This window comes from Neodiprion lecontei, chromosome 4 (genome assembly GCF_021901455.1).
Source record: "Neodiprion lecontei isolate iyNeoLeco1 chromosome 4, iyNeoLeco1.1, whole genome shotgun sequence".
NCBI lineage: Eukaryota > Metazoa > Arthropoda > Insecta > Hymenoptera > Diprionidae > Neodiprion > Neodiprion lecontei.
In genome coordinates, this window is record NC_060263.1 from 31,099,742 (window position 1) to 31,220,272 (window position 120,531).

The window sequence follows — 120,531 nt, forward strand, 5'->3', positions numbered from 1 at the left end:
ATGCAACGAGTCGATGCACCGTAAGAATTGTGCTAGGTACAGAGTGAGGTTGGCATAATTGCTGGAGCTTCATAAGGGCCACAAATAAAAAATACGTCCTTAATTATATTCCCTAATAGTTTGGGACAGCAAATTGCCAATTCGCCAATTGCAGGAGTGAAGTTATTCCTTATTCAAAGATAGTTTCAACGCAAGGAGCGTGACTCGTGAATTATGCTTCTATTCTAATCCCACGAAATTGCAACGTTCTTGCAGTAGAAATTACCGCACGTGGTGAATGTCTTGCGCTATGCTAGAAGGTTTATTAAACGTGATATTGTTTTTTTTCTCCTCATATTCTCTTTAGTTCAATATTCGCGTATCTGTATGGTATTTGATAACAGTATAGAAAATATCCACGAATACTGTGAGTTGCCAGTGCAAGTATGAAATCGTTCAGAACACAGATTTGATGTTTTTAATCCTAATTTAACCGTCGATTCAAATATGCCGCAGTAAATGGAGCAGAGTTTGCACGTCTTTCGTGGCCGGGTGTTCATTGCTCGTTACTCTAACAGCTCTTGGGGAATATATACGGCGATAAAATATTTGTATCATTCGCGTCAGGCAGAGCGTGAGAATGCGCGAATTCTTGACTTGATTTATTGAAATTCCTTTATGGCAGTGCAGCGGACGATGCTGGAAGCAGCTCGTTCGTAAATGCGATTGTATCTTTCTCGAGTACGTAGATGCCTCATACGTAGGCGAAATCGATTCGTATTCGACCCGGCCGTGACATCTTGATATCTATGCATTATGATTTCGAAGCTGCGAAGATTCTCAAAGCCGGTGGCAAGGCTATGGAAAAGTTTTCAACGTCGCGTCGTGCCAAAGTCGTGAAATCCGATATCCCGATGGCCGATCCTCCGCTGATTGAATTCTAAAAGACTTAAACGACGCCTTAATCACCCTAAGCAGGTATTATTATCGTGAGTGATCCGACATCCAACTCTCTCTAATCCGTCACTCGAACCGGATTGAAGTAACGCGCCGTGTTTGGAAAAGGAAGGAGAGAGTCGTGGTTAATCGCGGCAATTTGACCGTTGTCCGGTAGGTAAGGACCACAAGCTCGAGGTACGTTTAGCTACGCGAAAAGGTCGGGTGCTCGTCTCCGGCGCCCTTTTGACGAGGGAAGATCACACGAAACGGTGCAGCCCTCACGGAACAAAGGAGGAGGACAAAGGTAGCCGCCGGGAAAAGGGAAGCGAAAACCAAGGCCGAGAGTTCGGGGGGTTCGGGAGAGATGTTGTAACATTTCTCAGTGAAAGAATATGATAGCTGTAATCCGCGATAGGTGCTGTACAATCTCTTTCGATAAATCGGCATCTCGTTTATCAGCCTGTTTCAGAGCGCTCAAACCACAGTTTTAATAAGAAAAGTTTTATTCCCGTAATTATAAAAATCGAAAAACTTATCTCATTTCCATGAGAAACTGGAGCGGTTAATTGAAAGTATCTACGATGGCGTTTAAACAAACCTCTGTTAGTTGGAAGTGATAAATCTTTCCAACAAAAATCCCTCCCTTCAGCGGATACGATCGGTACGCCAGGGATTTAATGGATTAATTAGCAAACCAAGTTCGGCGAGAACTTCGCTCAAGTATAAGCTTGAAGCTGTCAAGTTGCGCGGCATTTTTTCGCATAATTTACCCCAAAGGTCGCGAGGCGGCTGTAGCAATTCTTCGCGAATGCTGATCAATGATTGATTCTCGGTAACGCGTCGTCGGGCGCTAATTCAAGAGACACCGTGTACAATGCGCGAAATTCTCGAGTGCCTCCGGAACTGCGTACGGAAAGCGCTTGCGCCCTGAGCGTCGCGCCGCCGGGCACCCAACACGCCGGTAGTCTAACCCCCGCCTGGTTGTTGAACGTCCCGCAACCCTGCAACCCCCGAGCCAGCATAAACTCATGGCGTGATCCGCGCGGTTCAGTTGTTCCGGAATTGTCGCGGGGACGAGGTGTCGAAGCACCTCGCGCAACCTGGTCCTCGACCTCGACCCGAGTGTATTTCACACTTCCGGAAGGCTAGCGCTGCAACGCTCGCGTCATGTCGTGTGTCTTGTTTGGTGTACCGACTCCGAGGTGTTGTGGTAGATATTAGTGGCCGTGGCCCTCACAGCGTACAGCAGCTGCGGCGGTAGTTTTGTTTACCTTCCGATGTAACGGCACACGAGTACATGCTTGTAACTGCCCGATTATCGCGTCAGCCTCAACGAATTTATCCAACTTTAACGTAGCCGAATTCCATTTGCGTCCAACGTTACATCCTCCCTGAGGAAACATGCAGCTCCGAACGCCGAGACACGTCTGAAGCAAAAGGTACGTATCTACTTTACGGTAAACAGTAAACGCACGTGAGGATGCCGGGAGTGATTAGCGGTGAATTTTCGTTTCATCTCTTTTTCTTATCACGCAGCTCGGAGTTCCTCTAATTACGTACACGCGGGAACGCGATATGCGGAACATTCTGCGGCGTCAACGTGCCACTTTCATGCGATTCCCCGTTTGAAAACCTGCAGAGCTCTCTGAACTTTTACTCGAAATCTCTCGCCGCTTCGCGTATTCACAAGCCTTTATCCCCCTCCCATGTTTTCTTATCAAAGGTGGAAAATAGCTGTGCTCGCCAACTTGCTCCGCAGCGCGTATTAGCTCGTGTAATAACTGTACCCGGGGGGCTTTTCCCGCGTTCCGAGCCTTTATAACCCGTGGCTATGACGCATCTAAGAATACACAAAGAGCAACGGTAAAATTTGAATATTATTCGTCTAGACTAAAAATTTTACCTACCTTCCTACTTCGCTGTAGTTCGTACAAAGTTTTATTCTGTGCCGTAATTTTGCCGAAATCTACTTATCATAGGTCTCTCATGATCTACGATTTCTCAAAAGTAGGCTAATGTATTTGCGCGAGATACGCAAATTGATATTATATATTTATGGACTGCATATTATACTCCTTAACTTATACACCTTTTTTCCCATATTGATCGATGCAACTTCACAATTAAGCCTCGTACGTCTGAATCGTGAAAAACGGATAACATTCTATTTACTCACCTTGCATTGGCAAATTTTTTCATTCCACCGGTTGAAAATGACTTCAACTTAGGGAAAAATTAGGTCACAGAGGTCGCCGAAAACAAAGCGAATCAGTATTGCAGAACAGTCGGAGGCAGAGCTTTGCGGGATTTGACTGGGTTCATGCGAAATCCATTGTAGGAATGGGTATCAGGATGGATTGCGGCCCGCATGCGTAACTTGTCTGTGTCAATCGGCAAACGAACCGCTAGACGGATCTGAATCATTAATGAATATCATTGTCTAGTCTGCGGTGTAACGGACGCCTGTCGACAGGTCGAAATTGTTCTGTCTACGACATATACACGAGATATCCGATCACCGTTTCACCTAATCCTCACATTTCACGGGAATCCACTCTGAATTAAGATCCCATTCTTGTATAGAGATGTATATATATGTAGGTACCAGCGCTTTTGCGACGCCCTTTTCGCCGTACGCGTTAAGCATCGTTAACGTCCTCGGATGAAGGGGGAGAGTTACTTTATATTAATCGATTCCAGACCTGCTTGGATACCAGGGGATCATATTCTACTAATCTCAACTTGGGCATTTCTGGGAAGCGTTGGTTTTTCATCCATAAAGTCAATCATGCCCACCAACGCCTTCTAATTTATTATTTAAAACAACTTCAACTTTCTATATTATTATCGACTCTTTCTAATGTATAGCTCAATGCGAGCGATACGACGAAGAAGTTGATCCTCAACATTACGCTAGGCAAGCTTCACGAAATATCGAGTCAAGTTGAAATTTTCTCAAACTATAAGTATACATAGATCGTTTCAATAATTCGACACTATACCCGCTACACCCAGACCATGTTCTTTATAAACTTCATTTTTAAATATTTTACGCTCATTGCAGCTATGTACAAATCCGAGGAAAATTTTTCTTCCTTTCTTTCAAATTTTTCTGCACCGTAACTTTGATGTTTTATTGGTTTTACGTTGGAACTGATTTCAAGAGTCGTACAAGGTACCGGCTAATTTTTCTTCTGGTTTATTGACCGCTTGCAATTACGACGACCGAGCGAGCGTATTTTTGCAGATTAAGCAGGCGATTCGTTTGATCAGAAAATTAACCGAAGTCAAGATACTTGACATAAACTTCGATCAAGCCTGTCACTCTAGAAGCTGATTACAATACATTTTCAACTGGGATTCATTACAAGATCTAGATTTGTGTAACCTATATGAAATCGTACAACATGCGAAAAAGGAATCACCGAACACTTGGACAAGATATGCGAAATAAAATGAAATTGTAACTTTCAAAATTCAAACCGGTAACTAGCTTTATTTATCTCAAGTTACTGTAGCTTTGAATTATTGTCGTAAAATATTTCGCAATCTTTATTTCCTTCAAAAGCGAACCAAGTCCATCCATATCGGTGTTTCGACGCGAAACACAAGATCGGATTTTTTTTTTCAACTTCAGTCATTGTCTCTGCATCTTGTGGACAGTCTTAGTATTCATGAACAGACGGTCCACTATTTTCGGACCGACGAGTGATAAGGATGTGTAGAAAATAGGTTTGTTTGTTGCTTGATCAGCCGTCGGTCGTTATGGATTGAATGCGAAGTCAAATAGTAATGTAAAATATCGGAAAGTTTAGTAGAAGTTCCCTTGGCCTGGTTTATCTAGATCTAGTTCGTCGAAGAGCAAAGTCCGTAATTTACCTACATGCTACTCCTAAGTGGAAAAAAAAAAAAATAAAACAAAATGAACAAGTTGCCGTAGAGTGTTTTTGTCGCTGTCGACAACGGAGTCTATAAATTTAGATTATGTTTTATTTCATTATTCCGTTCTTACATAATTGGGATAAATCTCAGGGAAAGGCGACGGTGTTGCAAAAGGGCTTAATCACTCGTGAAAAAGTTTTTCTAAGCATCCACTCACGAGGCAATGTAGTTAAAAGGCTGAATCGGAAACCTTGTTGGACGAACTCCTTCCGGTTGATCGATTAGAGCATCGAATGAAACACGCTTCTCGTGTACGCGATCAATCTTCTCTCCAAGAGATTGTCATCGGTGAAAATTTCTCTTTATCGTTGAATCCTGATCGAGTTAATGGCTTACGTTGTATAAAACGCCGCGGTATTTATGCGCGAGATAATTTGCAATTTCGAAGGCGGGACGTCGTCGCGACGCGACGCAACGTAGGCACTTTCTTCTCGCCGGCTTTCATCAATCCGGAGTCACTTACACTTTGTTTTTAAGCTAGAGACTATATCAGTCTCGGTTCACCCTTTAACGAAAACGAGCTTAAAGTTAATTTTGCAAAGTTTTCGTCGACCCTGAAGTAGATACAACTTACAGATCTACCAGCTACATCACGTGGTGCATGTTAATATTTTCGATTGAATATGGTTTCTGATTTTCTACATCAACTGATATGTGGTGTCGAAAATTCTAATCGAAAATACGATTGAACGTACGAGTTCGATGAAAAAGAAGAATTTTGCGAGTGGGGCGTGTCGTTAATCCCAGCCCGGATTCTACGTATAATACGTAAGTTGAATTTTATTATTCGATGACGTCACCAGCTCTTGTGCTTTCAATCCATTTTCGGTCGTGTACATGCAGATAACGATTTTCCCAGCAGCAGCTGCCATATGAAATTATAGTCAGGATCGTGAATTTTTTATTTTTCATTTTTTATTTTTTCACAGTGTACGTGTGCCCGGGAATAGAATTAGTGCGATACCGGAGTGCGTGCTCTCGCATCCATTATACGTTCGAATTTGGCCACCGAACTAAATCCGGCACTAATATTTAATACCTATGTACCTCTATTTACGGGAAATCCACTCGATTCGACCGACAGCGTAGATTATCCTGCACCCTGCAGAAATACGAGTACCTATCTACCTTTCGGATTACGTTAAATATCCCAATAGTAGGAACAGAAAGTGTAGAGAATGAAATTGAAAACGTTAGGGATAACGATGTTCAAGCCAGAGCCGGAAGTATTTCGATCACGTCATGTACTTTTAGCTGCCACCGATATTTCGCTCGTTGTCTAGAGTTTCACATATACCACTGATTTCGAAACTTGCAAAGAACGAGAGTGAGATTTTTTTCGAAAGATTATAAACGTATTCCAATTGAAAAGAAAATTATTAACGCAGAGACATTGATATTTTTCCAATCCTTCAGTCATGAATTTGTAGATCTAGCCAGAAGATTTCATATACCACACTTAAAATCTGGTTGCAAAGTTAGCAAAGTCTTTTGCTGGACTTGGAACATATTTTCTAATTAATGCAGCAACGGAATTTTGTCGTTCATATACGTATACAATTATAGGTATAGCAATTTCAATTTTTATATTTTGTGAAAAACCGTCATGTATGTTGGTAAAAAGTATTGGAAAATTTGTATTTATTGAATAAATAAACGGCCAGCCAAAAGGCACAGTCAGCGGAGAGTAAAATAATAACTGTACAGCGTGCAGTGAACGAAGTTCAATTCTTTGATAGGATTCGTGACCCATCACAAACACTGCAGATAGTGCAAAAGTACAAATAACTCGCGTTTTAATTGAACGCCCGCAATTACATGTTTTTCAATACTTTTATTTTTGCCAGTTTCAGTGATATGTACATTTTTGTTTTTCGACACTGCGTGGGGTTGTTTTTTTTATTGTCACTCCTTTTTCGGACGATTTTATCCCGCGACGGCCACGTATAAAAGCCAATCGAGTGCCGTTGCCGACGAATACGCGGATGCGTCGTGTATTACGAATGCAAAAATAAAAATGAAATGAAATCGAATTTCACCCCGGAATTGAATTATGTATCGGTGAAGTGTTTCGGGTGATAACGAATGCACCTATAATAAGAATATTATCACCAGCTTCTTCCGCAGAATTTCACGTTTATATAGCAAAGCGTCTGTTTTTCAGTCGTAATAATTTTCGAACAATTTTAGTTACAATCTGCACCTACGAAAGCCGCTGTGTACGTTATATTTACTCTTGTAAACTGAGAATCTCTCGGGAGGTTATATTGCAGAGAAATCAGCGGCGTTGTTTTCTTTATCGGCAGAGAGGTACGGAAAGTAAAGGAAGGAAAGAAAGAAAAAAAATAAATAAATAAACAAAGACACCAACTGTTGCCGCGTTTCAAGTAGCTGAAAAAACAATCCATATCCGAGGCATCGGTTCCATGTTTGTTTTTCATTTCCGATACTCCATTCTCGCTATTCTTCAAGCTTCTATTCGCCGCGGTTTGTGAGACGGGGCTACCGTTGATCCTTACTACTTGACGATTCTCAGGCAGTGACTGCAGCTGTGGGCGAGTCCAGTCACTTTGTTTACCTCGCCGACTGCTAACAACTCGGAAACTTCGATATTACAGAACAATTCAAGTTCTTGGCATTAATGCATGTATACACGTTTACAGTTATAATGTGTATACGTATTCATGACGCGACGCGCGAGGTGTGAACTAATTAATGCTTGAGAAAGTTTAAATTATCTCGACGAGAAGAGTTACTTGGAATCTCGAGTTACCTATGCGGGATGTATTTCCTCTTCGTTTTCAGTTTTTAATGCATTAATCATAGACTGCAGTCCGGCGAATAATAATTCGAATTATTACATTGAAACTTAAAATCATTTCTGTGCAAATTCTACCCGATCGGGTATAAGCAGTACAAAAATATACGTATGCAAGGCATGTTTAAATATCAACTCATTATACGCGAGCGGATTTTTCTCGCATACTATCCTCGCCTTCACTATCGTATGGTAAAAAAATTATTACGATACAATTTACAGGCAGGTATAATGTATTATAGCTGCATCGATCTGTACATTTGTATACATATACATATCTATATACGTTAAGCTTTAATCCGGGTGAACGCTGTAACATGATGTATATATGTTATATATTTCACATACAATCTTTTACGTATCGCCGGGCCGTTCCTGCTGCAAGCGCTGATCTATCCTACACGGATTTTATAGGTTGCTTTCCGTTGAAATTGGCTGACTTATGAACAGAATTTGCATAACGCGAATCTTCGCGATATTCTAAAGACGGCGCATATATACTACACACATACACATCGGGCTCCTCGAGAGGTGAGAGGCGATGTTTTGTTCACGAGCACCGAGCAACACGACCGGTGATTGCTGCTGAGTCGGTCGTTATTTATTTAAATTACATGCAGAAAAGCACGCCGCAGGGTCAAGTCCCGGGATTCTTTTATTCTGTTCGCTAAACGCCGAGGAACGTCCCGCTCTTAACAAACGTCGCAAATGCATGCTAAAACGTTGTGTTTATATTCGCAATTTTATATACTTCTAAGGGGGTGAAAATCCCAATTCAGGCGTGATGAAAAAAAAGTCAAACTCGAACAGGCAACGTCGTGCTCAATAAGGGGTTTCCAGTTCTACCGACGTCTGAATAGGCACTTGGAAATTCTCGATTCAGCTTCCATGAACGCGTAATATGTATATAATGAATACCCAACCGATCCTCAAACGATCGTTAAGCTGATTTGTCGCCATTTCAACTCGACCGCGAGTCAACGACGTCCAATAATTTTTCGTCTAATTCGAACCATGCAATAAATAAATTTCGTATAATCATTAAACGTAGATATAGGTAGGTGCACACGTTGATCCTGCAATTGCGAGCGCGTGAGACTTTAGAAGTATAGAAGCCGCCTCACAACGTCAGATCCGAAGCGAGGTCCACGATTACGTGTCGCGTAACCATGGGACGATCAGCGTGCGAGTGCATGTGTAGGGGGCAGCTTCGGGTATGGTGGTTATGGGGTATAAATGAAATCTGCTTAAATAGCTAGTTAAGCTGGAAGCGAAATCGACTGTTATATAAGCACCACTGGTAACTAATGCAAGCAATAACGTCGGTTTAAGCATAACCTAATGACTGTAACTATAACTGGGATTAGCCGTTAACTTGGCAGTAAACGTTTCCCCAGGGTCTCCTCGTTGACTGTACCCTTTTCCCCCTGCCCCGCCACCACCCCCTCAGCCACCCGTTATACTCGTATCGAGCACCATGTGCACACCCAAGTGTACGTGTAGTAAGGTATCCGTCCGGTATAGATGGCACGGTCGTTTGTGTGGGTGTCGCATACTCGTCTCACACTTACGTAACATGCATGTTATTACACCTAGTTATATAATCCCTATACGTACGTAATAGGTATGGATTGTACGTATCTTATATGCATATGTAATATGTATGCATATGTATAGGTATTGTCTAACATTCAGTGCAATGAGCAGGTGTAAGTACGCAATAATTCCAAGGAGGAAGATTTCAAATTGCTCGCTAAATGTAGCGGTGATGATATTTTAGAAATTATTTTCTGTTTAACGGTACTCGGTTATCATCTCTCCGGCACTCTTGTCGACTTTTCGAATCTGACTGGACTTCTCGGTTTAAATCATGGAACTCATAATTTAACCCCCGAAGAAAAAACACCCCACGAGAATTTATATTTCCCGCCGCGAGAGAATTTACGTTTTCGACTCGACACACATCAATTTTTCACCACTTCTTTGGAACTTACGCAAAAAGTTTTTTAGTCCAGGTGATTGTTAATTAAAAAACGAAGAAAATGCGACCCTGTAGGCTTACGATAAATTCGTCGCAAGAAACCGTCGACCGTCTATCCGCGTCTCCCGAATCACGTTGCATCATTTGCAACGAATACATCGAAGAGAAGAAACGGACGTATTATTCGACATGTCATTCAAGGGAAGTGCGCAATATGACGTGTATATTCAAATTTAAATCGTGATAAAAAGAAATCGTGGAAAAAGGTAAACTACGGCTACATACGAAATGAAGCACGTCGAATCCAAATCCCGCACAGCAGGATCTTTTTCCATTAAACGAGCACTCTTCTCTATCTATCGTACAAGGATATTCGCATATTACAACGACAAGAGATACGTTACGCAAGCTAAGACTATGAGGTATACGTACCGTCGGTTATCGTAATACCTTCGCGTTGTAAAAAGATCGGAAAATGCATCGTATAATACATTTATACACCTATATATAAATATCCGTGCAAACGGCAGTAGAAAGTATCAATCTACTCTTCCGCACGTGTCTCGAGCGTTGCTGCAGTTCACCGTAACAAGTTTCCGTTGTTGCGTTTATTCTACAACCGAAGTATACGTATACTTATGACTTCAGGCATGTGTATACAATTTATGCACCTAATACGATTCCACGGTTAAGTAATTTTCCGCGTTTCATCTGCGAGGAGAATTATTTTTCTTTTCTTATCTGCTGCACCGACGCGTCGAGGGCGACTATCTCGCATTAATCCAACCCGATCTTCATACTGCCGTTGCTGCATGGTCCTGACGAAGGAATTGTACTTATAATTAGCAAACTAATTAGGTACGCCGACGCCGTCGCCGCAGGGAATTGGCATAACCCACTTCCAAGGACAGTCACCACTAGACTACTGATCCCGCGGCAACGTCGTCGTCAGTCCCGAGGATCGGCGCATCCCCTTCGCCGCCCCCGAATCCTCTCCCCCGCCATCGCCCACTCGACAGTAATATAGCCACGTTCATAGGTTATATATTATGCATGTAGGTGAGGCGACGCGCTTCGTATTCATATCTCGACGTCAGGCTATATGACGTCATAAACTAGGTAATCCACTCCCATCTCCCTTCCCATCATCCCAACCTTCGGTTCCCTTTCACTATTCCTGACCCTACTTTTGTCTAGATACGTTTTCTCTGCCGAGTTGCGTAATTGTGTTTTATTCGTCTCATACAACATCTATAGTTTCGTCCTCCGATTAATACAATGCAAAGTCGATTTGTCTGTAAAGTCCCTGTAGGGTTCTGAACAATAGAAAAGGAAATATGTCGCAACCTGTATCTAAATGTTATTCAAGCTGTATATATATAACTGTAGATATTTTTTTGTTAGTCGGACGAAACCTTATTGCAGCTATTATAAGCTATTTTTCCTATATTCAACGCACATTAATATGTGCACATCGTGTGACGTTCTTCGTGTGATCTATCCTGCCTTGTGTGTGCAATAAGATTGTTCATTTTATATAAATTCACATTCAAGTGGAGGATTTTTATCGACAAGCCAACGTGCTGAAATACGGAGTGATTGCAGTCTCTCTCATACATGTACATAAATTGCTCCGGTTCTTAGATAAGAATAGCTTGAACCGAATGCCAGTACTACAGGCGCTATAGTCATTCGGGGTAATGTTCTTTCATTAGCGAAAAAAAGAGAGTGAAAAAATTACGCTACCTACAATAAATGAGTAACTGAAATATCGTGAGGCTAAAATCACGCGTGGTAGAAACACATATTGAAAAAAGCTGCCCTCATCACGTTCGCGTACTCCTTCATTTTAATGGAGCAATTTATCACTAATAAATACTCGTACGCTTCTGAATAAAGTGCTCGTGTCCTCGGAGCCTCGTCAACTTGTAGGGCATTCACACGTATATAATGTAAGTGCGTGTGTGTGCGTATGCACGAATTCAAATTGAAAGGGTTCATATCTCGGCTCTGTGAGGAGGAATGGCAGAAATTTGCATTGACCGCAACAGCTGGTGCCGTTTAACCTAGCTCGTATATGTAGCTCGTTCCTTTTTATCAGTCAAAAAAAGCCCCGTATCAAAAGGCAGGCCCTTGTGTAAGTCGACACATTGAAAACATCGCCGCAACACTTCGCCCGACCGATTAAGCTCCATAAAATCGCATACTGTCCGACCCGCAATATTCCGCAAACGTTGCATGGTGCTAAATCATGGCCGTGACGAAATCTCACCCCGTAGATTTACTTCTATTTCTTACTTACGTATGAGTCAAACTAAAATTCATTTAATCACGTCCAATATTATATATGTCACGTTTCATTGACATTACCAATATCTTTGTGAAAGATTAGTGACCAGGAGGTAGTTTGAAGAATGAAGAAGGTCTAGTCGAAATCCGGTCAGGTATATAAATATATTTAATTGTTGGGCAAACGAACATGTTCGCGTTTGCGACGTCACTTCCGTCCAAAATGCCGAACTAACAACACCTAAGCAGACACAGGTCGTCAAATTTTTCTGATGATGGTCGGCGGGGCCCGGGTGAAACGTCGCAAACGCGAACATGTTCGTTCGCCCAACAATTAAACATATTTATATACCTGACCGGATTTCGACTAAACCTTCTTCATTCTTCATTACCAATATCGTAATGCATGTACAGGATCACTCCTGACATGATACACCTTAAATTTATGTTCTTTATTCTCACCTTGTGTAATTCATTTTGGTTATTTCTCCTGAAAACCAAGTAAAAAGAAAAGAATATATGAACGAATGAACGGAGTTGAAACAGTAAAAGAAAATACGCGCAGTCAGTCGCATAATGCTTCGTCGGTAGCAGGTAAACGCGGAGCGAAAATGATTATAGGACTTTTATTTCTACCCCTCGTACCGTCTGCCGGAAGGAGTTCTAGACGTAAAACGCGCGACACGATAATCGGCTCATTTTGTCTCGTAAGAGTTTTGAGCTGTTCAATCGTATAAACGGTAGCAAAAGTTCGCCCGAGGATAAAGTTGTGAAAAAACGTTTCATCTCCAATTATTGTAGAATTCACCAATGCTACATCGCTTCGATACTTTGAATGGCTGCAGCGATCAGTTTTATTCTCCTTGCGTGACAGCCGCTACGAATCTCGATCTTTGTGCTTTCTCTACACCTTCTACCGCCTGCATGTACAAGTGCGGACGGAGCTGCGAGCTGACTGAAGAAAACTGGCAAAGGTGCATAAAATCGCGTTCCGTTCGCGTCTACACCTGCTATACGCACTCTTTTGCGTCAAGACGCGGAAACCCTTTCTCTCCTCGGGAAGAGGCAGAGGGTGTAGAAGCCCCTCGAACGAGCGAGACCGAGTGAAAACGCTTTGGCAGGTCGTACATCATCAAGTGAAGGCTGCTTTCGGTGCGCACACAGGTGTGCAGCCGTCTCCTTCTACCGCGAGTGTCTTTTCCTCGCACGCTGCAGCTGCGCCGCGGCGCCCGTCGCTGTTGTACAGTAGTATAGGTAGGTAAGCTACGTGGGTATGCCGTCGAAAGAGAAGTGCTGATTCTGCCGATAGGACGAGAGGAGGGTAGGTCCAGGTTGTCCTTTGCGTCTCGACGCCCGATTTACATCCCCCTTTGCCGTAACCGCCTACCTCACCTCCCAGCCTCCCCCGTAGGGCGTTGATCCACACTTCACTCACCCACGCAGACGGCGGAATACACAGGGTGAAATCTTGGTGCAACGGGGACGTCGAGCAAACGGTTTACCGTCTAAGCGCCGACCCCTGCACGACTCGGCACGGCACAAAGCCCGGGGTTCAAGCTCTGCGGAGAGATTATTAGCAACGGTGGTGGTGAAATTTTTGAGCCGCGGTAACGATGACGCAGCCACTTAGTTACAGGTAACGGCTGGGTTTAATCTCCGACGACGGGATGCGGCTCATTAGACGCGATTAGTCTGCCTACCACCCCCCCCCCCCCCCCTCTCTTCCTCCCTTCTCAATATACCTCTCACTCTCCTCCCGGCGTCCACACTTACGCGCCATCAGGATTCAAGTGCCTTCCTCTGCCACACTCTGGTGTACGGCGTCGGCAACTTTTTCACAATGAATGACGCTTTTGATAAATGTACAAACCACTCTCTCATCCCCTTCTGGGATCGGCAGAGATTTTTGCCAATTTTTATGAGCTCCGGTCGTAGACTGTACGCTGTACCAATACAGACTACAGCGATTTCGAGATTATCACTCTTTCATTATGCACGTTCTGCACCCCGGCCGTAACTCGGAGGCATTGTACATAGGTACCTACGTACGTACATACATACAAAGCTCTGTTACATAACTCGTCTACAATACAGCAACTTGATGTATATATACATATATATATATATATAGTACGCGAAGATTGCACGGAGAATCTGCGCACCCCGTGAGCTTTCAGAGCGCGGGCTAAATCTCTCAGGGCAGAAAATATTCCAAAAGGTGGAGAGTAAAAAGATGAAAAACGTCTTGTCGAATTTGCTGAGAAGATAACACGATCCAGTCTCACGGAGGACGAGGGTACATTTTAACGATTTTTCCGGGGGAATTAATGATTACTCGGCCCCACGGCCACGGCGTATTTCAGCCTCCTGCAGAGGCGCGAGAAACGCAAACTGCCTCGAGGCACGTCAGCTGCAGTTTGTGGTCATACAAACTTTGTAAACCGAACTCCGAGCTGTTTCGTAATTTATGCTGAAATATTTCTGTTCATAGAAAAAGTGAACGTGTAAGATATTCCTAAAAGTTATTGAACTATCGAGGGACCATCCATCCGTTGAAGTGAGTTTTACTTGAAAAATAAAAACAAGTAAATCAACTTACATTTGTTTTATCGACACTATTTTTATCGAAACTTCAACCTCCGATTTGAAGGGTTACGCTATTATTGACGAGTTTGGAATACGGGACGTTTCTCGGAATCTAAATCAACAAAGTTTTACCAGTCCTTCAAGATACCGGGTGACAATCGAAAGGGTCGGAAATATACTGTGTGAAAATGGTACCTCTTATTGCACGCCCAACGTCGGAAGAGATATTTTGCACAAACTGTTATAGTGTGCCGTAAACATTTGTGTACAACGAAAACATTGGATGGCGGAAAGTTTATGGTGAAAATGAGTCGGGGTACTTCCGTGAACAACTCGTAGTCGTCGGTAAATTAGTCAAAGTGGCTATGAGGAAGTAGCAAATGCTGGGCGAAGACAAAGGGGTTAAAGGTCGAGTCGACAGACTCACTATCTCCGCGTGTAACTTACGACAGTTTATACTCTCAGCAAATTTGCGCGAACCGACTTTTCTGCGAAAAGTCTACGCACGAAGCAGCACTTTTTCTAGGGGGAAACTCGAGCTCGGGAACGCTTCATCATTCATATCCGGGATCGAGCTTTTGGCGTTTCCGATTTCAGCCCGCGACGTTAGCTTCGTCACTAGATTCAGGGGACGCTGTTTGAGTTTCGAGCTTGGCGAAGGCTGCTCACGGCTTCGCGCGCTGGGCGAGTATGCGAAATTCCCGTCGCTTGTTCCTTGTCGTTCACCGTTTGTCGCCTGTCGCTCTCCCTCCCCCGTACGTACGTGGCGAACTCGAGAGTGCATCTGCCAGACATATTTGCTGTCGTTGGAGCGTGTCGCGAGGGGCTCCCTCCAAAAAGATATGTGGAACGAAATTTTTTCCTAGGTAAACCGTGCGCTGGTAGCTTATACCATTTGCTGAACTACCCATGGCGGATAGCATTGACGGGAGCTCGTAACTTACGGTATTTTGATGGATAACGATTGTGTGCAAATCACCGTTACGTTACCATTAACGAACCGATTGTCGTAAAAGGAGCACAAATAAGCAGCAAGTACATTGCAACATACGAGTATGATACCACATTTTGACTGAGATTATTGCGGAGTATAACGACACAAATTAGGAGCATGTTGAGTGCAAGACGTGAGATCGTATATACACTGTTGAAATTGCATAACTTACTGCGTCATTGTTGTTAATTTGTGCCTTATTACTGCCAATCATCTTATTATCACAAAACTAACTACATTTGTGGAGGTAAAATTAGCTCATTTGCACGCAATTCGTGATGTCTTGCTTGACATTTGCATACAATTCATTACTCAGATTTCAGTCACTCCGATCATTCCGAATATATCAGATGATTGAATCCCTCAGGGACAAAACTTGGCTTCGTCGAATGTGGGCTTGAAATTATTGATCTCTAAAGTTAAAAACGCAGCTGTTTAATGTGAGGTACGTTTGGATATTGGCGGAATCTTGAATCTTTCATGAATTTTTTTCTTCCTAGCATCATTTTGACGCACAATCCACCCCAAGATTCAAATGATATTGTTAAGGATTGAACCACCTCAGCACGAGGATTCGGTTCGTTCGCGATACCGAATGAGAAATTGAGATTGTCAGTGAATTAATTTGATTTGTGATTAATGGAATATTTGGTAGAAGATTAAAACACCCGCTTTACACAATGACTTCTCAATTGTTCACCTCAAATACGGATTCCGAGATCTTCTTTATTCTTCCTCCCACCCTTCCTTCTTGAGTTATCGTTATTTACTTATTTGGCTAATTTCCGCTATGATTTATTCGAATGAAAACCAGACGGGTCATAATCGCATTCAGTTTGTTTCATCGTATCTCTTTCCTTACGCTTTTATCGACTAAACGTATGATGGAAGCGTTGGCAACGCCTTCGACGTCGATGACGTTGATAGTCGAACTGTGAATTTATTGTTTCCGGTATAGAACAAAATCTTGGCTACGTCTGGTAAACCAGTCGTGGCTAATTCAAAGGTCAGAAACAAGCAAACATCTGCGGCCGGTAGTCCCTTTGTTACAATCTTTCCCGACCATCAGAGAGTCTCCATTATCTCGTGAAAGACGGCCAGTTAACGACCGCTAATGAAATTTTCGTAGTGATATTACGAAGAAAGTTTGGCCAACTATAATAGAAAAGATTTCGCCGCGGCGTTTTTCCTCTCCTTCCCCCGCTGAAAGCTGTATTTGAAACAGTCGAGTCACTGATAAAATTGGCTCTAATGTAAAATAAAACGAACGCATACAATGCCAAGGGAACGTAATTTCGATATCCCACTTTACTCGTTCACCTCCGGCACATTGATGGCTGATTCTTTTCGCCGGGTATTTTACTCGTTATTTCTATCGGTGGGAATACTTTTACTGTAAATTCAACCGTGTGCTTTAACGCGACGCATCGGTTTCGTCGTCGGACAAGTTTCCTGGGCCAGGTTGACCCGAGGCTAATTGAAAGGCTTTATCGGAATTTCGGATGGCCAGGAGACAATCCCCGCAAAAATCTTCGTTAATCCTGGAACAGAGGATGCCCGTGGCGTCGTTGGGGGTCAGAGATCCCGCAGCACCGGAGGACACGTTCTGACCTGGAATCGCGGTGACCAATCTTTTATTAAATCTCACCCCGCGGTAGCCCTTGCCACTGGCAACAAGCTCGTCGGCTCGTTGATCTTTCCTTTTCCACCCTTGCTTCGGCCCACCCCATTAAACCGATTTCTGGCTCCCGAGGGCTGGTTTCCACTTCCTTTATTGATGAACGCTTAACGGTGCGCTCACACGTCAGTTCCTGATCGCAGCTACCCTAGAGGTGCATTTATCAATGATCGCCAACTTGGACCACTGCAGGGTTACTTCCCATGGGATATTTGTACGGCCTGATATCGAGGCGAGAGCGTCGGGGATCTTCGCGTTTTGGATCCATCGAGGATCCCGCGTAGGGGAACAAATTGTCGGAGCTGAAAACGAGCCGGTAATTGAGAGTCGTTGAATTAAATCGTTCTAATTAATGCGTCGTTGAGCTCAAGTCGCTGTTGGGCTTTGAACTGGTTCAAGTTTCCTCCGTGACGACGAGAGAATACTATTATTCCATAGTAGATGTTATATAGGTTTCGAAAAACGCGATAATCCCGGCCCGTTTACTGTCCGCTCCACTTTAGACTCGCAATTTTACGACCAATCACATTTTACAGTTCCCGGTGCACCATCCGAGAAATCGTGGAATCTCTCCGGGTTTAGGTTTTTTTCCCTCTCTATTTCCTTCTTTTTTCATTCCACTTTAGCTTTCTTTCCTCATTTCATTTACTTCTCTTCTTTCGCTCTTACTGTATACATATACATGTATACATGCCCATGTACAGGTATACAGATCGATATACTTATTTTCTATTACCTATGCATAAAATACTCCGATTCTTGGGTATCCCCGGGTACCTTAGAATCGTATAAAATGTAGACACCTCGTTTCGTCATCGTTTCCCACATCACCAATTTCATCATATCGAAACGGTGTATCGACCTACACTGCGGTTTTTATAGACTCATTGACCTCATTCGCAGAGTTATTCGCGCTTATGATGCGAGTTGAAGAATTAAGGTTCGATGAGCCCTGTACTATCTTTCCAATATTAACTCGGTTACATTGGTATTCGAGATGGAAAGCAAAGTGAATTTCGCTTCAAGTCTATATATCTTGCATTCACCCGAGGGAACCGCTTCCCAGGGTACATAATATCAACTATATTCCGTGTTTCACTTTGCCCATACGCAATGAAGAGCGCGCAGAGCCGCTCCTCGATATTCGGTTGACATTTCGAGGGCCTTTGTTTCATCCATTATTCGATGCGGCACGTAGGTGGGAAAAGGATCACCCGCCACATACTTTTCTAAAATCGAACTCGACCAACCGAACCTCGACGTAGACGACTAAAGCTTTTCGTTCAGCACCCAGGGATAGGTACACGGTCCACCTGATCTGCCTCGTGGGAGGGAAATCCGAGTCTTCAATTCTTTCCGACTGAAGAAAGAAAGTCACAAAGTTGAGATGGGTTGAAAGGATGAGAGGGTTGCTGGGTTGTTTTCGGGCTCTCCGTACCGAACAGAAGTAAGACTGACCAAGTATCAAGCCTCGGATCACAAAATTAGACAGGCACGGACGATAATTGACAGCAACGTTTCGGCGTTTTGTTTACCTTATTGTCAGTTACCTCCGCTGTGCCTTATTGATTTTTGTTTCTTTTGAATGATACCGGCTGACAGTTAAGCCCAGTCATTTTTAATTGAAATTATGCTCTACGTAACTGTGTTGCTGTGCTCGTTGCAGGAAAAAAACTCCGCTTGAAAGAGTCAGAGCGGAGTTCTTTTCGTGAATATAAAAGCAGATACTTGATCCGTTTTTAATAATAAACCATCGCGAAGGGAGAGAGGAATTAACTGTTTCACCGTACGTATAGGTATACCAGTAAAAGTTACCAGCTTACGAAGGTGGAGCCGATCGATAGGAATAACAAAAGCGGAATTATGAAATCTGTAGATTGATCTCTACCTGCCAGCCAAAGAAAAATAAATTGACTTTTTTCACATCCTAATAATAACAGGCGTGGAATTCAGGGTGGTTAGAATTCTCAAAAGCAAGCAAGACTTCACAGGCATTTTTTAGGATTGTATAAATTACCAGGATTTTACAGACCGAAAGGTTTCGTACCACCGCTTCTAATACTAGGTACAAATATTTCAGAAGCGGCACTCATCTGTACAGAAACTCTCCGCACTTCAGGAACAGTACATTATGTAACAAGGGAATAAAGTCGAAGATTATTTCTCTGTTACATGTAGGACTTTATTTTTGACTCAATTCTGGCCACATTATTGACTTGAAAAGATAAGAAGAGAAAATCCAAATAACGCGTATAAGTAGTGCATGGATGTAGGTCGGCGGAAGTCAAAGTGTGGGAACGGCTCCAAGGCTGCATGTCGTGATGTTTCTAGGAAGAGTAAAAAAATTTCACGTAATAAATATACTTTTTAATAATAAAATAAAACTCGAAAAAATCTTGCAAACACAATAAAAATAATTGTCTGGCATTTATTTTATATTAGCAGCATCAACAGTTCAAATGATAATAATCAATTATAATGTAGAGAGATATATTTCAAAATGGAAGAGAGAAAACCAGAAGAATTCGGTGCAAGATTTTCGTGAAAATATTAGAGTCGTACACGGCAATGCGTCGTGCTGTTCCAAACTCAGAACGAACGGTTGACAGCTGTTTCTTCGTTCTCTTTCTCACTCTTCTCAAACGTTATGAAAATGTTAGTCTGTGCCATGCTCGCTAGCACCGAAGAATCATATTGCAGTAAATTGAATACATTGAATAGAGCGCGCTTCTCTCTACTTCCTGTTACACATTTCCGTTGCGTTCATAAAATTAGTCCCACCAAATGCCACATACTAATAGCTAAGATGTTACACATCAATTTGCGGAAGATATGATCTCATATTTCCCGCAAATGCGGGAGAAGAGTGCTACTTTTTTCCCGCAGATGCGGGAAAAGAGTTAAGAGAGATTATTATGTCAAAGAAAGGTTACATTATGGTTGAGTCGGGAATGAACTAATTTTTTCGACTTTATCACCTGAGAGTGAGTTCGTAATAATTCGTCAGTCGAAACTCTGTGTACCTACGTCCAAAACAATACGAATTGACCAACCATGACGCAACTACAAAAAGGCTTTTAAAAAAAATGTTTTTATCAATTAGCGCGTAGCACACGCAAAGAGCAATTTCTCGATTAAACATCGCTCCAATAAAATAATTCATTCAACAAGTCCAGCCCTTGTTACCCACAAACAAATTTTACAGCTGGTAACTTGACGTGTGCAAATTTTCTCATACTAAATTGCCAGGAGGCAATTTCGTCTCTGCATCACGGTGAGCAAGTTTTTCTGTGTAATTCGACCAGCGTATTGTTCTACAACAAACATTTTTTCATCCGAGGTCCACACGGTTTTTCGCGAAATCTGTCAGTGAATTCACCGCGAATTTTGCCAGCGAAATCAATCTTTTGCGTGTGTAAATAGAGGGTGAATTTATACAGATTTTTATTTTTTTCATATTGAATTTTAGACAAAATTTCTAAAGATTCAACCTGCGGTAAAACAATTACGGGTTTCCGAGTAGAAATCAAATAAGGTGTACGGAATTGAGATTTTTTTTTCCGCAGTAAAATTAGTTACATGGCTACTTTGTTAAAGAATTACAAGCCCTCGTGGTTGTATTTAAAAAAATGTACGTTTTAGTTGCGAGTATTGTGTTCGAAAAGCTTGAGATAAAAATAATAGAGAATCTCGATTATCATGGACCTTATTCGATTTCGGCTCCAGCTGTTGATGATGACGAACCTTGAGATTAATCAAGGGAAGATCCTCCGCAGCCGAGTCTCACGCAAGCCGTACAGCGCGTGGGTTAAGTGCGTCGGCGAGGATCTCAGTCTAATTATGACGACGTAATGAACCATGGTTCGTAGGATGTAACGCGCGTGATGTACGCAGGGAAGCCACTTTGCAATGGTGGGTTGGGCGAGAATATATTAGATAAGTTCTGCTCTGTGGTGTGGTGTGGTGTGGTACCGACTAGCGACTAGCGACTACCATCACTCGACGACCAAGGACGAGTTCAGACAAGACGAAGGGGTTCCCACCCTTGTCACGGGTTTTCTTCGCCCAAACCTTGGCTGGCACCCATGGCGAAACGCCGTCTTCCTTCGCGTGTAAAAGGCCTCCGCCGCCGTCACTTTGTTCAACCGGTGACAGAGTAAATTGAAGAGGTTGTTCCGATGAAAGTGTGCCTAAGTACGCGTTGCCTTATTTACATACTGCTCTCTTTTGATCCAGGAAACAAGTTTCTCTTCACCTATTTATGCGCTTCGTTGAATCATTCATTTTTCGCTCTGTACGCGGAAGTAGAGACTAACTCTTGGCCAGGCGATAAGACTCAAATGAAAATAGACAATTTCAAGGATATTCACTTGTTTCCATCTGGCTCGGGGGATAGTAAAGTAAATTTTTCACCGACATTGTGTATCCGGATTCTACTCGTTGAGAAAATTAATTAAAAATAAACCAAGACTTTTTTGCTCTCTATAATAACCTCTGAGCCGCAGTAACTTGTGCGTGAAACGCAAAGTCCATTACCTCAATGTATAACCTGTCGAATTAAATTTAATCTGCATTTTCCTGGTTCCAGAGAGTTCTGTGTATAACGCGCTAAAGGCCATTACAGTAACAGATAATAATCCTCATATCTATATATGTGTACCTACAGAAGTTTCAAAGTCTGCCTAACCGAGTGGCGGTGGTTTGGCCGGCTTTTCAGCAAGCATCGCGAAAGGTGTTTGTAAAGCCTCTTTGAACCTCGAATTTCACCGCTCTGCGCAGAGATGTAGATAGCGTCTCGAAATAAACGGGAATTTTCAAAATTGGACTGAATATCAAGAAGCAAAAACTCTTGCGAGTAACGCTGCTCAATTGGCGATAAAGGAAGGGGAACTTTCGAAGAACATGCACAACGATAGCCTGCAATGCGTATATCGGTTTCCAAAATTACCACCATGCACATCCACACGTCTTTGCTCAAACGTCCGAGACTAATAGCCGCTCGGAGATGGACCGTCGTGTCGTCCATTAGCAAATGTGTTCCCCGGCAAACGAGACGTAGATGCACGGATTTCTGTATACCTTGGGTTCGCCGTGCAGCCCATTACTGTAGCCGTATGCCTCGGTGTATACCTGGAAGGCTGGTACATACCCGAAGTAGCAGATATGGTGATGGAACGTTGAATGTGTCGAAATTTGTAACCATCCTTGGTAGCCGCACTCTTATACATATACATGAATAACAAATGTGCTGCAGTATCTTTGGATGAGACTTGAATTCTTGAATCGGAGGATGCAGTTTTCTATACCCACCGCCATACACGTGCATATTTCAAGACGCATGTAATGTGTCCGCGCAAGTGTGTAAATACGTCTGCGGTTGTGTGTGTTTGAGGCGGGGTCGAAGTGCTTGATGCAGGTTGGTATATTATGCGTCGTGGCAGAACCTCGTCGCGTTCGAGTGCATACCAAAGTAGCCTATTAAAAGTGAGCCGTGCCAAGGTGCCAGAGGCGTAAAAGTACCTGCGGAATATACGACGGAGCGCCGAACCAGGTTCGTCGAGGAAGCTGAAAGGTGGAGGAGAAGTTTGAAGGTTGGTAGACTAGCTGGGGGCGAGTGGAAGGGACGGGATGGAGTCGGTGGGGCACAATTTAGAGCACTCCTGTGCGCCTTGTTAAGTCACCGTGGGGTTACGAGGAGCTGAAGCCACTTTTGAGTGTACCAGTTAGTTTGTTACCGAGTTTAGTTTACCCGCTGAATAAGGTTAAGAGTTTTTTAAAACCTCCCACACTGGGGCCATTTTCAAGTGCATTGATCTCCCGGGCGATGCTTCTTACGTGTCGGGCACCCCTTTCACCGAACTTATTTCTCCCATGCTTGTACTTTCCCGCTTCATTTCGACGGCACGTCGTTCCTTTACGAGGTGGTGGATAATTATTTCTGCAGACGAACCAACTGATGTAACTAACCCAAGATTCGACGCCCCTGCTCGATTAAGCTTTCGCCGAAAGGTCCCGGTGGCGATAAGCTCGCTCTGGGTTTCGTACGATTCGCGCAATATATCCCGCGCTTTGACCCTCTGTTCCTCTTTCGCTCGAGGATAATTCGTGTAAAACAAACCAGAAGCGACCCGCGGGTGCGTGGATTACCTTAATCGGCTCAACGCCATCGATTGCACGCGACCATTTCACCCCTGACATAATTACATACCCTCGGCAATTAAAGTTTGACGTCGATGAGGAGCTTTCGCCTGAACCTGGTCTCGTTTTCGAACCAACTCGTGTATTCCGTATTCAAGACGTTTTTCGCTCTTATGTTTCACACTTTCTGCCTCGATACGTCTTTGTCGAAGGATATTAGTCCGTAACGTCACTCAGGCTCTTCTCGTCGAGGAGTTATGGGGAGTCGACGTGAAGGACCTCCTATACCCACGTTAAATACATCTGAAATCAGACGGAGGTCGATCTTCTGTAAAAAAGTACATACCCCGCGTCCGTGTACCCTGTATAACATACGTATAAAACGTGAGGTCTATGCTACGAAGCTCGTGACAGAGGGACAATATTATCGCGCAAAGGTAATATTTAACGGTCTTGAGGATACGGCTGTGGGTTATTTGGAAAGGAGGAAACCCATTCTCTCGGCAATGTTGAATATCAGAGGGATCCGAAGGCAATTAGCGGTCAAGCGATCAGACCTTGCCAGAGCAAACACATTGCCGAAAAGAATGAGGACGGAGCTGTACGGGGGAAAAATTGATAAGGCACAACTCTGCGAGGGTTTCGCTTTTTATCTGTCAGAGTGAGTCGCAATGTCTAACTGTTTTCTCAATATTTTCGCCTGGTTTTTGTATGTCATAAAAACAGCGACAGTCACGTACTCCTGAAAGTTTTAACACGTATTGAGTAATAGAATATCCCTACTCGAGATCAATTTCGTCTGGAGGCGAAGAATTTTACCCTGCGTGGTTCAATACGATTTTGATTCTTCTTCTTTGATACTTCGTACTCGTGGCCGACATTTCAGTCATAGAAGTAGTCTTGTTTCTTTGGATCGCAGAAGTCAAGTGAAAAAGGAAAATTGAGATGGAAAATAGGAGAAATCAGAACGACCACGTTGGTTCCAATGCACTGATTCACGACAGTGAATCGGATCGTAGGCGCACTTCGAATTTAGATTAACATCGGGGGCTGATGTGTTCCAAACTGTTTTTCAAACTTTCCTCTCTCATTCAGCTACCGACGAAAGTTTCGGACTCCAGAGGATCGGTACCACTCAGTGGTGCAACTTTATTCACCCATGACGATCAAGATTGAGAGATAAAGTTTGGGAAGAGTAAATACATTTTCTGACCAAGTTCTGATCTCAGACATCAATTCTTAAACGTGAAACAGACAAATTTTCAATACATCCCCTTTTCCCATGAGGTTACGAGAATCGAAGACCAGGCAGCCTGTTGAGAAGAGGGCGTTGTCCTAAAGTTCACGGGCTTGAAACAATATTTACTTTGGATATTCCAAGAACGACGGACTGGTCCATTCCTTGCGACGAGGTCTTTGTCATCTGCCGCAGAACTCGAAGTTTGCTTCAGTGATAGCCTTGAGTGGTACATGAGTTTAGTTGGAACCGTTACATGATTATACCTGTTTCCGAAGGTCAGGCGTAACAACAAACTTTGCGCCCTTAGTCGGAATTCGCCGCTTCAGCTAGGCCCTGGTAAATGTACGTGTGCATCAAGCACGTTGGGCAGAGTCGAATATCACTTTGACATGCGAAATCGCAGTAAGCCGAGGGGGAAACTGGGACATCGCTCAGCCGGAGGACAGAGTGCATCATTATTAGCACTCGAGCCTAAAGTACACCGTTGTGGATTTAGCCCTTCAGCAGAGAGATGCTTTTGCGCACTTACTGTATCATCGCGCACGCATCTCTCTCACGCGTTCATTCGGAAGTCCCGGGTAAGCCCCAGAGTCCCATCAGCGAGGGGTTTTATAGGGTGTGACTTCGCTCATTAAAAGCGATTAGCATCCAGTGCAGCCGGCAACCAGGCTCGGTGGGCCGCTCTGTTTCCCTGCAACCGCTTTTCACTTTGCAGTCGGCCAACTCTGTTTCCCGGTACACTTTCTCTGGAGTTTCTCATTCCCGGCTATATATCTAGCCGAAGGTTCGGCTACGTGACGGGGCTATTCGAAAAATCCGAAGATTTCACTCGTGATTTCACGATCACTGTGATCCTCGTTCCGCCGGGTTACGTGCCAGTCTTTTCTCCCTTCTACACAGACCTGCGATTTTATTTTTTTACATTCAACGAGAGGTGGCGTGAAGGTAAAGGCTCTTATCTACGTCACCGAAAGGTGAATAAAGAAATTCACTCCGCCGTAATCCTCACTGGCTGTGCTTTCGCTTATCTGTACATTTACAATAGCTGTAAGCTGAAACGCGTATCATGGCTGTACCAACACCTCGTAAAAGTAAAATTCCAAATGTGGTATTATTGCGAAACAGTCAGTCTGCCGGTATTACAAGGGAACGGGATTTATAAGCTTTGACATATCTGCATAAGTAAGAGCGTAAATGGTATTTCGTGAATTTTCTAACAATTAGAACTGAAGGTGAATTGATAAGCGCATTGACAGATTAACCGTGGTCCTATCTGCTCAACTTGCGATTCATGCCTTTGTAGTGGCTGCCTAGTTCGGGCTTCATTTCTATCCTTAGAAAAGGCGATTACACTTGTGTTTGATCAATGAATTTCGCGATAAGCGTCGAGGCGAGTGACGAAGCCACTATTTGCCAATTATACCAAACATGTCTTTGCCTTTTCCCTCATTATCTCTCTCTACGGTATTCACTGGGGAGCTCTAAATGACGACAAGAAAAAAGCCTGTGGTTTCTTTAGTCAGGCCTCTGATGCCTTTCAACGGTAAATGAGAAAAGAGTGTCGGGCGCGGAGCGCTACTCGTTTCGCACCCCTCTTGTCGGTTTCCCGCTTTCGCGACTTAACAGTTTACCCAAGGCAATGGCGGATTATGAAAGAACTGAATAAAGTTTGTTACGCATAATTGCCGGCGTCAAACTTTAATCGGAGGTAATCAAAGGATTTGTCGCAATTAAAAATCTTATTCGCTGAAAACAAAGGAGCCTCCGAGGTCTCGCAATTAGTCAATTTAAGGCGGTCGTTTGGGTTTGACCCAGTTTTCATTCTTACACCGGGGGAAATACCATTGGACTGTAAATATGGCTGAATGAATCGGTTTATTCACCGGTGTTGACTAACGACGATGAAACGGAATAAAATATACCAACTCGGGCTTTAAACTTTGTCAGATATTTATACACTTTTTTTTTTTTTACCTAAATACTCGTATAAATGGATTTGTTCGTCTAATGGTTTGAAAGCCTAACGATTCACTTGAAATTTCTGTCCCGAGCCATTGTTGGAGTAAAAAATGTTTCCAAGCAAGAACCGGGAACAGATGTTAGCCGTTAACGTCCCGGCGCGTTGCTGCAGCAACGAGCTAATTCCACTTTTCATAACTTGAGAAAAATAAAAAGAAGCATACTGGCGGCGAAGGATTAAAGTAGGGTACATATGACGATACATGTGACGATCGTTTTCTTTCCTCGAACTTTCACTCAATCCTCATGCTTCGCAAATTTCGACAGAGTAACGGTGGTCATCGATGCTGCAGCAATCGAGCGTGATTATCGTTACTGTAATCGAGGTTAAATTCGTGGTCTAAGGCAGCGGTCAGGCCGCGAGGGAACGGAATGGCTGAGATGTTAGTCTTCGGGCGGGAAGCCGGGAAGCCGGGAAGCTGGGAAGCAGACAGCGACCGACGTACTAACCCCCGTTCTAATTAAGCTCAGCTAACTTGCGAGTTAGGATTATTACTTGGGGCTCGTAGTGGAAGAAAACCCGCGTATCTATCTGCAGGTCGCTCTCAGGTCTATCTGTCGCCTGGCCGCCAGCCAAGCAAGGCTCTTTCCTGTTCTGCGAATCAACCGGGTTGGACGACCTGTTTTTCGCGGAAGACACTTTATAGTATATCTCGCATTCACCACCCTCAAAACGTTCCCAACTCCTGACTTATCATCTGTAGTCGTATACGCTTTGGAATGTAATCCAAAGCTCGAGTTCGAGTCGCGATGAAACTTATTTAAAAGCGAATTGAAATTTCCGAACGAATAATCACGAATGACGATCAACTGCTTGCTACATTCGTAACGTTGCGCGTCTTACTTTATTGCTAGGAAAACCTTTGCTGAAAAATATTCCACTGGTTGTCTGGGATGTATCTTGTTACGTACGTTAATCCCTAATTTGATACCAATTTTTGGCGAAACCACGATTCGTTTCAGTCGCCGCAGGATGAGTACCACTGCATAGAGCAGATTAGTTAGACGTCGCCGATTAAACCAAGAATAGTCGAAAGGAGGTTGAATTCCTATAAATTTATTCGATTATTATACGTGTGCCTGTGAGTGAAACCGCGAGTGCAGTGGCGAAGAAGTTATGAAACAGTGGGATCGAGCGAAGGGTTTCTTACCCTCCTCAATTTAGCACCATGAAGTACACTTCTCACGTATATCAATTAAGTAACAATATAAGTAACGGGACCATAACATTTCGCACGGGTACGATGTGAAGTGGCGAAGTGATACATCTTTCTCGTCACGTAGTGCTCCGTAGCATTATGATAATGTCGAGGATAAGAAGGGCTCTAGAAGGGGGAAACGTGGACATTGAGCGAGGCGTTGTGACGGATGGCAACGCAGAGTTGCGGCGTCCGGGGTCTCGGCTCCTCGCCGTGCTAAATTTCGCCAAATCGCTGCGCTGTTGTCCCTCGGAAAACAAACAACGAATGAGAATCAGTCGCGTACCAGGTCGGGTCGATTTTTTTATTTTTTATTTTTTTTTTATCCCCTTTCAGCAACTAAATTGTTCACGTTTATTCTTGTATGTTTCTTCGCGTTTGCAGGTAAATGAAAGAGAGCGAAAAGCTGCGAGGAAACCGAATTTGCGGTTCCTGTGACCGGACCTCTCAAACCAATCTTACTCTGGGCTGGTAAATGTCAGTTTAACCTTCCTTTTGGGCTGGCCACGCTGCGCACGGCTCTCAAGGTAGTCGCAAGGTACCCTTATGTGGGCTGAGTGTCTGCGCATATTACGCCAAGGGAGTGTAGGTTGCGACCTGAATGCCGTGAGATGGAAACCGAGATCTCTATTGACCATTAGCGCAAAGATAGAGAGCGTGTGGTAAGAGTCGTGATGCGACTCTCGAGAATCACATCTCGGATCTTCCATCCGTTTTTACTTTCTTGGCAGCATCTGAAAGCTCTCGCACTGATACGTACGTTATAGCGCAGTCTCGCAGCGCCAAAGATCCAATAAACATCTACTCTCGATTGAGTTGTGGTCCTTTGTGTATTGTATATACCTAACAGCCTGCACCGGCAGGGTTGCGTCTTTCTCCGCATTCCCATCATTCGCAACCCAAACTCGGCACCAAACCATGCTCGTTTTTAGCCTTGAATCTACGGACAGGGATAAGGTACTAAAAATGCCTGATCCCGAGCTCTGCGTAAACCGAAACAGCTTCACGCGTCAGTCGGCAGTCGTTTGACCCTCGCTTTGTTTGACCCCTCGATCTCGAATAAATCGTAGTTAAAAAGTTAATGAAAAGTCAAGACCCCGTCGAAGGGGTAAAGTTTCATTAGCCCTAGGGATCTTTGCTGCCCCTCGCAAAGCACCAGCCACCGTTCCGAACTCTCCTCCAAATTCCACCGTGTCCATATCGAGCGGTGTTCTCTCCGCCCCATCTCTTCCCCTCTCCGCCCCAATCCCGATCCCTGCTTCACCCTTCCGCGCCCTCTTCCTATTCCTCTTCTTTTTCCACTTCTACTTTCTCTTTCTCTTCCTCTTCCTCTTCCTATTCCTCTTCCATGCTGCGGTCTCCCGAAGGACGGGATTGAGTCAAGTGACGTTAGTGTTTCCGTACGAGCAAGCAGAGTTCGTCGATATCCTTAAGGATGTCGTTGACCCGGTTGTCTCCTCGCATCCACCCGCTGTACTACTGACATCCGACAGTTTTTGAACGGTGTAGAATTCTCCTGATCCCCATTACCGCGTACAGTGCCCAGCGTGTTCTTCGCCTTAACCGTTTTGCCGAGCTTTTTAACGTTGCCTCAAATATACGTACTAAGCTTTTTCCACCGATTCTAGAACATCTCTTCCACATCGACATCTGGTGTCACTTGTCATCGAATCCACATTCTATGTTGAGAAAAGGATTTGAAGATATTCCTGAATTCCCAATCCCAAAAGTGACCAATCCATTATATATGCTGTTTAAAATTTGATGATTAGGATTCTGTTTCTAGTATTACGAAATTAATTTCACGTGGTTTTCATAAATGTATCTCTTTGTACGTGACCTTTAAAATCCAGAGGATTTTTATTTTTACCGGTGGGCGATACTCATATAATTGATAGCGAATGCTTCTAATTTTGTGAATTTCTTGAAACTGCGGACCTTGACGCAATGAAATACAAGAAAACCAAACGCGCTTCGAGGCTCGTTCGAGGCGATCGTGACTTGGCTTAGGCCTCCGACGATAGCGTGCTTCCTGGTGCACATAAATATCTGAGTTAATTGTCCGCCCTGGAATAAATCCCATCGCGGAAATGTTGAACCGAAGGCGAGGCATACGGTACGCATGCAACGGCCTCTCTCTCCGGGTGTTCGCTGCAGGCTCAGGTTGAACTTCGAGTCTTATAAACCACGCTCAACAAAAAATAAGAAAATGAGAACATGAGTAAATATGCACACGGATTTTGTCGAGACACCCTGTACTTTTCCGTGCAGCTGCAGGATCGGGTTATTAGCTGAAAGAACCTTTCGCCAGGCTGAGCGTTCCAACGAAGCTGACTGTGCGAAAGGTCGTTGGGTATAGCTGGCTGTACTGTCCTGCTAATTAGCTTATCTTGAAACGTATTCAACTACGGGAACTGCGATAAATGGTACGGCTTCGTTGCGTCGGTATCGGAATTTTGCTAGGCAAGCCTCGGTGCGCAATGAAAGCAAGAGAGAGGCCAAGGAACTGCATGTTTAATTAGCGTAAATATCATTCCGACACGTAAGTAATTAAATCGCGGTCCTTTACACGCTCCGTATCCAGAGTTGCGAGACCGGGAGAATCCCCATGCTTGTTGTTTTTCACAGTGACGCACTTTGCCGGACAGTTCTTGATCCGCCTCATTGTCTGCAGTGCCTTGTTAAACTTTTGTCTATCCCGCAATATTTATCAAATTTTTGTTTTCTTTCCTCTAAACTTTCCCCCGAGGTTTTATCTTCTCCTTACTTTTATTTTTCACTCTATTCACGCAAAGAGTTTAACGCTACAGCCTGGGCTATGGCCTTAAGTAAATTTTGATGAAACTTGAGAAATATAAGGTACCTACTTTGCCTTAACGTGATGGTATATAAGACTCGCTAGTCACTATGAACTGGAGTAGAGTGCTTGTATTAAACCGACCCAGGCTCGCGCTCTTATATCCCCGTATCTTTTCCATCCCAACATAATCGGACCTTAAATATCTTTCCCCAATCTTGTTGCTTTGCAAATACATTCACGTTGATGAAGAATAAAAGAAAGTACCCGGTCAATCAGCGGCGTGGTTACTGATAATAAGGTGCTGCACCGATAACGTTGAGATAAAATGGAATAGAAAAAACTTATACTCACACACATCTGCATCTGTATATTAGGCATCAGCCTTAAGTTCGCTAAAATATATCGCAATAATATGTGACGTGAAAGAAGAAATAGGAAGAGTGAGAAATGAGAAAGGCGAAAAAGCGTCACCGCGGGTTATCGGTCGACCTGCAACTTAAACGCGTATACCTACGGCCTTCCGGAGAAGTTGAGGACGCCCCGCTGTTCTTCGATATCTACAAGACGTATATACCACATACCCCACATAGGGCTGTGCCTTCCGGTTGTGTTCATGGGCTTCCTCCAGTTCTGGGATATCCGCCGGGGGTTGCAATCTAGGGCTCTCACGTCCTGTATTATCCCTTCGTGAGCCCTCCTCGAGGGCTTACAAAAAGCTATTGTACCTTGACTTTAAGATTTCACGCTACTTCCGTTCGTTTTTTCTATGGCCTGTGCCGCGTTATGAATAGCACCCTTTTGTGTAAAGTTTGACGGATCAATCGGTGAACCGTTTAGTTCCCTTTCGGTGACGAGAATCGTGGATACCAGTTCCATTTCAAAAGAACAACGTGGATCGATCCTTTCTCGTCGAGAAGCCTCAATTTTTTAATCTCATTGTAAATCATCCGTGGATAACCATCGTTCGTCATCGTATTTATCAGCCAGTCTCATGCGGTAGAATTTCTGTCAGCCAGTCAAAGATCAAGACTTCAGATTGACCTGTCTTGGGTATAATTGTTTATTCCAACAACAAATCAAAGAACAAAACAATCGTTGATACGAGATTACTTTTGATTGTAATCACTAACTGTCGAACCAAACACACAGACATTGGCTAAACCGAACCCGTACCGTATCGATCAGGGAGGTGTGATCGGTTTCCGGTGAGCACCGATAACCGGAAGTCGACACTCCGGAGTTTCGTTCTCCTCTAAGCCGCTATATTTCCGTACGCTGATAATGTGCCATCGAGTTAGCCCAACTTGCAGGCCTTCCGCGCTTGCCCGCGTTATTCAAATTTATGTGTGTACGAGAAAGCTCGCCCAGTACGGCGAAAAAGTCGGCAAAGTAAAGAAGAGCTAACCCCGTACCCGCGAAAGGAGTTCGCTTTCCATAAATTCATCCCTCGTTAAATAGGCAGCAATCTTGACGTACGTGCGCGATGTTGCGGTACATTATCAGAGCTTAGAGAGCCTCGTTTACAGTGCAAGAGAAGTGCGTTCTCCTAAGGACTTTTCGGTGTAGTACCAGATCGTAAACAGGTAGTCGGCTGCATAACGTTGTTCTCACATCTTGATACACGGTATCCTGGATAGGATGATTCGGTTTCAAAGCTCGAAGTAGAGTGTGCTTATAAACGTGAGAGATACTCCAGTTCTCACAGTCTGTGTTTCGAACGGTTATAGATGCAGACAAAGCTTTTCCATTCCTTTCGAAACAATTTCGTGTCGACGATTCACCCCCAGAGAGCAGATATCTGACTGATATTATTTTCATGAGTTTCACGATTCTGAATTTGTATACTTCCGACTCAATTTCACAGTCAATCGTTTTATTCGGCTATCTCGTCCTAGCCATTCACGAAATTGTTACGATTCTCTGTATAACTGTGACCTCGTGATCAATGCTTCATTTTATAATAAGAATCTGCGTCATGATACTAGAGGTTGGATTTAGTTACATATATATTGGTGCATGGTGGAGAGAGAAACAAATAGTAAAAGTTTTCATGCGGTCCATTTGGTTCTGCATACATATCTTCAGTTTTGTCGAATATGATTTTACAGGATTCAGACCGAGAGCGCTGAAACTTTTTCAAAATTCATCAGTCGAACGGACTTATTTTCAACGGAGTACCGAACAGTCCATTTGTTTTTATAGTACCCGAAGTGCTTTCGCTCAAAATATGACGAAGTCGCTGGATCTACCGTTGATTTTTACCAGCTTCGCCGAATAACTCCAGTTTTATCGATTGACCTTATACTTTCTTTATCCATCCAACTTTTTCTTTCTTTCATTTTTTTCTCATCCTGTTTTCGTGCATGCCAGGATTCCGCGTATCTGCAATGTTTATTGTTCACGTTGTCTCTTTGCATAATATAAAGTCAATGTCTCATCGTTGCTCAATTCACAAAGTACGTTAGCTCAAAATCCTTTATACTCATTACTGTACTGATCCTCGTACAATTGTAGAAGAATACGTTGTTCACACAGGTAAGCATTGAAATGAATCGCTACTCTCACAATCGCGTCATCACTCATGTCTGGCATCACATAATTCAATCCGAGAGAGAAAATCTGTACGACTGGGTGATATAATTCTTATTCCATGAGGCATATGACTCGGATATTTTGGTTTACGAATGATTTTTTACACACGTCGGGGAAATTTCGAAGATGTAATTTTGGAGGGAATTTTTTCATCGACAAGAATTTTTATTTCAAAGAGTAAAAGAAAAGTAAAATCAATCCGGTGAGTAGATTCTCAGCGTTAATATTCTGTCCAGGGTATGTAAAAGTTACTCCCTGCCTATTATTCTAAACGAAGAATCTTGGTATGCCATGTTTCACCCGTTACGCGGTATTAGCCGAACGAGGAGCAATCGATTTGTCATTTGTCTCGCTTGCAGAGCGCAGCATTTATTCGCGCTTTCCTGCTGCTGAGGTGGCTCTGGCTCACCCCCTTCACCCCTTCATCCCCATCATCCCCTTCATCCCTCTCAGCCCTTACTCGACCAGCTATGCTAGTATTTACCGGGTGTTTAGGTGCCATCGCCGCCGTTTCTCTTTCTGTTGTTACCTACCACTCCTCGCAGGACTGATGTATTTCCAATATTCTTGCTGACTGAACGAACCGAGCACGCCAAGTATTCTTCGCTCGAACGTGAACATGCCGGGCTGTACTCTATGTTCGGCACGCTACCTTGTCGGTACCTACTGTATACTTACTACTTGAACGTGGCCGCATCTTTTGAGATCCTCGTTTTGCCCTTTTACTGCCGGAAGAAGCATAGAGGAGCGAATAAATGGGCGCTTCAACCAGATGCTGGCTAGCCTTGAGAGACGTGCTTCAGGTATTCAGAACCGAAGAACCGTTCTACAAAACTTTTCTTACAATTAGTGGAAACATCTGCTTCTGACGATGAGACTTCTTTGACTGGTGAAAACTCTACGGTTAATGAGTCTTCGACCTCACGCTCTTCTACTACCGTCTCGTTGAACTTTTAGTGCGATAATTGCTCTCGCTGCTCTCCATTGAAAGATCTATGATTGAACTGGTGACTTCAAAAAAAGGTGTAGATATTGTAATTTAAACGAAGTAACGAAATTACTGTTCTACAAAGGGAACCCGCTTGTTGGTTAAAGGCTTTAATCATGTGCCTTTCCAAGTATTCCAAAAGCAATCGGTGAATGTGAATAACGGGGATGTAGATTTTTTGATACTCACGAGTGTTGCATGGCTCCGGAAGCCTTGCACACTTGACATGTTCTGCAGAGTTGACAGTTTTTTTTCACAATGTCTTGCTCTGTAAAGTAAACTGGTATAGACGCTTAGACAGCGCAGTGTCACGAAAAGCTCAAGGGAGCGTGATCCTCGGTGCCGTTAGACTGAAACCTTCCCCCCCTTGAATTTCGCTCACTTTTTTCAGGCGTGTTCTTTTACTTCCTATTCTCAACGTGCCACTGACACTTTGAATTGACAATTCGCTTACGATTTGTGCCTCCAGTACCAGAGTGCCTTTGAGAAAATGAAATATTCCGTTCTAGAAGTTCAGGCGTAAAAAGGGAGACGCAGGCCATCTGCCTGGCTGATGGCTGCCGTAAGAAAAATATCGAAAAAGAAACGTCTAGTGTGGATAAAGAAAACTCCACTTATACACTTATATCCCAAAAAGGTGTTCAAATATTGGTGAACGTCCTACCATCATACCGAGGTTCACTAGTGAGTATTCTCGGATCCCCAGTGCTATTTATCTTTCCCAATTTTGCAGCCAAAAGACTTTGATCATTAGTCTGCGTTCGTTAAAAATAAATCTTCTCGAGCGTGAAACTGGCCTAGGGGTTTAATTGAGATCTTTAATATCACTTAAAGAACCGACACACACCAATTAATCGGATTTCATTGTAGTTTCGCGAACACGTATCCTCGATTGAAACGAATTTGTATCATTAGTGACGATCGGTTAATTTATCCTCAATTGCCAAATAGCCGGAGATTTCGTTCCGCTGACTAAATTCACCCTTGAGTCGAGTGCAATCATTCTAATTCAAGTGAGAGCAGCTGCCTGTGTCGTCCCGGGGAAACTGTGATATATGTATATGTATATGTGTATATATTGCGAGAATAGAGATGAAAGGAACACACTTGAGTTGGAGCAGTTGGTATCTTTGAAGAACTTTTATTTGCAGGCACGGAGTGCTTTATCTATCTGCTCTGCATGTAAAGGTACTTCAGTGTTAAAGCTCGGAATTACTCAAGTGTGATAATACGTGTCAGGATCCGTGCTATTGACAATATTATCCATTGACGGTATTGCTGAAACTCCGGCTAACGATAAGTACAATATCCGACAAGCGGTTCGAAAGTTGTGTTTGTGAAAAGCGTTGGGTTAACTGGTGGCAAATTCCCGCGGGAATTAATGGCCGACGTTGGTTCACACAAGACGGAAGTTACTTGACGTAACGAGTCGTTAGCGTAGTTATTTCCATGATCAGGGAAAGTTACGTTTTCCATTGACCTGCTATTCCTCAAACCAATTACTGTGCTACCGAATGAAAACGACGGAATGCGACAGACAGAAGGAAACAGGGTATGAAGTGGGCTGGATACCAAACTTCGTCGTGTTTCAATTGGATTTTCGAATCGGTAGTTTTGGGTTTTGACTGCCTTTTGTCGATTGTACGATACTTGCCCTGTTCCGTTGTTTAGTGAGTACGGTTTATACACGTGCGCATTGATTGAAAATTGCACACTTGTGTCCACTTTGCGGTTGCAGTAGTGCAGAAGGGGAGCTAGAGCGAGAGAGAGAGAGAGAGAGAAAGAGAGAGAGAGAGAGAGAGAGAGAGAGAAGAGAGAGAGAGAGAGAGAGAGAGAGAGAGAGAGAGAGAGAGAGAGAGAGAGAGAGAGAGAGAGAGAGAGAGAGAGAGAGAGAGAGAGAGAGAGAGAGAGAGAGAGAGAGAGAGAGAGAGAGAGAGAGAGAGAGAGAGAGAGAGACCAGAAAAAGGTGAAATTTGATTTGAATAAGAAGCCCATAAGTCACCTGGACACGAAAAAGGACGTGGTTAGTCTTTTACTTCCAGTTGAAAACTTTTCATTTAAAAAAGCTGCGAGCGGTTCGTGAAGTTTAATTGATTCAAGTCAGTAGAAAGAACTACTAGATGGGTGGTAGAGTTTTTCTTCCACCACTGAAAAGTTGTCCACTTGGTTCAGTAGCTTCTGCCACTTTAGCAAACAAAACGTGACCGTACTTCTGAACAAGGTTGATAAGGTTAATTAATAAACTTAGATACGTCATATTCTACACGTGCTTTTGGCATTTATTACAATATATAAGTTACGATCGCTGCTGCTTATCGTGGTTTGAAACCACTTGTATAAATCACTTTCTAGCGGTCTGCAGCCTACTTGCGCACTGAGATTTGCGTGACATCAAATCGCCGGACTAACGCCAGATGACTTTCTCGAGACCACAAGGCCTTCCCTCGTCCTTACGTGGTTACCTATAAAGCCAACCTAGCCAAGATAGTGTTGCCACGGCAACGTTCCAAGAGCCCTCGATTTGGGATTCGGACTAATTCCTTGGGGCTATTGAATGGCGACAGCAAACGAAAATCCAAACTCAAGCGATGAGCCATGGGCTCCAACTTACTACACGACCCCTCCTCAAGTCTCTGCCGGTTTATTTCGAATCTCATAACGGAAGAGGAAAAGGGTCAACTTTGTTGTTAGATAGGACCGATGTGTACCGTCCTCAAACTTAGTTTCATGGTTTAATACGAGAATTGTCGCACAAACCACGGTGTCCTAATGGTACCCACCCAATTCCTGGCTTTACCTATTTGTAAAAAACTTTAACTGTGAAAAACGGTAATGCATTTGAAGAAAATCGAACTTTTAGGTTCGTTGATCTGACCGGAGATTTCCCTTCTTTCGAAATTCACAACCTGTTTATAAAGATAAGCACGCGTTCCACATTACGCTGAAGTAAAACTCGCAGCCAAAAAGTAACTGATCATGTAAGATAAAGGCTAATTTCATAATCTTTTGTTAAACTCGGTTTTTTAAAAAATTTAGTCCCACTTTCGCAAAGCAGGGTTGAATAGGTCGGCCGAGTACAGAGGTGAACGCGTCCGACACACGTAAGGTCTCGTGCGTTTATTTGGTTTTAAAAATACCACATAGACCGACTCTCGCTGGAAAAGTGTGGACGGTGAAATATACGCTCAGCGAAGACACATCGTACACAGTGGACCTTTATAACGCGAGAGAAGTGTTATCACCGTGAAACATGGGAAAGCGGAAAAATTGAAGATTATTCACATAAATTCTCGCGGTGGATTTTTCCATACACACCACCCTGCAGGTGCTAGGTCACACATTTTGTAGGTACGGCGATGCGCAGGCATGTTGCAAGCCACCGTGCCACCGTTTCCGATAATAATGGATATAACTGAAGTTGAATTGCTGAATTACATCACTGCCATCCTCACCGCATGACGCGGCTATACGTCTTCAACGTTTTTGCTGCTGTGCAAAAAAGTTAACGGGGCAACCTTCCTGTTCAACGCACAGGCGGTGCAAAACATCCCGGGACGAAACTTTTAATTCTTTGCCGTTGCATATACATGTATATCGGTACATATACCTATACCCCGCTCACGATATGGTCGTCAAGAAAATATATTCTTTCGCTGAGTCGAGTTTACCGGAAAGGGATTAAAAAGAGAACGGAGGTGAGAGGAAAAAATTGAGGGCAAATGGGATGAAACATAAAATGAAGAATAAAAATCAACGATCGAAGTAACCGCAGTGATTTTAATACCAGTGGACTATTCCTTTTACAGCCGCGCCTCTTGTCGCGGATATTATTACTTAAGTTGACCGCCAATCCTTTTCAAAGCCTTTTCTTCCCCCCCTTAGCAGCCATATATTCCTGGTAAGATGTAGAAAGAATGTTCGATGGGGTCGAGAGAGTTTGGACTAGGTTAGGATCTACTTCCGGTTCTCCGGGGTTGTTCGCCGCGGTAGAAAACAGCGAACAACAGCCAAGCCTTAGCTCACCAAGACGTATAGTAACCGAGGAACCTTTGTATCATAGGTCGGAGTAAGTGGGTCAACGGTGAGGAGGTACGGAAGTATGAGGTGCTCGAGAATCTTGGATACTTGATTTCCTCGCCACATAGTACTCGTACATGTGGAGTTATACGTGTAAGCAAGTCTGCGTGCCTGCATGCTTTCGGTCTGAAAATTCATCGGGCGAAGAATGGAAGTGAAGTACCAATAAGATTTAAGATTTATCAAGCCGAAGAGTCAAAAAGTTATTCGTTTGCATCAGGTATGCATAAGCTCCCAACAGCGGAGAGTTCATTGCGTCAAGCCTGTTTCCAACCGGTGCTAAAAGTAATTCGAACTTTCATGTAACTTGGAATAATTTCAGTCTAATTAACTTTCTACAAGTTCCTCTAAATCGGGTGAGCATCGTTAGAATTTTGATTCCTTTTCATGGATTTCGTTATCGTGTTCATGTTTCCTCCCAACGCCTCAAACTGCGGATATTCGAATAATTTTGCCAATACCAAATAAGCGTGTCAAGAAAGAAAATAATATTCATGATAATGATAATAATAATAATAATAATAAAATAATACTGATAACAATATGCAAAGCAGCTTACAATAACGACACGTTTCGAAATCCCAGATGATATTCGAGTCGTATTATTCAAGTCCCGGTGATGGAAGCTTTTCAAGTACTGACCTAGTTCAAATGAAAATATTCGCACGTGTACGAGGTGTTGATCATAGCGAAGAGGGGAATGACCGTAGAACTTGTACCCGTTGGTACAGAAGTAGTTAGTTACGTCGCGCGATTTGCATTTTACGTAGAAAACTAGCAGAGAAGTAGTCAACAACACGTACCATTCTTCGCATATACGTTGCAAGAAGCAGCAGAGTATTTACTGCGATATTGTTTTAAATACATACATAGAACATATTATGCACATGCGGTAGTTCACCGGTCGATTCAATTACGAATCTTTGATACATACAGAGCCAGTTATAATAAATCAAGGTGGAGAACGTCGAAGAGAACGTGACCTTGTACTCCCGGCAGCGGTGCAGTACTAAAGGGACATCGTTCGGCCGGAAACGGTGTTTGAGTGAAGAAAATTTGATGTTTCATTCTCATCTTCTCTTTACCAAATAAGAATCTTCTCAAAGCTGCTTGCATAGATTGTGAGGCAGTTCACCGACAGCCAAGATAATCTGTAACAGTAGGCAGTAGAACGATGAGGAAGACAATTAGCTTGGTTTTTAATTCATTCTAAAGATACAATGCGCAACATTGTATTACGGCGAGTTCACCGCCGTTACTCATGCAACGTGGACACGTGAATAACCGTGTACAAATGCAGAATGTGAACATAGCAGGGCATAGAGATGCATTTTCATTTCTTCCGTGTTAGTGCTCGACTAGAGGAGCGTAATGCCAGCGAACAATGGCTATTCCCAAGACACTTGCAGTCTGCGACTACTCCTTGCCTGTTATACTTTTCTTTAGTGTTTGCTTCATGTCCGCCCCCGCCCCCCGTGTCGCGCATCGCATCGGGCAGTAAACCACCGGTATCCTCCGTTACGACCCGAAAACAATTATCGTAATGTAATTGATAAAGGGATGAACGGGACATCCTCGCCCTTTCTGGCCCCGGACACCAAGGTCACTGAGAGAGGGCGAACGACGGCGATGAAGGCGGGGGTCGGATGGTGAAGTGAGTAAGCGGGAACCGGGAAACTCTGTTCCGAGGTTATTACTCGGTAATCCTTTCGAAACAACGCGGGGAGATTCGTTCGACGCGCAAAATCCTGGATCAGCCGTGTACCATCCGATTACTCCGAGCTTTTTCCGTGTTCGAATCAGTTCCGTCGAATGATCGCTTATAGCCGGGATGAATAATATTCCTGTTATGTACTGCCGAATTGAGTTGACACCATCCTCGAGCCAATGCTATCGGAATTCTGTTTATTGTTCAACGATCATAATTCTCGGGTAATGCCAATTATCCTCCGTCGACGATATTCGCAACCCTCTGCCGCGTGAATAAATTGCGGACGCAGTGAATGCGGGATTGTATAAATTCTCGATAACGGAATCTAAAATCATATAATACGATGTTGGCCGTATTCTAGTCGAAACTGGAAGAGGATCGCGGACTGAAAAAATTTAGAAAACGCAGAGAAGAGGTTACATTATCTCCGACCACGCGATCGATCATCGACGAACTACAGCAAAAAGCCGTTACTCTGTCTGCCTGACTGATCAGAATAATTGATAACGTCCCGTGCTCTCGAAAGGGGAAAAGGTAGAAAGAAAATATACATTCTACCGAACAACCGTATCGGGCGGAGAAAAATGGCATGTTTTTTGTAGGAGCTGTTTCCTCGAGTTTTTATACCGGTCTAATTGTTTGATCTGAAATTTGGGAACAGAGAAATGGGTAATAACCAAACTGTCCTGACGTGATATACCTACGTGTTTCAATAAATTGCTGGACCGGAGAGCCTTACCTTGTATACAAATCCGCGCTCACCTACATTCCGGTTGACTGGCCGCGCCACGTGGTCGAGATGGCTCCGTGGCTTCCATCCATTATGCAGCGTATTTTAAGGAGAAAAATCCCCCATAACCAGAAAATATTCACACAAAACACTCTAATCCGAAGGAGCCCAGCCCTTCCCCCTGCCTCGGTCCGTTCAAAAACAAAGATTAAAAGCCTGGCTGCTCGAGGAGCCGGCAAGCCGGGTAGCATAACGGTGTTAGCCGGGCATTACAAGATAAACAGAGATTATCCCTTTCCCGGGCAGTTCACGCTTCTTTGCTTCGTTCCTCTGCCCTTCTCGCGACGACCCCCGTTACTCGTTCCCGGTTACCCGCCTCTTTACCAACACCCGCGCCAAAACCTTGAATCCCGTCCAACCCCCTCGCCGAGGCCATGCAAATGAAGCGGAGCTTCGTACCTGCCAAGGTAAAATTCTCTTAATGAATATCTATCGCCGAGAGGAGAGGTCGACGTAATTGTCAAGGTGCACGTACGTCGCGTGGAAGTATGGGTACCCTGGTAGCGACGCGAAGCGACGATGCGGTATACGTATAACACGTGTATCGGGGGGACGAGGGAAATTGATTTCTGCAGGGTGCAGTCTCCGTCGTTGTGTTCTTGCCTCCTGACAAATCACCCAAACTTCGCGATTCGCGAATGGTGCAAAACGCCGCAGAGCTGTTTGTTTCAGCTGCAGGTATAGGTGCGTACGCGAATTTCTCCCTCCGCGTTTATCACAGTTCGTGTTTACTGGCCGTCCACCAAGGGTAGACTGCTTGTTTGTACAACGACAGATTTCAGATCAACGGATTGAGTTTAACATAATTTACTGGAGTTATACTCAACCCCATCGCTCAGCAACGTACGTTTCGACCCTAGTTTATTTCCGACAAGTTTTGTCAGTGGTTCTTTTGCGGGCCTTTTGATTTTATCGGCCAGTCGCAGATTTTACGTTACACACCTGCCACCGCGGCGGGAAAGATCATGGACATAAAGTATAACTCGGTACTCGGGGAAGATTTAACTTGGCGAGGAATTTCGCGGGACGTTTTCCGAACCTGAGTCCACCTCGTCGTTCAATGATTTACGTCATTACTAATGCTCTATTAAAGCGGGGCATAAATTCTCGACGTATTAAATCGCCACTATGATATCGTGCTGGCTTATAAAAAGCCTCGTAAAATATAGCGTTGATGGCGTGCTCCTTTTTAGACGCCTCTGAAACCGCGCCCCTAGATTCCCCGATAACGCCGCGAAATTACACCTTGCCAATTATCATAACGTCATCGGTTTTAGACCGCAATTTTAATGACCAACGCTCGCAACGCGGTCAAACAACCAGCGAATTCAATCGGATTTTATTATACGCCTGTGGCAAGCGGCAAACTTTTATATCAAGACAGAAGTTTCCGGAGCTCGTAGCCAGCTGTTCGACATGGCAAATAATTGGATACGCTTATGGGAAAACGATTTCATTCGGAAAATTGCTCTACGTTCAAATTCAGCCGATGTGTAACAAAGCCTGCGATGGAAATTGGCATTGATCGAGTTCGAGCTCTCACATGCAATGCCACTGCGGAGATTAGAAGTTGAAAAAATGGTGGCGCCAGGTTGTGGCGCCTCGGTGGCGTCTGGGAAATCTCTCGGCACACCCGGCGACAAACAGCGGCTCACGTCCTTCCGGAAACTCACTCTTTATCCCCTTTCTGGCCTTATAGCGTTCAACTTTCTCCTTCACTTTTTCTCTTTTTCTACCATTTCCCCACCCTCTTCTCCTTTCCATTGGTCAAAGTTTCCGGTGGACTCTGCGGTCTCGCTTTGTTCTTTTGTTTAGAAAAAACGATTCGTGTGGTAAACCCGAACCTGCCAGCGAGAATGTAAATGTATACCTATAATGCATGTACAGTGAAAGAGACCAGTTAGCACACGAGCGTGTGTAGGTGCGTATAACTCTAGAAAGAATCAACGACACAACTTTTTCAATTGCCGCGGAGCGATAAAACTTTATACCTGTTAAATTATTTCGTCATTTTAATGTACTTAACTTTACCTTTGCCAGTTTGGCGTGAATTCTGCTGAATGACGGGCATTCATTTATATCAATTAGACGGCTTGTACTGCACACACCTTTGTCTGTCCGTAATTTGTAGGTCTGCTTGAAAGGCCTGTTGGGAAGTAATGAAGCAGAGATGAAATGTGGTTGACGCATATTGTTCGTACCTGCCCCGTATTATGGTGCCGAGGAAACGTATTGGGAAAATTTATTAATCAAATATTAAGCCTATGTAAATGTAAACGCGTGTTACGACGATTAAGACTTGGGTGCGGTGCACTTTCAACCATGCTCGGTATACGACAGGTGTATACGTATCTGAAAAGTATGGAGTTTCACGTTAGCGAAAATGACTGAAAACACGAAGAAATTACGCGAATTGATCAACTTTGGTTATTTAAGTTACGTATCTTACAGCTGGCCAAAAATATTTCGGACCATTAATACATTTGAAAAACTGACTATATTTTAGCGAAAAATTCATTTTAGAACAATTGAGAAAGGATGTATCGAGACTCATGGTGATAATATTTGTTCAAAATTGTGCAAGGCGTTTGCTTCAAATTTCAGAGATGTCGAAGGAAGCTGAAAGCTGACGTCGAACGGCAAAACGAAGAAGAATAATCATGTACGTGAGTTTTGAACCCGCCATATAAGGAGCGTGACTTCGTGTTTCAATTAATCTTGGTTTCGGTTTGAAATGGCTGGTGCTCCTTATTGGTGAATAACCCGCAAGGTTCACCCTCGAGGACGAGAGGAAACGTGGGTGGCATGCGATGCCTTCCACCGTCGTGCGTTTCACGGCATCACGGTTCCATTACAGTTTGAAACTGATTTGCATGTGCGCGGGGAAGTTGGCATCTGCTTCCATCACAGACGCCCCGTTCCTCCGCAGAGCTCTCGGATCTCCGCAGATCTGTTGGCATGTTTCGTCAACCAATTAGAATTCGAATCCGATCGATCCCGTTCGAACTTGGGCCGATTATATTGTTAGCTCAATCTGCTCTGCGGGGCTTCTGAAATGCAATTCGCACCTTATCTGTTCCCAATTTGTAAGCAAAAATTAATACGGGGACATCTCTGGTGCTCTCCTCTGATTAATTACTCTCAGAGACGGAGCTCGCGTTCCTCGACAATTCACTCCGGCGGTAAACCGCACCGTCCGTACCGCAGAAGAAATTAACTGCGGCACTTACACGTGTCGTTCAGCAAAGTTCTGCGAACCTTCGCCATGCATGTGCACACTGCTCGACGATTGGGAACGGAACAGAGTTCACCCCGTGTTTCCAATCGACGCTACTTTTTCTGTCTCGCCACGTTCATTGCGGAGCCATTCGTCGATCACTCCGCCGACCGATTGCCACATTTGTTGCAGCAAATTGCATTGTTTCCTTCTATCTGCCGCGTGTATCCCGGTGAACCGACGGCACTTCGAACAGCGTCTCTCTTTCTCTCTTTCTCTCTCTCACTCCATTCGCCACTTCAATCCGACCACCGGACGCGATTCTGCCGACTTGCGATTTTTGGTTTGTCAACATTTTATCTCCTCTTTCGCAGGCTTTCGCGGGCTTGCGGAATAAATTCTTATTCTCTACCATAAGCAAATACAACCTTGCAGGTCTACAACCGCGCACGGATTTCCGACGCGAATGGTTGCGAAGCTTTCTATCGTAGTGGAAAAAAAGAATGGAAAATGAATGGAAAATTCATTGGCAGACAAGCGTTCGAATCCCTATTGATTTTTCGGACCTCGTGTAAATTTTATGGAAATGCATCGCAGCCGTGAGGTAAATAATTTTCGTCTATTAGCGATCGAAGTAGAACTCATATCATCATAACTCATCAATAAATGAAACAGTAAAGCTTTGGCGTTCGAAAAAAAAATTAAACGGTGATTTAGAAACACAGGAAAAAAACGTTTTATCCTCAAGATCATATCGGCTTTATCTTTAATGCCCGAACAATTTTTTTCCGATTCCGATATTATTCAGCGTTTGTATACCTGAAGTTACGCTGAAAAAAGCTATTCAATTATTTGGGTACTCGCATGTTAACCGATAAATTTACTGTACGACTTTTTCACTTTCACAACTACACCTTGTGCTGTTCCAGGTAGTAATTTTCAGGGCTTGCTATTTCGGGCCCCTTCATCCCTGCGTGCTTCTTGCCCCAATGTGTATATCGTTCTCTTTTCTCTCTTTCCATATATACCTCTGTATGTATGTGTATAAATGCTAGTGTTTTAAATTGAAAAGCACGATCCGACGAGCAAAACTGGCAATTTTTATTATCAATATTTGCGCATCAATAGTTTTCATTTCCAATATTGACGTACCAGCAGTTTCGATATTGGAATCTGATCGCACGAGCTTGTCGACAGTGGAAAATAATTTTAATAAGAGTGTACAGTGAATAAAGAGAAAACTCAACGAAGTGACTGCTTTCAGTGAAATACCGAGGAAATGATAAGTAAATCACGGAAAACTCGGCGAATTATGCTGCCTACAAGACTTTGACTTATACCGATGCTGCATTGCATCGGTTGAAAATAACCATTTATAACAATTAACCTTTTCTCGATTACTTCCTTTCTTTTCGACACTCTGTTCCGTCCGTTTTTATCGCAACAGAGATATTTATGGGGGCATTTAACCCTCGGCGGGGCAAAAAAATACCTTCTCTCTTTTTAGCGTCTGGGCAGCTGCGAATGAAAAATGTATGAAATTGGCGCTGCCGTGATTTAACGTTATACATTATACATTCCCATTTTAATCCGTATATCCTCAAGAAGGTGCAGAAATTCCTTTTCATTCGCTGTCCAGCGTACACACGCATGCATGACTCCCCTCATCCGTTACTCCCCATATTCTTACCTCATGCAACAGTAATCCGCGGAAATTGGTCGAGAGTGGTTGACGTTGTTCGCGGACCTGCTAAGGCTGGACACCCACTTAACACGGCTGACGTGCTTGTCTCGGCTCGAAATCAGTTTGCGGTAACGATGATCAGGTATTCTTAATCGCGAGAGGTCATGAACGACTCGTTCCAGCGGGGTGAACCGCTTGCAGGCGCTCGGAACATCTTCTCCATCAATTAGGTTATTATCACTCTCCTGTAGGCAAGTGATATCGGCGTGACCGAGCCGAGAAGACCCATCCACTCGCACTCCGGCCTGGCGGTGCTATTAAGACGCGGTGCTCTGCTTTCCCGGCCCTCGCCTTCCTGCACAGTGCTTTCCACCCTCGGACCCACACTTCCTTCCTTCCATCCTCAGTCAACGCTTCCATGCTCCGCCCGTCGGATCGATTCGCCCTCTCAAACTCTACAAGTCGACACGCCGGCACGCCGACCCAACAGCCTCTTCTCCTTCCTCCTCGGTACCCGCTTTCTTCTTCTTTCTCTTTCGCTTTCTCCTCCGTCTCCCTCTTCTTATTCTTCATCTTCTTTGCCTCACGTTTCTGTATATCGCGGGTAGAGGGGAGGGGGACGGCTGCGCTGTGTTTCTACCAAAAGCATCAGTGCAGCAAAGCTCTGTGCAGAAACCTGGCTGGTTACCTCGAGTCTGGCAGCCCTTAACACGGCGTACACCATCGCCTCTATACCTATATAACTCCTAAATGCTTGACGAGCTTACCGCCTTGGGCCACCAAGCTTTCCCGTAGCTTTTACACAGATGCTAGTTGTCTGCGTTTGTATTCGTACGTACGTGCACGCTGCAGAGGTGTATGTATTATATATCGGCGAAATGACGCTCCCGCTCGTGCCTCCGGAGCTGCAGGTACGGGTATTGCTATGACGCCGCTATGCTCTTGGCGGCATACGCGACATAGATGCAGGTCCATGCTATATATGTAGAAACTATTAACTCTATACCCGCGGTATATGCACGCTGTCGTATTCACCGAGGGAATATTAACAGCGGTTTGTATTATCATGCACGAGATTTTACGTGCTGTGGAAAAGTGATTTTCGAATTATGACAGACCTACCTATAAGTAGATCCCGGTTCTGAAAGCTACCGCGCCAAAGGTACCGTCGTCTGCGTTGTTGCACTGAAAGAAATTTTTAGTTCCGGCTACCGCTCAGTCGTTAACTATTTTCATACTATTCTTTCTCCTTAAGATCACTGTTACTATATTTTCTTGTAACTGTTGCGAAAAATTATTGCTTGTGCAACGATAAATTGAGGTTAAAGCCTTATTCAACAAAAAAGGTAGAGTAAACCGAACAAACTGATTTTGCGTTGCAATTACAAAAAAAGGATCGACGAGAGCGTAAAATGGTTACGCTTACCTCGTTTTTCGTAATTCCAACAATATTCAAACAGTGTTTTTAACGATATCTGTTTTCCTTCATTTTATTTAGTTACTATACGAATGAAATTTTTCTGAGAGTGTGTTATACCTACACTTGAACGAGGAAATTTTCGACGATCTCCGCACACCGAGTTTGGATCTCAATTTATTAGCCGCTAACTTGTCGTCACGTGGGAACTGAAAGGTCCCGCCCGCACCGAAACTTGGCTGATGTGAGATAAAGTTAGGCTAGGTTAGGTTAGGTTATATCAGTTTATATCGGGTTAAGTTGGGCCGGGCGAGGTCGCAGCCTTAGCGTTTGTCCGGAAACTCGGTTCTCCAACCGCGAGCCACGAAACGAACTCTCTTCAATCGATAACAGTGGGTACCTACTTCCTCCACCTCCGTCCCACCCCCGTAGAAACTACGAATGTATTTTACGACTTACGGCTAGCGGCGCCCCCGTCCCCGGAAAATTGCGTCGCGACCATCGGAGGGAAGGGCTCACCGTCGGAATTGAGAGTAAGGCCGGAGATTAACCCCTGGAACGCATATCTGCGCGCGGTGTGCTTCCTGTACCTTGCACACCTTATACTCTATTCAGACTCACCTTATCTTTTTCTCCGTCGTATTTTTCCCTCCCTTTGTTTTCTTTTTTTTTCTTTTTTCGTTTCTCCACACAACCTCTGAATAATGTAACTTTTGGTTTATAGCATTGCACAAGGTTGCTTCATAAGGGAGGGTTGGCTTTCGTTCCGGAACATGATAAACCTCCTCTCGAATTTTTCTTTCCACGCGGAGAACGGGAGCGGAGGTGGTATGGGCGGGGGGCAGAGATTTGAGGACCGGTTGTCGTCGGCCAACAACTTGAACTGCAAACAAGTGGCCGATTTCGCCACATACCAGCCTGAAGGCGACTCTCGTTCGGTTCCCTCGAAGTCTGAGCTCCGTATCACCTCCGTATCACCAGCCACTCATCCCTGCACCTTACATTCTCTCTGATTTGTCTCCACTTTTTTTAATATTCTTTTCTTTCGTTTTCCCCTCATTTTTTTTTTTTTTATTTCTTTTTCTTTCCGCCGCCTTATACCACCACACGAAAGTTACATGCCTCGAGGTCTCCGCTGCGTCGGGATGTCGGGCCTGCAGGAGAACCGAAGATATATCAGGGCGCACTAAACTTCTGTCCTTCCCATCAATTTCACCGGCTAAGAATCGTGGAAGCAGACAATTCTGTTGCCCTCTTACCCCCCCCTCCGACTTCTTTTACCATCTTCCTCCCCCCCCCCTTGCTCTCTCTCTCTCTCTTTCTCTCTCCCTCTTTCTCCGTTCTCGGCAAACGCCTCGAGGCTCATTTTTTGTCGACTTCTTTACTGCCTTGCCCTCGTTTAAGAAATCGTCCAACTATAGAGTCATCGCTCACTTTAAGGAGACGATCAGGCGGAAGGTCCCGTGGGTCCGCATCCACATCGTGTCGCACTGTAAAAAAAGGTGAAAATTCACCCCGCGGGAACATTATCCTACGTAAGTGGTTCTTCCTGCTAATTTCATAATTTTTTCCTTCGTTTTCGGGACCAGCTAATCGTAACTTCGATTTTCGTTTTGTAACGATCACACCTCGTGTACCCACCTTCGTTCTGTGGTTCTTCATCGATATGCCGGCAAAGAATTTTCACCGAATTTTTACACTCGTCGGCTTATAAATATAACTGAAGTAAGCCTCGTGGAAACTTTTCAAAGGGTGCGACGTAACGTATCCTTGGTTATGTGCGTTAATTTGTCTGTAAAGTGTCATCCTTAACGGTCCTGTTTACATCCCTTTGTACTTCACCTCTGCCGTGGTACCTATGCATGTATATGTATACGTACCATGCGTGGGTACGTTTAATAATTAGACGTCCGTTGATGCGCAGGTAGACGTACAGACTTTCACACCCGTGCTTGCTATTCCATAGCCGACTGCTCGGTTAGCGCGGTGCATTGCCGGTGACTCGTCATTCAAAAAGGGGCAGGATTGGAAATAAAAGAGAAGAAAACAACCGGGAAAAGAAGAAGTAAACTTTTGCTACCGAACCGTCCCCGCACTTTGTAAACTTCCTGGGTCGCTTGCGACTTGTTTTCAAGTTTCGTCCCGCAAACCATTCGATATACCCAGTTGGTGTCACGAAGGCTTGGCTAGTTAATCGATTAAGCTATAAAGACACGGTTGAAAGAGAGATTAGGGGAGGAGCGTGGAGTCGCTCGAAGAGTCGAAATTCTATCGTCACCTCGCAGTTGTGTATTTTCGGCTCCTTTTGCGGATAGCTCGAGGCTTCGGTGACATTGAGACGTGACCAAACAACGACCTTAGCTCGTCTTCGGTGGCTGCCTGCGTTGGGAGGAAAGGAGGGGCGGCAAAAACTTCGGTAAACCCCGCAAGTTCGGAGATTGTTTTAAATGTGACAACCACTCGTTTTCAAGAGCAATTAAAACTTTGTCTACGGTCTCGCTAGTAGCGCCTTCACTCCCTCTCCCTCTTATGCTTCGCTAAATTTTCTCATCTCTCTTCTCCTTCGCGCGATGTTTTTCACCTTACCAACACGAGAATAAGATCTGCACCCTACCGAAACGCGGCACAAGGAGGAAATGCCGAATGCGTCGTATAAAACGTTTCGTGAGAAAATGGTTTCTGATGAAGTTTACTCTACTCCTGGACAGGTACGCTTCTGCAAATACAATTAATCCCTCCTTTGTCTGCCGGCAAATTCAAAGTCATGACTTACGAAGGTGATGACACGTAATAGCACGTGATGCCTTATGTACCTTCTAATCTCTATTTAGCACTTCCATTCCTTTTTTACGACAGCCACTTGCACTCCATCTCGTTCCCAGAGTTATGTTTGCGCAAAGTTTACAATGCTCATGCAAATCCACGTATGCTTCGCACATAGGCATTTTTGCACTTTTCTGTGGAAAATTCACACGTCCATAACGAAGTGAGCTGAAGTGGAGGTGAAATTCGATGCATTAGTTAAAAAGTACTAAAGCACCGGATGCGAGGCTGCTTAGAAAAGCGAAATTATTCTGCACAACGAATGAAAGTAGTCTTATCATCTCGTATATCGTTAATTAAAATGGACATTTATTTCTCGGGAAAATTGCAGGACTTGACGTTAAAAAAAAGTAGTACGATATTTCACTTTCGAAATGAGTTATTAGACTTTTTAATGAACTTTTTTCGAAATAGATTTTCATGCAGTTGACTCTCTTTTGTGTTTAATGAACTTTGAAAAGGGTAAGGGTACACATTCGCGTTTGACTAGTCAAGGATGCGAACGTTTTCATTGAACCCTTGGTACCCCCCTACGTCTATACGCGTGAATATAGGGCTCCCAAGGAGCAGGTAGTCTCTGGATTTTAGTACTCGAAGAACCGTCGAGCTTGCGTGGAAGGGACTACGTGTTCGTTCACTGCGCGATAATAAAACCAGCCACACGTTAAGTAGGTAATATCTGGGTCGACGTCAAAGTGCCATTTTCGGCGCGAAGTAATATTGCCTAAGCTGTTCCTACGCCCTCCCCGAGCCTCAATGGAATTCAGATCAATGCCTCGCCCCGAGATATTAGAATCTTGTCTAATAACGAAAGGCTAGTCCGAGCGAACGCGGGTCAAAGAGACTGCGAGCTGAGGCGTTTGTTTCCAGTCCTCGAGGCTAGTTTCAAATATCTGCAAATAATTAGCATCGAAGTTGTTTCAAATACCAATTAATGAGTCGCGGAATGAGGAAAGAATAATTTCGTACCATCTCGCTCAAGAATCGGGTACGGAAAGTCAAGTCGAGACAAGTTAAATGCTGAATGTTGTCAGATGGTGGGTGTCAGCCTCAGGCTACCAAAATGGGTCCCATTCCTTTCCACCAGCTGACTCCGAATTAGACGCCCGGGAGGGTTCTTCGGATAGCTGACTGCGGGTTTTAAGGGACTCTGACGGGTGGCATAATATTGCTCTTCCTTGGACCATTTCTTGGCCCGTTTCGCATGCAACGTTTCGCCATCTCCCGCAAATTTCTCCCCCCTTTCCTAGCTTCTCTTTGAATATGCTTAGTTTCTGAGCAAATCAATTTCGTTGTTAAGTGAAACCTGTTAGCTGGAATATATTATTCTTGGCGCTGATAGCGTCGCCGACTATCTATGGAATATCTAAATGGTGCAGCAGTCGTGAGCGGGACTTCAGAGATAATTAAGTAGAAAAACTGACGTTAATGATAAATCGATCCCGGTGTGGGTATAAATATATCGACGCGATCCAAAGTAAGTCCTAAAAAGGACAATCGAGAGAATGGGAAAGAGAGTAAATGTCAACGGTGGATTACCAAGGAAGATTCCACTGATCAACTGGAGAATAATTGAGTATCGTTATCACCGATTCATTTCGATATGATTCTTTCACCTTGACGGAGATGATTCTCTAAAGTTCGAAGAAATGTTCATCTCCTGTAACTTTAACGGTTGGTTTTAGGATATGTGAGCGATAATTTCCAACTTCCCCGAGTCCCACATGGTAGGAAGTAGTTCCTAATGATATTAATTCTGTGACTACTTCACATGCGATCGGTATGCTATCATTAGCGTTCGGAAATTCGGAGTGAGCTCTGGTCGATGCGGTTGTTTGAGTAACGAAACTACGTTACGGACGATTGCCTAAACGCTTTGCGCACATGTCGGTAGTGATCAATGCGTGATCGGAGGATCGTTTGGTAGTAAAATAGCGAATTGAAAGTAAATATATGGACCTCGAGGCGCCAACATCCGAGGAACGCGCTGTACCATTTTGAAGGTAGACGCCCGTTGTGCGGTGATTTTGTGCCTTTAATATCCAGTTTAAATATTCATAAGGGGAAGTTCGGAAGCGAGGCCGCCGAGGGTGCGCAGGGGAAATGGCGGAAGGGGGCTTAACGGTATCCCTCACCCTCCTGCCCTACGTAGGATCCGTTCCAGATGGCTGGGGTATGTATTTCGCGAATATCTCCCCCTTGGGATGAGGAATCTTGCGCTACTCACATTTTTACAAATACATTACCAACGTACTTATACGCGGGGCAGATATTCGGGAGGATCTGCAGGCGACGAATTCGAATTACAAATACGCGAAAGTGTCTGCTGACACAGGTATAATAATGCGCGTCTAACGACTCACAGTGCTCTCGAAAGATTATTCGTCGAATCTCTCGGCACTTCGGAGACTCTTGTTAGAATGATTGCTGCTCAATGGTTTGAAATAATTCACCAGCCTCGGCCATGAGAGTCGAAAATAAACGTCGACTGAAATGGGAGGGAAATTGGCGGGAGGAAGAGGAGGGATGTGAACATTCTTATACATGTATTCGCAAATAAATGTCTGCACTGGCGGAGCAGGTACCCCTCGTAAGATAAGATCGCGATTGCAACGTCGACGCGTTAATCATTATTAATACTCGAAAGAGTTTGTTTCGAAGCTTGTCAAGTAATCTATCGGGATAGTTTATCTAATACATCGGTTGGGCGGGGGCTGCGTCCTGGGCGATGGTGCATGCGAACCCACCATCGATCCACCCAGACGGCGTTATACTGGATGTTCCGTGTTCGACGCCGTTCGACGCCGGTATACCAGCCTGTTCCCGTTAACGTACCACGCAGGCATTTACCTAACAACGCACCGCGTACTTGCAGAAACATACGCGGCACGGTCTATTAATTAACAACCCCTCCCCCTCCCGCCCTCCCCCTTCCCCGCCGCGCCGCATCACCGAAAGAACGGCTTACTGCGTTTCCACTTGACGTGCGGCCTACTTTTTCCTTTCTTTTCTCTTTCTTTATTCATGCCATTGATTATAAACGAAGGTAGGTAATTGCGGGAATTTCCGGTTACCGAAGAACTTTATCGATCATCATGAATTTCAATCAGACAAACCTATATTTACTTGAATATATATTACTTGTCTGTCTGTAGGAATAATTATATGCATATCATAATATCAACTTGGAGCTATCCATCGTGGCGTTCAGGATATTTGAAAAAATTTATTGGCTCGCTTGGTTTAGTATTCACACATTGCAGGCATTTTGTTTTCATTTTAGCTTTATACAGTGCAACGAACTTGTAAAGGAGAAAGTCGTAGAAAAAAACTTCATACGCTTTAGCGCACAGATGGAAATGAAGGAGGTAATTCGCGGAGCTAAAACTTTTCCCTCTGTTTTTATTGTTAATCAAGTGTAAACGTATAAATTTTTAGATTGCTGGAAAATGCCTAGATATAAACACATTATTATGTTCAGAATAGTCATTATCTCGGATCACTAGCACTCCGTTTTGTCATTTCATCGGAACAGTGGTCCGAGGGTGAAAGTCATTCAACGAAAAATCGGGCACCGTAAACAGGATCCAAATATCTTTGATAAACCGAAAGTCAGAAATTTACAGGACTTGAGCGATTCCAACCTTTATTTCTATTCTTTGCTTTAGCAAGCAATCTAAGCGAGTGGGCAGTTGAAAATGCACTACGGATGCGATACATGTTTGCCTTGCTATGATCACATTCTCAAACGTACCGAAACGTTCGTTTCCGTTAAGATCCATGTTTACTGTCGTGCGGTCAATCGGCTAGCGTCAAGTATTGAAGTCAATAATTCTGAGAGCTAGAAATGATTCGGAGCGTTAAGAAAAACATATACGGTTGATGAAATGCTGGGAAAATATCAGAGCAGAAAATCAGATCCACGAAAAGAAACCACTCAGCGTTCCTACTCGCGTATTTTACCACACTGGAATGTATTGACGTGCTGCTATTTCGAAAACGTATTACAGAACCTTTGAAGACACACTTTCGATAGACCGATCACTTGACAAAAGAAGAACAGAAAGAACAAAGGATAAAAACGTAGGACGTAGAATTCATTCACACGTCTTCGGCTCGTGCAGATGAGCGTTGCAAAGGTACCTAACTCTCAGATTGGAAGTTGTTTCTGTTCAAGGAGGGGTGAAAATTCGTAGACAGTTTTCTCACGACCACTTCCGATTCATTTATTCAGCAATTCGGGAGCATCGCGCGTGGTCGCTTAGCAGTTGCTAATCCGAAACACGACCGTTGATAATTGCCGATGAAGAAGGGGGTTTTAATGGATACATATTGATATGTCATTTGTAAGCATGCCGTACAATACACAAGCGGGGAGCCCAACACATTTGCGCACGCAAAGTGCCGGAATTAGGCCGCTGAGGAGTTTGTTACTGAGAGGATCTTGCGGCGGATCATCTATTACGATATTACCCTCGAAAGACACCTCATTACCCCTTCCAGATGCGGAGAAGTTGGCTCGTCAGAAGTGGCAGTGCTTTCGTGGAAGTGATGCGAAACCAATTGGCCTTTTTCTCGAGTTGGCCGTTCAGCAGGCTTATGGGTGTAACGATAATCCCATATCCCGGTTCTTAGGGAAGGTGGAGTGATGTTTTTTACCCCCTCGTTTTATTTCTTCCACGCCCACTGATGCAGCTGACCATGACGTTTAAGGTTGACCTTAATTTTTCATCAATCTTCCGGGAAACCTCTCAGGGTTTGTAAAAGTTGTGAAAAATAAGAAAGCCGATGGGCATTCCGGGTTTCCGTGAGGGGAATTGGATGATGTGGCCCACCTCGATGGTTAGACGTGCGTCGCGCCGGGTTACATCGTTAGGGTTACTAGAAATGAAACTGGGGCGGGAAATGGGTGGGGGAGAAGCTTCAGGAAAGGGTATAGGATACTGGAGAAAGGGGGGAAATCAAATTGGATCAACCGATCCCGGGTCGAGTTATGAACACGAGCCCATTTTCGTACTCTACCCTTACGCCTCGACATTGTGAGGGTATAAATGAAGTGAGGTTGGGACGAATACGCGACGTATTTTGCAAATTGCATATGGGATAGGCGAAGCCCTCCCACACACCAGTAGCTGTGAGAATCAGGGGATACCCTACCCAACAAATAGGTGCCCAAATGTACCGCAGTATCGTTGACTGGCTTTGTTATCAACGCCTAGTTGCGATTAACATTTTCATCCTCTCTACGGTTGATCATTATTTTAGCATCATCAAAATATGTGTGTAACAGCACGTTTATTCAAACTATTTTTGACTTATCCTTTCCTTGGTCGCCGATATTATTTAATTACTTAAACTTAATTTGATCTCTCGCTTTTGACGCTTTAATTTCATCAGGATGTTACCGGACGAATGACAAGTATGTTTACCCGTTCGTTCATCTTTAATCTGAATTGCAGAGCGAGCTTCGTCATTCGTTGAATTCGCAGAGCGTTTTTCCATCGCCGGAATCAATCAATCGACTTGGGAGTTGGGACTTCCGATTTGATTACTCGTTAAACTTGTTGCTTTTCCCATTGACCTAATACGCTCCTTCCCCTTCGTTGAATTACTTCTGCTTATCGAAATTCTTTCCGAAGTTGTAACTTAGTTTGTCACATCAGGAACGTTAATGGATGGACGGACGGACATTATTATCGAATAAATTATCAATCGACTTATTACAACGCGGCAGCGAATATAGCCGCTCGTAAATCACTCCACCGGCATCCCTTATCTCATGAACAATGCGCGACAGAACTATTACTTGTCGCAGCTGTAGCTCTGTTTGCAGTATGACGTCCAGATATATGTATAATACCATTTCGAGTTAGCTCTACCGTTGCCTCGTGTCTCGCCCCTACCGGAGGGTGCATTATTCGATATGCCCCGGAACAAGCAAGCGGCGCTCAAATCTTATCGTGCTGCAACTGGTGACGCGATATAATTCATTGCAATTGTTTCGAACATTGCTATTGTGCATAGCTGAACGTTACACCGGGATTAACGGTGGAAATGTACACAACGGTATCCAATTTCGATCACTCGTTCTCCGATAGTGAATCCATGATAAACTCATTACTTCCCCTTCACTACGAATCACTTACGAATGTTTTAGTTTCAGGAAATCTTCCATTTCAACAAAATTCGTACATATCATACTATTTCACTTCATACTACCGTGAGCAGACGTTTCTCTGTAAACTTCCTGATAACCACTGCTGCTATACGCTCAAGCCCGAATGAGTGTAGTTGGCAACTGCAGCGAGCGGTCTGCTGGAGGTGTGCTGAGCACGCGAGGATTGGTCCAGAGCTTGCGGTATTTATGTAATAATATGTACTCACCTTCAGTGAGGGTTCATAGATCGGTGGAATTTCGCACAAATATTACACCACGGTTGTAGGTTGCAGGAAGCCTGGAATTGCTCCGCGAATTATTTCAGTCATCGCATCACACGATGGGAGAAATCAAAGTGAACCTTCTCAGAAAGATCTCAGATCGCTTGTAATATCGTAAGTCTTAACTTGGCATACTCGAGACGGAGGAGACGGTGAGTCCTATTCTTGGAAAGCGGTTTGTCGAGGGTTAAAAACCTCTTTCTCCTCAGTCTCGACCAATTTGTGCCCATATGCACCACGTTGCCGAGAGAAATCTGTTCGCCCGCTTGCCCGTCGTTTCGGATACGGTATGGTACATTATACCCGTGCATAAAGGGGTGTGCGGGACACTGACGCCATTGTGCGAACAGGCGGTACTGGTCGCCTTCCTGAGCGGTCGTGGTTTCTGCAGTAGCTTCAACGAGCAATACCACCAAGTCGAGGCTATCAACCTCCCCAACCCCCGTCTCCGTTCCTGGTTTCCCGTCCGTGCAGGGCACCATCTTCTTCCTTTTGTCACCTCCGTGACCGCTAAGTACTGACCGCGGTGAAAAGGCAAAAGAACAAGAGAAAATGGAGATGAAAACTCGGGTCGGAATTTTTACAACTTCCAATCGTTGGACTGTGGTGGTTTTTTTCTTTTTGAACGTCAATTTTACTTATTTTTCTTTCGACTGTGGGTTTGGCGACGTCAATAGTAATTGTTATTACGATACCTGGACCACGGAGGCTGGAGGTTTGCGGCTCGTAGAATGGTCGTTACTTTTATTTCCGCGTTTCGATGCCGAAGAGAGTAATTAATGTTACGAGAATCGCCGAGCTAACGAATTCGGTGGGTACGCGTTCTGAACGCTAAGCGCCGCTATCTTGCTGACCAATTGTAACTATGTCTGTCGGGAACGAGGGGTGGAGATGAAACACATTGCGTTATCAAATCATGTCATTAGCCACGTGTTTCGCGTTAAATCAAACACGGGGCACCGGCCTTTCGGTTATCCGAGCTATTTAAGTATGCGCGTACACGTGACCCGGTAATTAATCCGGCAAAATAACGTTATTCCAGAAGCTCGATGAGAAGCTTAATTTTTTGAGCCGGCAAAGCAGGCAGAGCCTGAGGCTTGTTTTCCTAATTTACTTTGCAAAACTCACAATTACAGCCGCACCGAAGTCCTGTGGCTGAGTAAAGCGATGAGTTTATTTTTACCTCTACTCTCAGAATTAAAGAACCCCAATGACTCCCTAAAAGCTCCACATAATTCTACCCGGTATATTTTTCGTGATGTCGGTTGTCCGGATTTTCGACGACTCGGTGTGATTTGTCGCCCATGGCAACGGTCACGCGTGTATCCCTTCTCTCTACCACCTGAATTCGCTCCGTGGACGCAGTCGAATTTACCATTTTTTTGCCCCGAAAAGATGCACGCTTCTCTTCCTACGAATCCCCCGATCATAATCCACCACAATATGCCATCAGAGAAGTAAAAACCCGCCCTTTCTTTCCACCCCCACCCGTTCACTCCGTGCATCCACACAAGCCCGCCACCGCCGCTGTGCCGTTGAAGTGGAAGAAAACACAACGCGGGCTATTACGTACACCCGCAAATACCTGCAACTGCACACCGACAGCGAGGCTCATTTATATGTATGTACAGTGTACACCATACGCACATAGATATCGTATACACGTGACAGAGTAAGGGAACGGAATACAGCGGCTTCTGGTGCTGCTAGCGTCACATGGCCATTTAGGGGAACGGGCGAGGGTGGCTTCGAGCTTGCGATGGGACGGAGAGGGGCGGGGAGGGGGGGGGGGAAGGAAGGGGTGGCCTTCCTAAGCAAGAAGAGACGCTCGCGGCGATGTGCTTCTATCCGTTCGCGAGATGACAGAGGCCCGACTCCACCGCCGGCATCACCACCACGACCATCGCGTCTACCACCACCATTTTCATCATCTCTGAGAATTCTCTACGCTTCTGTGTGTCCGCGTCTGTTTGCGATGGTGTGAGCAAGAGCACCGCCACCTTCGCCTCCTCCAGATGCGCTGGCTGCGAAGAACCAGACCATTGACACCGAGCCCGGGCTATTGTTACATCCTCCGGCTAATAAAGAAAAATAAAACCCCTCTTGCAGATATTAGTTTGTCGGTCTCGTGCAGTCTGGTTCCGGGACTGCCTCTCTCTCTCTCTCTTTCACTCTGTGTTGTATTGCAGTGGCAACTACCAGCGGCTTCGAAAGGCGTAGCGTATACGGTGTTTCTTCGAGATTGTTCGTTTATTGCCTGCATTTTTATATTTCTCCTTTATTATTATTTTTGTCACTTTTTTCTTTAAAGCTATCCCTGTTTTACACACGAAGGATAATTATCGTGTCTTGAGATAAGAAGCGAGACAATATTTTTTTCATGAATATTCTCGCCTTTCTATGCTTTCAGCTCCAAGATGAAGTGGCCTTTCCTCCTATTGTGGCTCCTGTTGTCGCATTCTGGGATTCTTGAGGCACTGCAGCATGGTAAGTGTAAAAGTACATACTTCTCTCGGTTGATTACTTCCTGATACATGCTTTTCAATCGATATCGTATTTCATCAGTGAAACTTGTACTTAAAGTTGCTGGAAATTAATGTGTTAATTGAAATTCACATAGTCATCTATGTAAATGTAAGTTTTTCATATTCACAATCGCCAGTGAAACATATCTGTTTGTTCGCGAAGCGTCCCGCAGACTATGCTTTTACGTCCCTGAGACGTCTGTGAAAGAAAATTTCGTGCGTAACCCCTTTGAAATTGTAAGGATTGAACCAGCAGTTATAACAGAACTTCAATAATACCAATATTTCGATAAAATTCGGGCGAATTTTCGCTTGTGGCAGACAAAATGTCTATAACGGATAATTCATTCTTCGGAGATGAATCTTACTTTTCCCATCGCAGAGGCAAAAACAAGTCTAGTTAAGATGAAGAAGATTAATGTCAAAGCAACGTGAGTTGGAAACGGTCGATTATATTTGAATATTTCATTGCGAAAGGGGAACGACATGTGGATATGGATTTAGGGAAATTAAGCTGTAGTGCATCCATGGAAGATGAATCGCTCCTGGAACTCGGAAACCCAGTCGCCTTCTAGCTAGCGAAATATAACCAGATAATACTATATGCCCGCGGTGGTTGCGTCCCACGTCGTTCTCAGTCACCCCAGCGGACCTTTGCCGGGTCATTCCGAACCCTCGAATCCCCCACTGTCGGGTCCGTTTGCTCACACTCAAAGCCCCAAGCCTACTCATCCTGAACACGTGAAGTTGTCCAGTATTTAAGTTGTTTGAACATCTCTTGGTGCACTCACTCTTACCCTCAGCCTCTGCCACTACGAAGCGGTAACAAGACCTGAGTTGTTCAGCTTTCCTCTCGTAGAGTTCGGTTCCGATGATCATTGCGGCCGCTAAGGAATCCGCCAGACGGTCCTGAGGGATTTCGCGCACTCGACGAAGTCATGAAGAGATTCGAGGACGCGGAAACTCTGTAGAAGATCAGGAGAACGGCGCAGCCTCTTTCAGATTGATTGAGACCTAGTAAAACCTTCGTCTTGGATTTACTGCTAGCAACAGCTTTTCCTTGTCGTAATAAAAATCGGAAAAAAATACCTAGAAGCTCTGCAATTTCCAGTTGAAATGTTTTCCGTTAAAGCGTACCAACTTTTCAACACTTTTGAAAACTCTCGAAGTACAACGAAATTATATGAGTATTTCACCGAGTGATGGCCGACGGGCGATGTACGTTCTTAGACGATATGGAAAAGTGATATTCAATACCAAACCGAATATTACGCAAAGATTCGAGTTGAGTGAAATCGTGCGTTATCCAATATACTCACAATCAGATATGTACATCCATTGACGAATACACGCTGCAGACGCGTTCCGAGGAACTCACGCGCAACGTATACATTCGCTTGTACGTACTTGTGAAAATATTACCGTTTGTCATATATTATGTATATCGCCAGGGTGTGGGCGCGCGTGTATGGATATTTATATTTATATACCCTTCAAGATTTCGTGGCATTCAGCTCGAACTCCGTTCTTATCTTGGGGGAGTAAACGCGGCGTCCTTCGATATTTTTAGTGCCGGGGTAGTGTGCCCGTTATTTTTTATTATTATAGGTTAGTTAATATTGGAGGGCCATGATAGGCCTCTCCCGCCCAACAACTACACGGCTGGAGATATCGGGTTGTCACCGAACCATGTGCTCATCGGCTAAACCGCGATAGCAGCGCACACGTTTATTCTAATCAAGGCTTATCATTCTCACGGATTCCCAGCTTTGTTTTAATCCTGTCCCATTTCACAAATATGTAATTAAATGATCTGAACAAATTTTATTTGTCAATTGAAAGTGACAACGACTTCGGTACCAGGCTTGTAACCGCGTCGTAACTGATCACGTGGTTGACGGTCAACAATCTTCGTTATTCTCGTTCCTTTTACTGCAGCATACCTTATTTGCATTCGTACGCACGTACGTATGCGGTTTACTTCTATACTCGTGCAATCGTGAGTGCATAATTGCAAACGCGCAGAACGCAGCCGAGCGTTATTAGATCGATGGGTCTAGTCCTCTGCGACAGTACGCGTATCAAGGGGGAGCTCAATAAATAATAATCCGTCAGCGTGATGGTGGATAAAGTTGTGTCGAGCAGGAGATAGGTTGAAAATCGTCCGTTTTCGCAATGGGTAATGGAAATCTTTCCCACAGACGAACAAAGCGTGCATACTGCATGTGGAACAGGTTTCGTATACCACGTTACAGGAGGGAACGCGATATGGTAGTTCGTTACCGCTAACTATGCAGCGGGGGCGATAAGTGCGTGACGAACGTGCAACGAGGGCTCTTTTCACCCCAATGTGATGAAACATCGTTTCAGTCGGATGGTTGAATGAAATTTTTTTCGGTTGAAATAAATCATTATGCAAATGAAAGATCCGCGGTACCTATAACTCGCAAACGGGGAGGGAGTTTCATACACCGCGCGGTTACTCAGCCTCATCTGTATCTTACGACCCTTCGCTTCCACCCCGCGTCGGAAAGTGTGCCGGTATTAATTCACTTTATTTCGTTACGTGACGCGGAATCTCGCTCCTCAAAATCAAAAAGGATCAAGCGAAAATCTAAGCAGAATTATGACACTGAAGGATCTCCTCTTTACTCCTCAAGCTCTGTAATCTTCCACTCTCCAGCAGTATCCCGCCAACCGAGGCGTTATTGAACTTTTGGGCTTTGCTCAGTTGCACCCGAAGCGTTGACTTTACATCGCCACACCTACAGGAATACCGTATTAAGGGTACGTAATCGTACCACATAAATTATTGAGTTGCCTAAGCGCACGAGGAGGTGAAGCTGCGCTGATTCTCGAAAATTTTCCCACGGACGGGGAAAATTCGCGTCAGCATCAACGTCCTTCATCCCCCGACACCCCGGGCCAACGGCAACCTTCCCTCACCCCCATTCCTCCACCTATCAGCAGCGCGGCGGGGCGCAGGCGGGGGTGCATATCTGTGGGAGTTAGATAAGGTAGGTGGTGCCTATATCTACCCACATCCTACCGCAGGCCGGAAAGTTATGCGTGGCTCTGCAGAACCCCCGTTGAACCCCGCGTAACTCGGTGGGGAATCTACGGAAAGCTCGCCAGAGACTCTTCCACGGGTAGTCAAAGTCTTGGTTTTACACTCGGTAGAGCGAGTGAAGGGTCGCGCCGAGGGACGGATCCTCGGGATACAACGGGATCTGGCTAAATGGCCGGGAGAATGGAAGTGTTTTTTGCGCGGAACGTCTCTCCCGGCATTGGGTGGCTCTGACTCGGTTAGAACTATGCTTTCTCCTCGATTATGACGATTCTTTCATTCTATTCTTCTTCTTCATTGCCCGCTTCCTACGCCTCCCCCCATGAAAGTGGGAGAGAGGAGCTTTTTTCGTAGTTGGCCAAGCTTTCACCGCATATATTCCCGTCTTCCATCATCACGGGTTTTTTCACCGTCACCCGGATACATGCGACACCTTTTTCGCGACGGTGGATGGATGCGGTAGGAAGACGCAGCTTCTGGCGCTCGATCGTAAGCGGCTTGATTAGTCCGCGTTTTCCGCAACGCAGAACGCGGCAGCGGAAGCGGCGTGACAATAACCGGGAACGCGACGTCAACGTTGGAAATCCCCGCTTTCGCTCAAGGTATCAGATAGTTGGCGCTTTGTATTTGCCCATTAATAGTGAACTACCATCCCAAGTGGTTGCCGAGTAAAGTCGGCGGGTGCCTAGTCGACGCTGAGAAATTAACGGAGGCGCTAATTGTGTTACGTAACCTAGTTAGCGATGTGTGTTCTTGGAAATTGTACCAGCGGTCCTATACCATGTTCCCCTCTATCCCGGACTGTACATATACGCCAGCCGCACAGCATTCGTCGACTTGTCGAGAGACCCTTAATTGGCAATTTTCAACGGTCATTTGTTCGACGTTGTTTCCCACCCTCTCTGCAGCGAGGAGACGGTTTAACCGCAGGAAAAACACCTTGTCCTCGATCCTCCGCCATCGATCCGGGCATTTCTTTTTCCCAACGGTGCATCGGAACCTCGTTTACCAGTTTCTCTTCCCAAACAGCGCACTAACCTGCCACCCGTTTATTAAATTCTCTTCGTATAACTGCTCGTGTTGTTGACTAAAATTCTGCAATTTATGCCCGTATATAACGGAGCAGAAAAACACCGACTCTAGCTCGGCAACATTTGTGCATGAGAGTTGGGGGCGGGAGTTCCAAACTCTGCATCGTGCACGTAGACCGCCAAAGGAGTTGCTTCTGCTCCTGCAGCACTTTACATACCAGCTGCCATCATGTTTGGCTATTATATAGTCGGAAACCGGCGTGAATTTAGCCGTGCCCGCGTTATACATATTTATACCCTTTGCCGAGTATTGCTGAAAGCGTGTGTGGCTTGACCCGGTCTAGTTTGCATCTTGACTCCCAGCGGGATATCAAGGGGCTATTATTTTCTCGGTTCATTAACTTCAATGCGCGGATTCGAGTAAATATTTGCTAGCTATGAACCTGTTTACCGAGCGAGGCTGGTCCGTACAAATATCCTCGTTCCGCGATCCGCAATCGGCGATACGATACCGAGAAAACGGTCGGAAGTACCTAAAACTGAAGGGATCAAGTTTCACTTTTCAAATAAAATATAGGCCAGAACAACGTCGTCAAAAATGTCGTCGAAATACCGACTGCAGATGACGCCAGACTCCAGGGCGTGATATTTTCGTCACTGCAGGAGAAAGATGCGAGTGTACGGAGAGCACTCCTTGCCAAATTGGGACTTATACTCTCTGGCCTTAACGAGAACCATTTGTCACCGGGCGCCACTCCGTGGATAGCTTCAGACGAACTTGACTTGAGTATTTTAGCCGCCTCTCGCAGCGGTCGCATTCAATTTTAATAATATTGTCACTCACGATCGGTTCGGTTGACTGGGCGAGGGAAGGAATCAATGGGTTCACGCTACATGAGTGGCCAGAGTGAGTACTATAGAACGGGTCGAATGATCCAGACCAGCAGAGTGTTCATCAAGGAAAGTCAAGCATACTAGACTGCTGAGCGCTGTTTACCGAGAAGCTTGTGCACCGTGTAATCGATAAGTATCTCGTTTGCCGTTCGCCGATGCTAATCATTAGTCACCGGTCGCTTGGAACGAGTATTGTCTCCTCGGTAGCATGACGATTCGCGGTGTGCTTTTATTGGCGTCACTGTTTCCATATCAGCCAGACTTGGAGGAGGGACTCAGGTATGTCTGATTCTACTCTCTTTACCACACGCCCGTGTGTTTTCTCTACCGGCGTTATCTATGCGTTCTTGCCTGTCTGACAGGGACACGTGATACCTGCCATACCTGCCATCGCCCGGCACACCTGAGTGTCGATAAGTCGCGTCACTCGAAGACCATTTTTCTTCGTGAAAGATGTCGTCTCGTCCGCGACAAATGACACCTTAGAGAAGAAGTGCGCGGTTTGAGTCGCTTATTAAATAAAGGCGGCGGGGGAGGGACAAGGATTACAGGCAAGTTGGGGGTAGGCAAGAGTGCCCAGCGGGGGAGCTATTATGTGATTGCTCGTTATTGTTTTACGGCCAGACGCGCTGGAGTGGTGAGGAAGAGAGTCTGGGGTCGCGGGTGGGGAGATTGTAATAAAATCAAAATACCCGGAGGGTTGGAGGGGGGACGACGTAAGCAAGACTTAGAGCCGTCTCGCGGCATTACGTGATAGTAACGGGCAACCCGAGTCTGCCCCCCGCCCCTTGCCCCCTGTACCGTAAACTATTATCGTTATATTACGTACATTTTTCTCTTTCATTTTCATAATCAAACGCCTTCTGTTTCTTCTTATTCTAATTGTAAACCATCGATTTTCCACTGCATTATGCCTGCTCGGATAGTTGAATTTTCTCGGTACAACGAGAAAACCGTATGTCTGCACAGGTTTTGAATCCATGCGCTATCAATTATTCAGTTTCAGATGTACTCAAACCAAGAAACAACTAGACCAGATAAATTACGAACCATTCCGAGTCGAAATTCACCCCCTACTTTAAACCCTACGTGTGAACCTCGGTAGCGTCAAATATAGGCGATAAATTTCGACTCGGGTTACCTCAAAGTGCCTACGCAGTTTCGATACATAATTCTCCAAATATAAAACGTTAAATTGTTGTGTGTATACTTGATTCCTGAGAGTGTAAAATTTTTGAATGGCATACGTAGAATGTTCAACGTAGAATACAGCTGCTAGGAACCGCGTTGTCCGGAGTATGAATAGAAATTGTAAGAGGAGAACAAGGGAAAGTTGGTACTCGACATTGTGAAAACGTTGGACGGGGCAAACGAGGTAGAAAACACTCGTTTACGGAGGAATAAATATTCGAAAAGCAGCCCTTACAAACAGATAAACATCTCGATAACTCTGAAAAGGGGCGCGTCCAAGGGTTGTGTATCTCAATATGATACGCGCAGCCCGAATCCTCGCGCGTTATTATATGGGTATCACGTCAGTTTTATGTGAATAGATACGCATACATACATATCTTTTGATTCTCTCGAAACGCAAAGAAAGGCAGTGCCAGCGGGCATCCCGATGCTTTCCTCTGATCCACCGCCAATCTTTCTCTGATGCGGTGATATATTTACGAGGGAGCTGGTCGCTTGATAATAAGAATAAATGTGAAAGGTTCGTCGGTTGTCCCTCATCTTGCGTGTATTTTCGATCCGCCTACGTACGTATACGCGTATACGAAGCGCTCGCCATTACCGCCATCCGCGAAAAAGAGAGCAGCGGCCAAACATTTTGCAATTAAATTTTGCTGAAAGCTCACAGCTTGCGACCACCGTGCTTTATTCCGGCCTAAGAGAGCTCCGAAATACCGCGGAGGAAATAACTGACAAAACCCCCTCGGCTCAACATGACAAATGAACGTATATTTTATTCATTGTTTCTCGGCCACGATTTTCGTTCGCATTTTAATTCCGCTTCGATGAAGCAAATTTTATATTCAAATTGTTTATCTGCTCCGTTTATTACACTCGGGGAAAAATATGTATTTTATCTTAGGTGATGAAATATTCCACGGATATTCTTTATGAAATTCATATTGCCATTGGGTGCTCACTTGTATTTATAATTTATTGTGACGATAAACGCGTGCCCACGTCACGTGGGAAAGAAGCAGACCAGCACGAACTAACAATAAGTATACAATGCAGTTGTCGAAGGGTTGCGATACGAGGAGTCGATATTACTACCGTTCTATCGCGACACCTTCAGGATCACCCTAATCATTTTCGGACTTGTGAAGGAAACTTCGCGGTCGTTCTACATCGTTAAATATCATGGAGCTTGCTAGATTTCGCTTAACGATAGATTAACCTTCATCCAGCTTACAGGCGGGTAATTAGTTCGTCGTTCAATTAACTAAGTCATTTGAAATCGATTAAATTATCAAAGTGAATTCGACGTTCTCTATTCCCCAGACAATGGTGGTACCCGCGAATATACACCGCATATGTATCGACCTGTACATACCAGGAATTAACAAGCACTTAGAGCGAAGCAGGCTCTGCTGTGCCATTCGGAAAAAAATGCAATTTCCAACTTGAGATGAACCTGGTAAGAGGTTCTACCTTATCGAACTTGACGAGCTGAAAGCTATGGCGACATATCGAATTGAAACAATTTTGATATCTGGTTTTCTGGATATGAACTGCAGAAGGAATGAAAAAGTAGTTTTATTCGACAATCGAATAATTCTTACAGATCCTCGCTGCTTCGTCCTCGTCTTGTTTCTGAACCATTTAGATTTCTTTTTCTGTAGTTGTAGCCGTCTTTGTCTGAGTCCCAAAGGGGCGTGGATACCTTTTGTCCCCAGCTGCTGAGATAACATCCAATTTGCGCGCAAACCGCCGGATTTCGTCTCCCCCCTTCCAACCCCTCGGAGCTCCTTGCAAGCCCTCGCAAGCATCGCGGTGCCGTTTAAAAAACAAGGCGCGATTTGTATTACTTTGTCGTACAGGAATGAGCGCGGAGACGCGGGTCTGCAGACAGGGATTCAATTTTTCGTCAGAAGCCGTGTCGAATTAGGCGGTTGAGGCGTTATGAATAGCTAAGCGCTTTGCCTATTACTTTGCACTTTCGAGAAATTGCCTTTTTCGCCTTCGTTTTACCCGCAGACAGGGAAACGAGTTTCATTAAAGATCACGTCTATCTTATATGCTTTGGAATGATAAAAATTCATCCTTCTATTGCAGTTCCATGCGAAACTACTTTAATTATTTCCTTACTCTCGTCGAGCGATATTACAAACAATGCGACTCCGCCATGCACGGATTATTGCACAGTCACTGCGTAATCAACGCCGTAAATGAAAGCCCTGATAATATTTAAAAAAAAACGTGCCATATAAACGTCTGGCATATTTCACAGCGTCAAAATCGTTTCGTTGAGTATTTCACCTATATACGTGCATATACCGTGGTCAAAATAACAGTTAGCGAATTATATTTCACAGATGAAATCTCAAGTTATCTCCAACCGTCTTACCGTATCGCCTAACGCAGGAATTCGTCCGTGTCATGTGAAATTTCTTAAAAATTCTCCGTCAATATGCGGCTCACGTGCAGCCAAAATGCTATACCAGTAACGACGCTTGTAGTGTGCGCGTGAGTGAAGAGAAAAGTTTCATGAAAATATAGAAAACGAGGGGTTGAAGTTGATGTTACATCGTACAGTTCGCCATGCATTGTGCTGATCCACGAACATATTGGACAACTATTTGAATGGCCAGGCATCTGTTTGGACAATAATAATCAGACAGGAGGAAAGCTCATTCATCTTGAACCGTAGTGGGGTTGGTAAAGTCCACGAATCGTTATGTTTATATCACATATGTATTGGAAGATACGATTAAAAGTCCAAACTCCAGAGCATAACGAAAGACGGATGTGAAGCATCAGCGCATAGCTGACGATACTTCGATTCGGGAGCAATTCAGAAACGGCTGCATAACGTTCCCGTGCATAAGTTCGCTCTCATTAATAACGGACTAGTTATATTCCTGGCAGATTGTAAATATACTTAAGAGACTCGTTTACATACGCGACCGATAAGCAGCACCGCCAGATTCTTGCTTGCTGCCTCGTGCAAAACCGGGACGCAACGAAGTAGTACAAACAAGTTTCGGTCAGACGTACACAAACGAGGGATCGGCATGTGTGCGTGATAATTGGTACCTTGCCGGTTCGCCTCGCGTGAGCAGCTAGCCTCGATCGAGAACTATTGCCCCGCGAATTTACAGCGGCGTGGGTATAATGATAAAGGATTCTGACTGAGCGTTGAAACCTTTTAAACGATGAAAGCTTTTGATCGTCGGCTTTCTTATGGTTTTACAAATACATCCCTCGCCCTGCTTTTTTTCGTCCCTGCATATTTTGCCGGTAAACTACACTCATGCTCTCCGGGTCCATCTTGCTCGGTAGATTAAGATGCTTTTTTTCGTTTTCTTTTGCCTCGGGTTGAACCGGCAGGAAACATTGAGGCCTCCGAAGCGCCTGAATTTCTCACCCGCTCACGGAGCCCTTCAAAATTCGGGTGAACGGACGGACGTCATTTGCCAGGTTCAGCTCAATATTTTCTCGTCCGATTCAGAGATTTTTCATCCTTTCTTTCCCTTTTGATGTCCGTATAATTTTGACTCCCCGGTTGGGAAACATTGTCTCGTCTCGCACCCCAAAACGCAAGATGGATGATGAGCCAAGAGGAATAATCGCGCTGTCATGAATTCTGGATTCTACAAGCCGAAAGAAGTATAAGGGAACAGTCCGCGATATATTTTTCACACGAAGTCGTGATAACTCAACGGTTTTCGGTGATTCTCATCGTCCCTAGGAGAGTCATATAAGCCTACAAGATTAATCCACGAGGTATAGGTGTAATAGTATACCCTATTCCATCGACCAAGCGCAATTTCTACGAATAAAAAAAAAAAACACAATTATTGTTCACCCGATGTAAAAAAGTCCAAAAAAAGAACTTTGAATTAACCTTTGCATATTTTGCGATCAACATGACCTGATCAACTATACCATATAATCACGACTCGTCACAGCAATCTAGCTTGCAAATTGCAACGTCACCGGCAGCCGTACACTAAAGAACCCTTATCGACACATACTTTCGTTTATCATCGTTGCATGGTGGAAATAGACCATTAAACCACAATTCCGACTTCTCAACTGTAATTGATTCTGAGACCATGAAAAGTTAATGAGACCATTAATTATTCAGAAAATCGCACGATTCTTACGTATAATTAACTTAAGAGTTTTTTGGTGAATATTTTATCGGACATCGTATCATTTTGTTTAAGTGTTAGCGAACGAGTAAAATATTGAACGACTCACGATATATTTCGAGTGATTTTTCATTCGTTTCTTCTTACTCTGAGTTCATTTACGTTTCTTTCAGATTTCGAATATTGAAATTGTATAGATTCATATTCGAGTTATCCTGCCGAGTCTCCCACGTGCCTTTGTACATTCGTAAAACCTCTCAAAATTCATTTATGCGGACAAATGGTTAAAAAATGTTGAATAAATTCGTTCCTCCGCACGTTCGTTGTCGAAAGATGTGACGTCGAGTGGCAAATGTCTGCAAATTTTTGATTAACCAAAGAAAATAACCAGTTCCAAAATTACCGTGTATGATAATGACGTTATTGGCCTGGTTATGTGTTATACCAGCGGTTGTAAAGCCTACCGAGAGCCGGTGTTTACTGTCATCTTTATTCCATTACATTTTTCCTCGAGAACTTAAACCATCCAAACGCGATACGCGAAATTGAAATATCGCTGAACAAAAATACATCAGCTCGGGAACTCTTCCCGCCTCATTTCGGGGGCGAGTGAGCAACGGCGAGAGGGCTTAAGAAAACAATTACAGAAATACGAGCGCGTAATTCCAGGTATAAGGGAACGAATGAGAGATGGATGGATGGATGGATGGATAGATGGTCGGGTGGGCGGAGAAACGGACGGATGCCGGAGTCGGTGGGCTTGGCAAAGTCCGTCGTAATTACAATATTTTATTGACATTTCGGTATGCCAGCTATGTTGCAATTGTTTCCGACGATAAAGCTCGCTGAACGGTGAAGTACAGTTAAGTTATCGAGTTGAAACCGAGACTGTTTAATCCGCCCCTTTGAATGTTTCTCTGAACGTCTTTCTAAAGTTGCACACTGTCAAAATTGACCAAAATCGCTCGGTCTGAGCTACTATGGTAGAATTGTCGTCGCCGATTCGAAAATTTGAGATCAGATAATGTTAGATTGACACAGAAATACGGTCTATAGAATTCCACATCGCCTTTTTCTGACGGTGCACGCATTATCTGCAAGATGATGAGAAAACAGAGAATCGAAGATTGGGTCGAACGCTCGCGTGATTGGAAACCAAAGACTTGTCATCTCACCTGTCGTCAGCTGTTAGTTTGAAAAACGATTCGTGCCAGGATGTATAGGGTTGTGGTGGCCATAAACGGTACGTACGATCTACCATCCGATGTATTACGTTCCTAATTACGAATGTACAATGTCACGTGAGCACGCATGGAGAGCTGGTACGGGTTGTTACGCGGCAAAGCATAAGTCTTCGATCTAAAAATACATATCGAAAAGTGATGGAACCATTGCTGCCAGAGACGTGGGACACTCGCCTGAAGCTTTTGCCAAACGTGTCGGTTTGATGTACGTGCAGTCCGCTTATCCACTCACGTAAAGACGAATCATAATTTATTCCATCGCGTGGAGGAACGAATCGAAAATACTTTTCGCTCGGTTCCAAGCTTCGAGTAAATGCGCAATGCAAAAACGTCGGCCATTGGTGTGGCAGGTTTTTTAATCTCTTCATATTTCAACAGCCTTTGTACGTTAACTGCTTCATCGGGAATGAACAACGGGCAAAATATTTATCTCAGAGACATCGGGGTCAGACTGGGATTTTTGTATCTACATAAGAAATTGCATATCTTCATACTTCAATGAGAAGCCATATTGCCACGCAGTTTAAGTCCAACGGCATCTAAAATTTAAATATCTAATTCCAGCTGTCGTCTAGCTCATATACATTCCCGTTTACCTCGGTTCGACTTCAAGGGTCGCGTTGCACTTAGTATTTCACCACCTCCGATATAGTCTAGGATTGTAGCTCAACTTCTGACCGCTTGTTATACTGCCTCGGTGCAGCTCTCAGTGGCCACCACAAGCCCGAGAATCCTGTATCAGCGTGCATGAATTTCAACGATGACCTAACTTCGTTTACTTGTCGAAGGGCACGTAATCGCTAAGAAGCTGGCTAATTTTCGTCAAAGAGCTCAATCAAGATCTCTGGAGGTGATAAAGTCCAGCGTATTTCGCGACGTGTCGGATATTCGTACGATAGTAACGAAAATGCGAATGAGAAGTAGTAACGAAACCTAGAGAGAGACCCGAGGCTTTTATTCGGAGGCTTGCAGATTCAAGATATATGTATAATATATAATACGCTCTTAGTTCAGTCTTAACTCCCGTTCGTAGATGATAACTTTGAAAAGTCTCGTCTTTGCTGGGGCTAATTTACTTCTTCGAACGAACAAATAGAATAAATTTAATTCTCCTCTTAGTTCTGTTATTCAGAGCTGAGAAACCGATGGGCGGAGAGGTTACCTCCCGAAGGAGCGTATAAGGGATGCCTTATATCCTGAAAGGCTACAGTCAACGAATGGCGGCAGCTCTCCTCCAGCTCTTTCCAACACTCTCCAACCAGGCAACAAGCTAACAGCATTACCGCATATAACGAATTCATCGTTTATAACTTGAGTCTAATTAGCACTGAACTCTTGACGTATTGTCTCTTCGTTCCTTCACGGAGAAAACGAGAAGTTCGTGAATAAGTCCCCTTCATTCGCACCCTTCGTTTCGTACAAACGGCGTATGACAGGCAATTGAGCGAATCGCAGTTGCGCGTGAGATTGTGGTTTTTGATCTTTTTACATCGCTGTCCTTGTTTCTCTTCTCAATTGTAAAGTTTTCACTTAAAACCGCGACGTGATTCGAAGCGCGCCGTCGCCCTCGTTTGTCCGACGAACGACAACAGGTGAAATAATTGCAGAAGCAAACTCTAATTACCGTACAGGTACTACCAATCTCCGATATAGACTCGCTTGTAAGGCCGGCGGAATGTGAAACACCGGCGTAATTTCGAATTTCAAACTAGCCTCCGTTGTTCAATCCCCCGAAGGACCGATCGACCCGCTACCACGTATATCGGTGATCGACGTCGAACAAATCGTAGCGAGCTTTTCCTTTTGTTTCCCCATTTTATTTCCCAGCGAAACAATAAAGTACAAACTTTGCCCCCGCGAAGGGCGGGGCTACATTTGTTTTAATCGGAATGCTTCGATCGCGACTTTATAGTACACGTATACCTTCTCGGCTCGTCACTCATTCGGGGGATCACGGTACGCTGAAGACAGAGAATGGATTGCGCGTTCACGAGGCGTTATCGCCATCCCGGGTTATCAGTCTCGTACATCGATGTTCCTCGTTGCGTTGGGACTGATTGCGAGGCGAAGATTATTGAAAGTAGGCGCGGTATAAATCGATCGAAAAGTTTCACACTGTCGGACAATTCGCAACCGCGTCAGTATCAGCGAATGTTTCTTTCACCCCGTGAGTGAAACTTTCGATAAATCGTTAGATTACTATTTATACGTGCGCACGTGCGTGTGTGTAAATGGTATAGGCATATCCCAGAGACCATAAATTCTTGCGTTTAAATTGTTCAAGTGGTGTCGTGAATTGAAACTGCCGAATAAATGCATGATTTATCGAGGTGCCTTCAGGAACGTTTTCGCACATAAAACTTCCAGTGTATACTTATTGCACCGTAACACCCTGTATATCATCATAAAGCCGTTTGCCAAAATTTGATGCGGACGAAGCCGCGTCGATAAAAATGTTATGGCCGCCCCGGTATACTGCTCAGGTGTGTTATCGTCTACCGCGATCCGAAATATTTTCACGGTATGTTAAATCATCTCGGAGGAACTCAACGTTTCTAACTTTGATACCGCGTCACAAAAAAATATAAATTCAGCGTTTTTATTCGCAGTATATTTATACGTATTGATATGTATCATCTTTTCTTTGACGCGTAACATATTCAAATATGTTGGTAAAAACTAATTGCAATATCGGTTAAAATATCGAATTTTTGCGCCAGCAGACGTTCGATTCTACGAACTAGAACATACCTTTTTGAAAAACTTTTCTCATTGTAGGTGAAAGAAAAAGGACGAACTATTTGACTCGATATTTTTTCCTCGTCAACGAGTGAGGGGAAAATCGAAACGTGGGGTTGATTCGTGACAAGCTGACCTTCCTGTGTGATTACACGGCTTGATGTCGGCTTCTGTTTGTTTCTACTTTCCGATATCGGCATCGATGCGGTAACAGTATCCCGTATATATACACGTGGATGCAAAGCGTATATACGCGAGCCAGCAACGGACATGTAATACACATTAGTCAAGCGTGAACGTGTGTATGAATAAATATTCGAGGCATGTCGATGTATATACATATGCATATTGTGCCGGAGAGTTCGCATTGTTTCCCACGAATTGTTCGGCTCTTTCAGCGCATCGAAAAAAGTGAAAATTCCAACGAACGATGCCGGGGGCAGCGAGCGGTGCAGACGGCTCGGAAATTTATGTAGAAATAAAATTGAAATTAAAATTCGCTCCTCTATGGTCGAACGGATGAAAGTCCGACTCAGGGGCGAGCCGGCGAAAAGAAAAATACCTGCCAACGACCCCTTCGAGGTTCGACGTCACCCGGACGACAGCGATACGTTGGTTTGACCGCCGCGTGGCGTTGGCAAAAGTGACACTCTGACTTGACCGAGTTGGGAGATTAACGGCTAAATGCACCCTTGATCGAAGCACCCGTATAAAGTTCCATTCAACCAGCTCGGCCATGCCGTGTCTCCCCATTGCAATCCTCTTCACCCCCTATCATAGCTTGTCCTTTATTCTGTTTCTGGCACGATTCTTTTCGCGATCTTTTTCGCCCTCGTTTCGCCTTTTCATTCCCGCTTTGTCCCGCGGTCTGGTATTGTCAAGTTCCTTTTTAATTCCCGGTGATACTTGCCAGCGCTCAGTTTATCGCTCGTAAGACAGAACCGTGCAGCGGTAACGACCAATTAAAAAGCGCAATTTGTTTACTTCTCATCTCGTTATCCTTCTTCCACACCTCGTAAAATTGCCGCAAGGGTTAATCTACCTCTTTGCTTTGCCTGCGGTAATTATGTATACGTATACCTGAGCCGTTGCACCGGTGGTTAGAATCGTATGTCGTTTTTCGGAAAAAATCACTGACGTCGAATACGTATCTCGCGACTGCGATTTACGGATAAACTCTTTGAAATGCACGCTTTACCGGAAATTAAAAATTCCTTCGCTCAGCGGACGCGCAGGATGGATTCAGCTGAGTGCAGACGCGTCGTGCTCATCGAACGCTGTCATTTTTAGTCTGCAGGCGTCTAACTTCGTCTCGTTTTTCCTGAGGGACGGAACGTCTTCGAGACGATTTTATAATATGCTATCAATTTCACGGATCCGTGCTCTTGTATCATTCACATTTCACAGTAAGGATATGCCGGATGAGTGTAGAGGTCTTTCCGAATATCGATCGTATAGTCAACCGAAATTCGCTCATCCATTGACGAATAGACGTAATAGATACACGGATCTGATATCGTCGCCGCTATTTCGGGAATTTCGGCTTACTTCATTACAGCAATCGAGGTAATTGCAAATTAGTCTCCGGTTTATGATTCTATTCGATTTGAGGGCAAGGGTAGCAGCTGGATTACTGCAAGCTCGCTCAGGATTCCCATTGCATTTAAACAGTTGTCAAATGTTTAAATCACCAATTTCCAGCGTACGTTTGATACAAATTGATGGTAATTGAGAATAAGTAATGCCCGTCCAATCGATTAAACAAATCGATCTGTGAAACTATTTCAGGAACTTGTTAATCAAAGCATAAATCATTCCGCCATCTGCTGTATCAGGGATGGCCAATTTCATCAGACCCGAGATCTACTGTTTACTGTCCAGATTCAGTGCGATCTACCAATCGCAAATGTTTACCACACACGGAGGGAAAGGATTATTTGAGTCAAGCGATATTCGTTTGATTCAACGAAATGCTTTAGTCAAATCCGGGAACACAATACCTACTTAATTCAACAAAATACATTTGTCGGATGAAATAATTGTGACAACGTAATATAGAATTGAATCAAGCCTTCGAATGATCACGCTGACTATCAATTTATTCAAGATAATACGGCGTGAGTTCCTTGCGATAATGTGAATTTTGTATCAAGAAAATGTGTGACTGAAATGACAAAAAAGTTTAGTTGAACGCACCTTATCGATCTATTTCAAAAACATGAAATTGTTCTGTCAAAACTAATAAAGCTTGTTCTTATTCACGTTTTGTTCAGTCAAGAGTTCAATTTTTCAAGCAAATAGTGAAATTTGTTGTTACAAAAATCTTTCATCAAACGATATCATTTATAATCAATTGTTTATTTCAAGTTGTCGTATTTGAAACAAGTAAGGAATTAACGTGAATTGACTCCAGCAAAATCTATTTTCTAGGTGAAAAAATTTCTTTCCTTCCGTGCAGAATTGAATGAAATATTTTTTGACAGTCTTGTATTTTTCCTTGCCTTGTCGCGATCGTCTGGCCTAATAGCCACGATCGACCGACTGGCCATCCCTGTGCTATATGATGCAGACCACGCTTGGTATTCAATAAAAGCGACTGCAGCGTAGTCAATTCTCGAAAATAGTTTCTCCATCACACGTCCAAGTACATCTTATACGTTATGTAACGAATACGAGATGTTTTCATTCGAATTTCTCACCCCGCACTGTCACGTATTATTCTCCAAGAATTTTGCGGAAAACGCCATACGTATGATGATCGATTCGTACGTTTGTTTCGAAAGGAAAGCTGGTTTACCTCCAGGGAAATATTGAAACGATTCGCGGAGGAACTCGAGGCAGCAGTGTGGGTGCACTTGTGCTTTATACGCCGACCCACTTCCCCTTCGGGTTTGCTCTGTGTCGAAACAAATTCATCGATAAATCTACTCAACGAGATTGCGAAACGTGAATCGAAACGAAGATCGTCAAATATTTGCGGGAGCCCGCGGCGCAGGCGGCGGGTATAAGGGATGGCTGTAAAATGATAAGCCGCTCCAACTATAGCAATTTACGGAAACACGCGGGAAGCCCTCATCTATCGAGGCTTCGCCACGTTTCGAGCAGGAGAGCACTGACCCTGATTGTAAGTCGGAATCCCCGCAGACTGTGCCCAGGCACGCCTTGTACTCTCTTTCGCTCTCTTCCCTCCCTCATCCCCCACCTCCTCCTCCTCCTCACCCTTCCCTTCACCATCCCTATCCCTCTCCCTGCGTTTCCTTCGTCATCCGCCCACCTTTTCCCACTTTGCGATCCGACCCACACCCTCCCCGTACCCCCCGCATGTTTGCACAGTTTACGATGTTTGTGTTTGCCCTAAACCCTTATTGTTATTTATAACCCTTGCTTTCCCGCGCCGGGGCGCCGGGCGTCGATGCCGACGTGCTAATATACTCGATTTAATGAAACTTGTAGTGTTTACTCCCGTCGAGACGTTCTCCCGCGGAGACGCCGCGATGTCGGACGTTCGCTATAAAATTAACCAATTTCACTCCGAGAAGGTGCGTATTTCTAATTGTCAGACAGCCGCGAACTTTTAAATTCTCCTTTTTTTTTAGTAATTCTCAAGTATCGTGCACAGAGCACGCATTGAATCAAACCTCGTCGAGTCCCCTGCATTGTACAATTAAACAGCACATCCTATACAACCCGAAAAAAAGATCCCTTGTTTGCTTTCGACCGTATATAAGCTAATTTCACGAAATATTATGCACTTGCAGGGTGATGCCAGGTATACGTGAATTCATCCGAGATCGGGGAAAGTTCTTCAACGTCCTTTCCCTTTTCCAAAATCTACTTCAGAGAACGCTGAAGTACCGCCACTTCTTCCCAACGTACCGGAACTTTGTAACGAATGCCGACGGTGAGGCTCAAGCTTGACGTTTGAAAAGTTTCGGGTGACCCCGTCGACGTCACCCGACAAAAGCTAACTAAGATCGCACGAGGAACAATGCCGGAATCCCCTGTGGATACAATGGGGAGCTTACAACGATAGGCCAGCGTGGAAGCGGCCCGCGAAATCCGACCGCCTGGTTCAATAACGTTTAACCTTATACTTTGTCGAAGCTCGCTTGGTCGCCATGCCGCTTCGGCTAGCTTACTCTTGGCTCTGTACTCGTTTCACACCCCGCCTTGCAGTCTTATCGCCCCCCGGGTCTCCGACGTGTCGACAAATTTCTACCACACCGTGTCCGGCTAAACCGGGAATGAAGCGGGCCATGAAAGTGCCGAAAGAACGTGATTTACTCCATTGTTCGATAAGAACGATTATATTTCCATGCTGAAAGCGAATCTGGGAATAGGAATTCTCGATCTGCGCTTCCGGTTTTCAGAAAATCGAACCCAAACGAGGTATACTTCGGCGATCAAGTTTAGATTGCGCATCGGAGAGTCTCTTGAACAATGACTTTATTTGGTTTGATGTGAAACAAATTGGGTGGGTGAATTCTGCGAAGGGTAATTACTCCCGGAATTTCTTAAGGGTGGATATCTAGTTGTTTGAAATCGTTGTAAACAAAAAATGGAAAAGTTGCCTTTTCGGTGGTTATGACGGTGAGTTTCAGGGTTTCTTTATTCCAAACGGGAAAATGCTGCCAGGAAGCTGGATGGAATTTGTGCACTTTACGACCTGCCAAAGTGTCTTCACGATCCAGAGTACGTATAGCTATTACGGAAATAAGCCAGATGTGTATTTTCAATACCTGCACATTCTATTCGCAAGCGATGCGCGTTACGCTTATTTCGCGATGTGCGGCGGCGTGACATCAGACACGATCGACTGCTGCTGCAGAGAGGAGGAGACGTAGCTACGAGCGGGGAGCGGGCGTTTCACTGGAAAACGCAATTTATCATTCGAGATTCGCAAGAAAACCCCGGATCACTTCAAGGATCGAATTGAGTCGAGTTGAGTCGAGTTGAGATGGTTCGGGTTGAGTTAAGTTGCCCGTTTCCCTTTCCAGATGGAAAAATTGAGTGCGGTAGCAGCGGGAAGTATCCCGTTCCGCGAGTCAAAGGACACACGTAAAGCAGAAGATTCTGGGGGAATTCCACCGCGGAAAACCGGGAGCGGCAGCTGCCAGGCGTTATAAGCGAGCATAGAGGGTGAACCGGAAGTCAAAAGCCCCGCGCGTATTTTTGCTGCACTTCTACCGTTACGATTTTTTCAATCGCGAGCGGCGAGCCTGCAGCGGGATGGGAAAATGTTGAAAAAGAAAGATGAACAAGGAAATACGGGGGACTGGATTGGCGAAAAAGTGACGCGCCCCTCGCATGCCTCTCCAAATATCAATTTAACGCGGATTTTTGACTGACGTTATCAGCGTTGAGATAAAAATATATGCACAGATAATGAAAGGAAAAGACACGCCACTTTCTGGAAAGGGTTTCCATATTTATTCAACCCCGAAACGATCGGTGCACGGTGTATACGTCGGCGTATGTAGTCGCGGGGTGAGGGGGTAGGCGAACGAAAGGGGCGAGAGAAAGCGAGCGAACGTCTGGAGAAGATAAAGATAAACGCTCCGCCGCATCGCCTCCACGCACTTGCCTTACACTTGCTGGATCTTACCGTCTGTATATTTAATTTCCGACGAGTCGAATGGAATTGTTCGCGGCAGGGGGATGCGGAGATTGGCAAAAGAGGGAAACTTGCTATACTGCTCCGGAGATATACTCAATTCATCTTACAGTCTCCCCTGCACGCCCGATTTCTTCGCTCTCCTCCCGCAACACCGCGTTTATTATCACGCCATTTCCATCCTTTCGCGTCATTGTCTAGAAACATCGGTGGTCGGTTGGCGTGTTGATGAATAATTGTAGGGTTCGTAGAATCGTATTTCATCGCTGATCCTGCTTGGTCAAGTATCTGACCGCAATTACAACGCGTCGCTCAAAGTAGAATGCTAATTTGAGGAGTTTGGCATGCCTGCGGATCGCTGGCGATATACACCGTCACGATCCGTGTCAGTGCGCAATTAAGACCGGATATGTTCTCACTCCGGCAGAGACGCGAGGGGCGGGGTTTCGCCGTTTCCCGAGAGGATAACCCACCCTTCCTCCTTGTCCGAGTTGAGTTATCGGTGTCGGTACGATGTTATCGATAAATTCACCGCTTCGTCCGGAGAGAAGGACGAGATGGGCTCGAATAAAATCGGGACCAAGAGGAGGAGGCTGCGAACTTGTCGGCAAAGAGGCGCTGCTGCAGGCGGTATAGTTTTGCAGTGTCTGAAACTCAGCGTCATGATACATTCGACGTTCACTCCGTCCGAAACACGCAGTATACGATCCAATTTCATCAGATTTAACATACCTACCTTGTACTCGACGAGATGAACGTAGACTCTTCGCACTTTGAGGTGTATCTTTCCGTTCTCCCTTAATATCCATCAACTGCAGACGTAGGCAGCCAACGGAACCCAGCCTAATGGAAAAGAGTTCATTCGTACGAGGTATTGCACACGGTCCAGAGTTGAACCGAGTTATAAAAGCCGGTCTACCGGCCGATCGAATACCGCAACGCGTTTGTTCCATTTAATTAAATAAATTGGATTTCAAACAATCGGATTCGCACGATTTCCCAACCGCCGCAATGGCTACTTTGAAGTGCAGAATACGTTTACTTCCAGGTCCGAGCCGGTTCATCTACCGGGGTAAAAGGATATTGTTTAATCATAACGTCGGAGTGCCGTCGAGTTGCAAGGCCCTTCCGAGACGAGGGTAAAATAGGAAAAGAAAACTAGAGAAAAAGCGGAGTTGAAAGTGAAAAGCTTCAGTCGGTAGACTATGGAAAAAAAAAGAACCACATCGTGTCTCTCCCGCTTTGTTTCTCTTTTTCCCCCGACAGACCCTCTGGCATTGCGCCGGTCGACTGTTCGGAAACTCAGGGGCGAACAGCGTGTTCGTTCGTTTGTTCGTTTGTTCGCTCTACAAGTCTTTTCGTACCCCAGGCTTTGTAATTACCGAGGCTGCCGGCGTGCGAGCGTACAGGTATGTATTGCTCGTGATTAAATTCACGGTTTCGGCCGTCGGTCGTCGAGGTACCGAAACGCTGAGTTTCGACTGGAAATTATTCGGTTGATACATAGACGGATTAAATACCGACGCGCAATCCACCCCGTCGAGAGATGCGACGCAACCCTTCGAACGCCTCAGACGCGGCTTGTAACGTCTTTCAAAACGCCGTTGACAGATGGGTCGCCCAAGCTTATACGGATCCCGTGCTCTTTCGGCTATATATTTTATACATAATATACACGTGATATACCACACGATACAACGCCTTACATGCCTCCGTTCAACCCTGTCAGCCGGATAATTCCGTTACAAAACGCCTCCGGCATCCAACCCTCGAGGCGTGCTTTTTTTTTACGAATCGTGAGGGAAGGAAGGAATCACCCTCAACAAAACACGTAATGGTACCGAACGGATTTCACTTCCAAAATACGTGTCCCGATTTCCCTTCACGTATGCCTTGTGAAACGGAGTCGCAAGCTTCGTTGAACAAAGAATTCAATTCATCCAAGATCAATTATCCAGACGCTGGTCATCGTCGAGTAGGTTTTCACATCACCCTGTGATTCTTGACGGTAATTATGCACGATTTGTATCATATTCCGGTTACACGCGAGATTCGGATTGATTTCGAGTCTCGGGTACAAATTTAAATTTCGAACGAGCGTCGACGAGTATCAGTGAGTCTCTTCCTGCTCGAGTTATGAGGGAATAGAAAAGAATGAAAACAGAAAGAGAAAGAGAGAGAGAGAGAGAGAGTAAGGGTCGATTGAGCCGTAATATCTTGATTAAAATAATTTATCACCGGGTAGTGACAGGGTGATTGGCTATCCTGAGTTAAATATGATGGAGTGTTTCCATCTTTTTTGCACTAGGTATACCTGCGTACGTGTACAACTAATTCTCATACCCAGGCACGGTTAAATTGATACTTTCGTGTACCTAATACTCAGGACGAGCCGACGTGACGGGTTACATCAGCCTCGGTCATTGACTACATTTTTGTGCCTTCGTTTGCCGCGCCGAACGAGTGCCCATTAATTTTAACATTCTTTCGCCCTGTGCTTCTCGTGCACACGCCGTCCGTGTAGGTTCCCCGGGGAAAAAGAGCACATTCAAACGTTGTTTTTCCCAGTGGTGAATTAAACAGGAATTAATTACAGCAGGGGTTGAAATTTTTCGCCCGTCTGCCGGTTCGTCAATGTCTGAAGATCAAATGGTGCATCTGATATTTTTTATACTTTCTTCAGTTTCTCAATTCTTCGACGTATATTCCCTAGTCGGCAAATCATCTGCTCCAGACAGTTTCATTTCTGTTTTTCGACAGTCTCCCGGGCTGAGCTAGTTTTTAAACTCTTGACTACAAGCTCTCAGAGTCAGTTGGACAATTGCCGCGGTACCTCGTTGCTGAATATTCCTCTATCGCGTTTGCAACAGAAATATGGACTCTCTGAAGGGTGAAATCGTCGCGGAAAATACGAAGCCTGTGGTGCGAGGAACTTGCACAAGTAAATAGAAAGGCAGAGTGAAATACCGAGTAGGTATGTACCTACACCTTTAAATTAGTTTGCTCGAATCTACTGTCAGCATCCTTGACCCTTGGGTAGCGGTATCCTTGTATACAAACCTAGATATGAGAGGATTTCAATGAATACACGATTGAAAGACCACTTTGAACTCTCACGAGAGGACTCCTCCTCTCTGTCAAATGCCGATAATTAATTGATCGTCGTTCCCCCGCGTAGTGGTTGAATTTTTAATCTCACTGTGTGACCCGAGCACGCTTTTCTCTAATTAACGACGGCGATAGGCGCGTGGATGCTGGTTATGAAATGTGAGTAGCCTCGGGGTAGAATTCAGGATGCAACCAAACCATTTATGGGATTAAAAGAACACAAAGAAAGATAGAAAACAAAACTGAATAACTCGTAACCCTGCTGACGTATAATAGACGAGTCGTAAAAGTTTTCTTATTACAGCTAAAATTACTCTTGCCGCATTGTTGCACGGATGCGAGAAGTAGGTATAGGTAGATTGAAAATAAAACATCAGCGCAATATTTCACAGAAATATTTCTGAAATACTTGTATATACGCGCTGCGCGGATGGCGGAGCGAGGAAAAGCACCCTGAGGCCCAACGTCGAGAACTCGGGGAGTCCGTAATTGGCACGAACGAGAAAGTCTAAGCCGCATCGCGTTGCAGTATCTTCCTGATTGGTTGCGGGGAGGCTTCGGGCCGTCATCCCTCGTACCGGAAAAATAACATTGCGATAAATAAATGAAAAGAGGCGAGAGGGCGAGAGAGCGGCGAAGCTGTGCGTTGATCGAATGCGACAGAGACGGGGTGAGAATTAGAAAGGGAAAAAGGAGGTATACGTTATTATAATCCCAATTAATAGAGCCCGGTTACCCGGGTAAGCCGGGGTTGGGAAGGGTAAAACTGTTTTCCCAGAAGAGTGGTCGCCGAGAATCTCGTTCCAAGCGCCAACGGAGAAGTAGTGCGGTCACCGTGAATTAACTTTATCATTCCGTTTGTCCCGGAACTCCGAGCTTACACTCGAAATACGTGAGTGATAATCCGGTCGTGATGTACGTACGTAAATTTAAATACCGACATTCCGACACGTGTCTGACTGATAATTTGCGATCCACTGTTGTTTGAATGATGTTGTACTGACTCGTGACGTGCACCGAAGCGGAGGTTCGAAAGTGAAAGGAACGGCGGAACGGATATCATTGTTGTTTAAATTAAATCGTGAACACTAAAATGAATCCGCCAATGACGGTGGGGTGCGTAAAAGGAAAGCGAAGGACCGAGGCCTTCCCACAGGTATCCGGAAAAGAGGCTATACGGTGGTCTTAAGCCTCGCCGGCACTTACTGAAATGAGAGTAATTAATTACAAAATATATTGCCCGCAAGCGGAAAAGCTACCCTGGGAGTTGTTCAAACTTCAAAACTTTGATGATAACCGCATTTTTTGACTTAACTTCAATTCTAGCTAATTAAATAATCCCCCCCCCCCAACCCTACCCGCCACGTCGTCCTACCCTCGTGTAATACCGCAGTTATAATATCCTTTCCGGTCTCCTAATGAAAACAAATATTCGTTTCGTCTTACGCACGCTAAACCTCTAAATAAATAATAATGTACAAGCTTATATACCTACCCTTGCGGGTTCTGTTTTCTTTTCTTATTTTTTGTGGGTAAAAATTTTTCAGGTAATACCTGCCGCGTAATACGAGCCGTTACATTGCTAGCGAAAGTAACGCACCTAAAACGAATTACCGACATTTCAAGATAAACGGTAAGTCTTGTGTCTGGTGATAAAAAAAAAGGTTGAAAATGAATTGTGTCACTTTTACAATGATTCGTATGCATGATACTTCACGCCCGTGTCCTTTTTTTCACTGACGCAGAAACGTATACGTATACGGGTAAGCGAGAAGTACATGCCTGGAAGTATTAATTTCATTTGCGTTCCTTTCGCAAGGCTTTGCATAGAGTTTTCGTCACGTCGCTGCCGCATCCGGCTACAAGCCAATCATCTCGTCGCAAAGCGAACAATCGAATCAGCGATTTTATTCATATACATTGTAGTTTCCCTGTCACAACCGACATCCATGGAGCGGCAGCAGAGGTCCGGCGGATATCTCGCTTTCTTATAACACAGGGACTCTCTGATGTCTTCAACATTCATTCTAAATTTTGCAGTAGCTGCCTACCTTGACGAGCATTTTCCAACCATCCACCTGCAGGCTCTCCTCGGGGGAAGAAATTAAAATTTCATACAACTCGACGTCGTTACGGTAACTCTAGTCGGGGTTCCGCTATTTTATCTCATCCTTTTCGCGTGAAGATCCAACGTCGTCACGTTACTATATTATGTATATGACATTTGCCGATTCGCTATGGATGCAATTTCACTTCAGTGCGGAAATCTGGATCACGGTATTTGTCGGTTTAGCTTCGGAAATTGTCGCTGGTGAATATTTGGGAAGAGTTTTAATTCACCGTTGACGACTCCACGTAACTAATTACCGTGGATCCTGTTGCGAGACGTTTAATAAAATTTGGTGGGCATCGTCGTCATTGTTACATCGGGAGCGATGATGAGTAACTTTTCACGAAGCTCCAAGAATGAGAATATCGATATCGAGCCAATTCTGATGGTGCCTGGTCAGAGTCCTTTACACGATAAATTAAAAATATTGCTTACGTGGTTTCCATGCGCATCTGTCAGGTTTATACTTTCGTCAGGTGACGAATCAAGGTAACGTTGTTCGATGGGCGAGGGTGTTTTGGGGTCATGGGGCGTCGCTGACAGGGACGGCTCGGAAATACAGTATTGGTATCGGCCGCAGCGTCAATGGCTGGTAAGAGAGAGCTGATAACGTTGATCGCTGATAAATCCAGCACGTTCGGCGGTGAAATTCGTCGTTTGGACAAAATGTATATCACCCCGAATCAGCGCGCTTGTCGATACGCATTTATTTCCTCGAGGTTTAATCGGCCCGGCAGATCGCGGGGAAATCGACAAATACGACCCCGCGACTTCGATCGAAACCCTATTTATTTCACTTTCAACCTTCTAGGAGATAGCTGCGGAATGTGTCACAGCCGTGAATTATTCTCTCGCAAAACTGATATTTCTCTCCCACGTTTACGCGAGATGCGGTTGGGCAAGTTCGGTGCCTAAATTCGCGTGTATCCCCACGAGGAAATCTCGTATTGCGAAATCTCCCCCGCCAGTGTGAATAATCCTCTGCTCGCGTCTTCGAACGCAATACCTGGGGGTTTCATTTATTCTCTTGAAATAACTTTTTCATCATGACTCTTTAGATATCGGTATCTGTGGGTGGGCGCATGCAGGGTGTATACGTATACGTATACTCTGACGTAGGCTTTGACGAGAGATGACATAAAGATTTCGTTTACGGCGACGCGGGAGTAAACGTGCGAAATGAATCAAGGTTGTAAAAAAAAGGAGGGGGCTGTTAAGTTTTTACGATTTTTGACAGAGTTTTAGGGCTTGTACTACTACCGCTGTTTGTCAATTATTTGTCGAAATTTCTCACCTGCATCGGTCTGGAATGTGAAGCGACGTATATACGTGTATATATTCCCGCCACTGTAGACGACCGGGGATGTATTTCAAACCGTTAAATATTAGAGAGGCGAAAGAAAAAGGCAGTAAAACGAGAACGAATTCAAATGGATCAATCCGTCCATTATATGCCTACAAATCTCGGCACGGGGAAAAAAAAAGAAATAACCTGGTCGTTATACCTTTCCCTCCGGTACTTCCGGCCAGCTAATTTGCGATAAAATTCATGCGGCAGGCCTTCCGTGCGTTTAATAACACCGGGTAAAACTTGTAATCGATCGTACAAATATACGTGATGTGATTCATGACGTACCGTGCAGCCTAGATCAATTGTACAGATATAGAGAGAAAAATATAATCATGGGAAACTATATCGGTCCCCGCGTCATTAACACCCAATTACCAACTTTTATCACTTCGTCCCAAATGACGCGGTGTATACTTTATAATTAATAAGCACGCACGCGACGGTGAAAGTACGTTGAATAGCTCCGAATCAAACATTCGTTTAAATACGCGATTGCCGCTGCCGTTGTTGTTGGTAATAACACTTTGAACATATTTCTGTCTGTCTGTCGCAGGGTGCAAATTTCCCGACCAATGGAGGGGTGAATGGTTTCAATCGGGCGTCCTGCAATTAGTCGCCGTGAATGAGACGACAATCACCGGCAAAGGGCGCTGTATCGAAGCCGACGGTGACAAGTTCCTCATCGCAGATCGGTGAGTGGTTTATTCAATTAACTTAAATCAGCTAAAACAGATTCCCCCGACCTTAACCAATTACTTGAGACGATTTTTTCCTCTCGGCATCTCTCGCAATTTTTGCCACTTAACGACCCGAGACTCCTTTATGGAAAGTTTGTAATTTGTGTTCTGAATTCCGGATAAGCGCGATCTTTCCGTTCTGAGAGAAATTTTTATAATGCAAAATCACATGTTACCCGAAGAACTAACTATTCAGACTTTTACGTAAAATTTTAATTAATCTTGAGTGAAAACTGAAAAGTTTACCAGCCGATTCGCGGTCTTTGAAACTCTTGTACTTATTTGAAAACTCGGAATGATTCAGATGTTGGACAGTTTGAAAATAGAGAAGAACGGACGTTCGGGAGTTCCAGGATATTTGCAAAGCGACCAATTTCACGAGGTGGACATTAAAAGTATCAAAAGATTTAAAATGCCAATTGGTCTAAAAAGAGTAACTGACTGACGTCAACATACATGAATTTTCAGCTCGTAAATGTAAACGTGTAAGTAATCGGGATCCTGAGTATCGACAAGCCATGCATGTGTGCTCGACATACTCCACGGTTCGGGATTTCAGTTTCAATCCGTAGTTGGCTTTACGTCGCATTCAACCTTTCCCCCGATCCGTCTGCCTCATAATTCCGTAAAACAAGACGCGCGCGGAGTAACATTTTGGCAAGCTGTTTCGCTCCGAGAACGGCGTATAATAGAGAGAGAGTAGAGCGGGTCGGAGTTTGGCTGGTTGGCCGATGCGACGAAACACAGACGGAAGGAGAGAGATCGAGATGTAAGGATATAGAAAGAGAGAGGGCGGGGTGAAGAACGGAGTAAAGCAGTCAGGAGACGCGGGGAGCTGAGCCGAGCTGAGAGCCAAGTTTTAATTAATGTAATGGAGAGTGGCGCGTGATTAGCCCCCCAATCAGCGAGTCCTCCTCGGCGAGGCGAGTGCGGAGCCATTCGGAAGTGAGGAGAGTAAAATAACCGCTCGTGTTCCGGGGGGGCGGGAGGGTTGACGGTGTTGAACGGCGGTTGTTGGCGGAGGCGGGGGACGAATAAAGGACGGAGGTGTCGAGCATGGGGTTAAGGAGTGCACGACAAGTGGGAGGATGGGAGGGAGAGAGGGAGTCATGTTCCGAATGAAAACCGTCAAATGGTTAATGGCTTTGATCGTTTGAAATTTCAACCACCCCTCGACTCTCCACCCTCCCTCACTCCCGCGGTGTTGCATAATTTAAACTGTGCGGAGGATAATCGACACGCGTTATGCACACGTTTATCGGACTTGTACGCGTTATTTTCGATTTTTTACATCAAGTCGGAAATTTGAAATAAAGTAGGTGCCGTAACGTGTTCATTCCTTCGTTGTCGTTGTTAATCACTGGGTGAGAATGAACGCGAGAATTGAAAATATAGAATCCCTGGAGGGTTGCTGTTTTTGAGGAAAAAATGAAGGAAACCGCATAACAGAACGTTTGATATCAGATTAATTTCACTTTCAGTACGAAATTTCTAAACATTCTTTACAATTGATGTACAATTTTTCATCGATAAATTACTGTACCGAGGTAGGATATTAAATTTTTACTCTCCAGAAACCTGGAATGGTAAATCACAAATCGATGAGTATGATATGGTCTTCATAGCGAATATGGTATTCAAGCTTATTGTGCCATTCGCGTTATTAGCCATTACGAATTAAATTCGAAATATGTATACTCTCATTTCGGCTAAGAGGTAAAATTGAGTATTTAACCCATACTCGAAGTTCAAATATCTCGGCACAGTGCTAAATTTTGAGGTAATTTTCAGCTCCCTGTATACATCACGCAAACATTTTATATTTCCATCGGTATAAACTATAAACCGAATAATTTATAATTTTAACGTGTAAAATATATGGATGTATAGATCCGCCCAGATTTCGTACCAGACAATTCAACCGAAGCACACACACCTGGAGTTGCGTAAACGCGGCAGGGTAGTTCCGATAAATCGTACTTGTTATTTTCATTCCGACTTTTCCTTTTTCATCCTAAACCTAGCTTTGCCCCCTCCATTTTCATATCCATCGAAATTTCGTCACATTCCGATATTTGTTGAATGTCACCCGATAACGTACGGCTTTATTTTCATTCCGCAAATACGCTGCAGCGTAGTTCGGCATTGCTCGCATCCGGCAGTGGTATAATCTATGAACGGGAAACCGAAATACACCGATACTCCGCTGCAGCAGCCGAATCCATGTTTCCAATCCTTTGCGCATTAGTTAATTGATTGCCGAATCCAACGTTGTCGGCCGAGTTAATCCGCCAACGCGGACGAGGGTTGAAAAGATAATATTCAAAATTCGGATGATAATTTTTGTACATTCGGATTATCTCTTTTCAGAGATTTTCGATACGTAATATAGAACCGCGCGGATCGATAAAAGAGGAGACGAAACAACGCACGATGAACGAAAATCGTTTGCAGGATAAGCGAAATTTGGGTAATTTTTCAAGCTTGAAAAGCCGGCTGATGAGCCGGGCTCAGATATACACGGAATCCGTAATTCGATCGATTGAACGTTCACGGTTATTAAACGGTTTTATAATGGGATGGAATTAATTGACTGAGTACATTACGATCGGCGGGTTACAGTATACTCGAAGAATAGTCGGATGTAATCGAATATTTGCGGGCGCTCCCGCATATAATCATCGGAGAATCGGCGAGACGGTAAATTGGTAAATTGGCGAATTCGCATACAGCGTTAGCCATTCCTCGGTGTACGTTGCATCGTCCGAATTTCGATCATTTATGCGAAACCTATATATGTATTTATATAAACACAAACACGGGCCTTTGGAGGCGTGATCGATTTTATTTTCATCCGATTTTACGAGGGCTTTAATTGAGCGTCCACCACGATGTATCATTTGAATTTCAAGATAAACCATTCCAAGATATGTACATTTTCAAAAAGTGCGTCTTACCTCCATCCGATTTTGGATTTATATATCTACAAATTCACTCATTTCTATCCACAGTGGAAACAATTTCTACACGATTCGCCCTGGTGTCGAGAAAATAAAACAAACTCGTAAAAACAAAAATTATCACTCTATCAACCTCAGCAATATTTATCAACAATATTTATTCCAGTTATCAAAAATCGAGGTATGCCTAATTTTTGTATATCCACTATCGCATGCAGGAGATGGAAGATGATACGTGCAAGAACAGATTGAAATTGATTTGCGACGATTTTAAAAGTCATTTGATTAAACCTGTAAATATTATTCGAACTGTTGGAAACTTAGCTTAATTCTATTAGTCATTTTTTACTCGGCGATCAAACAGTGGCAAAGATAATTTTATTTTTCTGCGAAAAATAATCCTTTTATACGACCAATTATTACAGAGCACACGTCTTAATTGATCGAATTCTAGTTGGTTAGAACACAGAATGTTGGTAACGAAGTATGGAAAAATGAAAATTAAAGCCAACGTTTCGAGGGGTTCTGAAGAGATTGTATAGAGAGACTCCCAGCAAAGTATGCCGTGAAAACTTATCCAATCAATCAGGCGGCGGATCAAATTCGCATTGATTGGTCTAATCCATCAGAGTACACCACGACATGATCGCAACTTCCACCCTGTAAACTTATTCCCGTCATCCAGCGTTTTCTCTGAGTTATATTACTAATTACTTTTCCCTGAAGCGCGTTTCCACAAGATAGAACGCTCGACGCGTCCGGCGATCCAGTGATATTTTTTCTCTATCTTCCGCTTCCTGGATCAATTCGCCCAGCTTCCGGCCCGCCTTCGATCCTCCCTTATACCTGCCAACTCCGACAATCCGGGATAATCATTCTTTTCGTTTTGACGTAAACCGTGACGTCGAATCCGGAAACGGGCTTTTCCCCTAAACACGATCCCGCGTGTACAGGTGGTCGGTCTTCGGGTTTTCTCTCTTTTTTTACAACAATCGTTGTCTATGATGATAGTAAAGTGGACCAGGCTGCTCGAGATTACGGCCTCGCGCCAAAACACTCAATGTACAAAGCCCTGTCACATATATACCTACCACGCCAGCTTTATCGCCTAACTAGAATATAATAACAGTAGGAGAGTATTCGGCATAAATTTTCATCGTTACCTCGCAAAATCCAAGCGGGGCGCTAGGAGATGGCGGTCCGTCTTTATTAAAATCCTACCGGGTCCGAATCGAGCTTAAAGCCCCGGTAATGATGAACGAGTCGACCGCCGCGACATAGTCTACGTTTTCGCCGAAGGATGTATAACACCAATACATTAACGTGCGCAGGCAAACGCAATTTACTTCGACTCTGAAATTACTAATTAGAAATTAATTACAATGATCGTCTGGCGGATGTAATTATATAGTCTGAACCGTGTGACGGACTGCTGATTTCTGCGATCTTTCTGCAGTCGCGCGCTTAACGCCAAAGACGGATAATTCTCGTCTGTAGAATATAAATAAACTCGGAGTATGCTTATACTCTTGTTTCCGTTTTACCTGAAACTTTTTATTGAAATTTTCCTTCTTCAATTCGCTTATGAGTTTTCCCAAATCTTTCGCTTACAGCTTTATTCACGTTTGAAACAGCACCTCAATGTATAAGTTATGCAAGCGTGATAAATACATAATTCGCACTATGCAAATTTGTAGCAAATTTGAGAAATGTCAAAAATTTTCTATCTCTTCACTAAATTTACAGAGACAACTATTTTCTCGATACAAGAGCGTGTAATAAAGTCATGAAGAATATTGTCCCAAGAATACGAAGCATCCAGCTGGAAAGATTTTTGTTCGCGTTCTATTTCCAGAGGAATATGGCTCGCGTATTACCGGTAACGCGTTGCGTTGTAAGGATTTTAATTAAACGCTCGTAGCGTCCGCGCTGCGAGTTATCCGTATAATTTTATGCTTGCAAAAGATGCTAGCAAGTATTTCGCGCGATCTTGCCGTGCAATCGACAAACGCCTCCCACGAGACGGTTCATTTCTCTACCAGGAATATGTTGCTGGGGGGTGGGTAGCTCCGGTCAAAGTTCGACGTTAACCCAATCGGTGAAACAACTCTGCGGTGAAAAGTTTCGATGTGACGCGAGCCGTTCGTTCGTTCGAAATTTACTCTGCAGGTTGTTGACTGTATCCGTTGACCTGACGGATAGAGAAATCGCCATCCTCGCGCCGAGGAGCTCTTATTATTTAGCAGGATACAAACCGGTTCAATTCGTTTGGAGATCAGGAAGCTGCAAGCAGGGGTGAAAAGTACCTGGGAGGTTCGAGAGACGTGTGAATATCTCATATATGGGAGCTGGGGGGAGTGGAAAATTTTTGCGAATTCCGGCGCCGTGAGTCTCTTAGCGCAACACGTAGACTTTGCAAAGTATTTCCGATATTTGATCGGCCGAGAAAATTCCGGCTGAGCCGAGACCTCGTCATTGTCGATGAAGCGGTCGACGCGGCTGACGCCGCGGGCCGGAGGTTCATGGGCTTGCCAAATTCATCGATTCACATTCTCGACTTGTTTCGCATCGACAGCCACCGAGGCGAGGATTTTGCCTCCAGATTATTCCCAGAGTTTTGCATAGTTTCAGGGACAGAAGGGAAAAAGCTCCTGGGGTAGTTCACCGTGTACTTGGCGCGGCTGCAAGCCGGCGAGAAGTGGGGGGATCGTGAGTGATGAGCCACGAGCTTAACCATACGTGGAGACAATTAAGCGGCTAATGCCAGAATGCGTGCTTCGCGAATGTCCGAAGGGATCTCCACATGTATCAGGAGAAAACAGTCCCCCACCTCCGTTTCCTATCTTCTTTATAGACACCGAGGAAAATTATCGGATGTCTACTCGCATCCTTTTTCACGTTTCTGTGATACGAATCCGCAACCGTATTATATCTTATCGGAAGTTGTGTGACACTTTCAAATCATGCTAAAAAATTTTCCACACCTCGTGCAGATACGCGTCGTACCCCCAGCTTTTAATTACACTTTTCAACGTATTTTTTTCGCCGTTACAACGTAAGCTTGGTAATTAATTAGAGACAATACGAAGATCATTTTCTCGCAACTTTGTCGCTTTGAAAGTATTATCCAGGTTTAAGAATACGGTCTTTGAAATGCGATGAGGAACTCTGTGGTAATGCTAAACGTAATTTTTCAGCTATTTAAAGCCTGACAATCGGCTGATCGGCAAATAACGATCGAAGCCGGAAGCGGGTTTACTCGAGTGCCGTTTCCAGGTTCACTGCAATTCGTTCGCGACGTGATACTCATTATCCAAGGGGCTGCAAGTGCGCGGTGGTCTTACCTCGGCAAATAAAGCTCCTTATAGTTACCGCGTAGAAGGCCTAGAAACGCTTTAAAGTCCGGGCATATTCCGTGTGAAGTCACGTAAATAATGTATCAATAGATGCTTGCTCGAACCGTCCCCGTTGGGATCGGGACTTTCCCTCGCCTCCGCTAGCCCTCGCCCCTTTCACCCTTACACCCCCCATTCCTTCCACCCCTTTCGCCCTCCCGGAGCCTGCTTATGCCTAGGCTGGCTTCCTCGCGTATTACCGGGGATTACCAGCTTCTCCGCGTACTGCTGGAGACCCGCTTGCGAGGGTAGGTAAATTTTACCCGCTACTATAATCACAGTCGCGCGCGGATGTGCGGCTCTCCCCGGAAGCCGCGGATAAGAAGCGAGACTGCTTCGGTAGTATAGTAGGGTATTTCCTGCTGGCGGGGAGAGTGGGAAACTTGCGGCATGCACCGGATAGGCAGAGCCCCCAGGGCGTATTTGCAATCGCGGTAATTAGATGTATCGGGGTGTTCACGATTACCTGTACGTAAAGGAAGCCGTGCTCGCCGGTATTTGGCTTTGGCTTCGCTCTCGACTGATCGGCGAGAAGAAGAGAGGCTGACGATGAGAACTAAGCGAAAGCATCTCACGTCGCGGAGCGACGGGATCGGGGAAACGATTCGAACGCTCGGCCGAGGACCCTGGGGCGAGGACGCGTTTCCGGTTCTACAATTCATCGTAGGTGCCCGGAGGGCGGCTTGAACGCATTATGATACGTAAACTAGGTCGGGCAAAGTCTTGGTTATAGGCGGACAGGGACAATATACCCCCGCCCTTGGCAACCACCGGCAATATCCTAAAAGCATTTTTCTATACCGTACCGCGCGCTGCACGAAATACTTACGTATACATGTATGTATTATACGTCACGGGTGTCTCTTGACGCCGAAGAAATACTCGCCGAACCCCCTTGAGAACAGATCTATATATATATATATATATAGACGTATGTGCCACGGACGCTTGAGTTACGTTACGTTGCGCATCGCAGCTCCTGTCGGTATGTGATAGATATTTTTACCAATTTTACGCCGCTTTACCTACATTTTAGACGACCGATCAACGACTTTCAGCCTATAAATTTTTCCCACTTCGTGTATATTTTTTACACTCGGTCACATGTGCAACCAGCAGCGAAACTATAACTCGGATAAAACAGAGAGAACGACTCTACGAAATTGAGCCAACCCTGTTTCTTTTTTTTTTTTCTGCATCATCTTTAAACTTTTTCTACGCATTTATATTTTCTTGCCTCCAGGTGAAATTTTTTTGAAATTGATAATTTGAGGGTATCAACAAAAATAAGTTTAGCTAACACGTTTCTGCAGACTCGTGCCATTTACGAATTAATCTGGACTGTCAATCGAAGGCTTTTTATTTATTTAATCATTTTGCAATTAGGATATACAGTCAGGTAGAAGGAACAAAAATAATGCGGTACATAATTTGTGAAAAATATAAACATATTCCTCGTTTCAACGAATTCAAAATTACACCATAAAAAAATTTCGAATTGAAGGTGACTCCAATCTTCGAAATATGAAGCGTTAACAGTGAAAGAAAAATAACCCTGCGTTATTTGATTGAGTTCACACGAAGTCGTTTCAGAAAAACTTCTCCGTTGCTGTATTCATTAGGGTTCGAAATAAACGTTTTAAAATTGAAATTGTAAGCGTTACGATTCTATTGAAAACAATTTTTTTTTTATTAATTTTGGAGTTATCTTCACCATACGTCGATTCGATATGACATCCGATTGTGATCGTATCCCTGTAGAAATACTTTCTTGATTCCAAATTTCCAACGCGAGAGTTAATCCGAGATATATACTGCAGCCATGGTCTAGGACAGCCAAGAATCCGGCGCAAAAACTTCATGAACTTTAGCCTTGCGACCTTAATGATGACCTTTCGGACTTTTCGACCGTTTTATTCCTTCTATTGTACTAAAAATCGACGCGATCCTTCCTCATCCAGATATGGGGGAAGGTGAATTGATCGGTAATAACGTGAAAATATTACCACGATTTGGTTTCCATTGTACTTTATGAGGTCAAAGGGACAGCTGAACTGAAGATAAATGCCATTCTTGATCTTCAGCGATCTTTCAGCTGCGATTTACCGTTTTATTTTCCTCTCTCTCTCTTCTCTCTCGTCCTTTCTTTTCTTTATATTTTCTGCAAAACAAAACGCCCGATGTTGGAGGACTCGGAATTAAAAAATGAAACGTATCCTTGCACCGTGTAGCAAGTGAAAAAGACCGAAGTGAGACTCTGAAAACCTCGCCGATGATACGCTGCTTGAAAATTGTGAGATCAAACAAACGCTACGGTGGCGCGTGTGCGTATCGAGTATCGATACGCCATTGGGCGAATATGTATGCGCGTATTAACGATGCATGGAAATCAATAGCCTCTCTCGCAAGCGGAACCCTTCGAGCTGGAGGGGCGTGTTGCGGTCACGCTTTCACGGTATCCACCTATTAGACAATATAAACAGAATTAATAAACAAACAGCGTATACGTGCAGCTCTCGATTGTGACGCTGCGCAAACAACTGGCGGAGTGTGCAATGTGGATACACCGAAGTACGTATTACGGGTGAAATCATGATCCGGCGGACCGCAAATTATGCGCCTTGATTGACGTAATTGCCCGAATCGCGGAGTGGAAACGTCAACGTTAAGATGCCCCCCCCCCTCACGGATAGGAGTGCAGGAATAAATTAGCGAGATCGCCGGGGATTATCTGTCGACTTAAGTGTCCGATTATACGTAGAGATTAGAAACGGGGCGAAGCGGGGTCCGAAGTGGGTATCGATTCTCGAATTTGCACCACCGGTAATAACTGCAGGATGAATTTTCCTCGGCCAGTATTCAATGGCCGCGAGGTCCTTCACCGACCGCTGTAATTTGAATTCAAGTAATTAATTCCGAACGGCGGGCTAGTGCGATGCAATCGTCGCGTCGATCCACTTCCGACATCACCTCTTCTCCCGTGGCAGCTCCCTTATTAACCGAATAAATCCCGCAAGTGACAATAGGTATCTCTTCCCGTGTCCCAGGCCCCGGGGAATTCATCCTCGACACTCGATATTTCGGACACAAAATCGAAATCACCGCCGTCCGCTTGATCGGCCGCTAATTGAAGAGGATCGATTGCAGCGAGGTGAAACGGACTCTCTCTGATATTTTATTCATAAGAATAATATTGTCTGTATATATAATATAATTTCTGAACAGTGGATAACCAGGGGAGAATTCAGGAGCTATTCGTATTCCCGTATCCCTTGTGCCATGCTCCAGGAAGTTCGCACACTGCGTAAACACGGTCGAACCGAGAGGCCAAAAAAATTCAGACGTAATCCAAAATTGATCGCGCTGAGAATGAGGGCTGTTGATTTTTCACGGATCTTCGGAGTGCACGGATGGAAGAACGGTTCCCCGGGAGTTAGGATATTAAAAGTGGCGGAGACGAGGGGGTGGATAATCGAAAAAATTTTTTCCAATTTACATACGAAAATTTGTTCCCGATCAGAATGGGACGCGCGGGCACCTTTCGCAACAGCTATTTTCGATCAGAACAATAGAAGGTGTTATACTCATACCCGTACCTACCTATACTAATGTATGCAAGTTTGCTCAGAAAATTTCGATCAGAATTCTACGTGCTAACAACAGAGAATCCTTTTACACAATAATTAGCACCAAGTGAGCGGGAATATTCAAACAATTAACGATAAGCTCATAATACGGCCAGCAACGAATCGACGAGCTTGAGAACGAGCCAGATTTAGAACGGAAGTTTAAAAGTTGAAGCTGCGTAGGCAAATCGGGTCTCTGGATTATGAAAAAAAACCTTATTGGCATGGGTGACCTCACATCGTGCCGAAATTTTTGTTGAATCGAGAGAAGGGAAAAATACGACTTATAAATTATTTTCCAATTTCCCTGCTCTGCCAGAAGCATACCTATATATTTTTTCATACAAAAACCCAATTGAAATAATTACAAGCCTCTAAATTACGTATACACTACCTACGTCAACCCTTATGGCGTACTGTAAAAACTCCTATTACTCTAGCAGCGACGCTGCGTTCAAAGTACGTTGAAAATATCGAAAAACCGGCTAGAAAATAGCGTTTAACCCAAAGCCGTCCTGCTTCACCTCCCGAGACACCCGCCGTTAAAATCGCGACGCGTTATAATGACGCTGACGGGTTTAGTGACGCGTGATCTTATCCCACCCCGATCCACCACTTCGAGCCGTCGACGCTGCTTACCCTTCCGTCGTATTTATTTAAGCGTTAACGAATCGCTTACGTCAAGTCAAGTGTTCCCGTTTTAACGAGAGCGGCCTCTCGCGCTCGGATCAGACTCGGCGATCGGGGATCTGGATTCAGAGTCCGGTCGGACAAGCCTCGTGATAGTGCTTCTAATCTCTTCCTCTCCCTTCCTTAATCTCGTTTACCCTCCTATCATCGCCCGCTATCCTCGAGCCCCTGTTGGGTTAATAATGTTTTTTTCCCTTCTATTTTCGGTTTCCTCATCCAAGATAGCGTTAATCTTATACACAGTTGTACGGTTACTTCGTTCAAGATTCGGTGAATTTAGATTTCGGAATCAGTTTTAACGCGAGGATATACCGGCGGACAGTTTCTTGCCCATATTCCAGACAAACGTAAGGAGATCACGATGCTTCCGCTCCACCTCGCCAGCTATCGAACGAACGCCGTCTGCGTGTTTATACATGTATGCGTATAGATGTATACAGGTATTCGTTGGCAGCCTGGGAGATGCCATTAAATGTTCTCGGTGAGGGGTGACTGGAAAGTTAGGAAGAATGATAAATTCCCGCAGGAGTCACGGAGACGAGGAACGCGTCCCGCGCATGAAAGTTTTGTCAAAAACAATAATCGCCTGCCACAAATCACTCGGCGACAAAATTATTGTTGGTTGAAGCGAGAACGGACCTACTTTTCTTTCATTTCCTCCGTCAATAACTCAAATCTGTTACACCGACGGCGCCGTTCGCCATTCCAACCCCCGGCCCGGCTTCCGAGGGAGGGTATAAAAATATTTCTGTAAACACACCATTTGCCGAACCTTCCGGCCGTGCGTACCGTTCTGCGGGATATGTGATATGTGGTATCGTACAACTCTCTATATTTCTCGATGCTTGTTGTGCATTCGCCAACCAATCCCGGATTCCAATATTGGACAAACGCGCTATGAAATACCGCCGAAGGTATCGAACAGCCGGTTTTTGTATTTTATTTTTTTCATTTTTCTTTGCTTTCTTATTGTTTTCATATTTTCGAATCCACATCAATGGCCACGGAGGTTAAGGGAATTGGTATGAATTAACACTCGCAGATTGAGGGAATTATACAGACTTGTCATTCAGTCGTGACGTACCAATTTATGTTTTAGAAAATGGATGGCCTCGACCACAATTATGTACAATAGAAGTAACCCGACCGAAGATTCAAAATTTTTATACGATTACTAAAGGGAACAAGTTTTTACAAAATAATTCTTAGTCGAATATGAATATGAAAAGAGAACAGTTTATTAAAAAACCGTTTGACAGATATATTCGAACTTTTGTTTAAGAACATGAAAACTTTCTCGCTATTTTGGAAATGATAGGTTTTCATAAAAAAATTATATCGTACAAGTATGCATGTATGGAATTGGCATTTCTCCGCATAATGAACTTTGCAGAGGCTAGTTTAAACTCCACCATAACCACAGGGTTGAAGCGACACGCGATTCTTGACCAACGAAAGAAACCCTGCCAGGCCAGTTGTGTTCTCAATATTATTCCAGTATCGCAATACTCGAGTAGGAATCAGGCGATGTGTATACGTGACCTATAAAAGTTGGTGGTCCGCGAATTTGAGGTCGTACAGTTCCCGGAATTGTGGGTGGATTCAAACAACGCTGTTTATCAGGGCTTTTGTCCATTACCCGTGGGCGTCGTTTGTGCTGATCAATCAAGCTGCGAATATACGTCAGACTGTACACAGGAAAGTTGGTACATTGAAACGAATACATTTTGTATATTTTTTCTGCCTTATCCCTGGTAAGAAAAAGGAAAAGTTTGTACGCGAATTCGTTGTACGGGTACTTTGTCAAGATAATTGATTTATTCGAAACTGTTTGCAAGGGAATGTGCAGAGTTGTTCGTCGAGGAATGTCGAACGAAAAAATTCTCCGTGAGAGACCTGGATCCGCTTTTCGTACAATATTTTTTGTAATATACTATGCAATAGAAAATAGCAAGATGAAATTCTTAATTGAATTACATAATTCATTTCCTGATGCTTGGAAATTTGGGGAATTTCGTGATGCCGTACGGCGAGATATCGAGATTATGGAAGATTGCGGGCGTTGTACGAAAATACGTGCGAAGGGCTCCGTTCGTTCGATAGGATTGAAATTTGGAAATATTTCAGCTCGGGGTAAGTAATCGCTCATCGCGAATAGAGCTTCCCGGATTTCGTCCTTCGGTACGAGGGTAATACAACGCCCGAGCAACCCGGCTTCTGCGGCTAATGGACGCTGTTAGATCCGTCAGTCCGTCGTCTTCCCAATGAGAATTTCGGAACGCATTTATCAAAACAATCCGAGGCTCCGTGGAAACTGTGCGGCCCGGCGGTTCTTCCGCGCCCAGCGATGGACGCCTCTATTATTTAAGCAGCGACAAGCAAAACGTCTGAATATATGATACGCCTGTAAATAATAGAAGATTAAAGCGCGTTTGATCGGCAAAGAGTGGAGGCACGTGGCGACCCCTTTTCCCGATCCTCGATTCCTCGACTCCGCGTCCATCCGTCTTCCCCTTCGTTTTCGAGACGCGAGGAAAACGTGCACGATACACCTACGTTTCTTTCCACTTCGCCTTCCCCGCCTTTCGCCAGCTGCGCATAGAACCGACAAATATTATCCAAGTATCGCTGGATATAACTATACTGAAATCGAGTTTTTTTCCCCTAGACTTCGACCTTTCTACTCCGAGTTCTTTTCGCCGCGCAAGAAATCCTTAATTGTTTTTACCTTCGTTATAGTCAACGCAAGACTATCTTTTTCCATGGTAATCTACTCTTCATCTCTTACCGTGCCTTACATCGATTCACAGTTTTCCACTATACATATGTATACCTAGGTATGTAACATATTCTTACTCCATTTCTGATTCGTGTCGGACATTTCGTCGAAATTGGTGAGGGAAAAACGCACGAAAAAAGAATGTTCTTGTATAATTTTGTAATATCGCATTTTTTTTCAACAGTCAGAGCTTTCACTCGATTGCACTCGTACAAAAAGATCGAGCCGACCTGGCCTGCTGGCAGGGCAGTGAAAATACAAGTAAAGCGTCACTTAGTTGTCTTCTTTTGTACCCCACGCTTTGTGCGAATTCATTCTGATCTTTAATTTATTTCCAGTGCCCCGGCATCCGCCCCCACGGAGTTATCTTTGCCAAGGCGAATTATTATAAGGTATCAAAAGAAAAGTAACAAGCTTGAAAATAAATTAAAACAAACACATGACGAGAAAGAATAATGAATTATAAACGAGTAAATGAAACGTCAATTTGCCGGAACACGTTTTTGGGTTTTATAAGCGATATTCAACGCCGATGAAAACCTTTCCGTGGCTAGGATCACGTTTGGAAAACGCTGCAAGACGCGTATAACCGCAGGCTAACCGAACCGAGACGACGCACGGAAAGTCTGGCCAAGTATCGCGGAACTACTTGAAAGTTGCCAAACTTGTCACGCTGCCCTCACTGCACGCTTACTTATGCTTACTTAGGGTGAGTCAACTTAACTGGACTCGAGTTAAAGTTTACCTTTGTTCTCACGAGTAAGTCTGACGCAACGGCTTTGCAGCTCTTCCTTACAGTGTACGTGTAGTTGTACGTAAGCTTAGGAATTTCGAGAAGCTTAACCTTCGTTATAGTGTTGAATAAGAAGTTAATGCATTTGTAATCTTTTCTTCGTCTTACACCGATGGACGTACGTCAAGGGCGGGAAAAACTCGCCTTCATCTTGGCAAGGGATAATAACAATAATCCACTTTGATTCCAATTCGTCTTGTTTCTTTTTCCCCCGTTTTTCTCCTTCGCCGTTTCCCCTCCCCGCCCCTCACCGTCCCACCATCTCTGACTCCCGCTCTATTTCTCTTCATCTCTTTTCTCGCAGGCCTTTCCCTCTACCTCGGCCAACGCTCCGCCAAACCCTATGACTTGAAATTTGATTTGTTGCCTGTGAAAGCGAACGAAAGTAATTTTTAACGCGTTAATTAGCCGCCAGAATTTCCTCCTCGATAAATCGTTCGCCAACTCGTACGAAGAGAAGAATGTTGTCCTTAAGATTATGGTTCCTCGAGTATTAATATCATAATTTAATTCTTCAACAATCCGCTGAATGACGTTTACCTGATCATTTTTAGGACTTATCCCTGTGTTTATTCCTACGTTTCAACCAATCCGAATTCTTAAACTTCTCTAATGAAAACTATTATACCTCTTATAGCGCAATTAAATTTTACGAGAAAGTCGGTATAAACATTTTTACCGAGAGTAGCCGAGGCCGGAATTACGTCGTACCTATACCGACTCGCGTAATCCGACTAAAAGGCAAAATTTTCAGTTCCTCAGGATAGGAATTACCACCTGCATTAGCAAGATTGGTATGAAAATTAGTAGACTGACCTCTGCTCTCCTACCACCGCCGGTTCGATATTCGCATTACTCATCGGAGCTTTGCACACACGTTATAATTATTCAAGTATCTTTTTCTCCCGTTCGTTCCAGACCTTACAACTGTTATCGATGCATGGTCATACACGAGAAACACCCGAACGTGCTCCAGTTCAAGGAAAGTGAGTATACCTCGCGAACCGATGTCGCATCACCGCTTCACCTTACCACACCAGATTTAACCATAGAAAAATATTTTTTGCGATCAATTTCCAGCTTTCTGCCTTCCCTCGGGGAGCGTAAGCCTAAACTCTGCTTGTGCTCAGCTCGCCGGAGACGCCGCGCTGAACTCGCTCTTCCGATCAGGAGCAGCTCCATCCCGATGCCCCTTCGAGGGACCCCTGCTCTTCAGCTACAACCGTGGCCAGGGTGAATGCTCGAATCCACCCTCGGTGGCCGAAACCTGCACGCACGAGTCGCGGCTCCTTTTGCGCTATCAGGCCTGCCACGATGTTCGCGCCACCGAAAGCACAGGTAAAAACCTTTGCTCTGATCGATCGTATTAGCTGATATAACTGGCGTAAGTACAAGTAGGTACTGCAAGTTAATTTTCTACGGACATGAATCTACACTGACCGCCATTGCCGTATGCACGTTGCGTGAAATGCGCGGTTGAATATGTATGAGATAAAGTGCGTAGAACGGTATTAATCAACAATAACGCACAACGATACGATGAATGATTAATCGTTTTGTCTATTAAGTACTCATGACCGGAGGGAAGCTGCAGGCTTACATGCGATAACTTGCTAATATCATCGCGCTGTTGGGGATTTCCACGATTCTCTGTCGCGATCGAATAAACATCGAACGGGCTTACGATTAATTAATTCGCTATATTTCTGCTACGCTTGGCAATCTAACCGCAGCCATGCGTCAATGGCGTAAAACCATTTGAAATGTTATTGCAATTTTTCGTGCAGTGGAGGAACTCGAGTGCCTGGCTACCTGGAGGGAGGGAAGCACGCGTTACCTGGTTGCACGGCTGAACGGCGAGAGGTTGACAACGGACGAGGACCGCTACAGGTGCTTCATCTACGCCAAGAGCGGGAGGAACTCTTGGAACTTGGCCCAGAGCGGAGATGCCACATGCAGCGGAGTGCTCAGCGCGACCGAAGGTGCCAGGACTCTCAACATGACGCAGAGTGAGTGAATTTACATCATGCGATGCGAATTTTCTTGCCGATCTTTACGGGCGCGAAAAGTCCGCCCGGGCGGAAGCCCGTGTTGTCGGAATACACGACGGAACCCGAGTTCAGTCCTAGCCGGAGGACACTTTGAGTGGTATTAGAGTCGACTTTGGCTGAACCCGCGCTTAGGATGAGGGAGTGGCTGAAACGACACAGCAATGCCGATATTCACGGCACGTTGCCCGCTTCCATGGAGACGGTCAATTATCTTACTTCGCTCTCGTCATCGTCTGCGTTCGCCGTATTAATTCTCAAGACTCAATTTTCTATAACGCGTTCGCCCCAACTTTACATTTTTTACACTCACAATCAGATGCACCCGTCCGTGTAGTATTTAGCATAATTTTCACCGTTCTCCGAGGTCTCTGACCTTCCTTCGATCGCAAACTCGAAAACACTGTCTCGCCAAATTATGGTATCACAATACACACTGAACTCCGGTTCGGTGGTATATATCGGTCCTCATTGAGCGGAAGATTTTTTTTTCGAGTGAATGGTGGATAGTCAAGAGGGCACATAAAACTTTAGTACTACTTTTACTGTGAGCATGACGACGTCGCACTACGTCGTCAGCTCCTCCCAACGTGCTTCTTGTAGAGTTATGCGGATCTCCGAGACGCGAAAAATAAAGTCAGGGATCTGTCTCACTGGCGTGTACTTTTTTTTTACCAAAATGGCTGGAATAAATAGAAAAGGAAAAAAGGAGAATGAAAATTAGCCACGGCTCAAAGCTTACGGAGTAATGTGATATGTGTGATTTGGACAAGGGAATCTTAGCCCTTCAAGATAAAACAATGTTATAAATACATGAATTACTTGCTGCTGCGCCAACCACTATTATTATAAAAACCGTCTTTCTCTAGACGTTGACTTGAAAGCACATATTTTCTTACATATACCAATTTGCCCTGTGTTTTCTGTTTTTTGCTGCATTTGCTTTTTTGTCGGAGAACACCTTTATTTTTCGCGTAACTCAAGGTTACAATATATACAAGCTAAAACAGCAATGAACATCGACAAGGATAATCGTAGAGTTCGGTCAAATCGGTCCGACTCCGTTAATGCTGCCATCTGGATCCGTGGCACCCTTTTTTCAATCAGCGTTGCTGACGATCAGACTGGGATTACGTCGTTCTTCCGGAGATAAAAGAAAGCTGAAAGTGATGATAGTTGAGAGAAAAACTGTGGGAAAAAACAGAGCAGAGCAAAGTCTGTGAGTTGGAAATCTGTGCGGGAATTTACAGAACGTGGCTTATTCAGCCGAGGGTAAAAAACTTGCCACGTTAAAAATCGGTTTCCGACTTTTTCGCCTTGCTTTTGCTGTTTACTCGGAGTAAAATTTCTAAAAAAAAAAAAACGCCAAGTATTTCGGAAACGTTCAATCCCGTTGGAGCCTTCTGATATTTCTTGGATTTTTCGCAATTACAACTGGCGTCGATGTTTTATTCTGATCATTTAGTGATAAATTGGTTCATTGTTTTTTTTTTTTTTTTTCCAACAGTTTCGGCGAGTATGTGCGAATTGCTCGAGGCGCATTGAAAAATAGTATAAAATTACTCACAGTTGTGAAAATGTTCGTCTAGGAAGACAGATGGTCGCAAATGTTTGGAATCGTGGTGCAGTGCAATAAATTCTACTAAGCGGTAAGCTGCTTAAAAATTCCGACCCTCGACGGCGAATTCCCCAAACGTTCGTTACCCGTTTGCTTTAGCCAGAAACCCATCCTTCCCCCCGTCGTCGGTAGTTCCACTTAAACTTTCCACAATTCAGATTACGGCCTGGCGAACAACTTTCGGACGAACTTGGCCCGATAATATTTTCTTTTAATTTTACCTCTCATGGCCCGTCTTGTTTGTTACCCAGGCTCCACCCGAAAGTACAAATCTCTTATATCCTTGGCTATATCGCATTAAAAATCGTAAGCCCTGCACGCAGCGAAGCGGGACGTATAACCCTCGATAAGTTTTGTTTATCTTTCATATAAAAAGATCACGTCAGAATCCTGTTATTTGATACCGTGGTATTTTATCACTTGCTGCGAGCTGCAGGAATTATCTCAAACCGTGAAATTGCTAGCAGGGCCTGGGTTGAATATCGATCAGGTTTCACGGCAGAGCGACATTCCAGAGGTGATGCCCGTGTATGCCGACAATAGCAAAAAACCGATTAAACATGGCGGTGGCCTGTCGAACCGTCAATTCGATTAGCGAGTGAGTCCGAATCAGTGGTGAGAACTCCCGAAAAATTTACATTTTTCTCTACATTACTTCGCAGTGATATTCTGACATTTTTAGAATGCCCAATACCGTGTTTGCGCGGCTTTTATTAATCAATATACAGCTTCAATGCGACGCACATCGATACGTCAAATAGAAAAATATACCTCCCTTCGAATTCAACTATAAATATCGGCTCGAGTGACAGCGAGACTGATGTGCCTGGAACCGAAATGTCCCATATCGTTACGAAGAGTATACGGCGCATTAATATGAATGATCATTACTCACGCGGTAGCTGACACTGTAATGCTCATATTTTTAGCTCTCAAATTGTCGTACCGTTAACTGAAGTTCGGGGTGGTTATTATAGCTGCGGCAAATGCTGGCAAAGTGACAAGGCAACGTCTTGAAAAATGAATTTGGTAAAACGTCCGTTACCGCTTGACCATCTTAGCGCGAATCGTTGACCGACGTTTCTCGTTCAAATTTAAGACGGATCTAAACCCAGAGACGTCGACAAGCCCTGTCACTGCAATCAGTCGGACACTAAATCAGTGTTCTTTCAGGTCGCTCGCCGGTCGGCTGTGACTTTCCGAACTGGGTTGTGTCAGCCGGAACGTGGGTCGCCCTGGACTTAGTAGCCCGGCTTTTAACCTCCCCCAGGAACCTGACGATCCTGAACCAGGACGAGACGCGTCTCGTCTGTCACTCGGTGGTCAGCTCGGACTTCCAACCCTCATCGATCCATACTGAGCGGCGAATAACTCTAGTCGCCAAAGCGACGCGTGGCTGGTAAGTACCACAAATTCACTGAAATATTTTCCAAGTTTCAAAATGCATCGATCGCGTCAATTTCAATGCCACTTGAAACGACAACGTCGAGAGAAATTGTAGGTAGCGTATTTTCTCTATAACGCAAATTCACGCCCCGTGTATTCTCGGTGTCGGTTTCCTTCGAAACTGTATTATTCGTCCTTCCCTTTTGCTCACCTTACCCGATACGCATTTACCGGACTGTTTAAACGAATCGTCTCTGTAGCCCGTGATTTCACTTCTCACTCGTTCCATCGTTGTCAAACGAAAAGCTCGTTCCTTCGTCAGGAATCTGCAGTGCGGTTTTGTCTCAAGTATATTTGCATTGCGTTGCTCAGTACAATGTTCCTTTAGTAATGCGAGTATTGACCAGAGGTTTTGTTAAACTACTTCTATCGCAGCGTATTTATGAAGCCAAATATACTTAGATGTGGTGCCGATTGAAGTTTGTCATTGAACCGAGTATGCGGGATATAATGTTTGTTTCCATGGGAATATTGTCAAGAAGAAACAGTTTATTTATCCATACTTCAAGATTTCAATTATATGCGACCATTGCAGAAATGGAATGTGTACGATCGTTATTATCTCTTCTACAATCCACGGCAAGAGATACAGTTTCTGTTCGTGAATGAAAATCATCAAAATGGTTGAGGGTATGTGCAGAAATATTTGAGACAGAGTGCCGCGTTCGTTTCTGGAGAGAAGATCAAGCCGTCGATGTTGCAATATGAGAGTTCTCTTTTGACAAAAGTGAACAACAATCCGGTACGAAAATATAATTACGACTGCCTCGCGTCTGGGAGACGAAGTGAAGGCTTTCATGTCGAGTTCGGCGAGACGCCTGGCTTAACCAACTCCAACCCCGGGCGTAAATTGACGGGGAGTCAATTTACCTGGTTCTTCTATCTTTTCTCCTCGCCTCAGCTATTCTCGGTTCTTCCTAATTTTCTAATTTCTCTCTCCTCTCCGATAGACAATCATTTTCATTCCATATTTTTATTCATATCTCAACGTTTCCTGGATCTTCGCAAATAATTCGATTACTCGTAGGTACCGATTTTACTCCAAGCCCTAGTACTTGAGTCCTGCAAGTTTTTATCGAATCTCAGGAGTGATGAAAAATGAATAAAATCGAGAGAGGTCTATGGCACGTTTCAAAAGTTTAAATTTCAAACTTTGTACTCTCGGGGTGTTCGGATTCGTGCTGCTGTTACAGCAAAAGCGCTTTAGAACCTTTAATAATTTCCGAGGCTGCGGTTTTTCAACTCGATCCTTTTTTCTTCCCAATAATGTGATAATCGCAAAGCCAACGCCGAGTCTCTTCGGAGTATCGATGATTAAATATACGAGGAAAGAATACTTTCCTCGCTGGACGCGGTTGCCGGGGAAATATAAAGGCACCAAGTATCAAACATTTCCCGCTGCGACAAACTTTCACCATTTCTCACGACAAGTTTTCTTACAGCGCGAAACCGAGCCAAAATATTAGCCGTTATTTTTCCTATCCTCCTTCCTCTTCTTGTTTTTCCCTAACCCCTGCTGAACCAGAGATATCTGCGTCATTTTCTGCATCACTGCCACCACCGTACGACTTACCAAGTTTTTAGCACCGTCTGCTTACGAAGTACGTTTTGTGTTCGTGATCTCGTCGCTCTGCTCGGTTCGCACCAGCGAAAACGTACCTTAGCTCGATACCGAATCCTATCTACCTACATCCCCCGGTGACAGTTTGTTGAGAGGAGGTCTACTTCTTTCTCTTCCTATCGTATTTCGAGCTCATCTTCTTATCCGTCGACTTTATCACCCCCATCACCTTTTATTCAGCACCGTATTGCGATTTCAACTCGGATTTCGACTCCACGGTGCAAATAGTTGAACAATTCGCGGGCCAAGGTCGCAGCGATTCGACAGATCTGTAAATTTGTTTGCCCAAACTCTTAACACTCAGCTTCACTTCGCGGATGCAGCTTACAATCACTTGCGTAAACGTTCAAATTAACCGTATCAACATTGGATCCGGAGTGAGCCCATTACCGAGTACATTAATTCTGCACTACCGCTGTCAAAAATTTTCACAGTGATGCGTGTAAATATTACCTCGTAAAGATATTCGAGTAGATTATTAATTGTTTCAATAACTTTTATAAAGTACTGAACGGAGTGACTGAAAATTAAAAATTTACACAAGTAACTTGCACTGTTAATTTTAAATCTTCTAGTACGGGTTATATTCAAAAGCATTAATAACCATGGTTGATTTTACTTCCTGATTCCTAGAGTTTCAGATTTTCAAGATTTTAGACTTTTAGTACTTGAAGTTTTGGGAAAAAAAATTGAATAAAAAACTTGATGTTGCGAAATTATAAGTAAATGACAAATATATGACAAAGGAATATAACAGCAGGCAGCTGGAAACCGTACTGTTGCCTTCATGTCCCTGCAGTAGGTAGCGTATAAGCTTAAATTGACGTTACCTGATCCTCCTCTTGCGAGCTAGTGCGGCAGTCACGTAATCAGCTTACCTGTTATTCCTGATTTTAATAAAAAGAGCTGAATCTCTAGCAGAAGATAAGCCCGATTAAGTTCGCCCATTATTCAGAGGCGATAATAGCGTAACGCGCGTTTAATCTCGTCTATGTGGGATACGCTGTTGTGAAACAAATCCTCGCAAAATAAGGAAAGCGAAGTGTTGGGGGAGGTGAAGGAACGTGCAGTGCATTTAGAAAACCAAAGTGAAAAATAGTGCCGAATTCATAACTCACCCTCCCCCAGAAAACTTACTTGAAAAATATTCAATGACTTGTTTCGTTCCCAAGTTCAGTGAATCGCATGAAAAACATACCGGTTTGAATAAGTCTCGAAGTCATTCGCATCCGATAAACAGAATGTCACACGTAGCGAGCATGTAGAAGATAAACCTGAGTCTGAGCCGATCCTTTTTCTCCATCTCTTTACCGTCGACCAATTGCCTGGAAAATTATTCCAAGTGGTACCACGACGCTCAGCCGTTTATACCGCGAGTACCGTAGAAGCGGGGGAAAAAGTGGCTCTGGTTCCACTTCTAGTCACAGTCCTGCTATAAACGACCATTTAAATCATGCAAAGTTGCATAATATTCTTTGCCCGCTATCGCCCCACGGAATGGCCCTCGTTCCACGACGCTTGTCATCTCGGTACAAACGCCGCAAACAACCCGAACAAGACACGGAAAGTACGGTAGAAGAAAACGCGGTTATAAGTAGAGGAGTAAATCTTTTCGCTCGAGAACAACAGCGTATAATTAATGCTGTTTATCTGGACTCGGTACTACGGGGTGACGCGAAACGACCGGATAATCTTCTGGATTCTCAGTCTACTCCATGTCACGGCAGCCGTCAAATTTCACCGTCAAATTGGATGGGAAAAAAGAAAGCGAAAAGTTTGAAACTGTGTATTAATGAACCTACCTGTATAATAACGTAGGAACGGAATCCCTTTGAAATCCTAGAGCTTCATGAGTATTTTTTTACCAAATAGAGAACCATTGGTTATTCGCAGCCTGCAATGGAGGATTCAAAAAAAAAACCGCCTTCAAAGGGTTAACAGCAACTAATTATGGCCACGTGGCTTTTTATAGTCGTACCTTTTCCTGATGTTTTTTTTCTTTTTTTTTTTTTTCTTTTGGATCATATATTCGAATTACGGTAGTCGTAACTTCTGGAACTACACGTCAGTCTGCAGGATTACACGAAGCCATTGCAGGAATTGCTTTTGTTTGCTGTCTCTATTCTCTAGAAATACATTGGGCGTCCGTTAGGTTGTTAAACTAGTCACAGACCACTAACTATATTGAGTTAGTGTATTTTATGGTATCCGTAGAAATTTCACGAAGAAAGGTTATATTCGATGAAACTCATCGTTGGTTACGAAAATTGCGATTAAATCGTTCACCCCTTTATCACCACTCAACCGCGACCTCGCGTATCCTTTCAAACCATTATGAATTAAAAAAGCTTCCGTAAATTGCGTTGAAGATGATCCATCCATCCATCCATCCATCCATTCATCTCTCCAACTAACCATCCATCCGTTATTGGTTCGGCAATACGATTATATTAACTGGCTGTTCGATCGAAATAATTGGCTGCCTATTAAGTATGGTTAGAGGCAAGCCTCGAGGGAAATTCGACAACTCTGGTAGGTATACCTGCATATGTGGATTTGATCGAAATCTTTACACAGAGTTCCTGAGCACGGTACCACGAGATCGAACAGGCTGCTCTCTGATGGCTGAAGGTAATAAGTAATTTGCTCAACGAACGGAACTGAACCGTTTGATCGTTCACTACGAATGGCCTTCTCCATGCATAGATAATCAATTGAACGAAACTGTAAACTCGAGCAGAAAGGCACATGATGGTAATCGGCTTCGTTGTTATGATATAAAAACCGATTTCAATTTGCGATCGCCAATGTTTCTGTCTTTGATTTCGCAGGCATGAATTATTTACCCTTGTTCTCATTTTAATCACTTCTCGTGTACACCCTCACTTAGAGATAAAGCAATTATGGCTACTCGTGTTGGGATGGAGGAATACATTCTTCCAGACACATCATTTTTAACATTACAATGCGTCATATCATCGTGATATCTATTACAAGGCTGCGTATGCTCAATAATTCCCTACGACTTTTCAGCACCAATGGCTACGTGTGTCTAGTATTTCACAAGAGGGATGGCCACGTGATTGAAATGCAGCAATCTAAAATGTGGAGTCAGCAGGCGGAGGACGCGTGTAAATCGAGCGGTTTCAATCCACTGTCAGCTCCATACACGACATTCATTAGTGAGTATAATGAAAGCCTTGATTACGTGACCAAAGAATGCTTGTCATCTTTGCGGTACATAAGCAGATGCACTGCTTGAAATGCGGCCAGATTTTTAATTCTTATACACATTTATTATTTATCGTTAAATTCTATCAACACATAAAGATGTATAATATTCGCGGAGTATCTATACTAATAATTCAGAGCATGAAGGTGTGAAATGCAAGTTATGGAATCAAGTTAATTTATTCAGTGGTATTAACCGTCTATGCGAGAATTTAATTTCACGTTAACAGCGTTAAAGAATTGAAAATATTTCCTGTGTTGCACACGAAATGTGGCCGAAAAAAATAGCGTTTCTACACACAGCTTTTCGTAACGATCAATTGTTGAAGTTAACAATCCTGTAAGAGATCAGAAAAATCGTTAGTCACAAAAACACCTGGGTGTTAATATTGTTAGGAATTATTCGAGACTTGAGCAGATTGTAAAATTTTCTATCACGTTTGGAATTTACAACCGATCCGTTGATATTTTTACTACGGTTATATCGCGTTCCGAAAGCAATAAAAAAAAAAAAGGAAGAGAAGAAGGGTGAGCTATACTTGCCAAAATATGGATAAAAGTCGAGCAAAGCATAATTCTGAGGTTCTGGTTTAACAATGGATACGTGCCTGCGAGCGTGACACAGCGATAAGGAAGCGACATAAACCTGTAGTATCAAAGAATATAGAGAATCTGTTTTACTCACGTTGAAAAGCTTTCATGTTACAACGAAAGCTGGTTTATCGTTAGTGTAAAGCAGATAAATTTCATGAATTTTATCCTGCTTTAACTGTCGCAATTCCGTGATTGCTGATTCGCGTGCGGCGGTTGTTACGTGTCATTTCAACTGGTGTTACCAGTCGTAGTACACAAACCTAATCGTGTAGAGTCTCTAATACAATCAGGGTAAATTTATGCCGTACAGAAAGCAAGCGAAAAACGTAATATACGGGCTCCCATTCTGATAGAACGTAGCAGCCGAGCAGGCTAGAGCCAACGCGGCAACGTGAGGAATGAAGGGCTCTATAAACCCTGTAAAAAATTTTTCACTAGCCATGGGCACTTCATAAATCAACTATGTAGTTCCAATGAACACCAACTACGTTTGCACTTTCGTGCAGAAACATTGAACCGTACCCCTTTTTCAATCTCCAATCTTTTACAGTCTTTAAAGTTATAGAGAAAACTTGAACCCCAGAGTGTGTATTTCAGTCTGATCTTGAATTTTGGAATATTTCTTCATTCTTCGGTCTCATCCTCTCCTTTCTCCATGTACATTTCGGTTCATAACATTCACCTCTTTCAGCGTCCGACCCGATACCTCAGCAATGTCCTCATCTAGGAAGCTACAAGGTCGCTTCGTGGCACTCCTATCACCAGATGGACGGGACTAGGGAGATGCTTGGCTTCGACGAGGAGCACAGCATCGGTGAAAATGAGGAGGATGCCATCGCGCAAGAGGTCAAAGTAACACCGTTACCACCTCCATCCCCCACGCCGTGTCACCAAGACAGTGTCACTGGCCTGGACATTGGATGTCGGAGCTCTCATCGCATGGAGTTTGCAGCCTCCTGCAGGGATGAAGCATTTTCCGGTAAGTCATTATTGTGCTGCACTCGTCGTCAGGACTCGACATCGTGCGGGGAACGGATATCGATTGCTAGGACCTTCTCCGGATTTCGCTATCAGGATACGACTTCGTACAGCTTTCAGAGCAAATCATCGTGGAATAGCTTGAATTGCTACGCTCGCTTCATTACATCGGCAAGTTCAGCAGTTGCATCGCTGTTGGTTTGAAAGAATTTTGACGAGAATAAGGAATCTAAGGCGAATTACGGATTAAAGAGTGTCGGTATTCATGACTTAATATAAGATATCGAAATTTTTCCAATCAAGATAAAGTACGATCGCGTTCAACATACATCAAAATGAGTAAAAACTATACTCGAGGCAGTTTTGGATAAAACTTTTTTGCCCTACGACTATTGCGATAGGTTTTCTGCGCGGTGATATCGCAAAACGGATCTACAATTCCCCTCTTACGTTAGCCTCCAGCTGACTGAGTCGTTCGTGCCTATATGGGCGGCTATAAACTCTCGAAATCGGAACTATGTTGTCGGCGAGTGGCAAGGAGCGGAAGGCGTTGCGACGGCGTGTAATGGCTGATCACCAAGTTAATAGTTATACAGCCATTTTGATTACAGATTATACATACCTACCTAGTTCAGAACTTTGGCATATACGGAACCGAGTCCTGTTCCACATATCTAGAGAATTAAACTCGTGCCTAGTTACACAGAGAATCGGGGAAAGCGCGAGCGTTACTCGTTCTGGCGTGCGAGAAATCCTGATTTACGTTGTTATCGCTTTCCTACGTTGCTTCCTCCCCAGCTTTTGCGTAATTTGCCGGCAAACACTACCCGGTACATAGTTACATACTTGGGTATACCTTGGTACATAGGTATGCATATATTTTTGCCCCTTGGAAGAGAATAATGCGCGTGGGGTGAAAAAGTCGATTCCGTTACCCCGATGTAATTCTTCGGTCGTTTCGAAATTAGCTTCGTTTGTATCATAAAACCCTTGTTGGTATCGGACAACTATGGCTCAGTCATACTCTCATGCAGACCGTTATCTTCAAGACAAGACATTTTGAAGTGGCAAATACATATTATAGCCGTTGGAAGACAGGGCCAGGGTACACATAAAGTTTCAAGAAACAACTGAACACGTGGAGAAAATTTGTCCGTTTCTGAAAGAACTTTTGCTTAATGTTTAAGAAGGGTTCCATCTCCTGTCGAATTAGCTCAGATATCCCCAAAACAAAAGATTATATTTTTACTCGACAAGCTTTTTTACGACATTTTTACCCAACCGCCTGTATACATATAGTACGTGGGTATATGGAATCGTGTTATATGCTCATAAATAATGTTCGCCCGTTTGGGACATCGCTCAGATTTCCAAAGCGTCCGGGTTCGGAACGGGTCGAAAGATCACAAAAAACTTTAACACCACTAGCGTGGCCTGAATTTTGCACGAAGGATCCATGTCAAGGACTTGGGTTTTTGCGTCGACGATTCACGTCAACGATCTGCAAGAATTTGCCAGACGGCGACTCCCTGACGGGAGAATACTTAGCAAAGTATAAATTGATTTCTCTCTCTCTCTTGCTCTCTCTCTCTCTCTGTCTCTCTCTCATCCCCCATAAAACCTGTCACGATCTATTTACAGTTTACTGGTGCCATGGCAGTTGGGAGGAAAATGGCACAGCATATGTGGTTGCTAGTACAGAGGCAGCGCGCTATTGCCTCGTATACAGCGCAACGGCAGCGTCAGTTGGACATAATGACCTCTCAGTTACGAATCATTTCGCTTCTTGTCCGAGGCCAACTCAGCACCATCATCGGCAGCACATTTGGAAGCTCAATCTCACCGCTTACGGTTAGTGCCAGCTGACTTCACATTTTTTCTTCAATCGTCTCACTTCACGTTTCAACTTCGGATAAAATCTTACCTTTCCCAAATATTGTTCAAAACCGATTCGTAGGTAGCATGTGACTATGAAACGAAATTTTTGCTATGGCTATGAAATCACTGCCATCACATTTACATACGGGATTCAGATAATTCCAGTAATTTGTTTCTAATTCGTTGGTAATTGGCTGTCCTAAATTTCGGGTTTCACGATTTTCCTAATACATGAAATTACCGTTTTCACCGGTGTCAGATGAAGTATGAGAATGACAGGATTCATTTTCAAACACATATCTACATCGTAGTTAAAGGCTAATCGAAGAATGAATTTCCCTTTCCAGCGCAATGCGGCAAAGCTTCCTCCTCGTCTTCGTGGAGATTATACTGGCCCAGGGATACTTTCTGTTGGGTGATCCTGTGCTCTTTATTCAGCCGATATGTCACGAGGTGATTGTTCGGAATCTAGGACTCATGGCTAACGTTAACAATTGTATAGTAAACTAACGAGAACAGTAACGATAAGGATAGCAATCTCACAGAAGTAAAGAGAGACGTGACGTCAATGATCGTAGCGTGTAACTTTTACAACCAATGTTAGGATCGACTATGAAAGTCAATGTAGACGGATACAGGCACGACTTTTCAAAGACTCATTACTACTCTGGCAGACTCGAGGGTTTTGCAGGCTTCTACGAACATATGTGTAAATAATTACCGCCACCTTTCCCAATCCCATTTATTCTACAACCAAGTCTCTCTTTCTAGAAGGGGGTGGTGCTATACGCGTTGACAAATATATATTACTTGCCGATCAATCCCAAACCACAGACACAACTGGGAAAAACAAATTTTGGAACTCATTTCGAAACGTGTTAAAATAATGTATTTCAATTTTGTTTTTTCTATATTGAGGAAAAAAAGTGCTGACCTACTTCTTCTAGGTTCTTCTGAGTTCTATGATTTTTATTTCAACGACCTTACGTTAAACTTGAGTAGGAATAACATGGTTTTTGCAAATGTGGTGGTTGCCTGATAGGTAGGTAGAATTGGCAAGGAGTCGTTTTATTATCCGGTACATTTATGCCGGACGAGAACGGTGACGGAGGTCAAGCCGAGGAATAATGCTTTTTCTTCGTTTTACGATGAATTTTTAAAAAATCGGGAAATCACCATACAAGTACACCAATTGTCATCACGATGTGATTGAAAGTAGATAGATGCGTTCAGGCTCGTTCGGTGTAACCGTACTTTGAATCGATGTATAATAAAATAATAAAAGGGTGCTGGGGCCAATAATATACGAATTGAGTGTTGATTCTATGTTGAAGTAAAACTTTATTTAGAAAACTATGGGTCTGCCACAGTTGTAGAGTAAAAATGTCAGCATTCATTCCGAATGGTACGTAACCATATAAATATTTGTCAAATTATCGTTATTTCGATTATCCGCATGCATTTATGCTTCCCGTCGGGTTCGTAAATTGTTTTTTTACTGGTACTTCGGAAAAGTCTTGAAAAATAAAAAGCTCGCAAGAGTAGCTGACTATGAATCCACGTAACTAAAGCAAGAACATTTTTCTTTATAAATGGAAAGTAAGTTGTAAGCAATACATCGAAGATATATATGCTGTATAGGTTAGATTGTGACAACCATGGTGAATTGCTGCAATTTACATGTACCCATAGGTATCATATCTGAGGACGAAAGATAGTTCTATGCTCTTCCAAATCGTGTGTGCGTGTGTGTCAAGAACAGCATTCATTCAGCATTTAAAATATAATTAACTTTAAAATTTTATATTTTCAAAGGTAACGAAAGACAACAAATGAACAAAAAATTGAAATTATTGTAAAATGACATATCGAAAAATAGAAGCGTCTTATATAATTACGACCACGAACATGAAAATAGATCAAACCTGCTACACCCTGATTGTGTTGGAACAGACGAAATAGTATAACTTTACTGAACATCTCAATGAAGGAAAAATCATGAAATTAAACAAATAATGTTAATATACCTAGTGAGCCTGATCGACGAGATATAAATATTTTTAACTCAAACTATTTTACTTAAAAACTAAACTTATACTGACATTCACTGCGTCATGTTAAAGCTGTAGTTACTTGGTCAACAATAATTTCGAGTAGGTATGATGCCCAGTAGTTGGTGTTTGGCTATACTTAAACAAATTGTAAACTATTAGCTGATGTAATTACAAGAGAGTTTCATGCAAAGTTCATAGAGATGGTCGCCTGTGACAATTTTATTTGTGCCTGCGCTTGGTCGCGATGAACCAACAGAACTACTTCGATCATGACAGTCGATTCCTTCGTGGACTTTGATGCCACTCTCAACTTTGTACATAGCATGACTCATTAGTTATTATACATATGTATATATATACATATATATATGTATATGTATATATACATGTATGTAAAGAAAGAGAGAGAGAGAGAGAGAGAGAGAGAGAACTTGTTATTGATTAATTATATGTTTAAGCGATATGGGCATGATGTGTATCTGTTCGACAGTTTACCTATTTATCATTCTTTACCGTGACGACCAAAGTTTTGCTGGCTTATTGTAGCAACAGAAACATACCTGTATACCTATGTATTTGTAAGTCATAAAATTATCATTCTCCTTACTCTTCCATAATTAATACTAATAATATAGCAATTGTTCAGAAGAAGTAAATCACATTTTACTAAAATGGGATCTTTGGGTGGACTACATTTTTTTATTTCCGAGTAAAAACGCATGTAATGACTCCGCGTGACAATCAGATCACCCGTTGTGTACGAATCAAACAAATTGAAGGCATTATTTCGAGAAACAAAAACGTACAGACCATGCCCATGCATTATACATGTTTCATTAGGGTCGTCCTTATTTGGGGTGTTTTCGAATTTTCCTGCGGACAAGGCGGAAAAAGTTTGCAAATAAATCAATAAAAAAGTACGCGAAACCGGGAGCCTGTAGGCCAACCCTAAGTACTCCCGCCAAGGCCATGAATTTTCCCATTTAATTTCAATGGGAATTCGGACTTACTGCACTATTTTTTTCGCCCCCGCCTAAATAGTATTTTGAAAAATCTGAAACTTGGCATATGTTTTTCCTATATTCATAGATATTCTACAAAAAATTGGGCGACTTACAACGATGAAATTAACAAAGTACCAGCGCATCAAAGTTGTGTCTTGAAGTAAAAACTTACCATTTAACGAAATAAATGGATTAATAAATAATATTAAACAATTAGATTCTAACTTTTTCCGCCTTGTCCGCAGGAAAATTCGAAAACACCCCAAATAAGGACGACCCTAATGTTTCATAGTAGCTGGTAAGCATAATTTTTGGTGGACGTAAGTCGAGAACAAATTATGGTTTTAAGTAACTATCCGAAGGGGTCCTAAGCGTTAGTTAATGATACAATAATTGGCGTTATATTTATGTATAAATATTTTTTAAATTCTAATACAGGGAGCGGTCCCACATTGGAGACCATAAATTACATGAAGGTATGCACGCTGTATAGATATTGTGCATGTGAGATATGATTAACTTTATATATAACAAGATTTACGATTCTTGCAGCAGTTCTTCGTGATGTTAGGTACGATATAATATATATATATGCATGTATATAAACATACGTGATAAGTGTTATCTCGCGGCTTAAGAATGAAATTTATTGTTTCATCGATATAGAATCGAAATTAATAGCACGAAACCACTGAAGTTGAGTTACGTAGTTTTGGTGAGCAACTCTGTATGTATGGTAAATGCAGTATTATTTCACAAATTTTTCAGATCCCGTGACCATCTTTCGATTCTGTTTCGTTTATCTAGATCGCTTGACGATTTTGATGTGATTATTTGCTATGAAATATAATATGTCATCTTAAATTTTCACATTATCGAATATGTCGACTGCAACTTCATTTCGATATATCATAGTTAATTTTTTTCTTCTCGATTTACAATTAGTTCGACTTTGCGGTTATTTTGGGTCCTTAATTTGAGATATCGTTCGTGTACTCATCCTATGCAAGAATAAGTTTTCAATTTCTCGGATAGACTCTGATAAAATATAATATTCCTGAGTGATCTATATTTGAACGAGTCTGTGATCTGAGGAGTTACTAACCTTTATTCTCATACAGAACGATTAGTTGATCATTATGGACCAGATCCCAGATTATTTTTCTATAATATTTTGCAATATTCTCTAGATTGGCGTAATTAATTTCTATGAGATTTATGTTATACATTACATAACTCGTGACTATTTTGCAGCGGAAATAAATATAGCTATATTTATTACGTCTGACAATGATCTTCGGCAGTGAACAAAACAAATGAATTGCTATTAGAAATGTACTTCGACACACAACGACTCGATCGATTATAGCCCTAGGTATTATATTTGGTGGTTTTTACGATATTTGAAAAGAAAATAAAGAGCAAAAAAAGGTTATGACGGCTTGAACGAATGATATAAACTAAAATGAATTGAATGAAATTAAAAGAATTTATTCACATGCATAGGGCCCCGATAAAATGATATTTCATGAAAATATCAGCTTCATCATCAGTATGGATGATATATGTGTACGTAGTACACTTATGCACATAGTCTTATAAAAATATTACACTAAGCAAACAATACACATATGTACACATAATATATTAATATAAATAAAAGATATAAATCATGTACAGTATGCAAAGGTGAATTGTAATTTACAAAAGTATAATATTTGAGGACTATAAAAAAATATGAAAGCAGTATATGCTGCACATTACATTTATGTATTGCGAATATGTATGATGCGTGATTTTGAGGCGTATTTATCTAGAGCCCCACGCTTGAAAGGATTACGTATAAGGCAACTCTTCGTTGAATATAATAAGTGTTTTACTATTGCATTGAAATACTAGTATTATTCCGTATGGTTTTTCATTATTATATGATAGATGTTACTTGATAATATATTTACAAACGACTAAAATTGGTCTACTATTCATAACACACATGCATGCACCTTGCGCGCATCTCCCACTTTCCTTGAACTATATGTAAATCTGAACTTATTGGATTGCTCGTTCCCACAAATTGGAAAATCCAGGTGAGAATGTTTCGTGACCAACACTTTGGAAGGAATATTAAGTCTTGTGCGGTTACTGACGGTGATTTTCGGATATTTAAGCTCGCCGCGGCACCACCAAATCACAGCGTGCAAGAGTCGCTTCTAAGAAAAGTCACGTCCATGTAACCTCTGAGACGAATTGATTAGGCGTTTAACGAATGGTAATATACATGAAAACAAAAACGGATTAGTCATGGAAGGAAGACTACACGCAATCTACGTTTCACGTAGAGTGCCGTTGATAGTAGCTGACAGCTTTATTTCATTGTTTCTGGTATTTTGCAACACGCAAAATCGCTCGTAGGTTGTAAAGAAATTCACCACCCTTTCTATGATTGTTTGAGGTCGAAAATCTCCCATCTCTGAATCAATCTATAGGGGACTTTTGACACTATTGAAATCCTATAAATTCAGAATAGTCCACTACAACATGATGAAAACCTTAAGAAGTATGAAAATGGACAGCGAAAATTTGCGTCGTTCGCTTAATCTTTTATTCCACTGTTCATAGTGGCTTCAGCCTTAGATCCTGACTGAAGTTGTGTCCCGATTTAAAGGCCTAGGAAAGTCATTGTCGGCGAATTTTTTTTGTTAGGGAGAGAAAGAACGAAGCTTCTTACAGCTTCGAATGTATTTTAACACACATTTGAAAGGTACGAGCAAAAATTTTAATCATCCAACTGTCGCAGAACGGCAGCGTTATTAGCTGATCCGTTAACTAAAGAATATATCTTAAGGCAAAGGCTGACCATCGAAGGGCCTAGGCCCTTGAATCTGGAATCGGCAGGAAAGATAAAGTGCGTATTTCTTGTCTGAAACGTGGAACCTAAAATCATTACGAATCATGTCGTATCATACATAGAAACCGGAGTTTGGATGTACGGATGTTCAGAAAGTGACGACGGCCAAAATTTGTTTTCTCTTGACGTCATCGATCTAAAATCGGCTGGCCGAATTCCTCAGTCTAGAAACGACCGCGCAGGAGAGCAGACGTATGAGAACCACGCTCCGCAGATTTCGAGTAACGGGATCTCTACCTCCTGGATCCTGAGCTCCGGATCCACTTTCTGGTGTAACTCCAGTTCTAGGACAATCGCTCCGTAGTTTCTTCGCTCAAGGTCCGCTACTTGGTGAAACTCGACTTCGGCAATGAGCGCTCCGATGTTCCTACACTCCAGGTCCGCTACCTGGTGAAACTCGACATTGGGAATAAGCGCTCCGTAGTTTCTGTGCTCCAGGTCCGTTACCTGGTGAATCTCGATTTCTATTACATATTACAGCCAAAAAACGAGATCTGTGTTTTCGCTAGATTTCAGCAAGTGCTCTTTCCTTCGTAACTTAACTCTCCCGTTAATCCCACGCTCTTTTCGCTGCGTTTTCTGAGTTCCTGGGGGTACAATTAGTCCGGAGAGGGTCATTTAAAGCGAATCTCAGACCACAAATTTTCAGCTCCAAAAATGAAGAAAAAGAAAGGCTAACCCTTTGCATTTTTGGCGAAAATTTTCGCGATTTTGAAAAGTGCTGAAATAGATTCTTTCACGCACTATTCCGACGTAATTTTGTGAGAGAAATCGATTGGGCGCAGTCCCAATACGCTGCGATCAACGCATCAAGAGTTA

At 43.8% G+C, this 120,531-nt stretch overlaps 1 protein-coding gene across 1 annotated transcript; it reads left to right on the top strand.

The window, feature by feature from the left end:
- Positions 1-1,920: 1,920 nt before the first annotated feature.
- LOC107218965 lies at positions 1,921-118,255 on the top strand. The gene is made up of 11 exons (XM_015657014.2): positions 1,921-2,357; positions 58,750-58,826; positions 85,906-86,044; positions 101,251-101,318; positions 101,413-101,670; positions 102,120-102,341; positions 105,172-105,397; positions 110,099-110,247; positions 111,582-111,869; positions 113,510-113,719; positions 114,094-118,255. Exons 2-11 carry the CDS (start codon positions 58,757-58,759, stop codon positions 114,201-114,203), a joined length of 1,740 nt encoding a protein of 579 aa, XP_015512500.1. The 5' UTR covers positions 1,921-2,357; positions 58,750-58,756; the 3' UTR covers positions 114,204-118,255.
- The last annotated feature ends 2,276 nt before the right edge of the window (positions 118,256-120,531 follow it).

Excerpts from the sequence above, each read along its gene's own strand:
- LOC107218965 (XM_015657014.2), top strand. The coding sequence starts at position 58,757 with ATGAAGTGGCCTTTCCTCCTATTGTGGCTCCTGTTGTCGCATTCTGGG. Across the intron at positions 101,319-101,412 it reads CGTGCTCCAGTTCAAGGAAA|CTTTCTGCCTTCCCTCGGGG; the intron begins GTGAGTATACCT and ends ATCAATTTCCAG. Across the intron at positions 105,398-110,098 it reads GCCAAAGCGACGCGTGGCTG|CACCAATGGCTACGTGTGTC; the intron begins GTAAGTACCACA and ends ACGACTTTTCAG.